At 36.6% G+C, this 115,882-nt stretch overlaps 5 protein-coding genes and 1 non-coding gene across 7 annotated transcripts; 3 read left to right on the top strand and 3 right to left on the bottom strand.

Moving 5' to 3' along the window:
- Positions 1-11,826: 11,826 nt before the first annotated feature.
- LOC112046677 (persulfide dioxygenase ETHE1, mitochondrial) lies at positions 11,827-22,588 on the bottom strand. Its single transcript, XM_024083397.2, has 6 exons — positions 22,293-22,588; positions 20,368-20,491; positions 19,035-19,179; positions 15,973-16,187; positions 13,363-13,633; positions 11,827-12,680 (listed from the first exon to the last, which is right to left on the bottom strand). The coding sequence occupies exons 2-6, from the start codon at positions 20,488-20,490 to the stop codon at positions 12,640-12,642; spliced, it is 795 nt and encodes a 264-aa protein (XP_023939165.2). The 5' UTR covers position 20,491; positions 22,293-22,588; the 3' UTR covers positions 11,827-12,639.
- Positions 22,589-23,664: 1,076 nt separating this feature from the next.
- LOC112046688 (tubulin-specific chaperone cofactor E-like protein) lies at positions 23,665-74,984 on the top strand. The gene is made up of 8 exons (XM_052885998.1): positions 23,665-24,079; positions 46,374-46,625; positions 47,463-47,962; positions 48,692-48,791; positions 68,886-69,070; positions 70,854-70,985; positions 71,771-71,873; positions 72,607-74,984. Exons 2-8 carry the CDS (start codon positions 46,380-46,382, stop codon positions 72,724-72,726), a joined length of 1,386 nt encoding a protein of 461 aa, XP_052741958.1. The 5' UTR covers positions 23,665-24,079; positions 46,374-46,379; the 3' UTR covers positions 72,727-74,984.
- Positions 41,835-41,996, top strand: LOC112046695 (U1 spliceosomal RNA). Its single transcript, XR_002886905.1, has one exon. It is a non-coding gene; the product is annotated as a U1 spliceosomal RNA (small nuclear RNA).
- A 509-nt stretch (positions 74,985-75,493) lies between the features above and the next one.
- Positions 75,494-78,367, bottom strand: LOC112046687 (DNA repair protein REV1). Its single transcript, XM_024083408.2, has one exon. It carries the CDS (start codon positions 78,210-78,212, stop codon positions 75,507-75,509), a length of 2,706 nt encoding a protein of 901 aa, XP_023939176.2. The 5' UTR covers positions 78,213-78,367; the 3' UTR covers positions 75,494-75,506.
- A 292-nt stretch (positions 78,368-78,659) lies between these two features.
- LOC112046682 (transcriptional regulator ATRX homolog) lies at positions 78,660-113,620 on the bottom strand. 2 transcript variants are annotated; one of them, XM_052885997.1, is made up of 28 exons: positions 110,750-113,619; positions 109,512-109,588; positions 106,546-106,739; positions 105,886-106,007; positions 105,385-105,419; positions 104,736-104,930; positions 103,507-103,612; positions 102,782-102,874; positions 102,474-102,614; positions 102,252-102,368; positions 101,566-101,732; positions 100,263-100,426; positions 97,665-97,802; positions 97,404-97,579; positions 96,484-96,605; positions 95,045-95,165; positions 94,440-94,511; positions 93,682-93,808; positions 92,006-92,183; positions 91,188-91,300; positions 90,996-91,104; positions 90,230-90,614; positions 89,309-89,453; positions 88,133-88,272; positions 87,166-87,274; positions 83,604-83,740; positions 83,045-83,145; positions 78,660-81,674 (listed from the first exon to the last, which is right to left on the bottom strand). In XM_052885997.1, exons 1-27 carry the CDS (start codon positions 113,414-113,416, stop codon positions 83,047-83,049), a joined length of 6,249 nt encoding a protein of 2,082 aa, XP_052741957.1. In that variant the 5' UTR covers positions 113,417-113,619; the 3' UTR covers positions 78,660-81,674; positions 83,045-83,046. The 2 variants fall into 2 exon arrangements, with proteins under 2 accessions (XP_052741957.1, XP_052741956.1); XM_052885996.1 differs by lacking the exons at positions 78,660-81,674; positions 83,045-83,145; positions 83,604-83,740; ... (1 more) ...; positions 88,133-88,272; positions 89,309-89,453 and having other exon boundaries at positions 90,471-90,614; positions 91,192-91,300; positions 110,750-113,620.
- An 843-nt stretch (positions 113,621-114,463) lies between these two features.
- LOC112044680 (uncharacterized) lies at positions 114,464-115,657 on the top strand. The gene has a single exon (XM_024080599.2). It carries the CDS (start codon positions 114,627-114,629, stop codon positions 115,164-115,166), a length of 540 nt encoding a protein of 179 aa, XP_023936367.2. The 5' UTR covers positions 114,464-114,626; the 3' UTR covers positions 115,167-115,657.
- Positions 115,658-115,882: the final 225 nt, after the last annotated feature.

Below are 115,882 nucleotides of genomic sequence, written 5' to 3'. Positions count from 1 at the left end.
TTGGTCTGATGATGGAGCCAAAACACAGACGATGGAACTCGTCAACGATTTACAGCAGGTACCTTTTGTTTGGGCTTGATTTATTTGTATTGATGAGAACTTTCCACCTAGATGGGTTGTGACTGTATTAAGGGTCTGATGATGAAGACAAAGGACAGTTAAGAGAACTCCTCAACGGTTCACAGTAGCTACCTTGTGTTTGGACTTGAAAAATTTGTATTGATGAGAACTTTCCACCTAGATGGGTTGTGACTGTATTAGGGGTCTGTTGATGAAGACGAAGGATAGTTAAGGGAACTCCTCGACGGTTCACAGTAGCTACCTTGTGTTTTGACTTGATAATTTTGTATTGATGAGAACTTTCCACCTGGATAGGTTGTGACTGTATTAGGGGTCTGGTGACGAAGATGACAGAGAGTTAAGGGAACTCCTCGACGGTTCACAGTAGCTACATTGTGTTTGGACTTGATAAATTTTATATTGATGAGAACTTTCCCACCATATGGATTGTGACTGCATAGGGGGTCTGGTGATGAAGACGGAGAACAGTCACCTTTCACGTTTTTCTGAATATTCATATTACGTGTGGATAAAGGGGGAGTAAAATTTTGTATATGAGTTAAGGTAGTATTTTTAAAATTGGGATTGTAGGACTTAGATACTTATTATAAAAAATAACGTTTCATCTAATTGCTTATTAATTTTTGTTCACACTCAGTAGGTGTGCTAACACTAAAAATTAAAAAATAAAAATTTTAATAAAAAAAATTCAACCGACTTCCAACTCAAAAATTAATCTAAACTAAAAAGCAAAAAATAACATCTTACCTATGTGCTACCTTCTGTCCATTTTGAAGGCGGTGCCAATCTAGTGTTATGTTTTAATTAAAGCCGTTTCTGAAAGAACCACAGAAATTTTGTAATTTAAACGGCTTAAATTAAAACATCACTGGCTTGGCACCGCCTTCAAACTGATCAGAAGGTAGCACATAGGTAAGATGTTATTTTTTGCTTTTTAGTTTAGGTTAATTTTTGAGTTGGAAGTCGGTTGAATTTTTTTTATTAAATTTTTTTAATATTTTCGAAATTATGCTATTAGGTCAATTTTCAAACCGGTGCGTTTGCACAAAACACCCGCGCTTTATAAGTATTATTACATGTACATATGTATTCTGTGATATTATATCTACTAACTAATGTTAATCTTGTGGTAATGCTTACCATGGTGTAATGAATTCCCGTCTGTGCACCGCATAAATAGTCAAGGAACGCGTGGAGAAACACCCGTGTGAAGAGGCTGTTAGGTATCAAATCGGTGCTATCTTTCTATCGCCAAAAGCAGTGTTTGCCAAAAAGGTGATCTTAAAACACCTACGCTCGGGGATATATCGGTTTGAAACTTAGGTTGTATTGTATGAAACAGTAAAATCTTTAAAGTGAATTTGTGTATATTCACAAATAAACAAGCTATTCATACATATTTTAGAGTACCTATATGCGTGGTTGCATGGTGGCGAGAGACGTGATAGCCCAGTAGATATGACCTCTGCCTTCGATTCGGAGGGCTTAGGTTCAAAACCGGTCCGGGATATGTACCTCCAACTTCTCAGTTATGTGTTTTTTAAGAAATTAAATATCACGTGTCTCAAACGATAAAGGAAAAACATCGCGAGGAATCACCTGCATACCAGAGAATTTTCTTAATTATCTACGTGTGTGAAGTTTGCCAATCCAATTTGGGCCAGCGTGGTGGACTATTAGCCTAACGCCTCTCATTCTGAGAGGAGACTCGTGATCAACAGTGAACCGAATATATTAATAATATGAGTGGTTGGTGCAACTTACTAGAGGCGTATGTGTAATGGAAGTTTATCGGCTGATAATGATGATGATACCTAATGATATGTTAATAAAAGTATTAAATCATCATCATCATCATCATCATCATCGTCATCATCATCATCATCATCATCCTCAGTAGACAAGCTAAACTAGATGTAAAAAGAAACGTGTGCGTTTCGGGACTTCGACAGAAGTGATAACTTAAACCTGCAGCCGCATGTGAGAAACCACAGAGTGGCGCCGTAAAGCGTTACGTTACGAAGCTGTTTACTCTCTCACAAGTTATCACTCTGAATACAGCTTTGGAAACACTGTTCTGTGCTAGAGTGAGAGATGTGTGATTGATTTGTGCCAACATTGTAGTAACAGTAATAGATTGATGTAATGGTCTAAGACCCGGCATTAGAAATATATACCCTCATCAGTTATTCATTAGTGATAAGAAACAAATGTTAGATAATGTAAAATGTTCACAGTGATACATTGCAAATAGGTTGCCTAGTTAAATTGCGTCAAAATACTTTTTTCGTACAAAATCTAGGAAAGCATGAACCAGATCAAAGGCAAATACTGTCAAATTAAGCATTAACTGATGATAATTATAACATTACTGAAATCGTTTATATCTCAACCACCAACCCATTCACTAGTGTAGCGTAGTTTGAAAAAAATAATAATCATATTTTAATACTCATCGGCCGCAATTTTACTAGACAACCTTTACACAATGTTTCAATCTGAATATTTTCTATAATTTATTTCTTACCCCAATTAGATAACAGATGAGGGTATATATTTCTTATACCGGATCTCGTACTATAATGGATTTGGTAGTTATTAAACAAGTAAATACATTATTAAAAGCTTTTATTGTTATATTATTTGTTATATACCTACCTAAATCCATTAAAATCGGTCGAACCTTTTCGGATAATAAGGATTTTATATAAATCAGATTATATTATTTTATATGGTTAATTGTTATAACTTTTGCAATAATAGCGAGCGGGCCTTCATTTTTTTCAAAAACTATCTACATTCAATTCCGAATCGAATGACACCTTAAACATTTTTATAGAAGACTGGGAACTTTTTTTGTACTATAGAGCAAATGTGGATCAGACTATAATAATCATTGAGGTAGGTATCAGTCTACAGCTGATTAAATCAACAACAATAAAATTGTTCATAAATATTTCTAAATTAAATATAAAATAGATTAAATATGTTTAAAAAAAATAGGTATTTTACGTACACGTGTTACAAAGCTGTAAAATAAGGCTTTCCCGATATGTAGGTGATGCTGTGAGCTAGTGGCATCGATCTGGTAGTTTCGCAACAATGCGGGTAAAGCCGGGCACGGTGCCAGTATGACACATTGAGAGCTCGCTGTATGGCCAGCGATGCACGGTCATAGACTAGATTTACTATGACTTGAGATCGTTAAACTGCCTCGTATCATGAGGGCTAGGGCATATCTTCTATCTATACTTATAATAAATCTGTAGAGAGGTCAATTCTTTACATGAAATGTATTTCCAAAATAACTATCAGGGGGTGATTAGTGATCGATACTGATGCCAAAAATGCAATCAGTAAAATTTTTGTCTGTCTGTCTTTCTGTCTGTCTGTCTGTCTGTCTGTATGTTCGTTATAAAAAACAAAAACTACTAGACGGATTTTAACGAAACTTGGTACAATTTATCCTTCATACTCCTGGGCAGGTTATAGTATACTTTTCATCTCGCTACAATTAATAGGAGCAGAGTAGTGAAGGGAAATGTTGGGAAAACCGGAGAAGTTATTCCATTTGTTAAGCTTCCGTTTCCGTTTGTTAAGTTCCGGGTAGGGGGTGGGTAGGGTTGGGTAGAGTAGGAGTAGGTTAGGGGTAGGGTTGAGTCCCTAACCATCCCCTGTATGGTAGGGTAGCAGTACGGTTTCACGCGGAAGAAGTCGCGGGCGTCCGCTAGTCTATACTAATATTATAAAGCTGAAGAGTTTGTTTGTTTGCTTGAACGAGCTAATCTCAGGAAGTACTGGTCCGATTTGAAAAATTCATTCAGTGTTAGATAGCCTATTTATCGAGGAAGACTATAGGTATATATGATCCCCGTACTCCTTCGCGAACGGGAACCACGCGGGTGAAACAGCGCGGCGTCAGCTATTTATTTATCTGGCTCACAACTTCATTATCGTGAAATTCAGTTTTTCATTAATTCCGCGAGAACCATGGCTTTTTCGACATGAAAATTTACTTATATGTTGCTCATCCTCCTCTAACTACCAATGAAAGCCCCGTTTAATTCAGTTAAGCCGTTCCAGAGATTAGCTCGGAAAAACAGGCAGACAGACAAAAATTTAAGAAGATTTATTTATTTATTTACAGGTTACAATAACAATCTTACAATAAAATATAAAGAAATATATAACTTACGACAATTATTGCAGACCTACTTATTGGTTATCACAGCATGCACTAAGGATAAGGATAAGGATAAGGCCTAGTTCGGTCTACTCCAGTATTCCACTCGATTACGAACGATCTTGATTGTATAAATAACTAAGGTTCGTCTAGATTGAATTGATCGAAACCCAAACAAATATGGCCGTACTGATGACGTCACAGCACCTCTAAGGATGGGATGGACCTTCAATTAACATTTGCGTCCCGTCCAGAGTGAGGAAACGCGCGTAGGCATCTGGATGAGATATATTATGCACGCTATCTCGTGAGACGACCCTTTAAACTCGCTTCTTCCAGGTTTTTATCTAGGGTATACACATACATAGAAACAGTAAAATTCCTTCTCCAATACAGTGATGAGTCCTCAGGGTAAGCAGTGCATTTTTGCATCTATGTAGTGTTCGCCACTGCTACCTCCTAAAGCCACAACAGTCCAAACTCCATAATTGGCTACCATACTTAAAGTACCATTATTAATTCGGTAAAATGACAAGTGCAACTGTCACTGAAATGTCATTTTACTGACTGGAATACGTACATACGATTAATCTTACATATGATTACTAATTCCAGTCAATAAAATGACATTTCAGTGACAGTTGCACTTGTCATTTTACTGACTGGAATTAATAATCGTACTATACATAATATTGTCCCTGAAAGACGTCTGTTATAGGGCGCTATGTGTCGCAGAAGTTACAATTCTCTTGTGTGACACACACACCGGTGGAATAGGGATGATGACAGTTTTTTAAATTGTATATAAATTAAGAGTATCAATATAATAGAATCCCGTAAAAAACGCTTCATACAAAATGGCACGATTTAGTGACGTCGTTGGCTCGCTGATCGTTAGGTTTGTATGGGCGTTCAAACAAAATTACTAATATCTTTGTTATTTGTGCGTTTATCTTTATAGTTCATTTATTGAAAATGTCACATTTAATGTAAGGAAGCGAAAATTGTATGAATTTTCATCTAATTACGATAAAAAAAATTTAATAGATTTTGAAATTTTATAATCTTATTTATTTTGCAATTATCCAGACAATCTTTGCTTTTTATATATAAATTAGTTAACATTGACGTTATTTACCCGAATGTATCATAAAAATCAATATATTCAAACCTAGTCATCATCCAAATTCCAGTCAGTAAAATGACATTTCAGTGACAGTTGCACTTGTCATTTTACTGACTGGAATTAATAATCGTACTATACATAATATTGTCCCTGAAAGATGTCTGTTATAGGGCGCTATGTATCGCAGAAGGTACAATTCTCTTGTGTGACACTCACACCGGTGGAATTCTATATGCGACGAATCAATAAAACCTCAATTAACTGATAGGCAGGCTGCTCGCGCCCTGTAAAAACCTTTTACTTTTTTAAATTAATTTAAATCTATAACCTGATTATATCTCTGTGGGATTGGCAGTGTATTTAATGGAATTGAAATAAGTACAATAATATTGTGTTTTGTTGTTTTATGAATGAGAACATGCCTCTCCGCTGATGCATAGAGATTGTATTTGTCGCCATAGTGGTTTCTTCTTTGGCAACAACCTCGTCGCCATAGTGGTGTTTTTATTCAACAACAGTCATCTTGTAGTATACAAAATACCCCTGTGACCTTATGATTATTTCTTACACAGAAACTGTAATTAACTACGTTGAGAGCGTACCTATATACATTTAATACCTATTATTGGGTATACTAGTTTAAAAAATAGCGATATAATATCGCCTTTTTATCTATCTCCCAATAATACATTTTAAGTGCATCGATCTAACATTTGATTAAATAGGATCAGTACCCAGTTTCTTTTTATTTTCTTGTGTCACTTCTTAGTTAAATTAATCTGTGGCGACTAATAGTAATATCGCTAATGAAGTAATAAATTCACATTTTGTTCTCATAACTTATCTTAAATTAATATTTAATCTTAATATTGGTTGGCTTTACTGACAGTGTCCGATAATATAACTTGAGATTTTTTTTCTTAAGATTTTATTTATTTAGGAGAATTAAATTATGTTAGACTATATACCTACCTAACCGCAGGATTTATAAAAAACTGAATATCCCTTATCGTTCGCTAGTTAAAAAAAAAATGACGACCCTTTGGCGCAATTGGTAGTGCTGTGTATCTCAAGAGAGTTTTCAGCACGTCAGTTTAGGATTTTATATTTTCTAAATTGGCTCAAATCTGGGGTAGGCATTAGCTGTGGCTAGTTACCATCTGACCAGCAAAGATGTTCTGCCAAGCGATTTAGCGTTCCGGTACGATGCCGCGTAGACACCGAGGTATGGGTAGAATAAACTTGTACGGAGTACCTCTTCAAAGTAAATCGGTAAGTCATATAACATGAGGTGAGATCGCAGTCAAGGGCTAACTTGTTGAATAAGACCACAAATCAAAGAATAACAGGCAGATAGAGTGCACGGAACACGACGGTGTAGTAGCCGTTCCAAATACTGTATTCAAAAACTAATACATTCTCGAGTCAGTACGACACGAAGCGACGCATCAGTAATTTTCAATATTATTCAATAAAAACATACATACAGCCGAACGTAGAACCTCCTCCTTTTTGGAAGTCGGTTAAAAATGGAGTCTTACGTGCTTAAATATTTTAAAACTGTTCACAAAATCTAAAGGAATAAGATGGAGTATTTTTATTGCTTTGGTTTATAATTATTGATTACATATTATATTAATTTACGTTAGTGTTTATTTTTGAAATACAAATTATGAAAAAATTTTGTTTATGCAGATGTCAAGGAGACGAGTGACTTTTTTATGGGTTTCACCGGCTCCACCACGCTGTTTGTAGACTCATTCTGAATCATTCTTTATTTTGTGAATAAAACTAAAAAAACACAATTTATGTAGGTATATCGCTTGTCATCAAAACATTCAACACAAAACTGTATTGGAAGCTTTTACCTAGTTTCCGACCAAACAAGTAAACGCTTATGAACCATTAATAATTCTCCCTTTGTGTTCTCACGAGTGCTAATGCGAGTCCCCTCCCACGGGAGGTGACGAGCGTTTGGCAAAATGTCAAACTGTCGAAAACTTCCATGTCACCAGAAACAAACATAACTTAATTTCTATTTAACCGACTTCAAAAAAAGGAGGAGGTTCTCAATTCGAGGCGTACGCTTTTTTTTAATGGTTACCTCTTAACTGTGCTTGGGGTTTCTCTGCGTGATCGAATCAGAAATGAGGAGATCCGCAGACGAACCAAAGTCACCGACATAGCTTAGCGAGTCGCGAAGCTGAAGTGGCAATGGGCAGGCCACATAGTTGGAAGAGCCGATGGACGTTGGGGTCCCAAAGGCGACCCCACACTTGTAAGCGCAGTGTTGGCCGACCTCCCACCAGGTGGACTGACGGCATCAAGCGAATCGCAGGAATTCGCTGGATGCAGGCGGCTCAGTATCGTGATATTTGCAAACGGCCTATGGCCGCAGCAGTGGACGTCCATCGGCTGATAATGATGATGAATGATGACCTCCTAACTTCGTCATTTATGAACCAATTTTGAAAATTTTGTTTGAAAAAGTATACCTACCTACTTCCAGATTGGTCCCACTCCCATTTCATTTTCATGAAAATCAGTTAGGTAAGTAACTTTGTGTTAAAATCAAAATAACTGAAATACGTTTTTGGAGTCGGTTCAATGTTTTTTTGTAAAAATGATTATTAAAAATAGGTACTTGCGAGTACGTAAGAACGAGTACCCGGAACCCTCGTAACTTTAAGTTCAAGATTTCGATTTTACCTATTTATTACCTTGGAAACATTACAAATAACCTGACATTTCTAAAGTGCTTGTAAGCGTAGCCTAATTTTCTCTGTTGTAAAATAAGAGCGAGGGCACATACTTTGCGGCGGCGGTACGGTGGCGGTGCGGCGGCGATGCGGCGGCGGTGCGGCGGCGGTGCGGCGGCGGTGCGGCGGCGGTGCGGCGGCGGTGCGGCAGCGGTGCGGCAGCGGTGCGGCAGCGGTGCGGCAGCGGTCTTGACATTCGCCGCACACCGCAGCGGCGTGCGGCGTGATCAAGAGACCATCGCTTTACAGAGAAAAATCTAAGCGGCAACGCTCAGTTGTTTATGCATAGACAACTGAGCGGAGACAAATAATTTAAAAATTAAACCATGTCTATTACGAAATACAGTTAGATACTCGTTATACAAGAACTAGAAACTACGAATAAAGCCAAGTCCTACAAGTTTCCCCGAAAACTATAGAACGCTCAAGGCTGCAATTAATAATTCCGTTTTGTGCCCCAACTCTCGGGCAGTGCTAATTTGACCCCGAATCCCCGGCCCCAAGGTCCCTTGGGGACAAAGAGACTTGGCAGAGGACAAACTCGAAAATAAAAGTTGTGACATTGGGAAAATTATTTTAACACTGAATAAAGATGAAAGCATAAGATAAATTGGAGAATCTATAATCTATCTAATATAAATCAATGCCACTTTTAGTTGTAATTTTAACCGACTTCAAAAAAAGGAGGAGGTTATTAATTCGTCGGAATGTTATTTTTTTTTTCACCGATTACTCGAAGACGCCTGAACCGATTTGAAAAATTATTTTTTCGTTTGAGAGGGTAGTTGGTTCCAGTTGGTCCCATAGTAATCATCTCACTGCTCTACTGCTGACGGCTCTACCGTGACCATTTTTGTTCGCATTTGTCTATTTGAATCTGAAATATTTTCTTGTTTCGTTCTTTTTAGACCCTTTTTTTACCTAGTCAGGTTATAGTTTTAAAACTTTTTTTTTATTTAATACTTTTCCATTTCTTGATTGACCCTACACTACACTAGTTCTGCGATATCTACGAGTACCTTAGACCATTAATAAGAGTACCTACCTACATCGTCGCATTCTAATATGAAACGACTGGACCGCGCGAGCTTAACGATCGCATTTTAAAGATATATTTTCACATAAACAATATGATTTATATGCATATTTGTAATGTGTTCGCCAATACTTTTATTATTTTCGAGGTTTTAAAAAAATAAGTATATGACGGAATTTAAACCTTATATTAAATGCCGTCATTTATTTTTTTTATAAAATTTATATAGCCTATGTCTCAATTTGTAATAATAAGAATCTTTTGACATCTCTTTCATTAAAATCGATTCAATAGTTTAGGCGCTACGGTGGAACAAACATACATACATAGACTGCCAAAATCATTACCCTTCCTTTTGGTTTCGCCGTAGACGGGTAAAAACATCAATAAGGCCCTTGATTAAGTATTTTATTCTATTTTTTACTATTTATTGTCATAGCAAAATACATAGTCTGTGACAATTTCAACTATTCAAAACATACTAACTCCTTGCATAATTCAAAATTATGATGTGGAATGAAAATTGCTTAAGTGTTAGCTTAAGCATTCTATGTCCTGTGAGGCAAACTCTACTAAAAATTAAATTAGTTTGGAGATTTAATGACAATGTCGGGAATATGTAAAACCATAAAATACCAAATTTTGTGATCATTATTGATTGGACTATTTTGAAAATTCCTGTTTACTTTGTTTCATTTAATATTTATTGAAACATGGTTGATATTTAGTTCTAGCGACATCTATCGAAATAATATGTATGACAGCGACCAAGTTATGAACCTTGGACTACGCGTTTACGAGTGCTGCATTTTATCGGAAGATGGCACTGTTTTTTTGGGATTCTAAATGTTAAAATTCAAAATGCTCAATATTTAAAAAAGCTTCAACAATTTATTAAACAAATAAATAAATCTACAACAACACTAAATCATTATACTTAAAAAACGAAAAAATACAGTGTTATAATATGTATGTAAAAACATTATTCAATAAAATTCTACTTAAATATTATACACAATTTCTACTTTTATATTAAAACTTTTTTTTTCGGCAATTTCATTAATATTATCACAGAATCGTTAGTCACATGGCGAATTTATAAAATAGCTAAATAGACTTAAAATAGCTTTTTATCTATTAATTTAATTAAATTTTATTTTTATATACTCAAGGAATCTGCATCTTGTTTAAAACCATTTTCAAAAACTATCTATATCTATCGGGTATTTTTGGTTGGAAAATGGTTTTCAAAGTAAAAATCACCATATAATAGGCTACTCGCCTGATGTACAAAACTAAGAAGATTTTTTGCATATATGCAGTTTAGATGCCTACAAACTCTAATCACATTTTTATTTGTGAAAATAATCTCGTAATTGTAATATTTTTATAAAATATTACAATTACGAGATTATTTTTATAAAACAAAATTGTATTTTGTCGTCATTCGCTACAAGGCATCGGTTTGTGATTGGTGCTTGCAGTGACGTGATATAATCATATCACTGCAAAAGCCAACCACGCTGTTATCTCTATGAATGACGTCACTTGCTAATGTGTTGTGTTTCGGCGGCAAAAAATTTACGTAGATATTTTTTGATTTATATTAAATTTTTAACTGGTTATTATTGACGGGACAAAATAAAATATAGCTTATAATACTTCCATAATTCAGTTTTAAACACTGTTTACAAAAGAGGCAAGTAGACTATTCACTCAATTTCGGCGATAATCTCTTGTCAAAAAAAAGGCATTTAAGATTTTCAGGGGGGCTTCAGAAGACACAATAGGCTAGTTGCTAGTTTCTTTAAATAGTCTTACATTGTTCATTATCATTCTACTATTGAAAACACTACAACTACACTAACATTTTATTTTGAGAAGTGAATACATAAAAATTTCAATAGGGATGATGACAATGATGTTAAACAGTGTTAGATGTGTTACTAGGTCATGAAAAATGAGGCGCTCAAAAGAGTAAATTTCCACAACTCAATGCTAGTTGTGGTTAACAACGAGCATTATTTAAACAAATAATAACTAAATATCGTCTACAATGTCGAGTTGTGTGTTCAGGAAGTGTAATAACTATATATCCATAAATAAATAATGGAATTAAAGATAAAATTGTGCATGTGTGCGCTCAGTGTTGTAGCCTAATTCGGATCACTTTTTGCGGTAATTTAATAATAAATAGATTTGTATGGGCGTTCAAACAAAATTACTAATATCTTTGTTATTTGTGCGTTTATGTTTATAATTCACATATTAAAAAATGTCACATTTAATGTAAGGAAGCTAAAACTGTATGAATTTTCATCTAAATACGATAAAATATTTTAAATACATTTTGAAATGTTATAATCTTATTTATTTTGCAAATATACACACAATCTTTGCTTTTTATGTATAAATTAGTCAACATTGACCTTATTTACCCGAATGTATCATAAAAATCAATATATTCATACCTAGTCATCATCCCTATTTTTAAATTAAGTTTTCTATGAAATATAGATTTCATTAATGTAAAAGTCTATATTTCTATGAAATATAGACTTTTACATTAATATCGATATTCTTCTGATCCATAAACTATGTACGTACTATACGAAATTAATATTGTCTATATTTAATCTGATACGAGTCAATTACCCTATTATGACGTCACAGCTAAAATTCTTTTCTTTCATTTTATATAACAATATTTCATCATACATTTGTATGGGCGCTCAAACAAAATTACAAATACATAAATATACTGTTTGTCACAATTACAATGAATTCAAAGGTAATCAAATAAATTTATAATCTATTTACTTACAATATGTTGTCTAAGATGAAAAGTCACAAAAAATCTTACGTACATTTATAGACTTGTACATGTACATCAATCAATGACCTCTTATAATAAAAGGACGCACAATCATGTAGAAAATTTCACTTTAAACTGGCCAATTTTTTTTTTTTGACAGTTTTGGAATTATTGGTAAAGAAAGGCTTGTAAATATACTCCAATATTCAATAAAGAGAAAATTCAACGTTAAGGATTGAGTTTAAGGTTGAATTTGCAAATGGAACTACTTGAATTGAGTGCCAAGAAGTTGTGTTTGGCACTCATTGAGTGAGGACGTTTTTTGGTCGCTGATTGTGCATCCACTTTTTAATAGGAGATCAATAACAACAACACATTTATTTCAAGTAAAAATAATTTACTTAGAGTGCTCATCAATATTTTTAATAATAATTTTACTTTGGAACTTACTGGAATATAAATACAAATTATTGAAATTGATTACTATGGGTCTGAACCATAGTTTTATGAAGATTAACATTTTTAATATCTTATATCTAATCACAAGCTTATCAATAATATTATTTTTTATGTTAAAGCACATAATTTTGTATATTATATAATTAACTGGATATGCATACATTTATTATTGAAAACACTTTAATACAGTCCACATACTCTGTTTGCTGGAACTGCTTTATCTGAAACAGAAAAACAAAAAAAATACAACCACATTTGGAAAAAATATTTATATAATAATCCTATAAATATTTTAAACTAATAATAATAACATAAGTGACAGACAGACGGACATTTTTAGTGTAATATTCTTTCTCTATTTCCAATATCAGCCAAATCCGTTCATTATATTATGCGTAGTGAAGGATTAAAAAACACGCACTCAATCTTTCAGTTTTATAACATTAGTGTGGATAATTTATAATGAACATACTTTCCTCTATGATATCATTCTTTTATACAAACTAGCAGACACCCGCGACTTCATCCGGAAAAAATAGTTTTTCACACGCGGGAACCATGGATTTTTTCAGGATAAAAGGTCCTCTAGTAATCTTCCAGTAAAATCCGATTAGCTCATACAAATATACAGACAATTTTTTTTTTAAATATTTTCGTTTTAGTATCAAGTAAATATAACTTTAAATCTGGAGAAAACACAGTCATTTTGAAAACATAGACAGACATTTAAATTTTATATTATATAAATAAAACTGTTACTTATAATATACAATTTAACTATGTATGACAGATTTTTTTAGCTTCCCTAAATTATTATTGGTATTATATAATTGGGGTTTTAAGATTTTAGGGCAAATTCACAATTTATTATTACATAAAAAAAAATATCATACAAACTCATACCTATCATTTTAGGGTAGGGCAAATTCAAATTTTCCATTATATCAACGAACTCCTTGAGGGACTTCGTCAATCTGGGGTTGTATTTCTTTTCTTCACCCACAGTGGTGGCCGTTTGCCCCTTGTAGTCGTGTGCCGGGTAAAGGGTGTAGGTCTCGGGTAAAGTGAATATTTTACTGTGCACCGATTTGTAGAGGGTCTCCGATGAACCCTCTTGGAAATCGGTCCGACCGCAACCTCTGATTAGGAGCGTGTCCCCTGTGAACGCGATGCCCTGGAAGGTAAGAAAGAATAGGGTAGCTGACTCATATCAAATTTAATATAAACAATATTAATTTCGTGTAGTGCATGGAATAAGGGTTCTAAATATATCGATATCAATTAATAGCAATTAATAAAAGTTAAGGATTTCTTATAAAACTTAATTTAAATATCACGGTTTTTTTTTAATTTGCCAAACCTGAAAAACGTTGTCGCCTATTTTGTGACGTCACAATGTTACTTGTTGTCAACTAATATTTTTTGTCAAACACTCCGTTTGGTATAGGATTTGTTTAAGTGACGTCATGAAACAGATAAAATATAGACCATCATGGCCGACAGGATCGTATTATATAATATCGTATATATTAAAACTAAAATTTTCAAAAAAATATGAAAAAAAAATTCAATGTAGTAGAACGATAATGATCTATTTAAGACCATTTAAAAACAACATTACAGTTTCTTATGATTAATGATGATTAATGATGATATTTAATTTCTTAAAATGCACATAACTGAAAAGTTGGAGGTGCATGCCTCGAACCTACACCCTCGGAATTGAAGGCAGTGGTCATATCTATCACATCACTTATTATTTTTAAAAAAAACTAGCGGACTCGCTCAAGCTTCGCTTTGACTTATTAATTTATTTATTTGCACTTCTTCCCTATCCCTACCTTACACTACCATACTCCTACCCCTACCCCTACCCTACCTCTACTCTACCCCTACCCTACCCTACCCTACAACTACCCTACCACTACCCTACCCCTACCCTATCCCTATACCATAAACCTACCCTACCACTACCCTACCCTACCCCTACCCTACCACTACCCTATCCTAGGATTTAGGGGTTTGAAAAATAGATGTTGGCCGATTCTCAGACCTACTGAATAGCACAAAAAATTTCATCAAAATCGGTCGAGCCGTTTCGGAGGAGTTCAAGTTCGAACACCGCGACACGAGAATTTTATATATTAGATATAAATGAAATATTTTCATCTTGTAGGATTATTTGTATATTACTCGTACCGGTAAAATATCGGCTTTTGCAGCTCTGATAATTAGGGCTAAAGTTATTATCACATTTAATAATATAATCAGATATAAATATTATAGCAGATATCTATTGAATTATCTTGTTGTGGGGTGACTACTGACTTCTAATATGAAAAATTATACAAACATTACTGTGAAGTATTCCACGATAAAACAACGAGATTAAATAAAATATCGATATTAAAAATCTCGTCACTTTATCGTGGTATGTACCCGTTTAAATAATATTCATACAGATCTGCAGTTTTAACTGTACGGGTATTTCAGTTTTGTTTATTTAGATTTTTTTTTTTTTTGTTTTGTTTATTTAGATTTTTTTTTTTTTTTTTTCAGGGAGGAAAAAAATCCCTCCGGACTTCTGCCGACAGTCGGCAGGGTATGTCCGACTTGCACGGACTAAAAATAACCTTCCCTGGACTCCATGGTCAGCACGGAACCGCTATGCATTTCTTCATGCTGACCTTCCTGTTGTTTTCTTTCACTCTCTCTCTTTTGTTCTGTCTCTTTTTCCTCCCTTCTTTTCATTGTGGTTCGAAGCATATGGGCGTACTTCTGCCACTGCTCCTCACTTGACAGCATACGTGAGATGAGGTTACTTGCGTTTACTCCCTCATTAGTACCTTCAGCGGCTGCTCTTACATCTGTGGTACCTGGGCATTCAAACAGTGCGTGCCTCGGCGTATCCTCCTCATCACAGAAGTAGCAGCTCTCATCTTGCGCTTTCCCGATGGCGAAGAGGTAGGTTTTAAAAACGCCATGGCCGCAGAGTGCCTGCGTCAGCCAGCGGTCCACCTCTCCGTGCTCTCTCTTGTGCCATTTTATGAGATCCGGGATCAGTTCTCTCGTCCAAATCCCTTTTCCTTGTCCCCTCCAGTCTCTGTCCCATTCTTGCAGTATAAGTTCTCGGGTTTCTGCGGAAGTCAGATCCTTACTCTCAAACAGCATTGCGCGTTCCTTTACAAGTTTGGCTATAGGCACTAGTCCTGCTATAACCAGCACTGCATCTGTGGAAACAGTGCGATATGCCCCGCTTATGCCTATCGCCAGTCGCCTTTGCACCGTTTCTAGCTTTCTTCGGTAAGAATCCACTTCCATAGCACCCTTAAATATAGGCGCCCCGTAAAGGATGGTGGAGTGAGCTACTGATGCGAGCCCTTCCTCTACTCACCCTTACTTCCTCTACTTACCCTTCTTCTACTCGCTCTGGGACCTCCTTTAGTCGTTCGTTCGGTCGTTATTTAGATTTGTGAAATAAAAAAAAGTTATATGTCTGGATTAATTATTTACCTGTCCATGAGCGATGTAGGTTAAGCAACCGTTGGTGTGGCCAGGGGTAGCCGTGGCCAGCAGTTGGTACGCTCCGAAGTTGACCAGATCGCCGTCAAATAGGTGCAAGTCCGCTTGAGCTCCTGAAGATTTGCTGATAACACTCTTGGAGCCCGGCAGAAGACTCTTCAGTTTACCAGTGCCCGTTATATGGTCGGCGTGCATGTGGGTGTTCACTGGAAACGTTAATAATATTAAGAGCGCGCAGCGCATTTCAAAAAAATAAACGAATAAAGTTTTACAAATTGTGTATTTTGTATAGTCATAACGAAGCTAACACTTTGAAATATCATTTACCCAAATATCTGGCTCCTAACTTTTCCAGGATCTGAGATCCAGAACCATTTGTAACCACCAAATTACATATTGCACACTCTTAATAAGCAATTATCATCATAATCTGCCTATTTGAATGTCTTTCTACAGGGCCAGGCATTATTCCTTTATATAAGAGAGGGCTCAGACTAATTACATGAGGATCTGATTCGATAGACGTTTCTTTTCTGTCAAAGTATATGATCAACGATCTAATGCGAGTAATGTAATCGTGTCTGTCGGTTAAAAGCTCCGTAAGAATACCTTTTTATAATAATAATAATAATAATAATATTTATTTCAAGCTTCAATAGGCTCATAGTTATGTTAGTAAAAATAAAAATAGAATGTGTTAGTAACTTATAAACTATAGTAATATAACTTATTTTTTTTTTTTAAATAAATCATACTAGTAATATGTGTGTCACTGCCGCTCCAATCCATTTGACATGGAACAGCAGTGATTCACATATTTACAGTCCAACCTGCTCGCAATCATTGCAAGAATGCTGTTGGTGCCGCCCCGCACCCTGCGCACCAAGGATCCACAACGTTTGCGCATTGTGGCGTAAAAGCAGTCAACACGCGCATCCGCGAACATCCCCGATGCGCTACAAAAGCGGGGCAACCCCATCAGCACCCTGAATGCGTTGTTATATTGTACACGGAGAGCGTTATAAGATTTTTGAGAGTATTTGGCCCACAGGCTGCACGTGTAGAAACTAGTGCAGTATGCACTGAACAACGTAATTTTAACGGCATAAGAACACCGCGCAAACCTGCGAGCCAGCATATTTGCTCTTACTGATAACGCTCTCCGTTCTCTCTCGATATCAGTGTCGTCTCTAAGGTCAGGGTCAACATGTGTCCAAGGTACTTTACTTTATTTACTCTCTCTAATGCTATGCTATTCAGCGAGATAGGTGGAAGAGTCAGATTTTTAGATGTTTTACCCTCTGCCTCAAAGACCATCACTACACTCTTTTTAGTGTTATATGCAAGACCATGTCTCTCCACATAAGCCTCACATATGGCTATGAGCTTCCTGAGACCACAGATTGACGCACTCAACAGCACCATATCATCGGCGCATCGGCGTTTATGTATTTGATTTTTAAAATCCGTCAACAACTTCTGCTTTAGTATAAGATATATATGGTCTTAATCTAAGCTTGTTTCCTCAAAAAATTACAGACAATTTTGTTCATGAATTTGGGTGCGATACTAGTCCTTATGTAATTGGACGGAAAACAGGGTCATTTTTTTTTTTAAAAAAAGGAATATTTGCCATATTTTTTATAATACGACCAATATTCCCATTCCCCTCCAACAAGTCGGGAAAGACTGTGCTAGGAGTGGGTACGACAATAGACCAACAGGGCGGGGATCGAACCACCACCCTTCGGTGATGAGTCCGACCGCTCTTACCGTTGAGCCATTGCGGCCACTGCGGCACGCGGGTGCGGTTTACATTTTGATAGCCTTATTTTCTGTTTTTCTGACGTCGTTAAACCCGAGTTATATTTACTCGTAATGCACACGAAATCAATCAGTATTATCATAAGATATTATTAAGAACATGCCTCAATGTTCCGATCAAAATAGACACCAGTAGACACTTAATATGATTGCAAATACCATTTAAATACGAGCGCAAACCACTTAAGATTTTGATAACCGCTTTCCCGGTACCATTTAAGTAATTTAGGTAGATACATCTCTGACCTGTGCCTCTGTTGGTCAGGTTGGTAGTAGGTTTCTTTTTACTCGACTGCAAGAAGAATGTTATTCGCGCGTATCTTGTATGTATGTATGTTTGTATATATATAATATTCTTCCAAAGCGCTGAACGGATTTACGTAATTAAGATATCATTAGATTTGTCTTAATTAAGTGTTCAGGTGAAGTTAAAAAAAAAGCTAAAACGACGACTGTGCTATAAAATCGAGGTGATTTTTTTTTAAATTGCTTGCAATATTTGCTTTTAATATCTGGTTACAACTTGTTTTTTACTCTTTTCAGTTTTTAAATTTTATGTTACTGCATAAAATTTAAAAACTCAATTTGTACCTACATAGTGTTTACTTAGTTAAACCCCTGTTAATTAAAAATCCAGAGGCTTTTGAGGTTCCATTAAAAAGCCTTTATTACTGCTTCTTTACATGGTTAAAAAAAGTTGTCCCAAGGCGCTGGATTGGCCATCCCGCACCGGTAGGCGCAGTGTTGGTCGACCCTTATTCGGTGGACCACTGGATGCTGGCGGCTCGAAACCGTGGGTTTTGAAATCTAAGCAAGAGGCCTATGTCCAGCAGTGGACCTCCAACGGCTGATAATTATGATGTTGAACATGATAACTATGATGAAAAAAAATTGACAACTCCTCATATCTCGTGGAGATATCTCATTACAATAGATATTGCACATAATGATAATAATAATTTATGATGGAATCTACTTTTTTTTTTTCTATTTGGCTGGTGGGAGGCTTCAGCCGTGTTAGTTACCACCCTAGTTCGCTAATTACCACCCTACCGGGAAAAACGTACCGTCAAGCGATTGTAGCGATGTCGTGTAGAAACCGAAAGGGATGTGGATTTTCATCCTCCTTCTAAAATGTCAGCCCGCTTCCATCTTAAATTGCATCATCACTTACCATGAGGTGAAATTGTAGTCAAGGGTTAACTTGTAAAGAATAAAAAAATACTCACTTGCATAAATGAGCTTGAAGCCAAGTTCCTTTATCAAGGCCGCATCTCTCTCAGCGTGTTCTAGAACAGGGTCGATCAGCACCGCTTCACCACTCTTAGTATCACCCAGTAAGTATGTGTATGTACTGCTCACAGTATCAAAAAGCTGTTGCAAAATATGGAATATTACAATCAGTAAATTATATAGCTAACCCAATATAATTTAGTAACGTCAACATGACGACCTCCGTGGCGCAGTGGTATGCGCGGTGGATTTACAAGACGGAGGTCCTGGGTTCGATCCCCGGCTGGGCCGATTGAGGTTTTCTTAATTGGTCCAGGTCTGGCTGGTGGGAGGCTTAGGCCATGGCTAGTTACCACCCTACCGACAAAGACGTACCGCCAAGCAATTTAGCGTTCCGGTACGATGTCGTGTAGAAACCGAAAGGAGTGTGGATTTTCATCCTCCTCTTAACAAGTTAGCCCGTTTTCATCTTAGGTTGCCTCATCACTTACCATCAGGTGAGATTGCAGTCAAGGGCTAACTTGTAAAGAATAAAAAAAAAAAACATCATTAGAATGTACAAGTATATGAGGAGATCCACAGAAGAACCAAACTGACACTGACATAACTCAGCGAGTCGCGAATTGACAACAGGCAGGGCACATGGTTTGAATAGCCAATAGAGGTTGAGGTCCAAAGGTGCCAGAATAGAAAGCGTTGGTGGTGTTATTGGCTGGCCCAAACTAGGTGGCATGAGGATATCATGTTGGTTGCAGGGAACCGCTGGATGCTCGTGACTTAAGTAGGAAGGTGGTTAGTTTTTTGGAAGTCCATGCAAGAAGCCTATATCCTGGACATCCATCCATGTTAATGATGATTATTAGAACACATGTGAGATGGTGACAACAAAGTAAATCCTGGTTGAGTTTTTTGAGTATGAATTCTTCTCAGACTGACAGTGTGTTTGGACAAATCTATACTTAATATTATAAAGCTGGGTTTGTCTCAAAAAAATCTCAGGAATTACTATTTCAAACAGAAAAACTTATGAGTGTACAGTAAATTAATTTACAATTTATCTTAACTAAGAAATATCAGTAATCATTTTCTTGTAAACAAAAGTGCTATTTGTTTTGCTGAAACTCGAAAAGAGGTTGAATTGGTTGAATTCAAATCATTTAATTCTATTTCTGTTTTTTCTAAAGGCTTGAGAATAAAACAATTCAATAAAATTAGGATAAAATACAAATAACGCAAATAGTGCAATTTTCGACAATAATAAATTTACCAGGGTCTTTTACATAAATATTAAAAAAAATCACAGGAAAAAGTAATTTTAATGACTCATACCTGTCTAAAAAAGAAGTTTGATCCTCTGTCCATTTCACTGGAAATCCACCTCACTTTTCCAACAGCAGGTGTCACCAACCTTTGGGCACACTTCACAGTACCGAATGATAATTTCAACAGCATTCTGCAGAATTTAAATACAATTCATATTTCACAACAAAAAATCTTGTTACGTAAAGGTTTAGCTTATAACTAATGTCTGTATGGGTGACATTGTTTAGTTACAGCTCATAGGTGCTTAGTTATGTATTTTGTGTTCACTTGTTAAGTATTAGCAAACACATATACATAGAAATGTAATAGATCTATGCACATATCATATCATTGATTTAGGTTTCTACACTAATAATATAAAGAAAAAAAAATAGTATAATTTGTATTTTTGTATGTAACAAATAAACTCAAAAACTACTGCTGGACAGACAGACAGTTACTGAAAGTTACAGCGGATCATCTTTGCTGGTAAGATTCAATAGATTTTCTAAGACAGGTCCAGTACTGTATGTGTACTTGATACCAAAAAAATACTAAAACTAAAAAATTCAAGATTTGTCAAAATTCTAGTCCTAAAGGCTTGAAAAGTTGTTGAAGTTTTTTAATCAATCAGTCTTATTTTGAGTTTGTGGACTATATATTATATAAAAAAATCCAAAATATAAATAGAAGGGGGTAAAATAGGAGCTTAAAGTTTACATCAAGTTACATGCAGACAAAATCGCAGGCATCCACTAGTATGTAATCAAGGATTGTTTATTTGCATAGAGCTATCAATTAACATAGGAAGCTTAATTGCTTCTTAAAATACATGTACCTATTAAGAGTACTATTCTATAAATGTGACTACTGCATTGACAACAGTATCAGAGAGTGCAGTTGTAAATGCTGCGGTTTTCAACAGACAGGTCCTGGCCAATGGCCAAAATGGCCAATTTAGAATTCTATATTTTTTTAATTGGCTGAGGTCTGACCTTGTGGTAGGCATTGACTGTGGCTAGTTATCATCCTCAAGTATTTTTTCATTCAATTATCACAATTAAGAATTGAGAGGATAGTCATATTACTAGAAAAATGTTGAACGTGCAAGTGGAAGGTCATAAGAGGAGAGGAAGGGCAAAGAAGAGATTGTTGGATTGTGTGAAAGAGGACATGTGTGTAAAAGGAGTGGATGATGAGTTGACGAGCAATAGAGACGAATGGAAAAGATTGACATATTTTTCCGACCCCACTTAAGTGGGATAAGGGTAAGGAGATGATGATGATGATAAATTACATTGACATCAGTGGTAGTAGTGTATAGTAAAAGTAGTGTTATTGTGCTTTAAGGAAAATTGCTGAAGGTTGATAACACATTGTTGCATCAGTTATTAAAGCCCATTGTTCAATAAAAATAAAATTAGGGGTAGGTTAGGTGTATGGAAGTATTGTAAGGGTAGGATAGTAGTATGGAAGAGGTTGGATAGTGATTTTGATCCTTCAACCCTCAAGCCTTATTTTTTAATAACAATAAGGCAAAACAATATTTGCCGGGTCAAATAGTTAAGTAATAAGTACTTACATAAGTAGAATAAATTATTATATCCCATTGTTTCAAAATCTTTTGTTTCTATTCCCTGGTACAATACAGGTTCCCTGGTGGAATACAGGGATAAAATATAGCCTATGTTACTCCCTGATAATGTAGCTTTTTTTTGGTTAAAGAATTTTTCCAGATTGGCCAGTAGTTTTGAGTTTATTTGTTACATACATTTAAAATACAAATCTTTCCTCTTTATAATATTTGTGTAGATAAGCATTTTTAATTAGGTTTTGTTTCCTTTTTGGTGCTTTTAATTACTACTTACATAGATTTGGTAGGTACTTAAAAAAATAGGCGACACTTGATTTTTGTGTGAACTAAAAATGGAGAACATAATTTAGAAACTTACCTGACTATTATATGTTACCAACTGGATCACAAAATAATAATTCAATATAATTTTCAAATACCGATAATAAGTTATCTCGCCACTTGATAAGTTTTTATCAACGTAAGTTTAACTGATTAAACCTAACCACAAAGATATAGGAAAGTACCGAATGCAAATTGTTTATACTTATTATCTTTATATAATCCATCATAACAATTATTACGTGTCGTATATGTTTTAATTTTTAATCCAATCAGCAATTACAAAATAAAAATAAAAAAATTAATTACAACATTGCTTTGTTTGGATAAAAATTAAAAATATATAAAAATCATAAATCACTCAATGTCAACAGTCAATTGTATTGTATTTGTCACCTGTCAAGTGTCATTGCGTTACGGGCAAACATGAACTAAAATTGACATTTCCCGCTGCGTTCACTGCATTTTTTTATATGATCAACCTGTAGCCTCAGAGGATAGTGTGGACTATTCGCCTACTAATTCAGATGAAATACTAAGCATCAAAATGGTATCATCAGTTTAGATTTTCTTTTATTACACAAGTTCTTACCACAAATAAATGCAGTAGAGATATCATATTTATTTAAATACAAACAAAAATCTTTTATAATTAATTATAATATTATTTAATAATGTACATAATATCTATATTAATACTAATCTAACTGTCAAAGCCTAACAACAATCATTTAACATAGTTTAAAATAATTAATTTGCCTTTGTTTTCCACGGTATAACGGAAAAAATAAGGAAAAAATATTATTGTCAAAGCTATTAATTATTAAGGACTGGCTTTAAGCACAAACTGCGAACCTCTATTGAAAAAAAAATATATTTTGCCACATTTCATAATTAATGTGTTTCACTGATTGACAATTATTTATAAAAAAATATACACAAATAACAAATTTAAAATGAATTTATAATAACAATGGTATTAACAAATCAATAGTTTAAGAATGAACAAAAAAATACATCTATAAATGAACGGTTAGTGTAGAAATTATAATTATGTACTTTATTATTAGTGTTTTCTGCAATGATGGATATGTGGGTTGAGATAAGGTAACTATTTATCTAAGTATAATAAAATTTAATTATTTAAGTATAATAAGTATTATGTGCATACAATGAAATACTGTAAAACAGCAACAATATAACTGTTTGTTTTGGAAAATTCATTTTAAATTTGCCGCCAGTATAAATTTTTTTAATCCATTTGAAATAGCCAGGACTGTCTCTTTCTTTCTAGCAATAATTTCAATTGGCATCTCTTTCTTTCACTCGATAACGTCATTGACCTCTCCCCTCCCACCGTTCCTCAACCACCTTCACTGCTGTGTATTAAACACACTTTTGTGGATGTGTGAGTGAAAACTGGTATTGCGTCTGTGCTGTGCAATGTATTGATGTAAACATTCTCTTGTCATTATATTTCAGAGCGTTTGGAAGAACGTATGGAAATCTTTTGAGCCGCATCTGAAAAACATGTAAACAGCTGATACATAAGTAACGCGCAAAATAGTTCAATGAGTTTTATTTGCAAATGTGATTCCGTGTTTCGAACATTCTAAATGTCTGTATATGGCACAAGTGCGACAAAATTCTTTGTTTACCAGTGCTTTTGTGTTTGATGCTTAAACTACAAATTACCTAATGCTATTTTATTTTTATTATAAAACCTTTGTGAATGTGTTAAGTGTGTTCTGATTCATACGCATTGGAACTGGATAATTTATTGTTAAATGAAAAGCCACTGCAGTTTAGAAAGGGATACACTGAGTAAGTACCATTGTGCACATAAAATATTTTTTTTTATTAAAAAATATAAACAAATGAGGTTCTAGGTCTAGGTATAATATTGATAAAGTATTAACTATTAAATTAGGTTTGCCAGTTATTAAAAAATATTCTACCTCTGATAAAAACTTAATATTAATTTTTAATACTCCAGTTCAACGAGTTTACAAAGCCAATCGGTCAGTTTTCTCCTCGGACGAACCGAATTAATTTTCTCAAAGCGCTTAGTATTGTCCTTGTCGTTATTCTAGTGCGTAGTTTATATAATTTTTTTTAATTTTATACGCACCTACTGGCTATCAGTATAATTTTTTGTTTTTAATAAGATTTGTTGCTTTTCATAATACCAAAGCGGAAAATCTCATTAGAATCTAATATGTTGTTGTTGCACGCCTCAACAAACATCGTACCTGGGTACCTGTGAAATAAAGTTGGTACCTACTATAGGTACCTGTCTACAAAATGCTAACATTTAAGATATTCATACCAGTAAGTACCTACATTTTACACTTTAGTCATTGTTAAAGCAATTAATGAACTAGTCTTACAGTCAACAATAGAGTCATTAAAAACAAACAAACTTCACTTTTCAAAAGTGTTTGTAAAAATATAGAATACCTACGTACAATAAGAACCTGCTGTATGTACTTACTTGAAATAACCGAATTTGAATTTGGAATTGAAACAAATCATTAGTGTAATTACTGGTAAGTAAGTAGGTTATTATAATTAAAGCCAGAACTCGTTAGACATCACTCACTGGTAAATAAACTTAGATAACGATTTGCAAAATCGATTTCAGCCGTGACCCAGTTACCTACTCACTTCCCTAAATACGAGAATAAGGAAAAAACGACCTGTAGATTTTTGTAGGTATGTTATGTAGGTAAATACCCATTTCGTGTTAAATCTATCAATAAATAAAACCTCAATCAAGGACTCGAAACTAGGTTCTCGGTCGTGAATACGATTTATTACGATTTTAGACAATAATGCCTTCTGTGAGTAGGCTGTACAGTGTTGGACCTTTGCCTATCGATAATGAAAAAAAAATGCTGGACGTCGATGGTTATGGTTTACAAATTACAATATCGACAAAAACGATAATGTCTGGGAAATGAATCTTCAATGTCGTACATCTCATGTACCTACTAATATTATAAGGAGGAAAGATTTGATTGTTTGTTAAAATTCAGTAGTCTCCGAAATGACTAAATTGAATTATTTCTCCAATGGAAATATACAGGGAGTTGGACCTAAGATATCCCCTTATTTTCGTATCGGCTCGAAGCATATTATTGTTATTTAATCGCAACGCAAATCTAATTTGCCGTTTGTAATTTTTAATTTAAGTCAAGAACTCAAGACGCAGAGCGTAAAATTCCCGCGCATTTCATAACTCTCGTTCAGAAATAGAGCCGGCCTTGCTTGCATTTCGAGCGGACTCCACCTTGCTCTACCCGTCTACCGCTCGCGCTCTGTAGCTCTGTTGAATTATTATTATTCTACTAGATGACGCCGCGCGGTTTCACCTGCGTGGTTCCCGTAGCCGTAGGAATACGGGGATAATATATAGCCAACAACCTTCCTCGATAGATGGGCTATCTAACACTGAAATAATTTTTCAAATTGGGCCAAACAAACAAACTCTTCAGCTTTATAATATTAGTATATATAGTATATAGTAACCTACCCGCACACAAAATTAAAAAAAAAACGGTCTAGCCGTTTCGGGAGTACCTAGTAGTTCTTATAATAACAAACATTATCATTTTTTTATCTAATTAAGTCTTGCGCTACAAAATATTACGTATTTTTAAATCTTACATAAAATAATAAAAATTAAAAAAAATTGCGATGATGCTGAGCCGATTGAGGTTTTCTTAATTGGTCTGGCTGGTGAGAGGCTTACGCCGTCGCTAGTTACCACTTTACCGGCAAAGACGTACCGCCAAGAGATGTAACGTTCCGGTACGATGTCGTGTAGAAACCGAAAGGGGTGTGGATTTTCATCCTGCTCCTAACAATGCTTCCATCTTAGATAGCATCACTTACGTACCATGAGATTGTAGTCAAGGACTTACTTGTAAAGAATATAATTAAAATTTAAAAAAAGGTATACATATATCTAACACCTATAACTAACACAGTAAAGTGTTAGTTATAGGTGTTAGATATATTACTTAAAATGCTTTGTGCTGATATCCACATAAGTAATTACTCATAGGTACGTAGTAAGTACTTATTGAAGACTAGCGGACCCGGTCAAGCTTCGCTTTGACTTATGTGCAATTCTTCCTTACCCCTACCCTACCCCTTGACTCTTAAACGTTTGTATGGGAAATAGAAAAGGGTCGTTTTTATGGTTTTCCCGGCAATTAATCAAATTTTTCTCACCTTTTAAACCTTCCCTATACCTCCACAAACATTTCAAGACCAAGATAAGATAAATCTGTTCAGCCGTTCTCGAGTTTTAGCGAGACTAACGAACAGCAATTCATTTTTATATATATAGATGTTTACTAACAAAACAGTGTATCTTACATTTTATGAATAATCTCTAACTCCATGACCAACGCAGTTGACGGAATAGGTACAAAAACATACCTACTAGCTACTTAGATAAAGTAATACAATATAATACATACGTGGTATAATAGTTATTGTGGTCAAATACACGAGTTGATGACACATAAACGTGTTAAAATATTATCTAAAGCCAGTTTCAAGGGTTTCCTAGAAACCATTTCAAACTGATGACCAACATGAAAGGTACAATTATATAGGAAAGTGTTAATTTCTTTTTTTTAAATAATATTTTATATTGGCCATATCTTGTAAATATGACCAATAATCCCATTCTCCTCCAACTATTCGGAAAGACTGTATTTATAGGAGAGGGTAGGACAGTAGTCAAACGGGGCGGGGTTCGAACCACCACCCCTCGGTGTTGAGTCCCTCCGCTTAACCGTTGAGCTATAGAGGCGCATGCTCTGCCAGAAATAAAAAAAAAGTTAAAGCTTAGTTTTTCAATAAGTTAAATAATAAATAATTTACCAGGCATTAAAGAAACCGTAAAAAAAAATAAAAATTTGATTAAGGATGAATGTATTGAGACCGTTCTTCAAGGTCATTGGCATTAATACAAGCATTAAGGATGTAGACGTCTTAAACTAAAAACGCAAAATAAAAACGTGACAAATATAAAACCTCACAGAAGCGATAAATCTGTGTCGCCATAAACAATAGACCTATTCGCCTTCTAACTACGTACTGCGCAATATTAACGCAAGACGCAACACTGTTTGCAAACAGTTTTTTTTTAATACCAGCCGTCGAAGGACAAGGATTCGGTCACGAGTACCAACCAGTATCGAGCACGTGCGATTAGCGTGCGATTATTTTAATGTAAGAAAAAAAAGACCGCACTTGATTTCTATCTGAATTATTTTCATAATTCGTCCTCTTTAGACCCCTATTTATACATACGTAGTTGGGTTATAGCTGTTTTTTTATTATGAGCCGTGATAGCCCAGTGGATATGACCTCTGCCTCCGATTCCGGAGGGTGTGGGTTCGAATCCGGTCCGGGGCATGCACCTCCAACTTTTCAGTTGTGTGCATTTTTAGAAATTAAATATCACGTGTCTCAATCGGTGAAGGAAAACATCGTGAGGAAACCTGCATACCAGAGAATTATCTTAATTCTCTGCGTGTGTGAAGTCTGCCAATCCGCATTGGGCCAGCGTGGTGGACTATTGGCCTTATCCCTCTCATTCTGAGAGGAGACTCGAGCTCAGCAGTGAGTCGAATATGGGATTATTTTTTATTAAATATTTATTTTTAGTTTACATAATAGTTCTTGCAAGCTGTGTCTTTTTAATTCTTTATTCTTACCTTTTACTAATGTACAAATTACAGTTTATAATAAATATTTAAAACGTAATTTTCAAATCAAATCAAATCAAATCAAAAATCATTTATTTTAAGTACTTAGGCTCAGTTTACAAGCACTTTTGACACGGCAGTTGACTATTTGTAAAGATTCTACCACCGGTTCGGAAGGCAGGTAGGTTCTGCTGAAAAGAAACCGGCAAGAAACTCAACAGTTGCTCTTTTAAAAAAAATCATACAGTATTATAATTTACAATTGATGATAACATTGCAATTTCTTATAGTTTTACTTTTTGTGTGAAGGTGGAAGCTGATCCAATGGTCTCCAAGCGCTTTTATCTTAAAGGAACTCATCTTGTAGTAAACTTTTATCAAACCTTTAGGCATTTGCGCACCCACACCTAACTTCGTGCGTCGAACTTGAGTGCTATATTATGATTTGTCACCAGTGTTTTTCATATAGTTCAACGTTCTTTAAAAAAGGACGCATAAACAACAAAACAATAACATTTTTGAAAATGAGATCACTGAATTTCGGAACTTTTGAAAGAAGATAGAGTATAGGTACTATTTGGTCTTTATTATCAACCTATTAAAATAGACGACTAATCAATTGACAAAATGTCATTTACATACTGTGTGATATCCACCAGTAAGCACCGACTGACATTATTACATAGAATCTTAATTTCGTATAATGTGTCAACTAGCTTACGTCAAAGATCAATAAGCCTGCTGTTCAAAAGTTGTTATCATAATTGAGGATTCAAAGAAATTCTATAATATAATAATATAATATAATTATTTTATACGAAAGTCGAGTTGACCTAATTGAATTGAAAAAAAAAACATACATACAGCCGAACGTAGAACCTCCTCCTTTTTGGAAGTCGGTTAAAAATGCGGACAATGGCTTACTTGCTTAACACATTTTGGTAAATATTTCAGACACTCATTTTGGTTGCACAATGCACTTTCACAATCGAATCTAATAAATAAACCCCAATATTTATAAGCATGGATTGATATTTAAACCTTAATTTTCTTCTAAGTTAATTAATAGTGATTAGGTCCACTTTACTTTGAAGAAAATTGAGGTTTAAATCATAATCCATTAATATAAATAAAAAAAAGGCGATACATCCGTAATAAGACGTAGCGACCTTATTTATAATCATTAATTAAGATTTAAATCATTTTTTTTAAGGTAAAGTGGACCTAATCACTACTGCTTAAAGTTTACTTAACTTTAAAGAAAATTACCGTTGCTACCGTAGCAGACATGAGACAATGCATCAGCGCTGACCGTTGAGCTAGCTCGAACCCTGTCTACAGTCTAGACTTTTCAATCTGCATCAACTTGTAGTTACCTTTACAGTTGCCGCAAAATAAAATTACGTACATTAATGGGATTAACTAAGTGAAAGTGATAGGTACTCAAAGTGCAGTGCAGTTAATGCACTCAGTGCAATAATTGCAATATTGGCAAAGTATCTCCAAAACAAGTTCGAGTACCTATGACGCTAGCCACAAACGGTCAATTATTCTCACGTTTCTGTAGCACCCACGATTATAATTGATCGTGTGTTGGTCACTGCGTACATGACTTGTATAGTATGCCGCGTGGGTACTGCCGTTTGCTTTTCAGAAACGGCAGAATAATTGACCGTCAATGGCGACCTTGAACTAAAAGTATGAGAGGTGGCTATGACAACTTGACTAAAGGCTTCTTGACTGCGATTTCAACCTAATGTTAAGTGACTATGTAGCCTAATATGGAAGCAGGTTTTCTTGAAAGAGGACAGTTTTATTCTAACAACTCCTCTAACGGTTACAACGCGGCATCGTACCGGAACGCTAGATCGCTTGGCGGTACGACTTTGCCCGTGGGGTGATAACTAGCCATGCCAAAACCAAACCAAACTTGAGGAAACCTGAGAATTCTCTTGATTATCGTATGTGAAGTCTGCCAATCCGCATTTGGCCAGCGTGGTGAGGTGACGTCATTCTGGGAGGAGACTCGTGCTCAAAAGTGAGCAGAACATGTTTTGTTAATGATTATCATTAACAAATGGCATGCCGCTGGGAATCGAACCCAGGACCCCTGTTGAGATCCACAGCACTGCCAACTGCGTCAAAGGGGTCGTCAAATTAATTTCGATTGTAAATTTCAAGTGATGTTATGCGATACAACGCAGACAGCGTGGGTGTGTTAGGAAGATCTAATATAGGTTCTCGTAAATCATTGGTCGCGTCTTGTTAAGCTTAGAACAAAGAGCAGACTCCAGACAGACGAGGCACCGTCGCGGTTCAGCGACCCCCGCTGAGCTGAAAGGGTCTCAAAGTGTCTGAACTTTGTGGGGCTTTTAAACATTCTGACATCTCAAAAATCTATACTCAAGTAGCTAAGGGGTACTTCTAATATACAGGGTGCTCGGGAGTATTTTCCATAACGTAGAGTTATATTCTTTAACAACAATTAATTCAAAATGTTCAAGAAACATGTGTGCTAAAATGAATATTTTCGGTGTATATAATATTTTTTTTTTGTTAATAGATCTTAAAATGTGTCTCATATACGCGTCCTTATAACAAGTAATTCAGGAATTATAGATAGTTTATATAAACACATTAGGTTAAGCCTGTAATGTTTATATATATATATATGTGTATAAAATAAAAAATAAATAAAATAAAATAATTAAGACGTAGCCAATGTTGACGTATTTTATAATGCAAGGATAAAGGCGTGTGTTATATGGATAGTCGGGATTATTTGTGTGGAAACTAAAAAAGATTTTATTTTTTAGTTGAAAAAATATTAATTATGCAATCCAGCTCCTCTAAGTGGACTCGTCAACACCTTGAAGTTCTGGCAAATACTCCCGAGCACCCTGTATATCCAACTAGCCAACGCCCCTCGGTTTCATCCGCGTAGTTCCTATTCTCGTAAGAATACGGAGACAAAATAGCCTTTGACACTAACAAATAACGTGGCTTTCTAATGGTGAAAGAATTTTTGAAATCCGTTCAGTAGATCCAGAGATAACCGTACCTTTCAGCACCACAAACTTTATATCTTTATAATATTAGTATAGATTTTGAAAAAAGGCGATAATAAGTTTCTACGCATTCTAAAGCTAAACCCCTAAACCGATTCAAATTGACAGTAGATCCAGGGATTACCCCTACTCGTACTACACCACAAACTTTACCTCTTTATAATCTATACTAATATTATAAAGAGGTAAAGTTTGTAAGTTTGTAAGTTTGTCACATTTTTTAAATGGGGTAATCTTCGGAACTACTGGTCCGATTTTAATAATTCTTTCACCAGTAGAATGCTACATTATCGGGGAGTGCTATAGGCTATATTTTATATTGGTATCATATATATTAGCCGAGTTATCACAGTTTTTGTCATACAGGTCGGACCGAAAATCCTCTTAGGCAGACTTATTCGCATGCGCTGCCTTAACCATTGTGTAAAATTGAAATTAATGTATGGAGGTTTTATGTATCTTTAAAAGTTCTACAAAAAAGTTCGCGACACCATATACCTATCTTTTATACATTAGCAGATATAGTACCTTTTGTGTTTTAAAAATTATTAATTTTATATACTTAGGTTTGCGTCATTATTTATGCTACTTAACTTAAATCCTTATCAAAATAAATTATTTAATAATCACAAGGATGTTATGGAGATAAGATTTGCCCTTTATAGTATGTTAATTAGTTAAATAGTTTCGGAGAAAATACAAAATTTCTAAAAGGCGGAATGCCGCTTATGTTTAAGCGCCAACCGCCAAATTAAGTTGAACCTTCCTCTATAGGTTTCTACGTATTTTATAGGGATCAGCATTTTTGGTTAATAAACTCTATGTAGGCGTTTTATCCATTTACCAATAGATGGCGTTGAGCAAAAACACCATATTTTTGTACGGCGCTAGGGAGATTTATGCCGACTATATGATGATCGAAATTGATTGTTCATACTTTGGTGTTGGTGGTGAAAAATTTACTTAAATTTTGGCAAGTCGATGTTAATAGTTAATGATTATGATTTATGTTCTACTTCCAGGCACGTACCACGTAGGTAACTAGGTAGGTAGTTAAAGTTAGCTAGGTACTGTTTGTCTGACTCTGTCTATTTACGTAAGAGACATACTTTAAGTTTTAATTTATAGTTTAGATACGTCGTACTTTCTTTGTTTAGGTTCAGGACCAGGTTCAGGTAATCAGGTTTAAACTTTAAATTCAAATAAATAATTTGTAATTTTATTTTATTCGTTTCGTTTCGACTTTCGACTTTCGTCATACGTATTTCGTGTAATTAGTTATTATTTCGTTTTATGGTATTATTTCGATTGTTGTGTATATAAATTAATTAAAACTTAGTAAGTGTAATTATAGTATTTTGTGTTAACTTAATTTTGTAAAAGATATACATACGTAGTCTATACTATCTATACTAATATTATAAAGAGGTAAAGTTTGTAAGTTTGTCACATTTTTTAAATGGGGTAATCTTCGGAACTACTGGTCCGATTTTAAAAATTCTTTCACCAGTAGAATGCTACATTATCGGGGAGTGCTATAGGTTATATTTTATATTGGTATCATATATATTAGCCGAGTTATCACAGTTTTTGTCATACAGGTCGGACTGAAAATCCTCTTATACAGACTTATTCGCATGCGCTGCCTTAACTATTGTGTAAAATTGAAATTAATATATGGAGACTTTATGTATCTTTAAAAGTTCTACAAAAAAGTCCGCGACACCATATATCTATCTTCTATATATTAGCTGATATATAGAAGAAAAAAGGCCTTTTGTGTTTTAAAAATTATTAATTTTATATACTTAGGTTAACGTCATTATTTATACAACTAAACTTTAATCCTTATTAAAATAAATTATTTAATAATCACAAGGGTATTATGGAGATAAGATTTGCCCTTTACAGTATGTTAATTACTTAAATAGTTTCGGAGATAATACAAAATTTCTAAAAGACGCAGAAATTTTACTATATGACGCCCGGCGCTTTCATTTACGTAGTTCCCGTTCCCGTGTGAATATTGGGATCAAACATAGCCTTGGACACTCGCAAATAACGTAGCTTTCTATTGGTAAAACAATTTTCCAAATCGGTCCAGTAGATCCAGAGATTACCTCCTACAACCACACGAACTTTACCTCTTTATATTATTAGCATAGAAGTCTCTATTTCTCTTGGTCATACCACCACTCTCGAAGGACTGGACCGATTTTGCTAAGGGTAGGAGTAAGATAGAGAAGTTACAGGGTAGGTTAGGGTACGGGTAGGGAAGCGTAGGGGTAGTGTAGGGGTAGGGTAGGTTTAGGGCCGGGTTTAGGGTAGTGGTAGGGTCGGGGTAGAGGTAGGGTAGTGGTAGGGTAGAGGTACGGGTAGGATAGGGAAGTGGCAGGGTAGGGGTAGGATAGGCGTGAGATAGGGGTACGGGTGGGATAGGGGTAGGAAAGGGATAGGGTACGGGGAGGGTACGGGTAGGATTGGGGTAGGGTATAGGTAAGGTAGGGGTAGGGTAGGGGTAGGGTTGGGGCAGTGGTAGGGTTGGGGTAGTGATAGGGTAGGGGTATGGTAGGGGTAGGGTAGGTTAGGTTAGGTTAGGGGGTAGTAGTAAAATTGACATCGAATTTTACGCAGACGAAGTCGCGGGCGTCCGCTAGTTATTTATACAACTAAACTTTAATCCTTATTAAAATAAATTATTTAATAATCACAAGGGTATTATGGAGATAAGATTTGCCCTTTACAGTATGTTAATTACTTAAATAGTTTCGGAGATAATACAAAATTTCTAAAAGACGCAGAAATTTTACTATATGACGCCCGGCGCTTTCATTTACGTAGTTCCCGTTCCCGTGTGAATATTGGGATCAAACATAGCCTTGGACACTCGCAAATAACGTAGCTTTCTATTGGTAAAACAATTTTCCAAATCGGTCCAGTAGATCCAGAGATTACCTCCTACAACCACACGAACTTTACCTCTTTATATTATTAGCATAGAAGTCTCTATTTCTCTTGGTCATACCACCACTCTCGAAGGACTGGACCGATTTTGCTAAGGGTAGGAGTAAGATAGAGAAGTTACAGGGTAGGTTAGGGTACGGGTAGGGAAGCGTAGGGGTAGTGTAGGGGTAGGGTAGGTTTAGGGCCGGGTTTAGGGTAGTGGTAGGGTCGGGGTAGAGGTAGGGTAGTGGTAGGGTAGAGGTACGGGTAGGATAGGGAAGTGGCAGGGTAGGGGTAGGATAGGCGTGAGATAGGGGTACGGGTGGGATAGGGGTAGGAAAGGGATAGGGTACGGGGAGGGTACGGGTAGGATTGGGGTAGGGTATAGGTAAGGTAGGGGTAGGGTAGGGGTAGGGTTGGGGCAGTGGTAGGGTTGGGGTAGTGATAGGGTAGGGGTATGGTAGGGGTAGGGTAGGTTAGGTTAGGTTAGGGGGTAGTAGTAAAATTGACATCGAATTTTACGCAGACGAAGTCGCGGGCGTCCGCTAGTATTAGTATAAAGAGTTAAACCGTGATAGTCCAGTGGATAGGACCTCTGTCACCGATTCCGTAGGACGTGGGTTCGAATCCGGCCCGGGGCATGCACCTCAAACTTTACAGTTGTGTGCATTTTAAGAAATTAAATATCACGTGAATCAAACGGTGAAGGAAAACATCGTGAGGAAACCTGCATACCAGAGAATTTTCTCGAATTCTCTGCGTGTGTGAAGTCTGCCAATCCGCATTGGGCCAGCGTGGTGGACTATTAGTCTAACCGAATATGGGTTGATAATGATGATGATGAATATTAGTATAGATTATAGGTAAATTTGTCTGTTCTTTTACAAATATTACTTACGAATATATTGGAGTTACGTTGAAGAATCTGCGGTGCAAAAATGTAGGTTACATTAAAGTTAGTAATAAATCACCTTGGCTTACGTTACATCATTAAAATAGCTTGTTTATTTATGAAGTCGTTTGCAACGTGTAGTTAGTTATCGTGGAGTAAATCATTAAAGTTTTAATGAATCCTTGGTTACGTGTAACGTAGTAAGGTCAGCATACAAACACTAGATTAACTTTCAGCAGGATGCTGTAAAATTGTTAATTGAATGTGCAAGGACGCTTTGAGATCATTTTGTAGAAGATTGTTAGCGTTTGTTTTCATCAATAATAATAAAAATACTACCCATTGGTTAAATTATTAGCAAATGCTTAGACGAAGGACAACTAAAATCACAATGAAAATGGACGACCGCTACTTCGTCCGCCCTAAGACCTCCTAGCGACCTCCGTTTTTAGCGGAAGTCTACTAACTATAAACTAAGTACCTCTGCCAAATTCCATCTTTGTACATCAAGCAGTTTCAATATTTCGTCATACTTAGGTAGCACGACAGCCTTTGTAACACAAAATCCGACTCACTACAGTCTGGCAAGTTGGTTCGCGGGGGCAACAGGGAGAAAGTTGCGCGGGTGTGAAATCGTGCGTGTGGGGAAGTACCGTGCATCAGTCGTGGGTTTTTCATTCATCGCTACTCGCCCCTCGGAATATCGGGAATATTACCAACGAAGTTGCCAAGCTATAGCTGCACGATAAAAGTGCCAACTCATTTACCATTTGACATATTGTCGTACCCAATACCCATTCCTCACTAGTCCAGTACAGTACGACCAAGAACTGACCGAAGAAAGAAGAAAGATCTGGCTATTCAGGCTCTTATTACAAGAAGCATTTTTTTTTGCTGCTTTGCTTTAAAATAGATATCTATGGTGGAACAATAACATAAAGTTACTGAGGCCCATAACCTCTGAGTTGTTTCTAAGCTGACATTTGAGAGATGGTTGTTACAGTCAGCTAATTGGAGTGCGGTTGAGCAGCCTTGTTAGTATCTAGCGGCGCGTGCATGCAGATAAGATAACGTGACAGTTATCTTACAATAATAAACTCTATTATCATTCGATTTGGGTTTCAAATAGAAAAGTATAGAGTAATCGCTTTGTTTGATTACGTTTTCGTATCTATTTTACGCATTTCTTGTCTTAGGTGAATACTGAATACCTAGTGCCGGCATAGTACGTATTGTTGTAATTTTAAATGTATTTTTGATTGATTAACTGATTCGTTATTTATACTAATATTTTGAAGCGGAAGAGTTTGTTTGTTTGTATGTTTATTCGGGCTATTTTTTGGAAGCAAAGTTGGATTGTAAATATTATTTTTGTATATGTTATCCAGACTATTGAGGAGTGACATAGGTTTATTTTAAAGGGGAAAGTTATTTCAATTTAGTTTTGTTTGTATGAAAGGTGACTTATGTGCGAGTGTTCTTATACAAATGTTTGATGAAAATCGGTTGAGCCGTTTAAATGTTCTGGGGGTTGAAAGTGGGGAAGAATAACCGAATGTCTGCAAATATAGGTACTCGAGTGGGGTCTCAAAAAAAAGAAAAAGAATATTGATGACTTGATCGAATTATAATTTCATGACCTTCAGGGTATTTCAAAATTTTCAACTTGACGTTATTGACGCCGCGAGGTTTCACCAGCGTGGTTATTGTTCCCGTAGGAATACGGGAATAAAATATACCTTCCCCGGTAAATGGGCTCTAACACTGAAAGATTTTTTCAAATCGGACCAGTAGTTCCTGAGATTAGCGCGTTCAATCAAACAAACAAACTTTTCAACTTTATAATATTAGTATAAATAATGTGTACTCTACTTTAAAAGATTGCGACTTGTCCCATAGTAATATTCCGTCACACAAAAAGCTACGAGTCGTTTGTTTTTGTAGTTTTCACTTTCATTCGAGCTTTGTGTTTCACGATTCTCTGAGAGCACTGTTCAGTGAACAGGCTGGGGACCTGGCGAGTGACATTTGCTTTGTCCTAAGCAAGAGTATTTCTGCTGTTGTTTGTACAAATACATATTGTAATGGGGATGATGACTAGGTTTGAATATATTGATTTTTATGATACGTTCGGGTAAATAAGGTCAATGTTAACTCATTTATACATAAAAAGCAAAGATTGACTGGATATTCGCAAAATAAATAAGATTATAAAATTTCAAAATCTATTAAATTTTTTTTATCGTAATTAGATGATAATTCATACAGTTTTAGCTTCTTTACATTAAAAGTGACATTTTTTAATATGTAAACTATAAACATAAACGCAGAAATAACAAAGATATTAGTAAATTTGTATAAACGCCCATACAAATCTAACGATCATTATTTGCCTACGACGTCATTAGTTCGTACCATTTTGTATGGGGATGCCTGAAAAACGTTCAGGCATCCGCGACAGCGCCGCAAATCTGATCGCAGATACCCTGTTACTTTTACAAAATTGCTTTACTATTAGCATACTCTTAATTTATACACAGTTTAAAAAACTGTCATCATCCTAGACCAGTGATTCCCAAAGTGGTCTATATCGACACCTAGGGGTCCATGACAAACTGCAAGGGGTCTATGCGTCAGTAGGGTCAGCGAAAAAAAATTTGGGGTCCATTAAATGAAAATGGTTTCCACGATAGTGGATCATAACACATACACTGATAGTACCAAAACATATAGATTATTTTAAAAGTACCTAACTATGAAGTAAAAAAAATATTATACATATCTATATCTATATCTATACTTCTATATCTATATCTATACTAATATTATAAAGAGGTAAAGTTTGTAAGTTTGTCACATTTTTTAAATGGGGTAATCTTCGGATCTACTGGTCCGATTTTAAAAATTCTTTCACCAGTAGAATGCTACATTATCGGGGAGTGCTATAGGCTATATTGTATATTGGTATCATATATATTAGCTGAGTTATCACAGTTTTTGTCATACAGGTCGGACTGAAAATCCTCTTAAACAGACTTATTCGCATGCGCTGCCTTAACTATTGTGTAAAATTGAAATTAATGTATGGAGGCTTTATGTATCTTTAAAAGTTCCACAAAAAAGTCCGCGACACCATATATCTATCTTCTATATATTAGCAGATATAGTACCTTTTGTGTTTTAAAAATTATTAATTTTATATACTTAGCTTTACGTCATTATTTATACAACTAAACTTTAATCCTTATTAAAATAGATTATTTAATAATCACAAGGGTATTATGGAGATAAGATTTGCCCTTTACAGTATGTTAATTACTTAAATAGTTTCGGAGATAATACAAAATTTCTAAAAGACGCAGAATTTCCGCTATATGACGCCCGACGCTTTCATTTACGTAGTTCCCGTTTCCGTGTGAATATGGGGATCAAACATAGCCTATGACACTCGCAAATAACGTAGCTTTCTATTGGTGAAATAATTTTCCAAATCGGTCCAGTAGATCCGGAGATTACCTTCTACAACCTCATAAACTTTACCTCTTTATATTATTAGCATAGAAGTCTCTATTTCCCTTGATCATACCACCACTCTCAAACTCTCGAAGGACTGGTAGGAGTAAGATAGTGAAGTCATAGAGTAGGGTAGGGTACGGGTAGGGAAGCGTAGGAGTAGGGTAGGGGTAGGGCCGGGGTAGAGTAGGGGTAGGATAGGGATAGAGGTAGGGTAGAGGTACGGGTAGGGTAGGGAAGTGGTAGGGTAGGGATAGGGCCGGGGTAGAGTAGGGGTAGGATAGGGGTAGAGGTAGGGTAGAGGTACGGGTAGGGTAGGGAAGTGGTAGGGTAGGGGTAGGATAGGCGTCAGATAGGGGTAGGAAAGGGTTAGGGTACGGGAAGGGTAGGGGTAGGATGGGGGTAGGATGTAGGTAAGGTAGGGGTAGGGTAGGGTTAGGGTGGGGGTAGGGGTAGGGTAGAGGTAGTGGTTGGGTAGGGTAGGGGTGGGGTTGGGGTAGGGGTAGGGTAAGGTAGGGTAGGGGTAGTAGTAAAGTTGACATCGAAATTTACGCGGACGAAGTCGCGGGCGTCTGCTAGTATGTTTATAAAATTGTGTAAGTTGTATTATATTTATATATATTATTATATAAAATCTTTGGTTTACATAGTTTACAGAGAGTATCTTAGATTTTTTTTTTATTCATAATAGACTACAATCATGCCTGGTGGAAAGCAGTGATGAGGTCAAGGTTGGAACGCGCTTGCCTAGAAAATGCCTATTCACTCTTGTCTTGAAGGTGCACAAATCATAAGTGTTAGGAAACACAGAAGCTGGAAGGGCATTCCACATCTTCGCTGTTCTTATTAGAAACGTCGATTATATTGTATAGATTATATTGTTGACTGGCATAAATAAATTACTTATAATGTTTTAAAGGTTTTTCTAGTTAGACAAAGGAAGACATTATGGTTAGCCAAATCTATCATACGAATCAATATTTCGTTATTGTTTCTAGGAAAATTGCACGCATGGGCGATAGGAGTGTGACATTCAGCAAAATGTAAATTAATTTATATCTATACTAAAAGGTTACGGTTTTAAAAATTCTTTTATTAATAAGCCACGTTATTTGTGAGTGTCATAGGCTATATTTAATCACCGTATCCACACGGGAACGGAGATACGCGGGTGAAAGTGCAAAATCTATTTACATTAAAATATTGGCTAATTTTGGAACCTAAGCACATCTAGTACACTTGCTATAAAAAGTACGTAGTAGGCTAACAAGATAGTTCATATTAGAAATTGTCACTTCTTTAATGGAGGTTAATCTAGTGACAGATCGCAACTCAGACCAATTATTGTATAGGACCTGCCTCGGTAGATGTTACTTTTCTGTCAAAGTATATGATCAACGATCTAATGCGATTATAAAAACTGTCTCTATATAATCGGTGTTAAATAGTTGTAATCGTGTTCATCGGTTAAAGAGCTCCGTAAAATACTTTTTTGTGTAATAGAATTGTGTAAAAATCGGACAAAATCTTCTAGTTTAGTACAAGAAATATACCAAATCTAAGCTCGTTTTCTTCAGAAAATGACAGACAATTTTGTTCGTGACTATGAGTGCGATACAGGTCCTTCTATAATTGGTCTGAGGATCGCAACAAAGTTACTTACTTAGGTACTTGCTATTATTAAATTAAACCTTTAAATACTTATACATATATATTAAATCTTTATGTATTTATAAAACCTTTAAAGGTAGGTATAATCTTATCCGGTATCGTCTACCACGTCATCTGAAATGATTTTGGATGTGTAATAAAGCACTTTGCATCGCCAATAAATCGTTAGATAATGCGGAATTTCCGTAATAAGTCTTGTTAAATGTCCATTCCTTGCCAAGTAAGCCAACTTGATGCTAATCTTATAACTATAGTCACAGAATACATAGTACAAGTTTTACCCCAGAGTCGGAACACTAACACTCCTTCCTTCCTTCGTAACACTCCTGAAGGACCGCGCGGGCCGGGGGGCGATGTAGCGATGAATGAAAAACCCTCGACTGATGCACCTCACTTACCCGCACGCACGATTTCACACCCGCGCAGTCTTTCCCTCCGTCGCCCGCATATCATGGGAGTGTAATCAACGAACTTGCCAGATATATGTATATAATATTGACCGAGCAACCGAAGAGCTGTGATGTGACCTCTGCTTCCGATTACGGAGGCTGTGGGTTCGAATCCGGCCCGGGACATGCACCTCCAACTTTTCAGTTGCGTGCATTTTAATAAATTAAATATCACGTGTCTCAAACGGTAAAGGAAAAACATCGTGAGGAAACCTGCACACCAGAGAATTTTCTTAATTTTCTGTGTATGTGAAGTCTGCCAATCCGCATTGGTCAGCGTGGACTAAGGCCTAACCCCTCTCATTCTGAGAGGAGACTCGAGCTCAGCAGTGAGCCGAATATGGGTTGATAATGATTGACCGAGACGTGCTCTGGCTTAACGTGCTCTCCGAGGCACGGGGGTGCAACACTTTAATGCAAAGATTTTAATTTATTTCCCAGTAAAGTCGTTGGCTTTTGTGAATCCAAGGCTAAATATAATCTGGCTCTCTGATTCTGAGATATTTATCATTATGAATAGAGTTCCATTGTCTAAGCGTGTTGAATTTTACACTGAATACTTTAGCTTTGTGCGTACAAAACTGTATTTACTTTAGTTCATTCATAAATATTCGGTTTTTAAACTTTAATTATGTGAGTTAATGCCTTGTCAATACTTTTCCAACCTGCTGCCCTATTTCCTATATTGATCTTTATTATCAAACTATTAAAAAAAACAACAAATCAATTGACAAAATGTCACCTACATACTATGATACGAATTACAAATGTCATCCGGTGCTTCCTGCTGTTTTGGTCATTATTATGAACCTATTAAAATAAACATCAAATCAATTGACAAAATGTCATCTACCTACATGGGAGATTTCCACCAGTAGGCACCAGATGACATTTGTTACTTAAAATCTCAATTTCGTATATGTCAACTCGCATACGTTCATGATAGTGAATTAGCCTGCTGGTGGATATCATATGGTATGTAGATGACATTTTGTCAATTGATTTGTTGATTATTTTAATAGGTTGATAATAAAGACCAAAATAGTGAATAGGCCAGCTGGAGTATCATAATAATTATTGTTATCATTGATTTTATTTCATTTCAACTATATGTATTATTAAAAAATATGTAACTTCACAATTCACACGCACATAGTAATTAAAGGCCCGCCATTGAGAAAAAGAAAGACTTTGCCCGCCATTGCTTAAATAAGTTTTCAAACTGTCAACTAGATGGCACCGCCTGCATTTTACCACGCAGTATCGTTTTGTTATGTCACAATGTATAAGTATTTTCCCGTACTGCATGTAATCATACTTACCTGGCGTAGGGGACACCGTGATCAAGAAGGCGGTTCCCCCAGAGCGAGGCCCTTCCATTGCACTGCGGTTGGGTTGACCTCTGCGATTATCCCTAATGTGGATAAGTCGGGCGCGTAATTTTTGATAGTGGGGACTGCGTACGCGCCGTCCCCCTCGTATAAGTTAACTAGCGGACGCCCGCGACTTTGTCCGCGTGGAAATCAAATCAATTTAAACTTCCAACCCCTATTTCACCCCCTTCTCATTTTATTTTCGCAATAAAAAGTATCCTAATCTTCTCCGTATTATGGTTTCAAACCGTGCCAAGTTTAATTTGAAGAATTCATTCAGTAGTTTCAACGTGATGTCTGAATAACAAAAAAACACGGACAGACAGACAGACAAAAATCGAAAGAAAATATTTTTAGCTTCGGTATCGATATATACATATAAGTAATGCCTCCCAACAAAAAAAATCAAAATATCTTCAATGTACAAAATGTACAGAATTCGTATTATAAGTATAGATTCTAGATGGCGCTGTCATCCGTTATGCCACGCTAACGTTTGTTGTTACAAATGGTATAAGTAAAATCTCAAATTGCGAATAAATCTATAGAATTCGACCAGTTTTATTATAAGTATAGATATTAGATGTAGATATACCCTTTCACCTTTCAGGTATAGATTCACCCTAGTAGTAACCGTTTTCCAATGAGAATATGGGGATAAAATATAGCCTATAACACTCAAAAACAACGCGGCTTTACAGTGGTAAAAGAATTTTCAAAATAAGTTTAGTATTATAAAGACTTATTAACAAAATCGACCTTAAACTTGACATGAAGATTGCATAAGGAAGGAATCTGAAACATAGATGTTATGTGTGGTTTGATTTTAGAAACTAAACTCCCCCTAGAAAACCTCACAAACTTTACCTATTTATAATATTACTATAAAAATAGCCAGATTTTTAGGAAGAAATGATTTAAAATGAGAATGATATCTAATAATGAATATGAAAGTGGTTAAACACGAAATGGCGACGATAACCTTGCCAAAGTCACGGTGCGGCCTTCGATGGATTTAAGTAACAACCCTTCTAATGTTTTGTAGGCTAAATTGGTAGAATCGTTGTATCTAAATCTTATCAATCTTTTATCTTTCTAATAGCTAAGAAAACGTTTGTTACCAAACTCCTCCGAAACGGCTGGAGCGATTTTTATGAAATTTTATGTCCATATAGGATGGATCTGAGAATCGGCCGACATTTATTTTCCACGCCAAAATTTTTATACGGCAAAACATCGTTTGCTTGGTCTGCTAATATTTTTTATTGATAATTGAAATTTAACAGTTAGATACTTACTACTTAGATTCTGTCAAATTGCAGCAATAATAATAATATAAATAAATAATAAAAAATAATAGTAAAATGTAGATCTATGTATTTTCCTAGCCAATATACATATGTATATGCGAATGTGAATTTATTTGGATGTTACACTTACACGCCTAAACCGATTCGACAAATTTTTTCACCAATAGAGAGTTACATTATCAGCGAGTAACATAGGCTATATTTTATCCTCGTATTTCCGCGGGAATGTGAACTACGCGGGTGAAACCGCGAGGTTCTGCTGGTGGTTTATTATAAACATTGAAATCTGTATAAAAACAGACTTAACGGAACAATAAAAATCGATTAAAATAAAGAAAAACTTTTGGTTTAATAAAATTCTTATTGCAAATCCATTATTAGCCATATTAAGAAATCTAGATCGGCCCTAGTGGGGAAATATCTATTAAACCTCAAGGTTGTGCGCCACTTATACTTATAAGAAGATACCTATTTCGCGTATCTTGATGGCTTTGTTTCATTTCATCATAATTCAGTTCGAATTATGATATTTATTCGTAACCAATGATATTTTATACTATAGATATGTTACGTGCTAACAAAATCTCCGCAAAAAGTGATCTCAATTTAGCTACTCCACTGAGCGCACACATGCACTATTTTGTGTTTAATTGTACGTAGATTCAGTTCCTGAACACACAATTCGACATTGTATACAATATTTAGATATTATTTATTGAAATAACTTTCGTTGTTTACTATTCGACTCGATAAAATTAAGACAATTTACCACTTTTGTTCGCCTCAGTTTAGACGCGCTAGTGACATATCTCTATTATAAAATCTTTGCTGGTAACAATAAAAAAAATTACCAGAGTAAAAATATTTTATTTTCGGACTAGTCGACGTTCCCGTTCTCGTGGGAATACGGGTATAAAATATAGCCTATGACTATGAAATGTAGTAGTAAAAGATGTTTCAAAATCGGTTCAATAGATACCCCCTACAACCCATAAACTTTACAAACCCTATAATTAAATTAATTTATTGTACTCGTACCTACCTATTACCCTACCCAAACATTATTGAATTAGCTTCCAACGATATTGTAGAATCAGCTTCGTTTGAAGCTATTTGGTCCTTCTGACAGACATCGGACAGTATGGAATCATTACGGAACCATCATTAAAATACCATCAGAATTATTGCTTCACCAGCAACTGTGGCAGTGAAGTAAGGCTAACAAATTTCGTATTACAAAATTTGTGAAAACCATTAGCTTTCAAATATAGTGTGAAGTTAAATGAAGGTCTATTTCCAATGACCAAAATTGAAAATGCAACACTGCTCATCATATCCATTACATATCCTAGTAATCTTACTGGATTAGGTTTTATCTGGAGAAAAATTACTACTGAGCTGAATTTTTGTATACCTACACCTTTAATACGGTGTTATTATGAAAATGTGAAAAATGGACATCGATATCGTGCCGGCTAAAATAGTTACAAACGTCAAAAGGTCACCAAAATCAGTTTTTCGAAAATATGTCGCGACCTAATGCTCGGAGGTCAATATAGGTAATTATAAAAATTGTTACTCGTAAAATTGTCTACAAAACATGTACCTTGAAGTTTTTTCTGTAAAATTAGTCTGCATTTCCAATAGTCCAGTAATTTTAGACATTTCAGCCTAAAATTACTGGACTATTAGGAATGCATTTGTTGTATTTAAACGCTTTTTTTAACGTCCATTAAAAAAACTCTCGTGCGAATGAAGGCTAAGCATTCTATACGGACACAACACACATATATTGTTTTACATACTCATATGCGTTGGTTCTGAAAAAGAATAAGACTAGGCAATTAGATGATTCAATATTTGTCTTCATGGCGTTTTTAGGCATAACGATAGTTCAAACAAGATAAACGTATTGCGAGCACGAAATTGCAGCATCAGCTTGCTGCAATTTTTAAATATTGCTGTATTGGTGAACTATGGTTCAGTGTTTTGTTATTGTATATCATTTGACCTACAACAGCACGTCAATAATTTGTCTATTGACTTTTCTGTCTACGCCATTGCCTCTGTGGGAACACCCTTGATATTCGTTATGGGCTGGCCTTTTGTCAAATGACCTTGTACCTTAACCCGGCAATAGCTCACTACACAACACTTCATTGAATTTCGTTTGATCGACATGAACCACTTGATTGCATTACTTCGTTCCGCTCAATATAATTCTGAAAGGAAATTATAACTGCGTTGGTAAATTATGGAACATTTGATCGTTATTTCCGCTTGTTATGATAATAAATAATATTATAATGTTAATTTCGTTCATCGAAAGGTTTAGGAATATTGTAAAAAAGGATTAAAGAAACGTGACTAATTGAGAAAATTTCGAAATCAACGTACAGAAATAACCTTCGTAATGGCTATCGTTACCTAATTTCATCATTTAACTACATCACAATACAATATGATAAATAATTCTACGAGTACCAACTAGCCGACTCCCGCCGTTCCCGTTCCCGTGAGGATACGGGCATAAAACATAGCCTATGACACTCGCAAATTATGTGGCTTTCTAGTGGTAAAATTTTCAAAAACTGTTTTTAAAGAATACCTCCTACAATACCACAAACTTTACCTCTTTATAATATTAGTATAGATTACAATATATCCTCGACGCAGGTATTCGCTGGATGCAGGCGGCTCAGTATCGTGATGTATGGAAGTCCCTACAAAAGGCCTATGTCCTGCAGTGAACGTCCATCCACATGATGACAATATACCGTTGAATTTATTACTATCATCATTATTTCATTATCAGCAAAAGGACGTCCACGACTGTACTCTTGGACTTCCAAACACCCTGGTCTTGAGCCGCTTCAACCTGTACGCTGTAACCTGTTTTATGTCACAACTAGCTGACGCCGCGCGGTTGCACCCACGTGGTTCCCGTTCCCGTAGGAATACGGGGATAATATATAGGCTATTTAACATCTGAAAGAATTTTTCAATTAGGACCTTCCTGAGATTAGCGCGTTCAATCAAACAAACAAACTCTTCAGCTTTATAATATTAGTACCTATAGATTCCACACAACTTGGAGTCTACCAACAATGCGCTTGCCGGAAAACAAATTTACTACAACAACAAACTAAAATGTTCTTGTTTGTCGACAGGTAAACATGCCGTCGCTCTTAGAAGCGCTGGAACGCAAGTACGGCGCGAAAGGGGAAGTTAACCCAGCTATAGACGACATACCGGTGGCGATCTTCGTGCCCAAGCGGTCGCCCAGACTTAGCGTGCCTACACTGTTGGTGCTTAACGACTGTGATATTGACTGTGCGGGGGACGCGAACACTTTAGCTGATAAGTGTGCCGACGTTGTAGAGCTGGATCTTGCCAACAATAAGCTTAGTGATTGGAAGGAGGTACGTTTAACTAAATTGTTGAATTATTTATCATCATCGTATGAGTTGATTTTTTTATGCAATCTCACCTGATGGTAAGTGATGATGCAATCCAAGATTGAAGCGAGCTAACTTGCTAGGAGGAGAAATGAAAATCAAAACCCCTTTCGGTTCCACACGACATCGTATTGGAACGCTAAATTGCTTGGCGTTGTACGTCTTTGTCGGTAGGGTGGTAACTGGTAACTAGCCAGGGCCGAAGCCTCCCTACAGCCAGACCTGGACCAATTGAGAAAACCTCAATCGGGGGACGAACTCAGGACCTCCGCCTTGTAAATCGACCGCGCTTACCACTGCGCCACGGAGGCCGTGATAGACGCCCACTATAGTATTTATAGTATTTAAAGGTAGGCCTTTTGTAGAGACTTTCATACACAACGAATCTGCGCCGCCTGTGGTCAATACCTCATTGCGACAGGTATAATGTCAGTCCATCTAGAGGGGGTCGACCAAATCCGTGCTTTACGGTGCGGGGTCGCCTTCCAGCAACTGAGAACCGACGTGCATCAGCTCTTCAAACCATGCGCCCCGTATATTCCACTGCAGATCCTTTTACGGATCTCCTCATATCTGATTCGATCAGGCAGAGATACTCTAAACATATTATATTAATTCTGAACAAGGTAAAATGTCGGTCAATTCAACATTTAACAATAATAATAATGTTTGTCACTATAGTATATACATTCATAATACAAACACTTCCATCCAATTATGCAATTTTATTGTCAGCTAAACATTTCCGCATTGGAATTGCCACATCCATTTACATAATAAACAATTATCTATTGTCTTCAGATATTCGCTGTACTGGAGCAAACGCCGCGGGTCAGATTTTTAAACCTAAGCTTCAACCGGCTGTCTGCACAAATCCAGGCAGCGCAAGCACTCCATCCACGATGGGATAGCTTGAGTCATCTCGTGTTAAACTCAACCTACGTCGGATGGCCGAGCGTGCTTGGTTTACTCAAGGCTCTGCCAGCTCTTGAAGAGTTGCACCTGAGTCTCAACGAGTACTCCTACGTCAATCTAACCGGGAAGGATGTCAATGAGAAGGACATCTGCGAAAGCTGCTCGCGCCTCAACACAGAGACTGAACCAGTTCACGAGCAGTTGAGGCAACTCCACTTTTCCGGAAATCCTATCAGTAATTGGTGGGAGATTTCCAAATTGGGCTACGCTTTCCCCAACCTAGATACCCTTTTGGTGAACGACTGTACCTTAACGACGTTGGCGCCAGACCCGTGTGACAAATGTGATGACGGCAATGGGAAAAAGAAGAGTCACGACGCTTTTCCGTGAGTACTTTGATTTCGTATGTTATTGGCCGGTCATTGAATCAAAGATGCCTTGAAGTTTATGTGAAATGTCAATTAGCTCTATTTTCTATTGCGTAGCTACCACGTGATGCATTTTGTCAGTGATTGCGTAGTATGTATTGCAATTTCCGCTGACATGAATTTATGTAATTTTCAAACATTGAATCAGACGAGAGAAAGCTGAGCTCTTTTAGCGTCTCTTGTCGATTAAGATTGTCTAAAAAAGCTTCTCATTTACCCTCTTTTTGTACCATTATTAAGGCTATTTATGATATTTTTTTGTATCCTTTACTTCTATCATCAGTGTAACTTAAATGCATATCTATGTTATATATGGCTACGTATTCTGTTTACAAGATAATATTATGCTTCCAAAAACGCAATACGGTGTTATCGAGCTAATTTTTTCTCTTCCGCGGGCATTATCACTAACTTTCAATGCCATATTTATCAGCGCGCGTCAAATAGTATTTCATAATCACCATTGACCCAGTGAACCCGCGTGTTTCTAACTACGCATTATAATGGTACGCGTCCACATATCCGCATCGTACCTACGTCCGCGATCTATACGGTGCGTATCAGTGGACGTATTTGCATGGCATTATATACAGAGACTACTACGATCGGTTTGATGCAATGCGTCCATTACGTACGATGGAGTATGTGGACACGTACCATAATGCTTAATTCCTTTTGTTTCCCCAGGCACCTGCGGTTTCTCAACTTGAACAACACCGGGCTCGCGACGTGGGATGAAGTCGACAGGCTAGCCAAGTTTCCTGCCCTCAAAAGTTTACGAGTTCAGGTATGTAAATATCACTATGGATAATCAATAATTGCGCGTCTCAAAACAATTAACAAAGTACAACCCTAGGAAATACTGTAAAACTTAACCTACTTACGCCTTGGTACGACTTTAGGTTACCTTTAACGCATAATATTACAAGATTTTATTTGTCAATGTAAAGACATTGACAAATAAAAGCTTGTAATATTATGCGTTTATGTGAAAACCTATGGGATATGTTTGAAGTTTGAACTTTGAACTGAACTAGATAAGTTTCTCTTAGTGATTTTGATACTGCTCCTATATTTTCTGTGATTTCTAATTATCTTGAAGACGACCTGTTTGCAGATATGTTTCGTATGTTATTCCACACATTTCTGTTAATAATGTAATGTTTAACAAACAATCACAAATTAATGATTGCTTGTAGATGTCGAAAAAATTATTAAAAAAAAATAATTACAAATAGAACTTAAAATAAAATTCATTTGAAATGAATCTTCTGAACATTTCTGCAACGGTTGCAGTGTAAGTGAGTGGGTAGTTTGTAATCATCATCATCATCATCATATCAGCCGATGGACGTCCACTGCAGGACATAGGCCTTTTGTAGGGACTTCCAAACATCACGATACTGAGCCGCCTGCATCCAGCGAATCCCTGCGACTCGCTTGATGTCGTCGGTCCACCTGGTGGGGGGTCGGCCAACACTGCGCTTACTAGTGCGGGGTCGCCATTCCAGCACTTTGGGACCCCAACGTCCATCGGCTCTTCGAACTATGTGCCCCGCCCATTGCCACTTCAGCTTCGCAACTCGTTGAGCTATGTCGGTGACTTTGGTTCTTCTGCGGATTTCCTCATTTCTGATTCGATCACGCAGAGATACTCCTAACATAGCTTAACTAAGTTTGTAATAGAGACAGAGAAATTCCCAAAGGGAGTTTTTCTAGTTTCTGAAAATGCTGACACTATGTTTCGAAATGTATGAAATTCTAAACGTACGGAATTCGTGGCCTCCATTGCGGATGTTTGGCCAGAGCAAACTTTGCGGTTTTATCGCGTATTAAAGTCTACAAAACGTGCAGCAATATTTTTAGCTAGCTAGCAAGTTATAAACTAAGTTTCTATAGTTTGCCACCAAATTAAACGTAGGAAATGAAATATGAAGCCAGATCTAAACCGCAAGCTTACGTTTTATTTGTTTTCATAACTGCAACCAGATGTGGCGTACTGCAGTCTGCACTGTTTTGTTGTAATCTTTGTGTGATCGCTTCCATACTTTGTATTTGAACTATCGTGAACTGAAACTTAGTATAATGCGGCTAGTTCTCGTTCTAGTTTACAAGGAAGATAGAAAACAATAATTTATTTAAAGTATATTCCACGTGAGTTAGTTGTTTAGTAGTAGTAAATGTGTTTGGTACGTTTCATTTACCTCATGTATGTTGCATGTTGATGTAATACTTATCCTTTTCATTATATTTGTCTTTACCATCCTTCCATTACTTTCATAGCTTGAGTCGTGTAAAAAACAAATTTTATCGTTCATGTATATTTTTTTGATTTCTTTACAAGTTAATCCTTGACTACAATCCCACCTAATGGTAAGTGATGATGCAATCTAAAATGACAAACTAACTTGATGAAAATCAACACTAATTTCGGTTTCTGCACGACATCTACCGGAACGCTAGATCGCTTGGCGGTACGTCTTTGCCGATAGGGTGGTAACTAGCCTCGGCTGTAGCTTACCAGCCAGACCTGGACTAATTAAAAAACCCGATCGGCCCAGCCTGAGATGAACCCAGGACCTCCTTAAATCCACCGCGCATACCACTGCGTTACGGAGGCCATCGAAATATATATGTACCTACCTATATATAGATCATTTTTGTTACGGTTATAGAAGAATCATTGATTTTAATGTGCCTGTTCTTACGTCATGTTTATTTACGACAATTGCGTCTACACTATTCGCATTAACTCGTAGTGAAATATCCAGCATGCACTTCAAATTGACTTCAAGTCATTAGCATTCTGACTTGAAGTCAATTTGCATTAGCATTATTTAATTTATAGAGTTCACTTAACTGATCAATAGATGATTTTAACTTTCTCAGTGTAAAAAAGTATAATCCATACGTCAATTTAAATAGATAAATGACGTAAGCACAGACTCTATCATAAAATATCCACTTCAAAGCAAAATTATCAATATTATCGTTATTATAGCTCTTAGAGATAGACTATATAATGTGTTGTAAGTATTACTGCAACTGCATACTTGATTACCCGCGCCAATCATTACATCACCCATACCCTTCCGAGTTTAGAACACATGATGTTGGCAGATAAGTACTGTCGCAAAGAGAATCGTTTAAAAAAAATAAAAAAGAAAGAAATGAAGAAAAATATTTTTATTTTGTCAGTAACTTAAAAAAAAAGTAAAGCGCACTCAACATAAAGCAGCAGCTGGTTTTCAGTGGAAGCCTGAAAAGAAAAGTTTATCAGTGCTTGAACCAAAACACACACCAAAGCCGTCCAGAAAACAGTATATCCACTGTATAAAGTTAAAAAGAGTTGCCAAGAATTCTTTCCAAGTGAAAGTCTACGAGTATATGAAAATGGAAACTATACTATTCACAGATTGTGACAGATTTTCACAGATTGTCACAGATTGTAACTGACGTGTCAAAAGTGCTTGTAAACTGAGCCTACTTGAAACAAATGATTTTTTGATTTTGATTTTGTTACAGAAGTTATGTCTGTGCGTTGATAATAATATGTGAGTAAGTCAGTCAATCCATCCATTATGTAGGTTATTCAAATTTGCTAAATGTCTCATTGATCCAGTGGTTAACGAGGTCCTGGATCCGAGTCCTGTTAAAATCCTCTGCTTTGGGAAGTCGGTAGTGTTACACTATTGTGCCTCATTAAGCCATCGATGCTGGTCATTATCATCTCTAAAAATCTCATAGTCTCCATCCAAGGCCAGCTGGCCTATTCACTTATTCGGTTTTATTAACAATCTATTAAAATAAACATCAATCGACTAAGAAATCATCTAACTACGGTATGATATCCACGGTTGCCAGTAGGCACCAAATGACATTTGTTACACAGAATCTCAATTTCGTATTATATGATATCTAACATACGTCAAAGTTATCGAATTTGCCTGCAGGCCTATAGGAATTAAGGAGGGCGCCTGGCCTCGCTGATAATGATGATATGTATGTTTGTATAATTATAAGTAACACTTTTATCATCGAGTGTACTATATGAACGTGTTAATACATCGGACGTAACACCGTGACGTCCCTCGGGAACTGAGAGCATCTAGGTGAAGGTCTGCCGGTTATAGCTCCGACACACTTTACGGCGGCGTTTGCGCAACGTGGCGTGCATATCTATCTATTTCTTTATCTAAAATTTTAGGATTCCGTACCTCATAAGGAAAAACGAAATCCTTATGTCTGTCAGGCCCTTTATCTGTACTATTAATATTATTATGTAAAGGTAAAGTTTGTGTGTTCGTGAAGTTGTAAAGGTAATCTCTGGTTCTAGCCAATTTAAGCAATTCTTTACCAATAGAAAGCTACGAGTTCGTTATTTGTGAGTGTGAGAGGCTTTATTTTATTTCTGTATTCCCACGGGAACAATAACGTCTGCTACTTTTTTAATTAAATATATGTAGGAGATAACACTTTTCTCATCGAGCATACATGAACATGTTAACATCGGACGTAACGCGTAGTAGCGTGACGTCCCTCGGGAACCGGGAGCATATGGGTGAAGGTCTTCCCATTATAGCTCCGGCACACTTAGCGCCGGCGCGGCGTTTGCGCAACGTGGCGACCACAACCCACTGCCAATACCCAATACCTCCTGTGTAGCTGATGGTGGTATTGGCTATAACTTTTTTACGATCTCTCTAGAGCTGTTCTGCATGCGTTAAATTGTATAACTACTTTAGTTAGTAAAAGTAATTTTAAATTATACCCTTTGAAAATGTTACTTATAATGAAATTGACACTTACGATAAAAGTGTCGCTTACTATAATTTGACGGTCATATCGACTTGATTCGTACCTCCGGTGCTGTTCCTAGCGGATTTTTTAAAAACCTTTAAGAGCAGAAAGTTACCAGAGCAAAAAGCAAAAATTGAATTTAAAATTTCTAAAATAGCTCAGTTCTCAGCTCCCTCTATGGTTAACCGATTCGGTTATAGTCTTAAAGTCCAGGGTTCGATTCGAGACCATCAAAATATAATGTTGGGATTTTCTTATAAAAAAAATGTCAGTAGCAGTCGATACTGTTGACACATATGCCTCGACGAACATATAAAAGCTGTTTTTTTTTTCCGTGCCTGATCTCTGCAATCGTTTCGCTCTGTTGTGAGACTATGAGAGTGAGAGAAAAGAGAGGGCCCTAGTTCGCGCAAATCACTTGTGCACTAAAATAATTTATTTGTAGACGCTTTGCTTCAGCATGACAATGACCATCGAGGGAGAAATGATAAAAAAAAAAGAAAAAAATCGAGGGCAATATTCAAACCATAGTCTACTTATTATAATAGTAATAAAAAATAATTAAAACACACGATCCCAGTCTACTGTGACACGATATACAATCACACACTTAAGTAATTAGCATAAATATAGGTCGCAGGTGTTTACCAACACGGGTTTTCATACCTCCGCATAGCAAGGTCGTAAAAACCATCTATCCCAAACATCAATTTTCATTCCCGTCACACGATTTACAACTCTAGCACCCATGATACAGAGTACAATTTCCAATGCCGATTACTTGACCGTCACGCTACAAATGATGTGAAAGTGTTGCCTCCGATGTACGTTGATCACTCGCTCTGAATGACATGCGTAGCCACTAGCGAGCATAGACTTAATAATAAGCAGATGGTGTCTCACTGTCAAACAACTGAAATACCGTAATGGCGTCGAGCGATCTGTGTATGCAGAGTGTGAATTGCCAGATTTAGGAAATTAATGGCGGTCTGTCTTCATAAATGCATCTTTGTGCGTGTTGGCGTGTAGTTATAATTTAATATGCTAAACTGGCAGAGTTGGAGTGCGTCACTTTTTAGTTCAGTGGTACTATAAAACCAGTGAAGAGAAATATAGATAAAATTTCGTCCAATGACGTTGGAGTTGTCCCAGTCCCATCTCTTTCGTACCAACGCAATGAAAGAGATACCGGTATTTCCGGTTGCGCCGTCTTTTCATTGAATTTTGTCTATATCTCTTGATCTCGTTGGATGTATGTTAGCGCCACAGAAGATGGTGTCTGGACTTTTTATTACGTCTATGCTAGCGAGGTACTAGACCATGCAGCGTCAACCCATTGATGTAACATTACGAAATAACGAGCCTATCTGTTATCGTCGTGTATGCGGGGCATATTGTTTCGATTTAATGTAAAACTGATTCCTTTTGCAACTTCGAGAGCCTGTTGTAGTCAGACCTTCGGCATTTTATAAATGCTGAATATCTCAGCAGTAGTCAAATATAGAGATTCGATGATCGGTTACAAATTATTAAGTCTGGTTTGAATAGTAGAATAGAGTAGATTAAAGTAGACTTTGACGGCCTCCACGGTGCAGTGGTATGTGCGGTGGATTTACCAGTTGGAGGTCCTGGGTTCGATCCCCGGCTGGGCCGAATGAGATTTCTTAATTGTTCCAGGTCTGGCTGGTGGGACGCTTCGGCCGTGGTTAGTTACTACCCTACCGACAAAGACGTACCACCAAGCGATTAAGCGTTCGGGTACGATGTTTTGTAAAAACTAAAAGGGGTGTGGATTTTCATCCTCCCCCTAGTTAGCCCGCTTCCATCTTAGATTGCATCATCACTCAACATCAGGTGGGATTGAAAAGAATAGGCAATAAAAAAAAACAAAAACAGAGAGTAGATAGGTCATCAAAAACTAAGTCATTAGGTTCTTCGATCATAAAAAATATATAGAGATAATACTCACCGGAATTCTTCACATACTATGAATTTACACAAAAATATAAAAAAGTAATAAATTACGGTCACGTTACAACACCTAATGGACATCTTTTATTTATTTAAGAAACAAAAGTCCTATTAACCCAATATCTTGCAACAGAAGAAAAAAGTTCATGCAACAAAATTATGTCTCCATTCATTGGGCTAATGCCAAGAAGTGTAGCAATAGGTAATGTCCCAAAACTAATGAGTTTTGAATACGTAAGATATTAACTTAATAGTTAATATCTTTCGTATTCAAAACTTAGGTTATTGGTCGAAGAAGAGTAAGTAAATACTCGTAAAAAATAGACTTAGACCTCCGACCTACCAAAGCCACCACGGTCCAAATTCCATAATTGCCTATCTACCTATGGTAGGAGCAATGGGCTGACAAACTCTCAGCTTTTTTAAAATGAGGTTGGTCTAACCGTGTCAGCCCCTGATCGCAAATGTTTCGAAAACTACAATTTTTTTTGGGAATGAAAGGTCACGTTGCTATCACGTGATCAAGATGGATGTCATTCCCATACATTTTTCTAGTTTAAGAAATGTTTGCGATCGTAGAAAGAGAATCGTCCTGCCATTTGGCTACAGGGGCAGGCTTATAATGCTATCGATTTTTGACATTACGATTGTAAGAAATTACTGAAATAATTTTTATTTGAGTTGACATCATTTTAACGAAAATGATATGTAGGTACTCGTAGTCGTGTCTCCAAATTGTCATGTCGATCGGTTATCATGAGCCGTGATAGCCCAATGGATATGACCTCTGCCTCCGATTCTGGAGGGCGTAGGTTCGAATCCGGTCCGGGGCATACACCTCCAACATTTCAGTTGTGTGCATTTTTAGAAATTAAATATCATGTGTCTCAAACGGTGAAGGAAAACATCGTGAGGAAACCTGCACATCAGAGAATTTTCTTAATGCTCTGCGTGTGTGAAGGCAGCCAACTGCCTGACCCCTCTCATCCTGAGAGAAGACTCGAGCTCAGCAGTGAGCAGAATATGGGTTGATAATTAATTTTCATAACTACAACTAATATACCCTACTCGTAATCCTTTGGGAACAGGTTTAAAACAAGATTCGCACGGTATTTTACTACTCAAATAAACATTAAGTATTTTAAACAGAAACTGTGAACGAAACAAGAACCTCAGAAGCTATTAATAACTCCTTCCTTTTCAGTAAAAGTATATACTATAGTTGCAATGGGAAACAAAAATAAAACACTACAATACTTGGGGTTGGACCGATGAATCATGCAGAACATGAAATAAAACTTCACATGCACGAGGAAGTCATAGACTGGCTAGTTTCGCGGCAATTTCTAGCTCTACATATGAGTACTACAGCAATTTTACAATACTTGTTGGTTGGACCAATGAATCATGCAGAACGTGAAATAAAACTTCAAATGCACGAAGAAGTCTTAAACTGGCTAGTTTCGCGGCAATTTCTAGCTCTACATGCGATTACTACAGCAATTTTACGGGAATGGTTTTTATATCCAACTATATGGATTAAACATCTCTCCATCTTCTGGGAGGTTAAAATTTTTATGATAGGATTCATTATAAAACTTCTTGGTTATCAAGCTGAATTCAGAAACGACCCGACTAGAGTTCAACTCTCACCCGTCAGTTTACTGTCTTGCATTCTCCTGGCACTGATTATTATTCGTCGATGGAGGTGAAAGTAAATGAAGTGAAGTATAAAAAATGTATCTAATATTCTTGAGAAATGTTTCGCTCTATGCTGTATCAATAATTTATTTTTAAAGCATAATCATGTTATTAGATTCTTTAACTATGATATTCTCTTGTCCTTAAAGTCAGCTATAAATTGTCAACGATTTTCACAGCAACATGCAATGTTGCTCGTCTATAAGTATTTATATGGTTCGTTCACATTTGCAATTTTTTCATACTAGTCGACCTTACGAGTATTCAATCTACCTTTCCTTTCACATTTCATCTTGAGGAGGAAGCATGATTCATAACAAACAAAAAGCAATAACATCGACGGCATTATTAAATGGGAGCCTTGATCTGTAATGGAGCTATCAAACTATAATCGCATTAATTAAATTAATCAAGTAGTCCGCCACGTGTTACTTTGTGTTACAAGTGTACTTCTAACACAAAGTAAAGTTGGTAGGTAAGTATATAGTAGTAGGATAGTAAATAAATGTATTTATTTTACTGTGGTCGTAAGTATGATTTATCGTGCATTCAAAAGTTCCTAAAATTAAATAAATCTTTATCTATACTATAGTCTTTCTTAATTAACGTTATAAAGAGTAAAGTTTGTAGAGAGATGATAGCCCAGTGGATATACCTCTGCCTTCGATTCGGAGGGCGTAGTTTCGAATCCGTGTCGGGGCATTTTCAGTTATGTGCATTTTAAGAAATTAATTATTTGTCTTAAACGGTGAATGAAAAATATCGTGAGGAAACCTGCATACCTGAGAATTTTCCTAATTATCTACGTGTGTGAAGTCTGTCAATCTGCATTGGGCCAGCGAAGCGGACTAAGGCCTAACCGCTCTTATTCTGAAAGTAGACTCGTGCTCAACAGTGAGCCGAATATGAATTGTTAATTATGAAAGTTAGTGGTGTTGTAAGTTTCTCTATTACTGAACCGATTTTGAAATTTTCAAAAGCCACGTTCGATATTTGTGAGTATCATAGGCCGTATTTTATCCACGTATTCACATGAGAACGGGAACTACGCGCAGGGCGTCCGAAAGTATCACATAAGTAGGAGAGGATAGTAGATAGTTATATAGATGTGGTTCTTAGCTTTGAAATGTATTTGTATTAAATCATTTCAAATCCAATGGAGGCCATTTCAGCAATTGCACAGAGTAAGTAGGTGCCGGTATTGCGTATGCGACTCTTGCCTGAGTTACCCAAGTTTGTTAGCAAAACACATTTACACTCTACAAATTTTACGATAACATCTTTTGACTTTTGATACAAGAAGCTTGCAAGCTTTAAATAAATTAAAATCGTTTTAAGACTTAATGCGTTAGGTTTGACAGCCTGTAATAGCCGAACTAAGGTATCTGGCGACTTAGGACATGAATTCTCACATTATTTTATTGAAAATTATATATTTATACTGTTCTATAGTCGGTAGGTCGGAAAATTCGCAAAGAATTCGCGGAAGCAAAGAGAAAGCTGAATTTTGGATATGACCTGGGGGAGTCTTAAAAACTTAACTTCAACTTCTCAACTAAGATTTCCTATATGCATTTTCCGCTATCTTGAAAAAAGCGATTCAAACCATAAGTGCCAGTGATTTTTTAGTTCTTGCGAACATCTTTCATGACTATTTATATCATCCGAATTATGTCACGAGTGCTTATTCTCCGAATCAGTCACTTGCTAGGGATTTATTGTAGTTGCACCGTTTTTACGTGTCTATAGTATGCTTACGATTGTGTAATAATTAGTTCTCGTTCTATAATGGTTTATCAAAATTTAATACAGATTATAGTGCTAGGAATCTTGTAGCCCCAACCCCAAAGTAGTCGTGGAAAGTAGAATGGGATATTCTCGTATCCATATAGATGTGGATGTTGCTACTAATCTTATAGGCCCAAGGTTTTCGTCGTGGAAAGTGGAATGGGATATTTTCGTATCCATAATTTATGCTGCGCTGATGCGAATAGTCGCGAATGAAATTCCATTATCGATTTGTTGGGCAAAGCTTTTACTTTTATTAATAAAAATGGAGCCGTTGCACTACTTTCGTAATACTAGCAAACCCCTCGCGGTTTCACACGCTTAGTTTGCGTTCCCGTCGGAATAGGGTGATAAAATATAGCCTACGACACTCTAATAATTTGGCTTTCTATTGATAAAATGAATTTCAAAATTGGTTTAGTAGATCCCGAGTTGTACCCCCTACAACCTCAGAAACTTTACCTCTATAAAATAAAGTATACATTTATGACTGAGCAAGTTTTGTAAATACTTATGTATATTATAATATATTTGGTGTAGGTATTATGTTAAAAGTAAGATGTCGATTTGTATAAAATTTTGATTTTCTATGGAATAATTAAATTATTTTGCTATTCTTCGCGAATCGCGACTAATGCGTTCGCAAAACTGACAAATCCAAGCGCCAACATCACTAGATTCATTGATATTTGGTTAAGAAACAATGTAAAGTTAACCCTATAATTCTATCATATTTTCGTTGTCAGGTCAATAATATTTTAATAGATCAATTAAATGTTCAAGGGAATGTATTTGTGTAAGGTCAATGTTATTAATTAAATTGAAATTCAATATTGAATCAACTTTCACATTTCCTAGTGTCAATTTATCACCGCTCTTGACCTATTTCTTGGCAGTGCAGTCACATTTATTGCCAGCTATAAAATGAACGCTGTCCTTTGATCAATTACCTAACATATTGGGTTCATTTGTTGATTAATTGGCAATGTCTATTAACTTTATAGGCTTTAATTTTTATGTTTTCCATAACTTGTACCTATATAAAAAAACTAGCTGACGCCGCGCGGTTCCCGCGTGGTTCCCGTTCCCTTAGGAATACGGGGATAATATATAGCCTATAGCCTTCCTTGATAAATGGACTATTTAACACTGAAAGAATTTTTCAAATCGGACCAGTTGTTCCTGCGATTAGCGCATTCAATCAAACAAATAAACAAACAAACTCTTCAGCTTTATAATATTAGTGTAGATGTTCAGAGAATATAGGTAAAAAAAGTTTAAGGATTTGTAAGGTGGGTGAGGGTGAAAGGGAATTTCGGAAAGAGACAGCCATGGCGAATGCTTAACCAAATCCTAGACAGTCATTAAAGGCCAGGTCAAGAGTAAGAGTACCATAAACCGAGGAACTTGTATGAAAGAATTGATGAGAATGGAAGAAGCAAAAGAGATATACCAGGATTGCAGCAAATGGAAGGGCGTGGTCTCTACCCCTTCGGGAATGAGACGTGACGATATTATGTTATTTTTCGGCCTCCGTGGCGCAGTGATATGCGCGGTGGATTTACAAGACGGAGGTCCTGGGTTCGATCCCCGGATGGGCCGATTAAGGTTTTTTTGCTCCAAGTATATCTGGTGGGAGGCTTCGACCGTGTCTTACCGTACCGTTCGGCAAAGACGTACCGCCAAGCGATTTAGCGTTCCGATATAATGTCGTGTAGAAACCGAAAGGGGTGTGGATTTTCATTTTCCTCCTAACAAGTTAGCCCGCTTCCATCTTGGATTGCATCATCACTTTCCATCAGGTGATATTGTACTACATACTATATGTATAAAAATTTAATAAGGTAATAGTGTATTTGTTTTTAAAATTTAATTATACTAAATACACCTAGCTACAGTGAAGAATATTTAGTTTAATATTCAATTCAGTTTTTGCATCTTTGATCTTTATCACGTGATTTGATTTGATATTGTAAAATTGAATTTAGTTTTCTATTTTTCGCATAGAAAATTGTAGTATCGTCCGAGTAGTATCTGCAATAGTTTTAGTTTCAAGTGGCATTTAGCTACGAATAGGTATAGCCCTAACGGTCGACATTTGCTAGATGACGTAACCTCACTATCCTTGACCTCCAGCAGTCATTGACATATCTCTGGCAGGAATTGAGGGCAATTGAACACAAAGGCATTTCGCCTGCATTTATATACTAATATATCATCGTTTAGGTGACAATTTAATGATTTGTTTGGTAAGGTAATGTAAAAATGAAGCTCACAGAAATTTGCGTTTGAAGTTGTGCATTGTGTCTTCTATAAAATACATCTTGAGTTTTCTATAGGTACTTCATGTGGAAATTGTTCAAATATATAAAACTAGTCCGTAGTCCCCGTTCCCGTGAGAATACGGGGATAAAATAAAGCCTATGACACACACAAATAGTAAAATAATTTTTACAGATTTGCAAAAAACTGATGATTTTGATGGTATGAATGTTTGCTACTCTTTCACACCGCGACTACTGAACAGAATCACCTGAAATTTGAAGTAGAGGTAGATTATAGTCTGGATTAACATATAGGCTTCTTCTTCTTCTTCTTCTTGATGTCGCGGCTCTGCAGGTCTTGAGGTCCTGTATCACGTTGACCGTTACCGATCTATTGTGATCGCCACTGACTAGATTTCCCCTCCAATACTGGTTGCTGCCAAGTACAGCAGCAGTTTCTTGGCTGGGACGTATTTCACCTCCTCTGGATCCATTGTGTAATGCCGTAAGTGGAGGTTGCGTTTATGTATTAGAGCTGGGCAATTGCATAAGATGTGCATAGGTGTTTCCTCATGGGCATCCTCATAACATATAGGCGGCTACTTTTTATCCCTAAAACATCCATGATTCCCGAGATTTGTGAAAAAATAAATTCCACGCGGACAAAATAAATGCATTTTTCTTTCTTTCTTTCATTCTTTGGATATACCTACTCGTAGTTACTCGTAGACAAAGGTAAGTACTATTACCTACCACATCCAACGGAAATCTTCTGGAAATAAAAGAATTATATACATCATAAAGATAAACATCAACAATAACAGAAGTATCAACAATATCGTCTAAAACAGAATCTGCATCATAACAAAATGAAAAGATTACCTGAGTTCAAACGTAACCAGTTCTGATACGTGATTCACGTCGTCCGATCAACGGTCGGCATGATTTAATTCCTCCCACACTCATTATATCGTGATAAACAAGGAATTCGGAGAATACCACTTTATTTTATGTGGAATTTATTGAGGTTAGTTTACAAATATGTAGTTCATTACTTTTTTAATATACTTGTACTATGTTGTATTTGATTTCAGATTTAAAATGAAAATTTTGTTCTCTAAGATTAATTTTTTTTTCTTCACACACTCAGAGATTTAAGAAAATTCTCTGGTATGCAGGTTTTCTCACGTTATTTTTCCGTTTGAGACACGTGATTAATTTTAAAAAAACTTTTTTTGAGTGTCCTAGAAGCAAAGTGTGAATATCTAGAAACAAATTAAACTAACTAAAAACCGCAGAGTAACCAGAGTGAGTCTTTATAAACGATGGCTTTACGAAAAGGCGGCGAAACCCATAAAAAAACAAAAGTCACGCGTCTCCTTGACATTCGCATATACAAACTTTTTTCATAATTTGTATTTCAAAATTTAACACTAACAACGACTACATAAATTAATATAATAATCAATAATAGCCAATAAAAAATACTCCATCTTTTTTCTTTAGTTTTTGAGAACAGTTTATTTTAAAACATAAGACAACATTTAGAACATAAGATATTTCTTGAATAATATTGAAAATTACTGATGCGTCGCTTCGTGTCGTACTGACTCGAGAATGTATTCGTTTATGAATTTTGTATTTGTGACGGGTACGACACCGTCGTGTTCCGTGCACTCCATCTGCCTATTATTGATTAATCTGTGCCAAAACAAACAGATACATTCAAATAATTCTTGATATCAAATCAAATATCCTTAGCTTTGTTACGAGTATGTAGGAGTGGTTTGAGTTTGACCCAGAAACTCCCCTCGTATTAAGTCGGTTGCCAGTTGAAAGGAAATAATACAAGACCCGACACGTTGCACCCGTATCCTTTGTCTGTATAGAACTTGCGCTTGCAATAGCCAGACATACCTCATTTTATGAAAGCTCAAAGGGGAATGCCCACCGCCCCATACAAGGCCGGCCCAGGGAGCCCCGTATAAAAGTATTTATGGAGATGATAATATGATGTATAAATAAGGATTTGGTTAGATTTTTTTTTCCTGTTACCAACAAGCTTAACAAACAAGAAAACAAACAAATAATCTTGATAACAATAAGTTATAAAAAATTACTTAAATCTCTCACTGTATGGTCAACGTCAACAAGCTAAGTTTGTACCCGTTGTGGACAAATTCAAAGAAAAAATTAAAGATAAATTAAAAATGTCATAAAACGTTCTAGCAAACTTTTTTTGATAAAGTAATAATTTCATTATTAAAGTAGAATTATCAAGATTTTTTTAGGCATAAGTAAGTTGCCGGGTGGTTAGGATTGGGGATGGGCACTCCCTTTTGTGAGCCTGTGCTCGTGGTACGAGCCTCGAGCCATAGGTACGGTAACCAAATATGGGGTTTGGACTGTGGACGAGTATTTGCGAGGTAGCAGATTCTATAGAGACAGTTTTTATAAACATCTTAGATAGTTGATACACTTTGAGGGGTAACGTCAAGAGGCAGATCCTTGTGGCAATTAGTCTGAGGAAGAAAATGAAGGAAATGTATGTTTTACGTGAAACGAGAAACATTCCATCCTTACAAAATATTACCTTTATTATAAACAAAGTGGCATTAACGCCGCGTGAATTTCTGGTACCTATGTCGGTCGTCCCCTATTCCCGTGGTCGGAGCATTAGATAATTACATACGATAGTATATGTTTGTATGTTTACATTTACCGCTTGGTCAAACGCTGCCTACCAACGCGATGTTTACGATGTGAATGCATTAATAACAACGCTCTTATTAAAGCTACGTTGAAAACTGAAGTCTACAAGAATTTTTTTAAACAAATCTTTAATTTCTGAAAGTATATAGTCTAGAGTCTGTCTGGCTATCACAGACATATTTTCAATATGTATTTTAATATTATAAATATTAAATAGGTAATGTTTGTAAGGTTGTAGCTATACCGTATAACTATACCGATTTTGAAAATTCCTTTACCATTACACAGCCACGTTATTTGTGAGTATCATAGGCTATATTTTATCCCCGTATTTTCACGGAAACGGGAACTATGCGGATAAAACAGCAGGGCGTCTTAGTGTGTGTAACTGTAAGTATTAAGTATAATTTTCTGAATTTCCATGAAACGAAATAAATGCATTTACCTACCTGGATTCTCAGAAAGTTTGTATTCTAGGAACTGGTACTTGGATCCACTAACAATTTCTTGGAATGCATAAGTTCTACATAGTAATGTAGATATTCTACATTATCTACGTAATATGTATCCACCCTGTTGACCTGTTGTACCGACGCATTAGCATAATGGCATGAGTGGGTTCACTTACCTAGATAGCTCTATTCATACACGTGTCTTGTTCTATTAGGGTTATTGTTAGAGGTTATCACGAGTTTCCTATACAGCGAGAGCAAAGATTTTATACTATTACATATGTCACTAGCGCGTCGAAACTGTGGCGAACAAAGGTGGCTAATTGTCTTAATTCAATTTGATGGCCTCCGAGGCGCAGTGGTAAGCGCAGTGGATTTACAAGACGGAAGTCCGGAAGGAAGGAAGGGTTAAATCCCCGGCTGGGTCGATTGAGGTTTTCTTAATTGGTCCAGGTCTGGCTGGTGGGAGGTCTCGGCCGTGGCTAGTTACCACCCTACCGACAAAGACGTACGTAGATTTAGCGTTACGGTACGATGTCGTGTAGATACCGAAAGGGGTGTGGATTTTCATACTCCTCCTAACCTAAGTTAGCCCGCTTCCATCTTAGATTGCATCATCACTTACCATCAGGTGAGATTGCAGTCAAGCGCTAACTTGGAAAGAATAAAAGAATAAAAAAAATCATTTAGTCGCATATGGTTGTGAGTTGCTAGCATAATAGGTAGGTATAATATAGCATTACAGTTGAGTGTGGTGCATAGGCAGTAAATCTATCGGTTACTAATTATATATTACACTTCCCCAATCGTTCAAAATGCGGTTATACAATGTCAAACGCATGTAATCGATATGGCAGTTAATGAGTCAAAACGGTGGACATTACCGAGTGGCACGGACGTTTTGAATTTGGCGGTTGGTTGAGCGCGGCTTGCATCGCCTGCGGGTAGTGGGGCCAGGCGTTCGGATAAAACTGGACATCGCCTCCTGTACCTTAACAGCCTATTAGGCTATTTTAACCTCACACCACAGAGCCAGGACTACTTTCTTACAGGAAAGGAGATATGGAGCTTAGACCTACCACGCTGCTCTAAAGCGTTATTAAGTCGGAACTCGGGATAATGTTAAATTAATGGTCACTATCAGATGTTAATGAAAATTACCGACACCAATGGCTTAATCCGAGGCACGGGGTGTAACACCACAAACTCCCCAAAAACTTTAAATAATATAAGAAAGAAAACTAAGTATCTCATAGCCTGACCCAGAATTCTAATCTTGTGTCAGCCGGACATTGTCTGCCTTTTTTTATTGTGTCCGGCTTATCCGGCCTTTTACAGACTGTTTTTCATTTCGCAAACGAGCGAGTACCGAGCGTATGCGTGATCAAGATTTATAGTTACAAAAAAAAGCGTGATTTTACTAAATAACTTCTGTCTCACCTATTATAATAATAATACTTATGTATTGTATACACTTATTCATAGATAATGATGATTTTGTGGATAAGTTCGGCCTTTTTTACCCAAATGTCCGGCCAAATAGATCTGTCCGGCTATTAGGTTTGGCGACCTGGCAACCCTTGCGGGCCATTCCACGGAGCGCTCGTAAATTGGGGCAGAGATGCGTGCGCGCTTTATATCCTGTACGCGGGCGAATTATGCGCCGGACGTGTTGGGTGCAGATGTTTCCGGTTAATATTGAAAGGATACTGGGCTATGTATTATATAATAGTACGAACTGATTCGTTGCCTGGACCAACCAGTTAGCCAGCTAGGCTATGTCTATGGATCAAGAGGTTTTAGGTCAGGCTATAAGATGCTAAGCTTTCTTTTTCTAAGAAATTTTCAGTGGAATTCATAACCCGAAGTTAAATTTGGTCAACCGTGCCTCAGAGAGCACGTTATGTCCTTTGACTCGCACTCCAAACCGACAAAATAGGGAGGACGAATAACCTGGCCACACAGTTGTGAAAAGTGACTAGGGAAGCTTCCCTGCCCACTTTCCTCGTTAAAAAATAAAAAAATAAAAATACTTTACGGGGCTTTTCTGTCTGGCTTCCCTTTCTCTCACTCATACTTCTGACTTCTGTCGAGCGTTTTTACTTACTCTGATAATAATAATAAGAGCCGTCATAGCCCAGTGGATATGACCTCTGCCTCCGATTCCGGAGGGTGTGGGTTCGAATCCGGTCCGGGGCATGCACCTCCAACTTTTCAGTTGTGTGCATTTTAAGAAATTAAATATCACGTGTCTCAAACGGTGAAGGAAAACATCGTGAGGAAACCTGCATATCAGAGAATTATCTTAATTCTCTGCGTGTGTGAAGTCTGCCAATCCGCATTGGGCCAGCGTGGTGGACTATTGGCCTTACCCCTCTCATTCTGAGAGGAGACTCGAGCTCAGCAGTGTAATAATAATAATAGTTTAAATACTGTGTGTCGAAACAAATTTCGTTAAACTATTTTAATTTCCTCGTTCTCCGCATAAACTATACGGCTAGCACCATTTCATACCCTAAATGTCCCCACAGAGCATCGCCGCCGAGATTTACGAGCTGGCGGATAGCCTTTGCATTTTAAAATTGTTGTACATAAAATGTACCAGTAGCTGCCCACTTGAAACCTTTTCTTCTAGCGTACCTTTTGTTTTTAATAAATGCAACATGCATTTTATTGCGGGAACACTGAAACTGTGGAGTCGTGTATTATATAAAGTTTGTTTTATGCCGAACAATTATCAGGGGTAGTTAAGTACCTACCTAGTAAGTTACCTACTTGTTAGTATCTGTACCTATACAGTTAAACATGGAGCCTTATTTATAAATATAGATTAGGATTTAAACCTCAAATGTCTTCAATGTGAAGTGACTTTTAAACTGTAGTGATTTGGTCCACTTTACTTTGAAAACAATTGAGGTTTAAATATCAATCCACGTTTATGAATTAAAGGGCAACAATGTAGTAGTATTATCGGTATTAATAAATTGAAAATATGTTCCGTTATATGCAATTCCGAATGAAAGTTTTTAGCCATTTTTTCCACATTTACTGATAAAGTACACTTTCTGTCATCATATAATACATGGGAGTCATTTTGTATTTCTTTTATACTTATAATCATTGATTTTGTACTACTTATTAGATATGTTACGTGCCTAGTGCCTACAAAATCACCGCAAAAGTGATCTGAATTTTGATACTCCACTGAGAGCACACATGCACAATTGTGTGTTTACTTACATAATATGTATATTTATGTATAAGTAGGTCGTAGATATATATTGTTTTTGCACCTGGACACAACTCGACATTTTAGACAACATTTAGGTATTATTTATTTAAATAACTTTCGTTGTTAACTATGCGACTTAATGAAATTTAGACAATTAGCCACGTTTTTTCGTGTAAATTAAATCTATCTCTAATATATTATAACGTATGTACATATATATTATAATTTAATTTTATAATGCGGTAGTACACTAGCCGCGGAATCTAATACATGCGTGCTTATCCTCGGCCGCTCTTCCGCGATCCGTTTTGAGGCAAAACAGGCTTTCAGTTCGCAAGGTTGAACGTACTCGCTAACACAACAAAGGGAATTTATTGCTAATTATTGTATTTATTATGTAGGTACCTATCATAGGAATGTCTAGTATATAGGTACATAGGTAAAAATAATTAAACAAGATCAACTGAATTGAAAAACAAAGACATGCAAAATTAAAATGCGAAAAAAATAGCACAATATACTCGTATTAGATACTAATACTATGCTTTGCTGTTATTTTGAAGGTGAAGAAAGTTTTGTTTTTTTGAAGTCGGTTGAATTTTTGTTTACATAACTTAACATTATATATTTTCAGTGGTACAATGCAAACTGCTGGGCTTTGGGATTTGACGGATTAATGTAGAGACACCACTGATAGGAATGTCTAAAACTTTACTGACTGTTTAAAGTCATTGATATTTTATGCTAGCGCATCAAAACTGATGCGGACAAATGTGGAAAATTTACTTAATTTCATTTAGTCGCTTATTAAACAACGAACATTATTTAAACAAAATATAATACTAAAATATCGTCTACAATGTCGAGTTGTGTGTTCAGGAAGTGTAAAAACTATATATACAATGGAATTAAAGACAAAATTGCATGTGTGCACTCAGTGGACGTAACATAACCTATAAAATTATCATTGGTTAAAGTCATAGGTACTTAAAGAAGCAAATAAAGAAACACTCATATTAAATTAAACTCATTTATTACAAATAATTAAGAGTCACGATTACAAACTCAGTTTAAGAACGATTTAATATAAAATTGGTGTATAGATGTTAAGAAGAGGACATTTTGTCAAAGATCAAAATAGTGAATAGGCCAGCAGTTTCGACGCGTTAGTACAGTAGTACAGTACATTGCATAACAGTGGAATTCATAGACGTTGTATGGGCACCCCCAGGGGATCATTCACCCGCTGAGTGTCAAATTCTCATACAAATGGCGGTTAAATTCGACACTCCACACTGCCCCTACAGCGTCTATGAATTCCACTGTAAGATCTTTGGTAGCGATCGCTTTTAAATATTAATGATAAAGATAGTAACCTCTTATTCGCATGGGAATATGTCTATGCCAATAATCGTATCCGTGTGAGAACACATGAATAGCTGGGCACAAAAATGAACTCATACTCAATATGGAAACTAGTACCTATCAGCGAAGCCTTGAGTTGAACAAAAACTCATACAATAAGGCATCTGCCACTTTTTATGTAAATCATTAACGTGGCAAGTACCGCAATTGAAGGAATCGTGACTGCTCAATTCAGTGCGTATTTTGTTAAACCAAGACTCATTGTTTACTTATAACACCTATGCTTTGAACGCTTTAGGTACATAGTTTCCGGGTAGGGTTTAGTTAGTTTTAGTTGAAATTCGTACCTCGTGTCGAACCCATCAATTCTTTGTTTGATAGCTTGATGATAGCTTATGATTTTTTTTTCGTGTTGAGTAAGTGCCGACGGCTCCATGTGGGACCACTACGGCGTCACCGGGGGGTTTGGGCGAGCGCAGAAGCATCGCCTGATAAGGCCCGAAGGCTGAAATAAAGAAAGAGGACGGAACGACTCTTTAAGGGTGTCTCCTGTGAGACTCGGACCTCGTGCTATATGAAGTGTTTGTCGTTTCCAGGGCTGGCCGCTGTGGGACCGCTTGGAGTCGACGGAGCACGAGCGGCGCCTGCTGCTGGTGGCGAGGCTGCCGCACGTCCGCACACTCAACGGCGGCGGCGCCGTGCCGCCCGAGGAGCGCGACGCGGCCGAGCGCGCCTTCATCCGCTACTACATGGAGAAGCCGGAGTCGGACCGTCCTGACAGGTAAAAGAGTACATTCCACTTGGTGATCTTGACGATCACGCTCATGATTGCAGTTTTTCCGCTTGCTTGTAAGCGTTACAGTCTAACTCAAGTGGAACGGAGCGGTATGAAAGAAAGAATGAACAATATTGTTACTCGGTCAGTAAAACTTAAAAATAAAGCCCAGTACACATACATTACAGATAATAAAAAAATAAAGCCATTCGCCTTAAAGCTGCATGCAACGCTGGTTTTCAGTGGGAGCCTTTAGAAGGGTGAAAAAAAAATAATAAGCCTTGGCTGAGTTTGTTGTGGGCTCTTCTCGGACCAAGGCGTTTGGGACCCTCGTAACTTTAATTTTAAGTTTTCGATTATTATTACCACCATTAGATCAAATAAAATTATGACATAATCCTGACATTTCAAAAGTGCTTGTAAAGTAAGCCTAATTGTAATAAATGAATTTTGAACTTTTTTTTTGATAGCACAGTTTGGGCGATGATTCTATTTCACCAACCAAAATGCATATTATATATATTATATACATATTATAAATTTGAATTAAAAAAAAAAACAATGTACAAACTTAAAACAATAATAATAGAAAGTAAAAGTATTTTAACAAAATTATGCAACAATACTTAATAATTTCATAAATTATTATAATAGTAGAATATGAAACGCTTGCATAATGAGTCATTAAGCACAAGTGCATTTTAAAAAAGAAAATATCCAAATTACTTAACAGCAAATAGAAGTTGCTTATGTGCCAATATATTTTCAAAGGACACATCTTCAATAGGAAAGTAGAATGAAGGTCTCATTTATAAGGAATGAATTGTAGGTGTTGGTACCTACTAAAAGTTGCAAACAACGAATTAACCTCAATTCTTGACCAGCAAAATGCTAATGAGAAAATCCGCATTGTATGAAGTCTTTGAATTCGTAATAGTTAACACACTTTTAATTCGCTTAACGTATGCGGACACTTGTGTAGGTAGGTACATTGTATAATCCTCGTAAATTACGTTATTTTAAATTTTAAAACCTACTTTTCATAAATTTGTTGATTTTTGTGGAAGCTGTAAACTTATTTTTAGAACAAACATTTTATATACGACGCATTATATGCCTTATGTAGGATTCAATACTCGCATGCATGCAAACGTATAAATAAATGCACCTTTTGGAACATCGTGATGATGTGCAATAGGTACAAGATTTTAGATATCAGCGGTAACGTAGGGCGCGGCTGCAGGGCATCCCCCGCGCTCGCTCCCTGCCACCCGCTGTCGCCTCACGCGTCTTGATCTTTATGAATGCGTGATGACCGCAGCTGATTTCCAAACGTCATAAAATGATGAGAGCCGTGATAGCCCAGTGGATATTACCTCTGCCTTCGAATCGGAGGACAATTAAATATCACGTGTCTCAAACGGTGAAGGAAAAACATCGCTAATGATAATACCTACTGAAAAACATATAGGCTACTTTGAATCCCGGAAAATTCGATGGTTCCCGCAGGATGTGTGAAAAACTGAATATCACGTACACGAAATCACGGGCATCCGTTAGTATATAAATAAAATGTTTATATATCTAATCAAATTAGGTATCTTTTTAGAACTAATATATTTTATGATTACACTGCTCGTATAAAGTCCCAACATTTCTTTTTCTTCAGTGTTTCTAATTAGCTTCCCAAGTTTCCACCCCAGACTTCAAATTCAAATTTCCTTTTTTATTTTCCATTTGTTGTTTATCTTACAGAATTTCTTTTTACTCCAAATATTTAACGTTCCAGGTACTGGGAGCTATTGGGTGTTCACGGGAAACTCGACCCTCTGGTGTCGGTGGACCTGCGGCCGGAGAAGCGAGTGCAAATCACCTTCACCTGCGGAGAGACCAGTGAAGTGAGGACCGTCGACGTTTACAGGTACAGACAGTGACGCAGCGTGCCTTGTATGGGCCCTGTATCTAAATAAGTTGAGGGTAACTTCCCGATAACCTAGAACTATAACTTATAATAATATATTAATTACTAGCGAGAGCGAGACCTTCTGACACAGGTTTTCACTTAAAAGAAGGTCTCAGCCCTACTATGTAATATAATGTTTAAAAATCATTTTCACTATGAAATTAGGCAAGTAACATCTTTACAAACCACAAGTACAAGAAAAAAATTCAAAACTATACATTTTTAATTAAATCTATAAACAGGGGGTCTGAAATTCGGGAAAAGCTCATCAAAAACTGCGCAATTCGAGTCCTGAACTATTTATTATGATCCTACGTACGGAACCCTCGGTGGGGGAGTCAAGCTCGCACTTGTTCAATTTATCTATACTAATATTATAAAGCTGAAGATTTGTTTGTTTGTTTGATTGAACGCGCTAATCTCAGGAACCAATTTGAAAAATTATTGCAGTGTTAGATAGACCATTTATCGAGGAAGGCTATAAGTTATATATTGTGCTCGTATTCCTACGGGAACGGGAACCACGCTGGTGAAACCGCGCGGCGTCAGCTAGCTATTACTAGAAGAAGAATAAGAAATTATTTACTTAACATTTTACACTAAGAATTCCTTAAAAATACGTATCTACCTACATGCTAAAAAATCTTAGTGATACCTACTCAACATCAAAAATCTTAGTGATACCTTTATTCAATAGCTCCAGTAATGAACATTTTAAATAAATACCTGAATTCCTTTTACAGAACTGTGTCAGATCTCAAGACGCGGCTGGAGCGGCTGGCGGGCTTCCCTGCATCCAAAATGCGTCTCTTCTACGTCGATCAAGACCTGAGAGACGCGCCACAGGTCTGTAGTCGTCCAACGCCGATTGTAGATCTAGAAAAACCGTCCTTTACGATCCTGACGATGACATAACGACCGACAAAGCTTTCCAGGCAACACAAACACAAGCTACTCAAGCAAATACACTCAGGCCAAAACACCCTTCCAAAATGACCCTCTAAGTCGAGGTCAAAGTCTCAGAGGAGACGCCCTTAGAGATTCGTTCCGGCCACATCTTCTGTTTCTGCCTTAGAGCCCCATCAGGCGATGCTTCTGCGCTCGCAAAATCCCCCTCCGACGCTGCTGAGGTCCCATTAAGAAGCCTAAGGCGTTTACACAATCAGAAAAAAATCTGTAGTCGTACTTTTTTATATTTCTTTGATAAATATTAGCGACGATAAATAAGGGTGAATATTCTAAACTAGAACTTATAACCAAATAATAGTGTCAAATCTCAAGACACTTCTATACAATCCTCCCGACGGAATTTTTTCTTTTTTTTTCGGTCACGGCGGCCTATCGTGAGATTAGATTATTTTTTTACACCTCGAGTCTATAGCGTCTCACAGTCATCGTGTTGGTTTTTTTAACTTCACCTATCTAAGAACATTTGGGTTATTCAGACAAATCTAGCGGTTTGGAAGTTATGAGGTAATAAAGAATATTACACACATACAAGATACGTGGGAAAAACATAACCCTTCTTTAGTCTAGTAATAAAATAACATCAAATAACATATATTTTTATGTTTTTTAGGGTCCAGAGGAAATGAGGTATCCGACGAAACAGCTGTATTCCTACAATATTCGTTCTGGAGACGAAATCATCATAGAGTCAAAACTTAAGCACTCTATTTCCGCTAATTCCGGGGCATGAGAACGTATCTTATAATTTATACTCAGAGGCACAATTATCCGCCCACTAATAAACTCGCGTAATATTATAGTGGGCGGATAATTGTGCCTCCGAGTGTATATCGACTACCGTCATTTAACTTGGTTTTGAAACTTTGAATACAGTAAGCATACCTAAGTCGCTAAATACAATTTTAGTGAATCAAATATAGTTTGAAATATAAAAAATAGCATTTTAGCATAAATTTAGTTTGCCAATGATCTTGTATTTTCCTTTATTGTAGAAGGTATTTTGAATACTTAAACAGTTGTTAGCATTTACAAAGACATATATATGCATGATTATAAAAGCATTTTATTAGTTTAGATCCTGAAAGGCAACTTTTCTAAATCAGACCTCACGAGATGTTTAAATATTTTAGTTGCCACGTTTTTTGTGGTAAGTAAGTACTTATAAAAATCTTGTCTTCGTTCAGTTTGACTGAAAATAATGCAGATATAAAAAAATATAGTTAAATGACGGTAGTTCACTGGTCATTAAAATATATTTAACAACTTTCGATTATTATCTAAAGACTAATTTAACGTTATTGAAAATATTCAACATACTAACCTACTAGTATTTGTAGGTATTTTTTTAGGGTTCCGTAGTCAACAAGATTTTTTTTATTTCGGGAATGCGTGAAGGTATCAAAGTTGAAATTTAAACAGTAAAACGCATTACGCAGTAAAAGAGTTTACGTAAAAAAAGATACGGCTGTTTATTCAGCAACATACATTTATTTCGAATTACTTTACACTTAAGGAAATCAAAACCAATATCGGACCCTATATTGGTTTTGATTCCCTTAAGTGTTGACTTTGACCTAGAACTATGAAATTTGGCAAGAATTGTCGTTTACAAGTACAAGAAAAAATCTCAAACTTTGTAATTAAATAACAAGGATTTATTTGAAGCTGAATATTGGGCAAAACTCGGCAAAACTGCTAAATTTGATTCCTGAACTATTTATCATCCGTACGGACGTACGGAACCCCCGGGGAGCGTGTCCGACTCGCACTTTTCCGGTTTTTTTATTCAAAGGGAGTGTTTAAGGTTTAATTCTATTGCATTGAAATTAAATAATAAATGAAGGATCGTCACAAATCATACATAGTTTTAAGTTACGAATGTATTTTAAGCTATAGATACCTACGCTTTTATGATTTTTATCTGCACATTTATTTCTGTGCATTAAAAAAAAGAGTTGAACACAAAATCGGATTTTTTTTTAATATGCAATATTATAAACATCTGTGATAGTAAATTTTAGATAAACGAATGAGTAAAGCCAAGATTGGATTAATTGTGATGATGTATGTGATTATTTTCATGTATTTTTAAATGTATCAAGTATATTACTATGAAAATATCATTGGCCATTCAATGCATTAATCATGCTTAATCTAACAATACTTAAAAGTGATACTAACTGCCATTTTGCAAAATTTTGTAATTGACTCACACTGACCTGAGTAAAATTAAGAAATCCACAAGTCATTGTGACAAAGAGAATTTATTTTTTATTAAAATATGAGCACAGTTTCTTTGTTGTTTCTAGATAATCATTAGGTATTACCGATTCTTAGTGAATCTGGACTGCGAAAACTTGTACTACTTTTCTGCCAAAACAAATTATTTGACATATTGGCGGTGAAAAGGCAAAATTAGACAACAGAAGCCACTATTTAAGTAAGGAAATGCCCATCCATGGCCTACCCTAACCATCCCGCAATTTACTCATATGTAAGAAAATATAGATATTTCTACTTTAATAATGAAATCATTAATGTATCAAAAAAGTTTGATACAACATTTTATGACCTTTTTAATTCATCCCGAACGAGGACAAGCAAAGATCGTTGACCATACAGCCTGAGTTTTACGACACTTATATCTGTATTCCCTGGACCAATGTTGTATTGGCAGGTGGGCATTCACCTTTGAGTTATTTATACCATCAAGGGAAGGAAAAAGGTCACACTTGCTATCTGAAATCTATCAAAAAATATTCTTCTTCATCATACAATCTTGAAAAAAATAGGTAAATCTATGTTTATGTCGAAACTCTTTTTTTTAAAGTGAGCTTCACGTAAATTTAATTTTGCCATTTCACTGTTGATAGACATACATTATGTATACTGTTGTAACAACACTGGGCAGAGTATATTATGATGAAATTTATCAATAATGTCTTTCGTCTTCATAGAATCAAATTAAAATAAATACATGAAATGATATCCTTTGTTTTATTTCTTTTTCATTTCTGTGAACCCCAGTCCCTTGTCATTTTATAAAAGCTGAAAGTTTGTCAGCTCCTGCTCCTAAGTAAGTACAGTAGCCAAATATAGAGTTTGGACCAGATCAGACAGAAGTATAAAGTGTAATTTTTTTATGTTTACCTCAGCATAATATGAGACATTATATTCCCAGTCGCTAGTCAGCTTCGCGGCAACCCTTTGATAATTCAATCTAGCGAAGGATTGCCATGAAGCCAAGTGTCTGGCAAATGAGGAATGGAATGTCTCATATTATGCTGATAAAAATATACTTTATATGGTAGAGGGGTCTGGATCATTGAAACCTGGTATCTCCCAAAGCCATCACTGTCCAATACCTCTAATCACTGTCCAATAACTCCATAGTTGGTTATGATACTCATCTATAGTAGGAGCATGAGCTGACAAACTGAGCTTTTATAAAATGACAAAGGTCTGGCTGTTGCTGGCTGATAGCTAATTAAAACATATTATCTCAACATTTTAAAAATCATTTATTAATAACTTTTTACCATAAACAGCCAGCATAGCATTTTGTACTTCTTCCACAACACAATTTACAACATGATTCCAGTTGTCATTTTTCATTTCAGTTATTTTTCTCTTAATAAAATTGACCAAAATATATACTTTATCTATGTTTTTACTGGTAACCATTTCTCTGAGATACTCTACAATCAAATCAACATCCCAAGGTTTTGGTGTCTGACCACTGTCGAACCATGCTCTCAGTAATTCTCTCACTTTTTCCCATGGCAAGTTAAGTAAACCTGGTTTTGGTTCAATTTTAGTACACGTTTCTTTTGGGACATTTTCTTTAACTGGCTCTTTTTTAACACAAATGTCATGTGAAACACTTTCGCCTTGAAGAAATTTAGTCATTACATTTTTTGATGTGGATACCTCTGGCTTTACAGATTTACTTGGTCTACCTCTTTTCTTCGGTAGATTATATTTTGATGTCCCTAAAATTGGAGATTTAGATTCAGACTGTGTGACTTTATTTTTCTTAGGTGTTGATGGAATTGTATTTGTTCTTTGATCTGTTCTTAAAACATTTTGAACATTATCAAATGATTCTGGTTTGTTTTGTTGTGGTTCAGGTCTAATAGCTTTGCTTTTGAAAAATTTACTAATAGGTCCAGAGACTTGTTTATTGCTTATTGAATCCAATTTTGTTATTTGTATTCCAATACCTCTCAGCTCTTTTGGGTCTATATTTTGTTTCTTACATATAGCAATGACTTCTTTAGTTATTATGTTTATATCATTTGTTGCATTCTGCAATGTTGTAGATTTATTGATGGGATCACAGAATCCATGGCCCATAAACTTAGCAGTTTCTACTGGGGCATCTTTAGCTCTCACCAGAAGCTTCAAAGTAATACATTTACCCATTACTTTAAATTGTAACATCCTAGAATGAACCTCAGCTGAAAGTTGTTTTAAAAATTCTTCACACTGCTCATTATTCTCAAAACGGATACCATAATTTACTTCAGCAGACACTGATTTTCTAACTGTATGAAATGTTAATGGATGTGCGTCACATCCTCTACACTGATCATACAATTGTGAGCCAGTTTTATTGCCTAAATGGTTTTGAAGAGATGCAAGTGATAGAATTTGAAGTGATCCACAAGTAACATGTCCTAAAGACTCTAGTTTCTGTGATATCTGCCTTCCAACTCCAGGTAGATCTCTAAGATTAATGTTAAACATAAACTCATCAACAAGATCAGGTGTCAGAAAGAACTGTCCATCTGGTTTAGCTTGCTTAGTGGCTAGTCTTGCCTGCAAACGATTGCCGCCAAACCCAGTTGAGCATGGACATCCTGTTTTATTTTTGATTTCTTCTCTTAAAGCAAAGGCAAAATCATGAACGCTAACATTTAATGTTTTTAAAAGTTCAGTGCAATCTACATACATCTCATCACAGGACACAGCCTCTATGTCTAATGTGTATTGAGATATAGTGTTGTATAATGTGTATGCAACTTCCTTATAGCCCTCAAAGTCATATTGGATTGTTAACAGGTCAGGGCAAAGTTTTAAAGCTTCCCCCATAAACATCCCATTTTTGACTCCTTTGGCTCTTGCCTCATAGGAACATGAAGCAATTTCACTCATCGATCCAAACTTATCATCCTCATCTGTGATATTGTCAACTCTCGTCTTCAATTCAAAACCTTCAGCTATTCCAGTTGCTTTACTTATTTTATTAAACTGCTTTTGTTTATATAAATTAAATTCTGTTGCTCTATCTACACCAGGTCTTTTTGTCCGTGGCTGTCCACCCTTAGAATGTGTAACAGCAACAGGTTTTCCCCTGAGCTCTGGTTTATTACGCAATCCAACAGAGACAAAGAAACAATCCATATCAATATGCATAATTGTTTTTAGATGATTACATGCAGCACTTGAATGGTTCGTAACGCTGTCTATTGCCAATATTCTTGATTTCAAATCATTACGAGCTGGAAATTCAAAGTTACTTTCATCTCTAAGATCATTGACATACTGTTTGAAACATGCCCCGAGCTGTGAAATATGGTGCAACCTTGAATTATTGTAAAATTCGGATATAAAATTTGGATCGGCAGCAGTTTTAGTTGGTTGGTTTTTCTGGAATTCTGGTTCATTTAGGGTGTTTGAGTGATTGTCTCGAGCAACACCTTTTTGATAACCATCACTGGGGCTGGTTTCTTTTACCTTGACGCTTTCTTTTCTCTCACAGTTAACATGAACATTAAAGGAGTCTGTTCTACTTGTATGAGTAAAGTTTAACTTTGGTTGTGTTTTAGAATTCCTATAAAGTAAGTAATCCTTATAATCCAACAAACGATTGGCTGTTATGCTCGCTGTTATCCATTCGGGCTTAACTACTCTAGCTAGCGACATATTTTTAACCTTGGTATCAGGTAAATTCGAAGCAATAACAAAATCATCGCTTCTTTGATACGTGTGGTAAACACCACCATGTTTTGCCATTAACTCTTTCAACTCATCTGCTGATGGTATAGTGAAGCCGTTAACATAGATACTTATTCCATTGAAAATGTTTGTTAGTCGATTATCAGCTTTTCCAATCCCCGATGAAAACTGCTCTTCCAGTTTTGTAATTTTAGCTTGCATATATCCACCCCAAGCTTCAAATCCATTATCAGAAAATTTTTCATCTCTGCGCATTTTTCTATATTATATTGTTCACTAAAACTTGAATTAAAAATTATTTATACACATACACACAATGCCAATTTAATATTATTATTTAATTGATTTTGATTAAAAACAAACAGTTCTTAATTTCCAGTTGCCGCAATGCCAATTGCCAATGCCGCCAAAAAATTACTTGGAGTTGGCTTTTGGAATTGGATGTTTGTTTTGTTTTGTTATTGTCACTGTCAGTTGTCACATGTCAATGATTTCAATGTCATTTGCGAAATGGAAACATAGAGATTGTAGATGCAAATGTGCGTCACGTGCACGTCGTAGTGTTTTTTTCATTTTTGCTTCGAAATTTGTGCATTTAGAAAAAAAATGGTCTATGTGTGCAAATATGAAGTTGGCACTGAGGTATTTATCAGTATTTAAATCAGAATGAAATAGAGAGAGAGAGAGAATAAGAAAAACAAATTAAAGATATTAAAATCATTTACTAATCAAGTACAACAAAATAGGTAAGTAATAGGCAGTTTGTTACAGTTTCAATTAAACATAAATAATAATTAATTAAACTGTTACAGCATTCCTTGCACAGGTATTCAAACTTAAACATTCAACACAACAATTATGTAAAACCTGACAAGATATACCTTATCACCACAAATCACAATAACTTAGTTTATTGCAACCTTACTAGATAGATAGCTAGTTAGGAGTCATAGAAGTAATTCTTGCGTTTTAATAGCGATTTTTTTATTCGGACTATACTTTAAATGTAGTATAAGGTGGTTCAACAATAGAATATTAGCAAATAAATATTTTTATCTATTGATTTCAAGGATTTTTTTATAGTGATGCCAGAGCAAAGAGGTACCTAATTATCGTACTTGTAAGATGCCAAAACGAGCGCCGATCTTTATGACATACAAAACATAACTGACTCAAGTCCTGCTGGACTGGAGAGCAGGCCTAAGATACGCGCCAAAAAATAACAAGATAATTTTGGAAAAACGATTTTTATTATTTAAGCAGAGAGGCGAGTAGATTAAATAAATTTAATAAAAAAATTAGTAATTTAATACTCACCGGGCGCAATTTCACCAAGCAACCTATTTGAAATGTGTCAATGTGAATATTTTCTATAATTTATTTATTTCTTATTCCAAAAAAATAGATAGTATATATTACTTATACATATATACCGAATCTCGTACTACAAATATCGCTTTCTTTCGTTGCGATAGAATGAATGGGCGTTATTTAATAAAAAATTAACTTGTTTTTTTTTGGCCAACAAAATTGTCAACACCCAAATCTCTCGCTCCTCATATCCACAACGAGCACCTAATATACCGAGCAAGTAAGCAAGAGTTTTATGGTTTGTCTATAGTTTAGTAGGTACATAGTCGAGATTTTATCTCTTCTAAAAATCAGTGTTTAATTTAATACGCGTCAAAGCAGTTCAGTGTATAATTTTCGAAAATAAGTAATTAATATTCTTGGAATTTGCATCAGTATCATAAGGTCTACAAAAATTAATAATTTATGTGTTTTTAAAACTTATCCGGTTCTGATAAAATTTAGCTTGAACAAGTTTTATCATAACTAGATGAAATCTTTAACATCAACATCTCACACACAAAAAAAAAGAAAAGAAATGACAATAAAAGAAAAAGAAACTCTCATACCATAAACATGACAAAAATTAAACTAACGAAAATGACATTTCCGTTCAACAATCACAGGATTTGTAAATTCACAAACAGAATTATAAATTATAATATACTATATTTAACTATATTTTCTTCAAATAAAAGCTGAATTATTCAATCCGACCCAAGTTTTGAAAGGACCTGCCACTTATGAAAACAAGGCGGCATAATTATATATACATCGAGTTTTTTATAGTCAAAATTTTACAACAACAATAAAATTAAAACTTACTTAGGTACATCATTACTAAGTGTATCTTATATATCTCAGATTATATAATAATTCTGGAATATTTACAATCAGTTTAATTCTTTGAATATAGAAAACCACTCATTAATAGGGAAAATTAAAAAATTATAACGACCTAGTTACTAAATATTTGTATATTCAAGAATATACAAATACTTATTTTGCCATTATCATACAATTCACATTTTTAAAATGCATTCCATATTCATCGATCTCCTATTAAAAAGGAGATGGCACAATCAGCGAACAAAAAACGTCTCCACTCAATGAGTGCCAAATACAACTTCTTGGCACTCAACTCAAGTAGTCGCATTTGCAAATTCAACCTTAAACTCAATTCTTAATGTTGAATTTGCTCTGAATTTGGGATTTAATTGAATATTGGACTATATTTAAAGGACTTTAGGTATAATTTTCTTTACCAATAATTCTGAAACTGTCAATGCAAAATTGGCCAGTTTTTAAGTGGAATTTTCTACATGATTGTGTGTCCTTTTATTATATGAGGTCAATGTCCATATTACAGAAAAGTAAATGCATTCTACATCTATAGTAAGTTTGTTGAAACGAGATAAAGAATGTAAACAAATTGACAACCTGCAGGCCGATTCACTAACTTGAGCTTTTGTTAGTTGACATAAACGAAATTCTGATTCTATGTAACAAATGTCATATGGTGCCTTCTGTCAACCCGTCGTGAATATCATACAGTATCATATCAGTTGATAATAAAGACCAAATTAGTGAATAGGCCAGCTGATAGGGAATGTCATATGATTTGTATTAAAGCCAGATATTTTTTTTTTATTTTTCTTATGTATTTATGTATTCACATGAATTAAAAAGTGTGTAAAGTGGGGGTTTTAAACCCTTTTACGAAACCGAGATTTTTTTTCACCTCCATTGTCGGCGCAAAGCGCACAAACTGTGTTACTTATAATTAAAACATGTCAGATATTTTAAGTTTGATTTGGAGAAAACTTTTATTATAGTTTTGTTACATTAGAAATCGGCTAAAAATATAAAAATAAATAAATACATATTAATTATTGCTCACGACAGATGAGGATAGAGTTGTCTCAGTTTTCGTATGCAAATTAGTTTAGGTTTTGCTTACGTATTTTATCTCGTCTCTAAACGTACTATAAATTATTTTTTCCTCGATTCGAGTCCGTTTTGAACATGAGGCGTATACTGTGTACGAATGCAGCGGGGTTAGCAACGATAATTTATACTGTAAATATTACAATTCGACATTGTAGACAATATTTAGGTATTATTTGACATAAGAGACTAAATGAAATTAAGACAATTATACACATTTGTCCATCTCAGTTTTGATGCGCTAGTACCCTATTTCTAGTATAAAACATCGTTGAGAGGTCTAATGCCTGCGTTGTCCGACGTTTTGCAATGTCAGAGCGGACTCAAAGTTTGGCGCATACTATAAATATATTCCTACAATCATAGTTTTATGATGGGACCAGTCCTGACAACTTGCTGTACATGCCACGCGCCTGGGTACTGTAAAATGAAGAATTATAAGTTAGTCAATATATGGTTTAGAGACTTGGTTGCTAAATATTCAAATTAGATTAAAAATTCTTTATATTGTTGAATAAATCCGATTATTTTGGCCTAGATTTTGTATTAGTCCAGTTACTATACACACCGTGATAATGAGCCGTGATAGCCCAGTGGATACCTCTGCCTCCGATTTCGGAGGGTGTGGGTTCGAATCCGGCGGTCCAGGGCATGCACCTCCAACTTTTAAGTTGTGTGCATTTTAAGAAATGAAATATCACGTGTCTCAACCGGTGAAGGAAAACATCGTGAGGAAACCTGCATACCAGAGAATTTCTTAATTCTCCGCGTTTGTGAAGTCTGCCAATCCGCATTGGGCCAGCGTGGTGGACTATTGGCCTAGCCCCTCTCATTCTGAGAGGAGACTCGAGCTCAGCAGTGAGCCGTATATGGGTTGATAACGACGATGACGAACGACTATACACACTATATATGGAATGAAATTTAACCAAGAAAGCTAAATTTTAAATATACGTGGGGAGAGTATAGCGAAGCTTAACCTCAAATTCTCGACCACGATTTCCTATGTGCATTTTCCGCTATCTGAAAAAAAGGGTTCAATCCAGCCAGGCCTAAAGCCTAGTTTAGACTTCTTTAGCATTTTAGTCGAGTACGAACAATTTTTGGATTTACCGCTCAAAAATCGTTCGTTTTTTTTATTCTTTACAAGTAAGCCCTTGACTACAATCTCACCTGATGGTAAGTGATGATGCAATCTAAGATAGAATCGGGCTAACTTGTTAGGAGGAGGATGAAATCCACACCTCTTTCGGTTTCTACAAGACGTCGCACCGGAATGCTAAATCGCTTGGCGGTACGTCTTTGTCGGTAGCGTGGTAGCCTCGGCCAAAGCCTCCAGTCAGGCCTGGATCAATTAAGAAAACCTCAATCGGTCCAGCCGGGGATCGAACCCAGGACCTCCGTCTTGTAAGGCCACTTCGCATACCACTGCGCCATGGAGGCCGTCAAATCATTCGTATAGGCATAAGGCTCTAAGGCATTGCAAGAGGCAAAGGCTCTCAGGTATTGCAAAAGGCCTCAGACCAATTATATTATACAATTCAATTACACAAAAAGATATTTTTACGGAGGTCTTTAACCGACGAACTCGATTACAACTATTTAACATTGATACTATAGAGACAGTTTTCATAATCGCATTAGATCGTTGATCATATACTTTGACAGAAAAGTAACGTCTAGTGAGGCAGGTCCTATACAATAATTGGTCTGAGCAAGAGGCATAAGGCTCTCAGGCATTGCAAGAGGCATAAGGCTCTCAGGCGTGGTAAGTCATATAGTTCACTTACTCTCAGTCGGAGTCGAGGTCGACGACGGCGCCGGCGGGCTCCGGGGCGTGCCACCGCGGCCCCGGGGGCTTCGCTTGCGCCATTGGGCGTTGCTGTTGAAACTGTCAATTATGAACATTTTAATCGGAATCATGGATGGTTGCTGCCGACAGCGTGGAAATTGCTATTTCTTTCATTGTCACAAATAACAAACTTGGAACAAGATAGCGTTCGTTTGGTTTGCTTACAAGAAGAAGAGTCTAATGAAAATGACATTAATGAACCGTCGGAGAGTGTAACGGAACCTTCATTTCCCACCACTCAACCGCTCTCCCAGCACGGGATGTGAGCAGCTGCGCGCCGCGCCGCCGCTTAGCAATTTGGATCATGTCGCGTTGCAAGAACCAGCTCATGACTAAGGGCCATACAGACTAGTCGGGCATTCCGACCTTATATCACGGGAGTTTTAGCCGTGTTTCATAATCAATTAATATGTTATAATCAATTAATTATTGATAACATTACCACACACACACAAACTTTCGTCTTTATAATATTAGTATGATAATGCGATATCAACCTTTTGCTGCTGCATACGGCGTTGCATTTCTAGCTGTTGCTGTTGTCGCTGCTGTTGTTGCCACGGCAACATCGCGCCGCCCAGCGGCACGTTGCTGCGGATCGGTATATTGACGCCCGTCGCCATGTTGCCGTTCGCTATCAACGATATATTTATTATTAGCTGACGTCGCGCGGTTTCACCCGCGTGGTTCCCGTTCCCGTAGGAATACAGGGATAATATATAGCCTATAGCCTTCCTCGATAAATGAGCTATCTAACACTGAAAGAATTTTTCAAATCGGACCAGTAGTTCCAGAGATTAGCGCGTTCAATCAACCAAACAAACTCTTCAGCTTTATTATATTAGTATAGATATCAACGATAGTGTTTAGGCACACAAAATTAGACACAAAGTAACAAAACACAACACAAAACAAAAGTGAATTACGAAAAGGCAGCATAGCTATAAGATGTTATTTTAATGCAAATCATGTAAAAAATTTGGCACAAAAAACAGTTATTTCATCATGGAAAATATCATGTTAATCGGTACTCTAAATGTTTACTATTTTTTACGTCTGTAAATTTGGTATATAGTGGTATATTTTTTCATATTTTATTTAATTTTAATTTATTAAGCGGACGCCCGCGACTTCGTCCGCCAAGAGTTTAGTTTTTCACAAATCCCTCGGGAACCATGGATTTTTCCGGAATAAAAAGTAGCCTATGTGTTAATCCAGACTATAATCTATCTCTACTTTAAATTTCAGGTGATTAAGTTCATTAGCCGAGGCATAAAAGAGTAACAAACATTCATATTGTCAAAATCATCAGATTTTCGCAAATCTCGAAAATCCATGGATTTTTTCGGGATAAAAGTAGTCTATGTGTTAATCCAGAGTAAAATCTATTTCCATTCCAAATCTAGCCAAATCGCTTTAATAGTAGCAGCGGTAAAGAGTAACAAACAAACATACATATCGCTCATTCGCAACAATATAGACACAACTCAAAATTTATGATAATTGAGTTATTGATACAGCTATGTAGAAAATTCGATTTTCTATTTGCTGCAAAAACATCATTTATCTAAGGTCTTTTATTAGAAAAGGAGCGCAAATTCTTTTTATAGTGTCGTTGTAGCGCTGTCTCTTTAACTCTCGCGGCTCGCGACAACAGTGACATATGTTCAGTTGTGAATGAGGCAAAATAGCGGCCGGCTATACGGTACTCATGAAGGAGGACATCTTTTGAATTAGAATGTTCTTACAGGTAAGTTCAACACACTTCATTGATAAATGTTTTTAAGCATTTCGTCACAATATCTAATATGCCTTTCATGCAGATAAATATTTATAATATCTGTACAGACATATTTTGTGTTATGACGTTACTGCAGAAAACATTATTATTACAACTAATAATAACAGTTATTATGTCGTTTTTGATAATAAGCAAAACATTTCATTCATTGCAATCATAAATATGTTTGTTATTAAGCCGTTATTGTATAAAATTAACAGTGAGTTTTTAATTAAATTTTAATTATAAATTGTTATGCGTCGTTTTAGTTAATAATAAAAATGTAATTTTCAGACAGACAATGTCGTTTCCAAGAAACTCGAGAGGTAAAAAAATCCTAGCGTTGCACGATAAAAGAAACACAACCAATGAAGAAGTTGTACAGAAATCAGTGAGTACCTTCTTCACTGTATTTATTTATGTTTTAAGTACTTACTACACAATAGTAATAGTAATTCATCACAGTAATTTACAATTTCCTTACTGGAATGGTATTGTAGCCTTTAGTAATGGGACTGTAGGATCTTTAACTAAAACTTGAAATTAACATAATTTTTAGTAATTTTCAGATAACAAAGAGAATAACGATGATTTGTCGTTCAGCTCATTATCAGATAGAATCTCATGATGATACTTATTGAGAGGGTTAGTGTTTTATATACTTGAAGTGATTTAAAGAAGTAGTTTTTTAACCTATTATTACAGAATTTAATTGCAATTCCATCAACTTCATCACGAAATATTCCAAGTCCAAGCTAAAATAGAAAGAAAACATAAGCAAAAAATGAAGCTAGTTGGCGGAGAAATGTGATTAAAAAGCTAAACTGTTTGAAGACGTTTGTCTTCAGGCTATTGGCCAATTATATATTAGCTGATGATAACTGAGGTACACATAACAAGCACCCAAAACTGGACGACGTCATAAAGGGAGACAGCATACGAAATTATACCAAAAATAGAGTCCCATTAAACGAGAGTCAATACAACAAGGGTTTTCATAGACGGAAGTAAGAAAATAAGTGATATTCACAGTAATTATGTTGAGCTCAAAAGCAAAATAACCAACCTTATGAGAATTATGTTAAATTTTATAAAATATTTACCTAGGAGTCTAATGTACCATTTATACGGATTTTAAAGAAAATAGAAAAGATGACCACGAGAACCATTTAAAAGAAAAACAATTATGTTGAGAATAAAAAGCTTAAGCAAGTTAAATGTTTTAAATTTTACCATTTGTGATTTAAAAACTAACAAGGTAGAATGCTATGTTTGGGACGAGTCGAAGCCAACAGAGGAGTTTATGACTTAGGAACTTGTGTCTCTTTACTTTGTGCCATTCCTGTAATAATAACGATAGTTAGACGTAAGCCAATTGTTGATTTTACAGATTTAATACTTTAAACTACTATGTTCTTGATTTACTTTATTCCAAACGTCAATAAATAATTCTTTCTATATCGGCATTTTTTGTGATAATTACTAACTATCGACTCCAAAAGAAGAAAATTTTATCGTGTATAGCGTCATAAGCCTACATAATTAAAAAAAAATATCTTGTTTATCTGCAATAATGACACTAGTGATACCTGGTGTCACAAAAACCTTCGTATCTCTTTGAATAAATATGAAACTTAAAGTTTTATACTTTTTATTATATAAAATGATAATCACATTGTCATGTTTAATCTATAAAAACAACAAAAATAAAGATTTTCTCCCGTAAACCGAATTATAAACCTTGAAAATGCTCTCCTGTAAAACAGTAGTTTTTGAGAAATGTCAATGTTGTTGCAAATGAGCGATATATACAAACTTTCGCGTTTATAATATTAGTAGAATGTTTTAACGTTAAGCTCAAAGTAAAATATTTGTAAATTGCGTATGATTAATTTTTTTTTAATATTTGTGAATATATGTGTGAAATGATTACTAATTGATTTTTTTTCTGAAATGATTATTAATGTTTTTTGTAAAAAAATTTTATTTTTTAAAAGTTAGGCCTTGACTACAATCTCACCTGATGGTAAGTGATGATGTAATGAAAGATATAAGCGGGCTAACTTGTTAGGAGGAGGATGAAAATCCACACCCCTTTCGGTTTCTAAACGACATCGTACCGGAACGCTAAATCGCTTGGCGGTACGTCTTTGTCGGTAGAGTGGTAACTAGCCACAGCCGAAGCCTCCTGTTACATGTATATACTGTAATACAACACCTCCCACCAGCCAAAACATTAAAGAATCGTCTACTTTGCTGCCATCGAAATATAAACTAACCTTGGTTTAGGGCTGGATTCATCATCGGTCGATTCGTTCCTTGTGCACTCGAATTTATAATGCCCGCATGACCCAAACTGTATAAATTTTTATATATCTCCTGCATCAGCTGTACGGAAAAAAACAAGGTTTAATAAAACTCCTCAATGAAACATTAGGTAATATGTAATCTATAGGTACTTATAATAAAACTGTAACAGGTCAAATTCTGTACATTGAAGATATATAATCGATACTGTCTGTCCGTATTTTTTGTTAAGCGGGCATCACGCTGAAATTACTAAATGAATTGAAATGAAACTTGGCACGATTTGAGACCATAATATGGAGAAGGGTTGAAAGTTTGTATGGAAAGCCCTTGATTTTTAACCGACTTCCAACGTAGACTGTTGGTTGTTCTACGTTCGGCTGTTTTTTTGTTTTTTTTTTTAGAATTACAGTTTTGAATATTTGTTTAACCCCTATTTCACCCCCTTTTATTTTTATTTTAGGGTCAAAAAGTACCCTATGTTTTGCTCCACGGTCCCATTTACCATTATACCAAAATTTATCTTGATCGGTTCAGACAGGCAGTTACAGAATTAAATTTTCGACTATCTAGACAAAACCTAAGTTTACCATCTTTTTAGATGTAAGTAAGACTGGTGAAGACCATGGACTTTCACAAGGTTCCACGACTCCAAGCTGTAACATTTCGTCTAGTTGTTCGCACAATATACGCTGTTTGTCCGGTGACAATCTATAGTAACGCTGTCGAATGGACGAAGTCACCCGTGTCGATACGATGTGTTATCAAGTGCGTACGACCTAAACCATTTTTCTCAGCAGAAATGCTTTGGAATTGACTTAATTTCTTAAAGACTTAATTTCGGATTTATACCATTATTATTTTATATTTTTACTTGATAAAACGTGCACTGGGGCCCTTGGTCACCTGACTACGCCACTGGTACTTCCACATACATACCTTTGGATTGCTTCGCGCTATCATCGGCACCATGGTACTGACTTGTTCGTCAGTGACGTTGGGCGTGTTCTGACGTATTATCTTCGCCAGTGCCACGTTCGCCATTTGCTGGATCTGGATCGGCATTTGGACACCTTGTACTGTGGACCATGGATGATGGTGATATAACTTTTTTTTTATTCTTTACAAGTTAGCCCCTGACTACAATCACACCTGATGGTAAGTGGGCAAAATCATAAGGGCAAATCACTGGATTTTGCACCTAACACGCCTTAATACAAATACTTAAAATCCCGCTGAATGTCCCACGACAGATTGCAGGAATGAGAAACTAAAAAAAAATAATGCAATATAAGATGGAAACGGGCTAACTTGTTAGGAGGAGGATAAAAATCCACACCCGTTTTGGTTTCTACACGACATCGTACTGGAACGCTAAATCGCTTGGCGGTACGTTTTTGTCAGTAGGGTTGTAACGCCACGGCCGAAGCCTCCCACCATCCACACCTGGAGTAATTAAGACAATCTCAGTCGGTCCAACCGGGGATCGAACCCCGGACCTCCGTATACCACTGCGCCACGGAGGCTGTCCGTTCAAAAAATCAAAAATCCATTGCGCTCATCCTTTGGAGGAAGATTAGGTCGCGTCTTCGAAGTAAAACATAGCACGGACTTACACACTACCATCATCATAATCATTGACATGTTCGGGTCATTGTTGAGCACGAGTCTCCTTTTAAGGGTTAGGTTAATAGTCCACCACGCCGGCTAATTAGACGGATAGGCAGACTTCACTTATCGGGAGAATTAAGAAAAATGTTAGTTATGCAAGTTTCCTCGCAATGTTTTTCCTTCACCGTGTGATGTTTAATTTTTTAAAATGCACTTAACTGAAAAATTAGACGTGCATGCCCCGGACCGGAATCGAACCTTCGCCTTGGCTATGACGACTATTTTATTGGCGACAGACCGCGATATTATGTAAACGTAGAAGAGAGGAGAGTTTAACATTTGCGTATTGCGAACTAACCAATAACTGGAATTTTCTCATAGTTTGGGTAACGTATTTGAACGATTTATATTAATTACCCTTCAGAAAATTCACGCTAAGATCATAGCTCCCTGAAGTAAGAATTTTTTACGGTTGGCACTAGTAGGTAAATAGATGAAACTTACCCATGCCGTTGTTCATGTATGGCACGGGCGGCGGGCGCGTCTTCTCGTTCTCGAAGTCCTCCCACGCGGCCTTGCGCTCCTCCTCCGTCAGCGTCTCCTCCTCCTTGTTCTCCAGCAGCGAGTCGTGCTCGTGGTACTTGTAGATCTGCGACAGAACATGGTACAGTGTGGAGCGTAGCGCCTGGGCAGGCTTGCACATCTGCGACAGAACAGGTACAGTGTGGAGTGTAGCGCGCCTACTCATGCACTCGTGTGCGCTCACCACTCACCACTCACCACTCACCTGCGCTTCGTACTCCTTCAGCATCTCGGCGAACAGCCTGTCCTTGGGCAGGGGCGGCAGCTCGCGCGGCGTGGGCGGCTGCGGCTCGAACTTGTACAGTGTGGAGTGTAGCGCGCCTACTCATGCACTCGTGTGCGCTCACCACTCACCACTCACCTGCGCTTCGTACTCCTTCAGCATCTCGGCGAACAGCCTGTCCTTGGGCAGGGGCGGCAGCTCGCGCGGCGTGGGCGGCTGCGGCTCGAACTTGTACAGTGTGGAGTGTAGCGCGCCTACTCATGCACTCGTGTGCGCTCACCACTCACCACTCACCTGCGCTTCGTACTCCTTCAGCATCTCGGCGAACAGCCTGTCCTTGGGCAGGGGCGGCAGCTCGCGCGGCGTGGGCGGCTGCGGCTCGAACTTGTACAGTGTGGAGTGTAGCGCGCCTACTCATGCACTCGTGTGCGCTCACCACTCACCACTCACCACTCACCGGCGCTTCGTACTCCTTCAGCATCTCGGCGAACAGCCTGCCCTTGGGCAGGGGCGGCAGCTCGCGCGGCGTGGGCGGCTGCGGCTCGAACTTGTACAGTGTGGAGTGTAGCGCGCCTACTCATGCACTCGTGTGCGCTCACCACTCACCACTCACCACTCACCTGCGCTTCGTACTCCTTCAGCATCTCGGCGAACAGCCTGTCCTTGGGCAGGGGCGGCAGCTCGCGCGGCGTGGGCGGCTGCGGCTCGAACTTGTACAGCTCGGCGAGGTCGTTCTCGGCGTAGTGCCGGTCTATTTGCTGCTCGTCGATCACGCGCTTCGATATGGCCTGCTTCGTCACTTGGCGCTCGTAGATCTTCTCTTCCATCGTCCCCATCGCCAGGAACCTGTAGATGTAGCACGGCTTCTTCTGGCCGAACCGGTACACGCGGAAGATGCTCTGCACGTCGTGCGACGGGTTCCACGACACGTCGAAGATGATCACGCGGTTGGCCGCCACCAGGTTGATGCCTAGCCCGCCCGCGCGAGTCGATATTAGGAATAATCTACAATCAAATAAATAACATTCATAAGAAAATATAATTATCACAGTTTCATATTAAAAATTACTTTATCCTGGTTAAATTAGTACAGAAATAAAAGGATCTTGGACCGCAATGTGACATGTCGCCAAAAGTTAATTCTATACAACAATAGGCTAGGACAAACATCTCGATGATGCCCTAAAGCAAAATTTACCCCAGAATGGTGATGGTAACTCTTTGTCAATAACTCCATGGTGTAATGAACGTCAAGGAATTGAATAAAAGGTCTTCTATCGTATCTCCTTCTCTTTGATACTCAAAGATAAACAATTAGAACAATAGTGAATATTTTTTATTTATAAACTTATTCTTTTATCCAAAAAAAAATTATCAACAACTTACCGAGCTCTGGGATTAGCTTCACTATTGAAACTCTTGCACCAAATGGATCTGTTTTCACAAGACGTTGAACCGTCCAATCTGAAATAGTCCAATCCTGGTGCCCATGAGCCTAAAAAACAATCGAATATTTTTACAATATACGATTTTTTTCTTTTAGTCAATGTGCTAAATAATAAAGAAAATGCTACACACCTACATGTCCATTTAACTTCTCGTCAACTCGTTCAGACTGCGTCGCTTCGTCCACTTTGCCCAGGAAATGTTCTATCAGATCTAATGAGTACAGGGATTGTGAGAACACCAGCCTACAATAAAATTAAAAACTGAAATTAAAAGACTGACTGACTTTTTCTTAAATTTATAAATAAATAGCAGTCCAGTCAAGCTAAGCTACCTCCCTACCAGAGGCGTCTTTACCTATAGTGCAAGGGGTGCTTCGCACCCGGGTGCCGCGATCTCAGGGACGCCCGAGCGCCACTATTTTGTTTTCGATTAAACTTTTTTGAAAGTTGTGTTCAGTTATTTTTGTTTTTTTAACCTTTACATCCATAAAGTTAATTTTATCCGTGCAATTACAGTGGGTGTTACATCACTTACAGGGGTGTGGACTTTTATCTTCCTCCTATCAAGTTAGCCCGCTTCCATCTTAAATTGCATCGTCATCGTCAGATTGTAGTCAAGGGCTAACTTTTAAAGAATAAAAAAAAAAATCTATCTTCCCAAACTAAAACTATCACAGTTCCAAAAAATTTTACCTGCGAGACTTAGTATACCCACCTAGTTAACCTAGTTGTTTCCAGACAATTTTTTGAAATTTTCTTTTAAAAATAGGTAACTTGAAGTGCTGTTTGTACGTACTTATTCCATTTTAACAGTGCTCAGCACGCTTTGGTACTAGAGGGCGCTAGGGTGATGATTGCACCTGGGCGCCACGAGAGCTAGAGACGCATCTGCTCCTCACCAATTTTCAGCCAAGTCGTTCTCCGTTCTCTACTGTAGCAGATACTCACAGTTTATCGCCAATAGCTTCGCACTGGCGCAGCACTTCGAACAGCACCATCAGCTTGTGCGAATGTCGCATGTCGTCCAACTCGTCCTCACTGATGAGCGACATCCACCACTCGGTCGGGTTCTCTTCCTTCGGTTGAGCGTCGTTCTCTACTGCCATCGGGTCTTCATAACCTTCAACTAAAAACCAATAACTACTTTACTTACTTACTTTGGCTGGTAGGAGGCTTCGGCCTCGACGATTCCGTACGATGTCGTGTAGAAACCGAAAAGGTTACCTATGTTAGGTAACCTTAGCGCAGGAAGGGAAAGGGAAACTTAACATGTTAACCCGCTTCCATCTTAGATTGCATCATCACTTACCTTAAGGCGAGATGGTAGGAAGGCTAGCTGCCTTTCTAGCAGTAAAAGAATTTTCAAAACCGGTTAAGTAGATCCAGATACCTTTTTATAATATTAATTTTTTATACATTATTTTATTAGGTCTTTTACAAAATTAAGTAGTATAATCAAGTTAATAAATCATGCCCACGTGAAATGGTGGTAGGAATACTGACTGCATTTATGTTTGTGCACAAAACGAGCCAGCCTTCTGTCTTCTTCGGCAACTAACCACAGTGAAATAATTAAGAAAAAATTTCTGGCACTGCATCTCCAAGGGTCTCTATGGCTAAAGGATGATGATGATGATGATGATACAAATATGACTCTCAGTCAGAGAGGCATTCTTGTGACACTTATCAGTATCAGCTTTTTCTGCTGCAGCTACCGGAATGATTAGGTTCATAAATATGTCTTACAAAAACTAATCTGTAGTAGTAAAGATATGCCTTATTTAAATACTAGACGCTTGCGTTACATAATCTTCTAGGGGTGCACTCTAGACGTTGAAGAAAATGCCTGAAATGAATTAGTCAAGAAGTACACCACAGCCTTAATCTATCAAATCTTGGAAACTAGCTGACGCCGCGCGGTTTTACCCGCGTGGTTCCCTTTCCCGTAGGAATACGGAGATAATATATAGCCTTCCACGATAAATGGGCTATCTGACACTGAAAGAATTTTTCAAATCGGACTGGTAGTTGCTAAGATTAGCGCGTTCAAAAAAACAAACAAACAAACTCTTCAGCTTTATAATATTAGTATAAATATGATCAATACTCCTGTTTCTGTATTTGATGCAAATGGGTGACCATAGTACAGCCGTTCTGAATGAGTACTGTTTACCAACAAACAAATTAAAAATGAGGTTATAAATCACTAGTCATTTCAATCATAATAATAATATTAATTAACCTGTTTTTAAATTAATGAAAATAAAGGACATGTCCCAATTTTGTATAGAGGCTGGGCCTTTATTCAGAGTGCCAACTAAGAAGAACAAATTATTTTTATTTTAAAGGAATATAAAATATAGGGCTTAAAACACAAAATAAAAACATTTTTGGAACCCGCAATTTTTTTTAATTAATTAAAATATAATGATGGTTAATATATTTTATAAACAAACCATACATAATTTAAAATAGATTTACTCTGGATTAACACATACCTAGGTTATTTTTCATCTACGGTATATGTGAAAATGTGAAATCCACGCGGACGAAGTCGCAGGCGTCCGCTAGTAAAGAACAAATGTCCACATGTGAACAATTAAAGTAAATACATAAAGTTTTACCAGGATTTAATCTTGTTCCCCGCCGTCTCGAAGATTTTTTGTCAGAATCTTCTTTTTTCTTGTTCTTTTCTTTCTTTCGACTATCGTCACTGCCTGATGAACTGTCCGATTCTTCAGACGAAGATTCCTGGTGGCAAAAGAATTAGAAATCTATAAGAATCTATAGGCTAGTTGACACTTTTTTTAAATGGTCTTAAAAAGTTTATTATCGTTTACTAGACTGAAAATGTTTATTAGTAAATTGCACACATCTGAAAGTTGGAGGTGCATGCCCCTAACCGGTTTCGAACCTACACCCTCCGAATCGAAGGCAGAGGTCATATCCACTGGGCTATCACGGCTCTGAGGGAGATATAGGTGAAGATAATAGAGACAGTTATGTTATTGTATATGTTACTGTAGGAGCAAGATAGATATTTACTTCAGTCGTGTGAATTAAATTTCATATGATGTATCACACACAATGAAATTTGTAAAAGTTTTTTTTTTTCAACTTTCCATCTTACTGGGGGATGTATCGTTTATAGGTAAAATTTGAATATAGGGGATATTCAAATTTTACCTATAAACGATACATCCCTGTATTTGGGCCACAAAAATTGATTTGTGTACCAAATTTTAACTGGATTGGTCTAGTACATTCAGAGAAAACAGACAGATATTAAAATGTGCGAGAGTAGTATAAGGGTTCCGTTTTTGTACTACGTACGTTCAGAACCCTAAAAAATCATGAACTTAGTTGAACAATGTGAACTTACCTCGGGTGTGGAATTATCGTCAATGAAATCAGCCAACGAGGCGTCGGATGCCTCTTCTTCCTCTTTATCTCTCTGGAATATAAAGTAGTAGTTATATTGAACTGTGGCTCTGCAACTGTATTTTTTTTCCTTAAACTAAACTACAAAAAGCTCGTTATCAACTGGCACGTGGGCCAGTAATGTATGGGAATGACAGATCTTGATCACCTGTCGATAGCAAATGCCATTCCCATACATCTTTCTAGTTTTTGAAGCGTTAGCGATCGTAGAAAGAGAATCGACGTGCCACATGGCTAGGGATGTAATTCCTAAGTAGCTTACTATAATGTACAAACAAAATAAAAAATAAAAGTATGCACTTGTATTTGTCAAAGTCAAAATTATCATATTACAGTTTGTGCGCTATAGCATGGTGCGGGTGACATTTCGTTTCACTCTTCAAATTTGTCGCGATTCACGATATTAGTAAGTATCATGCACATATATACTATAGGTATCAAATATTTTAGATGTATATTAACTATTATGAAGGTACTTAGTGAAGCATTCACTGTTTTACTGTATAGTACTTATTGTCTTCTAGTTCACACTAATGTTCTGCTTACCTTTTTCTGTTGCATGATCTCGTATTTCTCAGAGTTGTATTTGAGAACAAGCGGATGCGTCCATATCCTTTGTAGCGACTGATAGTCTGAGAACAGAAACGACTTGCCACCCTGTTGAGGTCTGTTGACAAACAAAACAAAATACGGTGACGGTAGTACATTGGTGAAAATTAATGATAACTTCATCATTCAGCCGATGAACGTCCACTGCAGGACATAGACCTATTGTAGGAACTTCCAAACATCACGATCCTGAGCCGCCAGCACCCATGCGACTCGCTTGATGTCGTCAGTCCACCTGGAGGTCTTTTTCTCAGACCAATTATAGAAGGACCTGTATCGTACTCATAGTCACGAACAAAATTGTCTGTCATTTTCTGAAGAAAACGAGCTTAGATTTGGTATATATCTTATACTAAAATGGAAGTTTTTGCCCGTTTTTAACACAATTCAATTACACAAAAAGGTATTTTTACGGAACTCTTTAACCGACGAACACGATTACAACTATTTAACATCGATACTATAGAGACAATTTTTATAATCGCATTAGATCGTTGATCATATACTTTGACAGAAAAGTAACGTCTAGCGAGGCAGATCCTATACAATAATTGGTCTGAGACCTTTTTAGTGCGCGGTCGCCATACCAGCACCTTGGGACCCCAATGTCCATCGGCTCTTCGAAGTATGTGCCCCGCCAATGGCCACTTCAGCTTCGCGACACGTCGAGCTATGTCGGCGACTTTGGTTCTTCTGCGGATCTCCTCATTACCGATTCGATCACGCAGCATAGCTCGTTCTTTCGCTCGCTGTGTGACTCTGAGCCTTCTTATGAGGCCCATAATTAGCGACCAAGTGTCAGAACCACTGGTCATGTGGTCAACCAGTGGTCATCACTGGCAACACGCACTGTTCGCAAATGATAGCTTAAATGTGCCTAAATCTTTAATTCAAAGTGTTGAACTTCACAGAATGGCTATTTACAACAACCTCTGTAATATGGGTATCAAGTGAAAGGTCTTAATGAGATAACCTAAAGTTGGTGGTCCGATCCTCGCTCCGTCGGTCTATTGTCGTACCCACTCCTAGCACAGTCTTTCCCGACAAGTTGGAGGGAAATGGGAATATTGGTCATAAAGACAAATGAAAGAAGTTACAATATTTAAACTTTTTTTGATTAATTGAATCTACAAACTCACTTTAATTTAACGAACTTAATATTTATCCTCCAAAAAATGAAACACTATTACAATAGTGTGCATTACAAATGGCTGGAAGGGCGCCATTTTATAATACTTAAATTAATCTTAAATTTATTTTATTTCTGTATATTTTACGATAAAATTCGATGTTATATAATACTTAATCCTGGCCCTAAATGGACCATCTCTTTTTGATTGTCATACAATGTCTTGTATAAAATGATCAATACGAACCTTCTAGAATAGTTATCCAAGTAGTGCTGGTACAGTTGGATCTGGATTTCTGAGAGCGTGATGAAGAAGACGAACTCCATCTTCGGCGGCAGGAAGGGCGCCAGCACCCCGTAGTCTCGCCTCTGTATAACAATAAAATTGATTTATTATTTCCTACAGTTCGTTGTAGGATGGTGTGGGTAACAGTTCGTTTCACTCTTGAAATTTGCCGAGATTCACGACAATATTACGTATTATGAACGTCATATATCATTTTCGGATCACTTTTTGCAGTGATTTTGTAGGAATGTAACCGATCTATAGTATAAAATTATCATTGTGTATGTATAGATTTCATACATTTCATACATTCATTGTCTATATATGTATAGACAATGAATGTATGAAATGTGTTGCTAAGCTCAAATCTCATGAAAGGCTGAAGCGATTTGGCTATTTTTTTACAATATTCCTTGAAGTACAACAATGGTTTTTAAGGAGTTTTTTAGGGTAGGGATGGGGTAGGGTACGGTAGGGCAGGGTAGGGGTAGGGAAGAAGCGCACATAAGTCAAAGCAAAGTTTGACCGAATCCACTAGTTAGGTTTACAACTGTACAATTAAAACTGAAGGTTTGTAGCCTGATTATGATCACGCCAGATTCATTCAAGTGACATAATGTCACTTAGACAAACCAGAGATTCAATGTGTCAATTTTGACAAACAACTTTTTTTATTCAATTTATTCAGGCGTGCGTTCGGGGGTTTTTATTCGAAGACACAGATACGAGGTTTTTTTTATTTGCATGCTATTTTGTAGCAAATTGTATGCCAACATTCATAGTATCAAGATCTGTAATTAACAATTTGCAAATAAAGGATTTTGAATTTAAAGATCAAAAAGCCAATAATTTAAAACCATGCATGTGAAAACAGCAGTGACCTGCACAGAGCCGTCAAGCATTTTATGCAACACATGGGCGCGCCTCTTCATGATGCGAATGTCGTGCTCCGTGGAGTCGGTGTACTGTCCGTTGGTGATGGGGTTCACGAAGCGGTTCAGGTACTCGTTGTATTTGCCCAGCAGGTTCGGCTTCACGAACTGCACCATGCAGTAATCTGCAGAGGAGAGACAGTTTCGTTTGTATTAGTATTAGTCAGCAGAAGATTCAGTAGCTGTACTGAACACCAGTAAATGTCTTACACTCCTTGAGGTTGTTCTGCAGCGGCGTGCCGGTGAGCACGATGCGGCGCAGAGTCTTCACTCTGTTCATGGCCTGCGACAGGCTGGTCTTCTCGTTCTTCAGCAAGTGGCCCTCGTCGCACACCACCAAGTCGGGGCCTGCAATACGAACGTTAGTGGCGTAATGGAGAATGTTCACAATAGGGTTGATGACAGTTTTTATAAATTAAGTATATAAATTAAGAGATTGCTAATAGTAAAGCAATTTTGTAAAAGTAACAGGGTATCTGCAATCATTACTTTCGGAGCTACAGGGATTCAAAGGGTCAGATTTGCGGCGCTGCCGCGGATCCCTGAAAAACGCTCCATACAAAATGGCACGATTTAGTGACGTCGTTGGCTCGCTGATCGTTAGGTTTGTATGGGCGTTCAAACAAAATTACTAATATCTTTGTTATTTGTGCGTTTATGTTTATAGTTCAGTTATTGAAAAATGTCACATTTAATGTAAGGAAGCTAAAACTGTATGAATTTTCATCTAATTACGATAAAAAAAAATCAATAGATTTTGAAATTTTACAATCTTATTTATTTTGCAAATATCCAGACAATCTTTGCTTTTTATGTATAAATTAGTTGACATTCACCTTATTTACCCGAATGTATCATAAAAATCAATATATTCAAACCTAGTCATCATTCCCATTTTCAAATGTTAGCTTTCTGTATTCTTCGTTGAAAATGAAAAATTCTCGTGAAAGAATTATTTCGATACGTTAATAAGTTCTCAAGATATGGAATTTTAAAGTGAACGCGCGGTAATCTGCCAGCGTTTAATGTGCGTGACGTCATCGTACAACACATGCCCGGCCCGTTCAGGCAATTTCGTATTTAAGAACTAATGGCCCTTATATTAATTTACTCTTTGACTAATGGCTAACCATTAGTTCACGGGAGTCGTTATTTATGCGAACTTTGCGAAATCATATGCGAATGCATGTAAAATCATAACTATTTGGTATTTTTAAATAAAATAAAAACTAGTGTATTTGTATATGTCGGCGAGTGAGTTATTTGATCGGTTGGCTAAATCTGCGTTAATTATTGTGATAATATAAGAATCAGGTTTTTATGTAATTGGGATTTAATTATTTACTGTTTAAATAAATAAGACTGTGAAAGGTTTATCACGTGACTCTCGTCCAGTAGTATTGTGCTGAAATGGCGCGTAGGCGGTACGCTTTACGGAGTGGAGGTGCCCTGCCACTCTGTAGCCTGTTGGTTAAGCAGTTCAGTGTAATCAAGTTCTTGGAATGGATACTCGTCTTCCATTTGTTAAATAGTAATGGTGCAGTGTTAAAATAGTGATAGTGTTTCGGAACTTCAGTGGGTGAGTTATTAGTATAGACCGGCCATTGCATTGTTAGTTAATTAGCCGGGAGCCAACACGGACGGAGAATGGGGAGTATTAGTTAATTGTAAAAGGGCCTTTTAACCCAACTGGATCAGTTACAAGTCTGACATCCGCTGGTGGCTGACTCCTTGCCATACGATAGTTAATCCTATGTGATAGTATCAGCGCTATACTTGATCAATATTGTAGTTAGAGGGTAGAACTGTAGTAGTAAGTTAAATGATCGATTCGGTGATGATTGATAGTGTTACTTGGTGTATCTGCCATCCTTGACACATAAAGCTTAGAACCTGCTCTTAGACTACGTCTTCTCCGTTATCAGCAGTAGTATTTAGTTTCCTCCGTCGACATAAATTTAAAAGCTCTAATGTAACACAAAGTTTCAAAATTTTTATATTATTATTTACAAGTTAGCCCTTGACTACAATCTCACCTGATGGTAAGTGATGATGCAGTCTAAGATGGAAGCGGGCTATCTTGTTAGGAGGAGGATGAAAATCCACACCCCTTTCGGTATGTACACGGCATCGTACTGGAACGCTAAATCGCTTGGCGGTACGTCTTTGCCGGTAGGGTGGTAACTAGCCTCGGCCGAAGCCTCCCACCAGCCAGACCTGGACAAATTAAGAAAATCTCAATCGGCTCAGCCGGGGATCGAACCCAGGACCTTTTTTGTAAATCCACCGCGCATACCACTGCGCCACGGAGGTCATCTAGATATATAAAAGCTCTAATGTAACAAAGTTTCAAGTGTTTTTGCATACCTAGTAACATTCTCCACTGAAGTAGAGCTACATTTTAGTGGCTTATCCACATCTATACTTATAATATTAGTGACATAAATCTCATAGGCTAGCATCTCAGACCAATTATTGTGTTGGACCTGCCTCGCTAGACATTACTTTTCTGTCAAAGTAACGATCAACGATCTAATGCGATTATAAAAACTGTCCCTATAGAATCGATCTTTAATAGCTGTAATCGTGTTCGTCGGTTAAAGAGCTCCGTAAAAATACCTTTTTGTGCAATTGAGTTGTGTAAAAAATGGGCAAAAACCGTACTTTAGTATAAAATATATACCAAATCTAAGCTCGTTTTCTTCAGAAAATGACAGACAATTTTGTTCGTGACTATGAGTGCGATACAGGTCCTTCTATAATTGGTCTGAGGCTAGCATGCATCAAACAAGGTGGTGCTGACTATACCTGGGTCCACGAGGCACTCCTGGAAGCTTTTCAGCATCTTCTTTTTGAACTTCTTGACGTTGTTGGCCGACAGGTTGCGAAACATCTCGTACCCCAGCACGCACACGCCGCCGTGTTTGAGCCACAACTGCAGTTGATAGGCGCGCTCCGCGTTCGGTTTGACCCTGCAATTGGAGATCTAATTTATACTTGATATATAGTAATTACTAGCTGACACCGCGCGGTTTCACCCGCGTGGTTCCCGTTCCTGTAGGAATACAGGGATAAAATAGCCTATAGCCTTCCTCGATAAATGGGCTATCTAACACTGAAAGAATTTTTCAAATCGGACCAGTAATTCCAGAGATTAGCGCGTACAATCAAACAAACAAACAAACTCTTCAGCTTTATAATATTAAGTATAGAAGTATAGATACAATATTTGTATAGCTAACTAGTGGACTTTTTATCTCTACCCTACCATACAAAAATAAAACTATCAAAAATTAACATTAACCAGAGACATCTATCAACTAAAAAACACGTTGGTTGAATAAGAAACAAATTCATTTCAATTATAAGCTCCCCTATGGTTGTCTTAGAAAGAAAAACGCCGCGAGAGGTCTTGGGTTCGATTTTAGTTTACAATTTCATCTTTAAGTCGTCACTTCAACAAGTTAGGTTGTATTAGAAAGGTGCCGTCAGCTCAGCAGCATTAAGTTATTTAGGAATAAACCAAAGATTTTATACTATTAGATATGATACGTGTGTATTATATTTATAATAAAAGATGGTTGTTCTGAGGTCTTGAGAGTTTATTTTAGTTTTTAAATAATTATTTCTTCCTTATTTCTAAATATTAATACTAGGATCTTTTTGAAACCAAGCATTCTGGCCCTCAAGAAACTCTTCCTTAAACCTACATGACCTATTATAACTTTTTAAATTTCTATTGTTAACAATATCAAACTGTTGAAAAACATTTTTATATAACTTGGGTTTTAAATACTGTGAGTTACTTATTAACTTATTTCTTAAATTTCTATTCATTAATAATTCACTAGGCGAAAAATTTGTGCCAGATACTGGAGATGCTCTATATTGTAATGATGCTAGTCTAATATCTGTTTTATCATCAAAACATTTTTTTAGAATTTTATATGCAATTTGTACTTCCCGTTCTGCCCGATTTGCTTGAGGATATCTGGGGCTCCCAAAATCACAAAATCAAAACACAAATCAAAATCAAAATATTATCGGCGATAAGAAAGACAGATAGACGGACAGACTTGGTGAAAGCTACTAGGCAATATTAACAACTCACTTGGAAACCTCGTACACTTCAACCTCATAGTCTGATTCGGCATGTTCGATCCACATGTTGAACTCGTTGACCCAGTTGAGCACAGTTGACAGAGGGCACACAACCAACACCCTGTTCACACGCGTCAACTCACTGTGCGTCAGCAGGGTGTGTGTGAGTGACACCACCTGAAATATTTACATTTTGGACACTATAAAAACGGAAACCGTTCAAAATCAATAATGAAAATCATAAATCATTTATTTCAACTACTTAGGCTCAGTTTACAAGCACTCGGGAAGGCGTTTTCTGCTGAGAAGAAACCGACAAGAAACTCAACAGATGCTCTTTTAAAAAAAAATCATACAATGTTATAATTTACAATTGATGACAACAGAACACATTAAAAACAGAAAAATAAAATTTTAAGACTTTAAGCCGGTTTAATTTTTATGTTAAAAAGATTTTATCTGGGATAAAAAGTACCTTACCCGCCAGGATTTCACGCAGACTAAGTTGCGTGCGTCCGCTATAACTTGGCAACTTCCCATTGTTCCGCGCGAGCCGGGGGCGTGTAGCAATGAATAAAAACCCACGACTGATGCACGTCACGCATGATTTCACGCCCGCGCAGTCTTTGCCCCTGTCGCCCGCATATCATGGGAGTGTTATCAACGAACTTGCAAGACTATAGTAATATAACATACCTGTAAGGTCTTCCCGAGCCCCATGCAGTGCGCGAGGATGCACCCGGAGCCCTTGTCCTTCTTTATTCGCTTCACGCTCTCGAAGCACGCGTCCCACATGAACTTTATACCGTTCGCCTGGAGCATTACAACATTGTGAGAGCCAGATACACATACAAACATAATTATACGTCAAAGAAAACACACAAGTATTACTACAAAATTTTACATTTCAAATATTACCTGATGCGGTTTTAACTTTTTAACAAGTCCTTTGTCAACCTCGATGAGTGGCTCCTTGGTGTCGGGATCAAAATCTAGAACTACTTTATCCAGTACTACAGCGTCTGATTTACCCGATTCGTCGAATAGGAAATTATTGTACTGAAACCACAAAACAAGGTATTAATTAGTTAAAAGTGAAGACAAAGAATATAAAATTGAATATCAATAAAACGCATATATAGCCTTTCTTTTAGACTCTTCCAACAATTATCTATTTCAACCGATTTACACAAAATATGTTGTGTTTGTAATAATAGAATGTTTACCAATTTCTGCCGTTCAGCTATCCGAGCTATTCTTTCTTTCTCTTGGCGCGCTGCTTTCTTCGTCGCTTCTTCCAATTGGTCTGTACCTTTCACCTAAAGATCGAAAAAATTAGATTTAAAAAGGACATTAATTAAAAAAACATTTTTCGTTTTTTTTCTTTTCTGAGAAGAAAAAATCACTTTTGGACTTCTGCCAATTTTGGCAGAGCGTTTCCGATCCGCACAGACTAAGCGACCTCCTCTTGACTCCGAAGTCAGAATAGCGCCGCGACGCATTTTATCATGATAAATAAATATTATAAATAAAATATCTGTAATCTATTTTTTATCAACAACTAGTAGATAGTAAAATTAGGCAGAGACAACCTGTGAAAAATTGTCACTCGAAAAATTGAAAACTTGACCAAATTAAGATTTTCCAAACCAAATTAAGACAATAAATAATTTCAGCATTCTAATAAGATAGATAGATAAGGTATTACGGAGAGGAAAACACCCAAAGACAAGCAATTTTTCAATGAGCGGCTGACCGGATCTGAGATCGATACAGGGAAAGCACATCGCCGTAAACTCCCAAAAGGGAATTGCCTATCCCCGGCCCTGGCCTTCCCTGACCACCCGGCAATTTACTTATATCTAAATATATCTTAATATTTCTACTTTAATAATGTAATCATTACTTTATCAAAAAAACTTAGCTACAACATTTTGCAAAATGTTCATACCTTCCGTATATTCTTCCTGCCATGTTTATTTTTGCCTTCATTTTCAGAGTCTGAACCAGATCCATCACTATTGTCCAGGTTTTTTATACGACGTCGCTTCTTCTTCCTGTAAACAACAATTCGTAGATGTTATTGTCAATATGACCATTATTAGCCTAGTTTGACGGTCCTCTACAGAACCAGTTGCTTAGAACGCGACCAAAGAAATACAAGAGAAATTAGACAAAATATCGACCAATGGCGGCGGAATAATCCCATTTCCCATTTCCCATCTTCTTTGTCCCGACGCAAAGATAGAGGCGATATTTCTGGTTGCACCCAATCAGTTGACATTTGTCTGTTTTGCTTCACGGGATATGTAACGACATATCTCAAAAATCTCCCAACAAACCTCTAAGGCTATAGGAGAGGGGATATATATTATTTTGCTCTTGAAATGGAAATAGACCAAACTAATAACAGAATGGTGTCCGAGAGACGGCAAAAGAAACAGAGGTAGACTAAAAGATGGGAGAACTAAATCAGGAGTATAGCGATAGCGATAGTCTAATACGAACTCATACTGCAAAAGACAGGACAGAGTGGAAATCTTTAGAGGAGGCCTTTGTTGGAAGACGCAAAATAACGACCGTTTTGTCAATATTTAACATGGGCAAATTAAAGTTTATTATATAAAGGGGCTGAACTCATCACCCATAACTGGTTGTTCGTTCCCCACCTGCTGTACCGTATGCCGTAATGTCTTAGTACAGTCTTTTCCGACTAATTGGAGGGGAATATTCCATTGGCGTATCCTATTTTTTTCTAGGGTGGGCCTGGCCCCCGACATCAAGTCTATTATTAGTATCATAATAGCATTCCATATCGGTAGCCCAGAATTCAAGGGTGGGCACAGGTCTATTTTAGGGTGGGCACGGCCCACCCGGCCTGTCCTCTATATACGCCTATGGAATATTCCCATATTGGTTATTGGTAATAACTAAAAGACAGCAAATATTCTTTAAAAATAAGACTAAATGCGCCGGAGAGATAATCAAACATTGGCCTGTAGCCATGTGACACGTCGACAGCGTAAATTAAAATAATAATATAGTAATGGCATTCTCTATCGACCGGTCACGTGATCAAGTTGTCGATCGGATCTGTCATTCCCATACATTTTGTAAGTTTTCGAAGCGCTAACGTTTGTAGAAAGAGAGTCGACGTGCCACATGGCTACAGCCCCTTACCCTTCTCCAGCCGAGGAGCCCGAAGACGCGTCGCTATCGTTTCTCTTTATCCTTTTCCTTTTTCTCTTGGTGGGCTCCGAGCTATCGTTCTGGGAGTCTTCGAAATCGCTAAACTTGACAGTCGCGTCCTTCTTGCGAGAACCCACCTCGGAGTCTGACGATATCACGTTGCCTTTGCGACGTCGCGACTTGATGCTGACATACAAGACAAAAATGTAAATAAAGGATAGCGTCTATTTTGAGCCCAATGTGTTACAGAAAAAATAAAAAGGGGTCGACCAACACTGCGCTTCCTAGTGCGGGGTCCCCTTTCCTGCACCTTGGGACCCCAAATTCAATCGCCTCTTCGAACTATGTGCCCCACAAATTGCCACTTCAGCTTCGTGACTCGTTCAGCTATGTCGGTGAATTTGGTTCTTCTGCGAATCTCCTTTTTTCTGATTCGATCACGGAGAGATAATCCTAACATAGCTCGTTCCATCGCCCGCTGTGTGACTATCTTAATAAATATTTAACACCCATACAAAAACATGTTTTTTGTGATAATGGTACAGACCACTTAGTAGGCCGTCTCGCACTTTTTGAGAAGCCGATTTTTTGACAAGTAGTAAATATCTCTGATTTTTAAAAAACACTGCAGAAGACTTACCCTTCTTCATCACTATCATCTTCTTCTTTGACCTCCTGAAAAATAAAACATACCATAGTTTCATAGTAGGTAATAGCATGGAGAAATAACTTCTATGTTAATGGCTAGACTCTACTTAGTAGCTGCTACTTTTTTATTAATCAATTTATTTTATAGAGGCAAAACCTTGTAAAACGCCGAAGCTAATGAACCGAAATGAAATTTGAAATAGAGCGAGGAAAATTTGGCGATTGAAGCTCCATTACTATCAAGAATTTGCCGTCTTTTTAATCGGCGAATCGTCTATAGTATAGTTAATCCATAGATAAACATTAATTAACATAACACAACAAGGCATTAATTTCATTCTGGAATAACCCGAGGCGTTAATAAAAAATTAAATTTTAGGCAGACAAAGATCCAGCTAGTTTCGCAACTTTCTCCATCCAGTTTTTTGCATAACTTACGAACAAATATCAAAACATACAAACTTCCACCACATAATTAGTATCAGTATGTTACCTGTGAACTCTTATTCTGCTCTGAGCTGAAGGAGTCACTTTCACCCAACAAGTCATCTTTAGCAAGATGACCAAAACCGTCGCCGTTCAAAACAGATGCAGACACTGCAGGCAGCTCCGTCTCTGTAATAAAAAAGCAATCATCTAATATCATATAGTTTACCTAATCAATACAAACTGTATGCCTATCCGTGTTTGTCCGGGCTAATCTCGGAAACGAGTAAACCAATTTAACTGGGATATTCAGTGGATGATAGAAGAGGTCTTTGAGCAACATATTATATCCTTGACATTTTTGGATCGCAGTGTAGCATTTGGAAAATGTCCAAGATCCCACAGTTAACATCTCCTGAAATTATGCATTTCGAGTAAATAGTATGTTGAAGGTTTCTAAATGAGCTTTCTCGTTGGACAGTCCCTACTGTCTTCAGATAACGTAACGTGTGCATTGTGCATTCTTACCTTCCACAACATCATTGTCTGCTAGAGGCTTTTCGATGGTACCTACTGTCGTCAGCCTTTAAGAAACCCTAATGTCGTCACATAACGTGCATACCTACCTTTTCCCACTTCGCTATCACCTTTAGAGAGGCTTTCTTGCTGGTACAATCCTCAGCTTTAAAGAAACCCTACTGTTGTCTCATAACGTGTGCATTCTTACCTTCTCCAACATCGCTTTCTCCTAAAGAGGCTTTCTCGTCAGAACTGTCCTCAGCCTTCAAGAATCCCTCCTCACTGATTTGCGGCGCCTTGGACTTCTTACTTCTTAGTGATCGGGTTGTGCTTTGGGTGCGGTCGGAGGAAGTTGAATGCCGCCGCCGGGTCTTCCTTCTGAGCGTTCGTAAATTTGTTAGCCTGCAACAGGTGAGGGTTTTTACAATATTAAATTGAACGATAGATACACGAAAAACAGACAAAAATGATTTATGTTTTGGTAAAACTTAGGTGAACTTTTGTAGATGAAAATCAAAATTCAAAACATTAACCATACACCATAGATCGTCCGCGAGACGTAAGGTGGGACAATATATAAGATTCTCTGTAACATTCAACAAATTGCATGAAGATCGGTAGGTAGGTACTGACAAAAAATCCAGAAGGATGCTGTTAAAGTGCATCCTAATATCCTTCCTTACCCTTCCGCCTGGTCAGCACGACAGGTCCAACAACCGTTTTGTATATTTTACCCTTTAGTATAGGCATTCGAGGGTCACATAGTATCTACATCTGAAACCTGTCGCCATTTCATTCATCCCGCATCTAGTCTACTTTCCACGTCTCGATCCACATTGCCGTGGTTTTGAAAAAAGCGACCCGAGGTATCGAAAATCGAAGCAAGCTGGTAGGAATACACCATTTAAGGCTATTTTGGAAGAGTGAAATGGGCCGCCAAAGTTCAAGAATAATTATCGTAAATGTCTAGAATAATCCTTAGATAATAATGGAGCTACCTCTCAAGTATATAAAATGTAATCCAATAAGTTTTTAAATGGAATCCAATAAGTTTTTGTTTCAAGAAAATTTAGAAGCACTTCTAAATTCCTGGTGCAGAATGCAGATGTTCTTAATTAGAGCACATAAAAACTCAGCAACATGGATAAAGGGACACAGCGGAATTTTAGGTAATGAAGCGGCTGACAAACTGGCGCGTCGCGCCACGACACTGAAGGTAGTAGGACCCGAACCAATAGTACCCATACCATTCAGTGAATACAAAACATGGTTGCACAAACAAACCATCAGAACCCACGCTGAACTATGGGGCAGTATAACCACATGTAGACATACAAAGGAGGCACTTCCAAGCCCCGACCCAAGGTTAACAAAGAAATTTATAAACCTTCCACGAGATAAGTTGAGAACAGTAGTTGGCCTCATAACAGGTCATTGCCCACTAAACAAACACCTTTCAATTCTAGGTATGACAGACAGTCCTCTGTGCAGAGCGTGTAGCGGTGTCTCGTCCTCCTCCATGCAGGAGGAGGACGAGACACCGCTACACGTTATGCTCAGTTGCAGAGGCGTAACGGAACAACGAGCAACCTACATTGGCTCCTCAGCGACACTCCATGAGGCTATCGGCGACCTGGGCGGCCTGCTAAGCTTCTGGAGCGAGCTCGGCTGGATGGAATAAATCCAGCGGGAACCTACACCGGAGGGACCCACGCACAACGGCCAATCAAATGGCTAAGTGCGGCTAAACGGCCCAGAATAAAGAAGAAGAAGAAGAACTCAGCAACTCTTTGTAGATGAAGCATGTCGTAATTTTCCATTTTTATAGTGCTGCAGATACTCGTATGAATTTATTAAATTTGTATAAGTTTACCTCGTGTACCTACATTTTTATTTTATATTAGTGTTTTGTATATAAATAATATTACTTTTACCTCTCCACAGGAACAATGCCTTAATTTTAGATGCATAATGGACTACAAAAGTAGAGGAACGGTAGAAGTATACATCAACATAACAGGGAGAGATGAAGTTTCTCTTTTCATAAAATCCAATGGCTAAAATGGAGCAAACATTTTGCTCTATCTGTGCCTACCTAAGGCAAAGGCACACCAGGTAATTTGGTACATTACCACATTCTGGCAATAAATGAATTTGAAGATGTTAAAGGCATGTAATATCATCCAGTGACCATAATCTTTGAGAATACTATGGAATTGATGTTTAATGACAACATGGCAGTAGTTCTTCCCTGGACAAGCAGTCACAAAAAGATCTACTTTTACTAATCAGGTGTGGCAGCGAACATTTTACCTGCTTTCTGCAGCATGGTATACCAACATCATGATAAATATTGGAATTAATTTTATACTGTTACATACCTGCAGTTCAAAACTTAGGTGCTTCAACCTTTACAATGTAATCTATACTAATATTATAAAGCTGAAGAGTTTGTTGGTTTGGATGGTTGAACGCGCTATTCTCTGGAAATACAGGTCCAATTTGAGAAATTCTTTCAGTGTTAGATAGCCCATTTATCAAGAAAGGCTATAGGGAACGGGAACGGGAACCACGCGGGTGAAGCCGCGCGACGTCAGCTAGTGAAAAACCATTACTTTACCATAACCAGACTGCATCCAAACTAATTACATTCATCAAATATAAATATTTTTTATAGGCCTAATATTTTTATAATATTCACACCATGCATCACACATTTATTAATTTCCACAACTACCATTTAACTATCTTTTGATCATTAAATGATCATATAAAATGCATAATTTGAACTTACGCAGTTTAGATGACTAAAATAGCCTAAGCATCACCAATTAATATGTAACTTTGTTACACTGACCTCTAATAATAAAAGGACACACAATCACATATAAAATTTCACTTAAAAACTGGCCAATTTTGCTTTAATAGTTTTAAAATTAATATGAAAATTATACCTTACATATAGTCCAATATTCAATAATATCCCAAATTCAACCTTAAGGATTGAGTTTAAGGTTGAATTTGCAAATGCGACTACTTGAATTGAGTGCCAAGAACTTGTGTTTGGCACTCATTGAGTGGGGACGTTTTTTGGTCGCTGATTGTGCATCCACTTTTTAATACATCAATGCTTTGTTTACAAAAATCTATAGCCACATATTGACAAATATTTACCCATCAATGTCTTTGTCATTATTATCCTCGTTATCTGAATTGTGGCTGCTGCTTTGTACCATTTTAGAGGGCCCCATCTGTAATAATTGTAACTTTTGTTTGAATGCTTGAAATGCTTACAACTTTACCTACCTAAATGTCCTAGCATTGAGTCATTAGTATAATCTAATTTTGCCAATGATTGAAATCAAATGAAAGACAAAATTGTAATAAGTATTTAATACAAGAATCTTAAAGTAAACAATATTAAATTGTTATAACTAATAAAGTTTCATAAAATGCATTTAAATTTAAATGAATACATTAATAAAAGTAAATAACGGCACTAAAATATTGAAATTAACTTCATTAATTATGTTTGGAGTATGGACGTTTAAATGTTTGGAGGTTATAAATTCTCAAACAGCTGAATGCATTTGGATATAATATGGCACACAGATAGTTTAAAATCTGCAAAGACTGGAATGGATGGAATGGAAATATGTTTGGGACTACACGAGATAATATGCTCTAACGTCTACATAATTATAAGATTTGTCTGTGGCAAACATTGACCTCTTATAACAAAAGGACACACAATCATGTAGAAATTTTCACTTAAAAACTGGCCAATTTTGCTTTGACAGTTTTAGAATTATTGGTAAAGAAAATTATACCTAAAGGCCTTTAAATATAGTCCAATATCCAATAAAATCCCATATTCAAAGCAAATTCAACCTTAAGGATTGAGTTCAAGGTCTGCAATTTGCAAATGAGACTACTTGAATTGAGTGCCAAGAAGTTGTGTTTAGCACTCATTGAGTGGGGACGTTTTTTATACGCTGATTATGCATCCACTTTTTAATTGGAGATTGATGGAGGCATAAGTAAGAAAAAGTAAGTTCTTATACAAAATATGGTACTATGACCATGTACATCAGGAAGAGACTACTGTACTCAATCTTTCATCAGTTTTTGACTGATAACACATCTTTAAATCTAGACCAGACAGAGTTTCACAGGTAGAAAGATTGTTTGGTACACTTGGTTGTGACTTAATAGAAATCATATATAGGGAAAGAAAGTTAACTGAATTGTCCAAATTTTAAAGAAATGATGTTTGCATGTGAATACAATATAACTAAATTTTGTTGTGTTTACCTAAAAGAGAAATGTAACACCTAAACATATTATTAAAAGAAAAAAGCTTTGGATAATACACTTAAATCTAAAGTTAACAATAATGTTTACTTGCTAACCTTTTTTTTTAAACTCCTATTAGATTTTTTTTCAGTATTATCATCATCTTGGCTGCTTGAATTTTTAGCAGCATCATCTTTTGAAGCAGATTTTCTGTTTTTATTTTTCTTACTTTCAGAAGAGGAAGATGATGCTTTATCATCCTTTTTCCTTTTTGTGACTTTAACAGGTTCCTCACCTGAATCAGATATGCGTTTCTCATTGTTATCCTTTACTTTCTTATTTTCTTCATCACTCGAATGCTTTTTAAGTAAGTCACCTCTAATTTCTTTTAAAACATTCCTCAATTGTTCATCTTCTGTATCAGAACTTGAGGAATATGTTAACAACATTTTTTTAGCATGCATACTCTCCATTATGGTTTTCCTTTTGGATGGTGGAGTGTTCTGTACTGTCTTCCTGCTTGGTGTTTTATTGTTTTCATCTGCAGAATCAAATAGTAATGAAGATTTCAAGTCACTGATAATCTCGGAAAGTGGATTTACAGGCTCTGGTGTTTTGTTATTTCTACTTTCTTGATCATCATTACTAGTCTGCTTTTCATCATTTTTAGGTGCTGGGGATGATGGATTTTCATCATTTTTTTCTGTCCTAGACTCTTTATGTACTTCTTCTATGACTGGTGTTGGTGACAAAGGATTTTTGTCCTTTTCTGAGCCTGACTCTTTCTGAAGTTCATTTGGTGAGGGATTGTTTGACTCTGACTCTTTCTTTTCTGGTCTTAGTAATGACAGGTTTTCATCATTATCTGATCCAGACTTATGTTCATGTGCTATTCTTTCTGATGATGAATTTTTATTATTTTTTGACCTTGGATCTTTTTGAAGTGTTGGTTTTACTGGCCCTGGTGAAGAATGATTTACATCATCATCATTATCTGACACAGATAATTTCTGAACTGCTTTTTTATTTGTTTTAGGTGTTATCTCTGAGGGTGTTTCGTCACATTCTGACTCAGATTCTTTAAGAAGAGCTCTTTTGACTTTTCTAGGTGTGTCTGCTAAATCCTTGCTTTTATCAGAATCAGAATCCTTTAACAAAGCATCTTTAGCACAAGATATGTCAATAGGCGAGTCACGGATTTTGGAATGCTTTTCACTCGCTTCATCTACTTTTGGCGGAATTTCACAAATTGTGACACCTTTTTGAGTAATCCTTCCCAAATTAAGGACAGAAAGATAATGTTGGGAAAATTCTGGTAGCCTTTTTACTCTAATAATACAGTTTTTGGGCCTAAATTCTTTTACTTCTTTACGTTTCTGAACCCAATATTCTTCTTCTTCATTTTCCTTACATGACTCCTTCCGGACTTTCTTAGAACTGTTTGAACCTTGATAGTATTTAGATATTTTGTTATTACTTTTTATTGAAGATTTGTCATGTTTTTTAGAAGAAGTTTTATTTTGAGACAATTTTGAAGAACTATTTTGGTCTTTATTTTCATTTGTATTAGGTGGTTTAACATCTTTTTTCAATAGCTTGTCAAGACTAACACATCTTATTAAGGGTTTTGGCTGTGAATCTTTTTCACTAATAGTTTCTGAATCATTATTTGTTGGTATGTTTACATTATCTTTATCTAAATGACTGCCTTCTAATTTAGATTCATTAGATACTGGCTCCTTTTTACAAGAGTCATTGTTTGTCAACTCATCATTACTTGAATCATTTAATTCTACTATATCACAAAAGCTATTTTTTCTTTCACTTGGATTTTCAGAAGCTAGTGAATTTTCACTGGAATTTTTGTTTGTGTTATCTTTACTTTTGTCTGGGTCAGTCTTATCAATATTACCAGGATCACACTTTTCAGTATTTACTTTGGGACTTTGACTCCTATCACTTTCTGAGCTATTATATATTTGTCTATACCTTCCAGACTTACTGGATGGTTTACATTTAGTATCATTCTTAGGTTTAGTTCCTGAAGTCAAATCCTCATCTTTAGGGGCTTTTTCATTGGTGTTTTTTTCTGCTTCATTATCACCATCTTTTTCTGATAGCTCCCTTGAATTTTGTTTATCCATCAGTTCTTGTCTATCAGTAATATTTAAATTTGTATGGTTTTCCAAGCAATTAAGGTCTATTTGGGATTGAGATAACTCATCCTCTTGATCTTTCCTACTTTTCATTATTCCCTTTTTGACAATGTCAGTGAGTTTTGAAGAACTGTTGTCTACTTCGTCTGAGTCCACTTCTTTGAACCTAACACTTTTCTTCTTCGATCGGTACATATCCATCGTAGAAGTCGGCAAGGCTTTAACGAAAACTTTTACAGACGTGAAATGTTTCATATTGACCTTTTTGCGTATTCGTAATCTTTGGGAATTATATACAATATATTCGTAATTAACATTTTTTGCCGACTTAGACGATCTATAACTTGAATTCCCGCCATCGCTTGTGGTTGGTTCGTTATTGAAATCGATTTGCCTTAGTACTTTTTTGATACCAGTTTCGACGTTTTCAATGGACTTTTTCGACAACTCACATATTAATAGTAATTTACTTGCAGCCTTTTGTACTGCGTGGGTGTTTCGTAATTTCTCTTTGCGTATTCTTTTCTCCTTCAAGTTATCAGAACGTACTCGTAAATTCGATCCAAATTTTGATAAATATTCTATTGCCTCACACAAAACGTCAGACACAGGCACCGAATCCGCCATTTCAAAAAATATTTATTATTACATTTATACGCGCAGCACAAGTACAATTTGCCAAATTATCTTGAAAAATCTCATCTGAATTACTGAAAGTTCACTTAGCACAATAAGAATTTAATTTGTTAGAAAAAGATATTCGCGGCAACACAGGTTTTGCTTCGCCATTATTATTATTTTTTATTAGTGTCAAAGACAAAGAAAGAGCTTTTATTCAATCACTTTAATCTGTTCCATAACCACAGAATGAAATTACTCACCTGTTTTTGCTTTACGGCTCTGAGTTCTAGCTTTTTTGTGCTTAACTTCGCTATGAATACGTTACTAAGCGATCACAACGATCACGATTCACGCACGCGACCACATTTTTACTTTTTCCATATTTTGCTAGTGAGCGTTGCGTTCACGCATTATATTTGATACTAGACCGTCCCGCGCTTTAACTCGCATAGTTATCGTTCCCGTGCGAAAATCGGGATAAAATATAGACACTCACAAATACCGTGTCTTTTTAGGGGTATAAGAATTATCAAAATCAGTTTAGTATATTCAGAGATTTACCTCCTAAAATACTACTTTACCAACGGATAGTGCGCACAGTTTAAAATACATAAACATTTGGAGTTTGGCTGGAAAATCGTAAAAATTACATATACGTTTTATTATTATTGATTTACTGCATTTTAGGGCTTCGTTGCTGCAAATATAATGCATTTTCATTCAATATTGTTCTATAAAGGTGCACAAGTGAAGTGGAAGTTTAGCAAGAGCACTTCAAGTGAATACTTTCGCTTTCCTCGGTAGACTCTATCAAAAGTTTTTTAAAAGGCCTTTGCCTTACTAAAACATGACTTTGACTTAACTAGGACTGACTGACGGATAACAACAACTAATACTTTATAACACGAACGATGGACTATATTTGATCACTTTCGCCATAATATTGCAAGATATTTGATAAAAAATTAATACGAGGATTAACTACATGCACAAACTGCAAAGCCATGAAGCCACAACGAAGAATAAAATAGTTAAACTATGCTGCTGTCAGTGTCACTGACCAACCGTCATTTTTATTTCGATTCAAATTTGAAATTATTGATACTTTGATTAGAATTTTTCTTTTCAAGAAATGTTTAAATTATAAAAAGTTTTATGTATAAATAACTTCTAAACATTAAGGTTATTTATTTAAAAAGACGTAGATTGTGTCAAAATGTCAACAATCGAAGACGACTTGATAGTACCATGGGTTGGCTCTACTTGCTACAAAAACAGTTTGTCAGTTGTAGTTCTTTCTACAAACAATACAGTTATTGATAACATAGCAGAAGCACTGATGAATGTTCACGAAATGGGTGACTTTTCGTGGAAACTAGTAGTGTTACGTTCTTTGTGCTTGAAGGATATCACAGAACAGTCTCAGTTAACGGGTAAACTGTCTATAGATTTTATCATCATTGCAGTGGACTCCAGTAGACTGTTTTGCTTAGATTGGGCGAATGATATATTAAAGCAGGTACATCCGGACCTACGGATATGTCGTGTGGTGCTTGTGAATGCAATGGACTCCTCAATACATGATATGGCGGTGAACTCAAGTGAATTGGTAACTTTCTGCTCAACACAAAGACTTGATATGTTAACTGCAAATGTGTCAAAGCAAAAAGATGTTAACTTCTTGGCTCGAAGACTTTTGAAATACATTGAAGTTTCTTTTGGTGTTAATACTGGTATACCAAATGTTAACATTTGATTTGCTGATGAATTTGTAATTATTTTCTAAAATAATTTTGTTTTGTGAACTTAGTTTTGCAAAGACAGAAATCTATTGAAAATACATGCTTACTCATGTACAGCAGAATTCTGTAAAGTGAAGTCATGCTAGAGATAAAACAGATAGCACTTTAAGAGGATACTCTGCCTACCTTTAGCTGAACATTCAGCTGCCATATATCTGGTAGAACTTTACTGTTTGATTTTTAACTTACGTTAATGCAAATTCGTTGCATTTGTGACCCTTATTTTTGATCAGCAGCTAATGCTGAAAATTACTCAACACTACTAGCTAACTAAAACTTTTTTAAAGCTAGCCTTATTTATGAGGAGTCAAAACAGCTTGTTGCCTCTGGATTCAGAGAAATTAGTGCACATTCACCATAATTTGCTTTGTTCCGTTTATGTACTACAGTTCTTTTCATGTAGAATGGTGAGAGTGACAGTTTGTTTAACTCTTGAAAGTTTGCTGCGATTTAATAGTTTGTATTATGCACATCGTACAGGCAACTGTCACTGTACCCATGTTATCTGAAAAACACTTTAGGTAATTTATTATATAGTTGTTTTAATAAGTAATAAATATTGGATTTCATCACCTAAAAATATATATTTTCTAAATCCAGTACTCTGCTGGTTAGACATTAGTTTTCCAGGTTTCCACCAGATAGTAATTAGGCTGATAACAGATATCAG

The sequence above is a fragment of the Bicyclus anynana genome, chromosome 16 (assembly GCF_947172395.1).
Source record: "Bicyclus anynana chromosome 16, ilBicAnyn1.1, whole genome shotgun sequence".
NCBI classification, from domain to species: Eukaryota; Metazoa; Arthropoda; class Insecta; order Lepidoptera; family Nymphalidae; genus Bicyclus; species Bicyclus anynana.
The sequence above is the reverse complement of the archived record's forward strand: the minus strand, read 5'-3'. Positions and strand labels throughout refer to the sequence as shown.

Coding starts and splice junctions, on each gene's coding strand:
- LOC112046677 (XM_024083397.2), bottom strand. CDS start 20,490: ATGCTGTTGAAATTATCATTCGGTACTGTGAAGTGTGCCCAAAGGTTG. Junction 16,188..19,034: donor CTTCAAGCTCATTTATGCAA/GTGAGTATTTTT, acceptor TAACGTTTCCAG/TGAACACCCACATGCACGCC. Junction 12,681..13,362: donor GCCCTACCCTAAAATGATAG/GTATGAGTTTGT, acceptor TTTCTGTTTCAG/ATAAAGCAGTTCCAGCAAAC.
- LOC112046688 (XM_052885998.1), top strand. CDS start 46,380: ATGCCGTCGCTCTTAGAAGCGCTGGAACGCAAGTACGGCGCGAAAGGG. Junction 47,963..48,691: donor AAGAGTCACGACGCTTTTCC/GTGAGTACTTTG, acceptor TTGTTTCCCCAG/GCACCTGCGGTTTCTCAACT. Junction 70,986..71,770: donor AGGACCGTCGACGTTTACAG/GTACAGACAGTG, acceptor TTCCTTTTACAG/AACTGTGTCAGATCTCAAGA.
- LOC112046687 (XM_024083408.2), bottom strand. CDS start 78,212: ATGCGCAGAGATGAAAAATTTTCTGATAATGGATTTGAAGCTTGGGGT.
- LOC112046682 (XM_052885997.1), bottom strand. CDS start 113,416: ATGGCGGATTCGGTGCCTGTGTCTGACGTTTTGTGTGAGGCAATAGAA. Junction 109,589..110,749: donor ATAGGAGTTTAAAAAAAAAG/GTTAGCAAGTAA, acceptor CAATTATTACAG/ATGGGGCCCTCTAAAATGGT. Junction 104,931..105,384: donor GATGATAGTGATGAAGAAGG/GTAAGTCTTCTG, acceptor CTTGTATGTCAG/CATCAAGTCGCGACGTCGCA.
- LOC112044680 (XM_024080599.2), top strand. CDS start 114,627: ATGTCAACAATCGAAGACGACTTGATAGTACCATGGGTTGGCTCTACT.